The following is a 144,179-nucleotide window of genomic DNA, read 5'->3' as shown; positions in this document are numbered from 1 at the left end:
TCCCCAAAAACCTCACATCCACATGGTCACTGACTGAATAAACTGACTGAAATTCCCCTGAATTTTTGATTTTTCAGGATAAAATCAATAGGGAAATAACGTATCTGATACTCTTTTCTGTACCATTGTACTAGCCAGTACCCAGGTCCCACCATCATAATTTGTTTATGAGGATAAAAGCACTATTATCTAAAAGGAGGCACTGTGTTCTCAGTGGTGCGCAATGGTTGAAATACTCTAGGTCTGTAACTTAGTCCAAATACATTCTTTAAATTGCACTGTCAAATCTTTTCACCTTTTTCTTTTCAAAATAAAAAAAATATAAAATGTTATGATAGTGTGAATTGTTGGAATCAAAATTGGGCAGAAATTGGAAGATCCATAGCTGTGATTCCTGCAACTGACCTACAAGATATATCATAAACCTCCATATATCCAAACTTCAATAAATAATGTTCTATGCTGTTTGAGTGCAAAACAGTTAGATAACAATGAAGTAAAACAACTTAAGGGTTTTTTGTTCCCTTTTTACTCTGTTCACACATACATCTGCTGTGCAAAGCCAGGTGACACTTTCATGAAAACTTGAGGTAAATTCACTGTATATTGTTCTACTTATATACTCACCAAACACACGGATGTTCACATACACTCTCTTATCTACATCAGTGACCAAAGCTGGAAATAAAAAACGAATTTCATGTTGTCCGCTTCTCTATCACAGTTGCAAATCTAGGGCTCGAGAACACCTTAACCAGCTTGCAGCTGTTTTATGAGAATTCATATATATATGAATCATATATATGAGAATTCACATATAAAACACAGAATTTCTACTTTTCTACCTTTTTTTTGTTCCAATAAACACAAGAAAACAGACCACACATGACTCAAAATAATTTGACCTGACACTTTATCTTTCTTCCTATTGGAGGATCACTTATCGTATTTTCCTAGTTCTTTTTCTGCTATCCTCTTAACAGTTACTCATATCTGCCCTCTTCCAAATGCTCCCTCTGCTTTAATTCTGATCATCCATGCAGAGACATAGAAGTGATCAACTCCTTATCAGAGGAGTTTGTAGACATCACCATCACCCACACAACGTCTCCCTTTCCCATATCTCTTCTGAGATCGCTACAGATGGGCCTAGACTCACGCTTCCTTTGAACACTTCTCTCCTTGCACAACTCATCACTGTTTTCAAAAATGCTCTCTTCCCTCTGTTAGACTTAAAGTAATCTATGCATATTTGGTGACCAAAATTCACAAGTATAATCCAAGTATCCAAGTTTCCAACAGCTAATCTCAAGAAAGTTGATTTACATGACAACAGCCTCTTTGCTGAGAAGACATCACACCATTACTTCATTTCCTCTGCTGGCATCCTGCTGAAGAACAGGTAATATTTAAGATTTTAGCCTGCACTTTCAAATCCACATATACAACTAGTCTGAATTATGTTTAGGATTTGTCCTCTGCAGTCATGACTCATTGCATCAGCTACTCCCCAGATGTGAACAAAGTGTTTCTCCCAGTGCAGAAACATGTTAGTGCAGGAGACAGAACTTGGACAGCAGCTGGTGTGCATAATTAGAAAGGAATTCACTTCTGGTATGCACAGGAGGACCACAGTCATCACCTCAAACACAACATATATCCCACCACATATCCCACAACATATATCCCACAGGGTATCCCTAAAAACACTTTCACAACAAAACAGCCTGAAAACAAAGCAAGCCAGATGGACAGACAGAGATGTCTTTGAGGGTGTGACAGACTAAAAACGTTAGCTGCTTTCTTCACAAAAGTCAGAGCTTTAAAAAATATAGCCAAAACTTATCTTTAAATTGCTTAAAATACCAGCTCAATGTGTTTATCCTGCATGTACCTTGTCAGGCAGATAGTGTCCTCACTGCTCACACATGGGCACACATCTGTAGGCCAACCCCAGGTCAAACACATCAGTGTCACGCTGAAGGAATGAATCCCCATCCCACTGTGCTCATTGGAAGGGCTTATTTATACACTGAATACTTTTGTGACTGAGAGCAGATGGGTCCTGGACATAGATTTGTAGAGTTTGCTTAAAATCCCTTATGTAGGTTTTAACTTCTGTCTTAATTCCTGGTTGCATATTCATTTTCCACAAGCTTGAACATAAGAGCAAAAAAATTATGAGTCAGTCAGTAAGAGTATATTTCTTTGTAACTAGGAGCTCAGATTTCAGATACTTGACTTTTGTATGACTTGGACAAATTTACATTAAGTGACAAGTGATGTCACACTGCTGAAGGACATAAATGTCAACATGTGATATATAGTTCATATTGTTTCAGACTCAAAAAAGAATTGTAGTAAGGAAACTGGAATGATTATTTTTCAATACCTAGGAGAACTTTCAGCCCCTGTTTATCCCAACAGGTGCTGCATATGCACTTTTCAGTTGTTCTGAAAACAACTGAAAAGTTGTAAGGATACAGCACAACCTGAGTGGCCTTCTCCTTCAGATATGGAAGGATTTACTCAAAATGTTTGTGAACAATCTATCTTGAATATTTTTCTGTCTCCAAGAAATATACAAAGCAACCTATAAGAATGGTGCTCACTTCTCATCAGCTGTAGGATTTGGCAGCACCCTTCACACCCTTGGAGACTGGAAGATGTTTGTGTTATCAGCTAAGCCCATCAAAACTAAACTGGTGTGGGGCCAGAGCTGAAGAAACCACCAGCAAAATGGAGGGGTTCTACCTTTATGGTATCGTTTCCACTATGAGCTGGTCTCCTTCAGCTCATTCAAGTCTTTTTCATGTCAATCCCCAGCTCCAGTCTCTCAGAGAGTTACTTTTGGGCCCCACAGGAGATGAATACAGTGTGCTGATCGTGAGTCCCTCCATCTCCTCATGAAGGGATGAAACTAAAGAGACTGCTGTCAACATAGTGCATATGGTTTGCTTTTGAGACAACACTTTAAATTATGACTGAGGGGTCCCACTCACACAAGTGCCTCCAGCTTTAGCCTTGCACACTCACCGCTGCCCAGGAAGCCATTGCCCTTTGAGATCATCTCAAGCAAAGTGCACCAACATAAAACTGGTTTCTGCCTTGAATCACATTAAAGTTTTCACATGACAATTATTTTATCAAAGCAAATCTAAAAAAAAAAAAAAAAAAAACCACTTTTATTTTAAAGTACATCCATTACCTTCCTCGATGTTGTACCCAAAGCAAAGACATGTTACAGAGCAAGGTTTGAAGGCCATTTTCTGACTTCTGAGTTAAATTAGCACTTTTAATGCAACCAAAGTAGACATAAAAGTGGAAACATCGTATGTGAGCAGGGAAGGTGAGACTGTTAAGAGAAAGTTAAAAAAATCCCCTAAATATTACCAGTATGCAAAACAATATGAAACTATAGTAAAACTACAGCTACTTAAGGGAATAGGACATAATATGACTGGAAGGAGAAAGAAAACAGATACATGTGTATATTGATAAGATGTTCAAGCTCTTGGAAACCAGTTTAATCAACAGAGTGGCTAAAACAGCATAAAACAAAATGTTACCCTTCCAAATGCACAGGTTCTGATAATGGAGCCTCCTATCCAGTCCACAGTTTCTTGCCATACTCTGTACCTCAGCGTTGCTTGAGCAAAGTGAACTGATACAGTGGGAATAGAAATGCTTCATCTCAAAGGCAGCTGTAATTTTAAATATATTTTTTAGCACTTTGTGATGTATTTGCCTGTGTCAGGAGACTTAAATATTTAAACAGGGTGACAAAGTTCATTTCAACTTCAATGACAGTCAAACCCCCTGACATCCCCCTTTTGTAATGTGAGCAGAATTTTCTTTATAGAAATAGTCCACCTCAAAGGAGTGTGGAAAGGAAAAAGAAAAAAAAAAACAAAAAACTTCTATTACAACTTTTAAAGCCCTGAAAGTCTTTGCAATATCGCTTTCACCTTTACTTACTGAATCACCCCAATAATCTCCGACCGGTAGATATTTATTTCCTAAATAAGCTACAGGCACACATATCGGGGAAACCAGCCGCCCGCTCTCAGGGGGCAGGCGAGGGCAGGGCGGCAGCCGCCAGTGACCTCCCAGGGCCGGGCGCTCGCCGGCCTCACCCCAGCCCGAACCCTCCCCGGGCACCTCAGGCCGCCTCCTTCTTTCCCAAGCACGGAGGGGTGTGCCTGTCCTCCGGCAGACCCGGCGATGAGCAAGCGCCTGTGAAATGTGACAGAACGAGAAACGCGGACTCGGTGCTCCCAGCCGGCGCGGCCCCGGGGCCTCTGAGGGCTCCGGGTCACCCGCGCGGAGCCACCTCGTGGCCCTCGCCGGGAACGGCAGCTGGCCGCCCTGCCGGCCCGCGCTCCTCCTTCCCGGGGAGCCCAGCTGAGCCGGGAGCCGTGCTGAGCCGGGAGCCGTGCTCATCCCGGAGCCGTGCCGTGCCCGTTCCGGCTTCCCCGCCCCGTGCCCTCCGTGCACCGTTCGGGGCCCACCGCCGCCCGCACACCCTGCGGGTGAACACAGAGTCACAGAACAGCCTGAGCTGGAAGGGACCCACACGCAACAGCGAGTCCAACCCGTAACTCTGCACGGCACATCCCCAGGAATCACACACCATGTGCCTGAGAGCTGTTCTGTGGTTCTGGTTCACCGTGCCTCTGGCAAGAGCGGTGCAGGTGCAAGCCCACATTGGCTGTTGTAGATAGAACATGGAGGGGCAGGCAGAGCACGGTGGCAGAAATATCTTCTGCTGCCATGGAAAAAGGTAATGACTGTCCTCAGGTGAAGTACTTGGCTTGTATTAGGGAACAGTCACAGCCTGCTTGAGACAAGAGGAAGGACAGAGCTCTCACAAGTCCCGTCCTTGCTGCATCATCCCTTTCTGCCGCTGTGGAGGGAGGGAGGGAAGAAAAGACCAGCTTGGGAAAAAACATTCCAGAGAAAAAATTGTTCCGTGAAATACATCTTAGGATGAATAGTACAAAGGTATGAAAAAATAGTGTCTCTTGTATGGAGAGTTAGTAGTCACTACACTGACAAATCACAGATACATCAGGGTTGGAAGGGACCTCTAAAGTCATCCAGTGCAACTATCAGTCCAGCGCTAACCCTGTAACCCCTAAACCTCTAAACCAGGCCTAACCCCTAAACCATACCCAGCACCAGATCCAAGTGCCTCTTAAACCCCTCCAGGAATGGTGGCTGCACAACTTCCCCGGGGGAACCTATTACAGTGCCTGACCACCTTAGAGTGAAAAAATTAACATAATACCTAATCTGAGTCTCCTCTGTCTCAGCTGAAGGCCGTTTCCTCTGGTCCTCTCACTGCAGTCACAGTAGAACTAGAAACCAGCCCCCAGCTCACTACACTTCACCTTTCAGGGAATTGTAGAGAGGGATGAGGTTCCTCCTGAGCCTGCTCCAGCGTAAACAGCCCCAGCACCCTCAGCTCTTCCTCAGAAGACATTTTCTAGACTTTTCATGAGTCTTGTTGCCCTTCTCTGGACACACTCCAGCACCTCAATGTCCTTTTTAAAATGAAGGGCCCGAAACTGAGTGAAGTACAAACAACACCTTGAGAATGGCTCAATCAAAACAAGTTTAATCTGCTGAAAAGACTTGACTGGGCTGGGTGTTTTTTTTTGTGAGTGTGTGGCTCATTTTATTTTTTTTTCCCTAACCAGTGGGCATGTGGAAGGGCTGTGAGGAATAAGGCAGGAAGAGCAGCACCTGGAGCTCCCTCCACTCTTGCTATGTGTCTCTCCTCTCAGTGGGGCCCGCACATGAACACCTGAGAAGCCTGCGGGAAGGAAACAGAAACCAGCTCACTCCCAAGTACACCAGGGTGCTTGCAGCCCTGTTTTTTACTTAGTGAATCAAAAAACATAAGGAAATGGGAAATGGGGAAATCATGCCTCATGCTCTTCCAGAGCATTGCAGGCCAGTACCCTGTCAGACCTGTTTTTCAAGCACAGGGGTGTAGAAATGGCTTCCTACACACACACAGAGCCAACACAGGAGTCCCCCAGATCCCTTCAAACAGGAACAAGACTGAAGAAGCTGATTGCCCAAACTATTTTGACATCTTTTCTTCATCCTTAGATCCATCCTTCCATAACCAGCTAAAACAGACATGGTCTTCCACACAAGAGGCAAAATTTTGTCTGAAAAGCCATGCCTGCTGTACAGCCATGCCACGGGCCATGAGACTCGGGGAGGAGCAGAATCTTCCTTCCAGGAACTTCAGCTTCCTATGCAGTCAGGGAGAAGGCAAAGAAATTAAGTTTCTCCTTCCTCCTCCATTTCCAACTTGCTCTGTGCAATAGCCAGTGTGGCTAAACAAGAACAGCAAGGATCTTGTTATTCCAACATATGACTAGAAACAAAGTGGATCTGACATGTTCCTACCTCTGTATCAGCCCCTGCCCCTCTGTCACGGTTGTGCAAGTTTTTATGGAGCTCCTTAGTAAAGCAGTAGCTGACGTAGCCAAGCCTGAAGAAGTGCTTTGAAAATGAAAATAGGGTGATTGTCCTCAAAAGATTTGTGTCCATTGTATTGCTTCATGGAGCTGTTGGAGTAAGCAGAAAGGCAGCATTTTTCAGCCAGCTTTTTTAGATGATTTGTCTGCTGGTTTCCACCATTGCTGAACCATCAGAGTTTCAGGAACAATGTTCCTATCATTTGTGTGTGTGATAGAGACATGGACTTCAGGGCCCTGCTTGGTGACTCTCAGGGGGTCCTGCAAAGCCCCATGGAGCCTTAGCCTGACACCTGCAAAATCAGCTTCCCTGCCTGAGACATCAAGTAGGCAAAAGACTGTGGCATACTCTGATATAGTTAAAATGGAACCCATAAAAGGACTGGAAGTCCCCTGCCACCCTCAGACATGGGGTTCTGGGGCAGATTTCTGGCTCTGAGGGGTGACCACCACCGCTGGCAGCACAGCAAGCTGGCACAGGGTGGCTATGTCAGCATGGCACTGTGCCCAACTTGTCAGCTCTGCCAGGAGAGTTTCCTCACTGCCCTGGGTCATGTCTTTCTCACAAAGATTTTACAGGGGTGTCATAACCATATATCCTCCCATATGCACGGTTAAGAGTTAGAGCTTTCCTAATCCTGCATAATTATTAACATGAGAGCAATGAGACAGAAAGATCAAATAGCTTGTTATTAAAAGACCAATGAAGAACATAAAGAGCTACCAACTGACATAAGAAATCTTGATTCCAGAATACTAAAACCCATAACCTATGGAGTGTTTACTTTATATGATATGATTTATATGCTGTGGGATGTATCATTCAAATTCCACCTGTCCTGTGCTGTGTGGGAACAGTATAATTCATCATGTAGATCCCCAGGTAAAGGAGAAGTGACATCTTGTGTGGCTGGATAGCCTAATCCCACATTTTTATGGTCAGACTTTAGAAAATTATTTCAAGTTCAGCTAAATCATTAGAGATTCTGATTTATAGCTAATTTTTTTTCATCACTGAACTGATAAAGTAAGATATAATGAGAACTTTCTGGATGATAGATGTCATTCTTCTGAGCGGCGCTATTAGCACTTGTCCAGTTTCAGGAATATTTATTAAAGAAAAAAAAAAGACACACATATGGCTTGGTATAATTATGTAGCCCTTCAGAGTAAAAGAACTGTTCAAGAGAACACATATTCCTAAAGCTATGTTTATCTCCTTTTAATTTCTATTACTTTTTCCAAGTCTGTCAGTTTTACATATAATTTTACATTTTGTCAAATGAAGTTGATAACATTTATTTCACAGAAATAAAGGCCAACATTCATAAACTACAATAACAAGCCAACACATGCCAGCATCTGTGAATGGAAAGGGGGGTAGGAAAAAGGCCTTGTTTTGGTAGGCAAAAAAATTTCAGTTTGCATTTCACAAGGGATTATCATTAGTCTTGAGCAAACTCAGTGTCTGTGAACATCTTACATTATTCTTCTGGACCACAGAACCTTCTTCTAGTTTTGAAGAGCTAGTTTGACTTTGCAGACATTTCTTTGATGTAACATAAACCCTTTTTTTTTCCCCCATGTAGGAATTGGATCTCTACTATAACTTAGCAGGTAGGTTATGGTAAAAAAACCTCACACATAATCTGTCAGATATTGGACCATGAATAGAAGGTATTACTAGTATTCCTTTATTGGTATTACTATTACTAGTATTTCCTTTCTTCTGTCTGTTTTATCAAATTCATTCTTCACATGGTGTTGGTATTTCTTTTCCCATGCTGTTTTCTTCTCTTTACTTCCCTTATTTTATCATTAGGTATTATTCTATGTCATCATCTTCTGAAAAGAACAAGAAGCTAATAATATTTCATGATTAGAAGTGGTCTTTGAATGGGCTTGTAATGAGGTAAAATGAGTTCACCCATCTCTAGTTGTTTTGTGTACAATATTCTCCTAATAGTGAGAAATACTTTGACAGAATCCCCTTAATTAAAACATTCAACAAACTGAGAGCCTGTAGTAGCTGGCTTTGTAGATTTACATCGTACTCTACCTTAAGCAGTGGCTGGGCTGAATTCAGCAGTAAATTAATGTGATCTGTGATTTCTTTAGGCCAAAGATATTTTATACTGTCTTAGGTTTTTTTTTTTTTCTTTTAGTGTACTTAAACACCTTCAGAGTTACTTAATTACCCAGAATAATTTTGATTCACAATCACTGATTAATGTATGAGTTACATTCTTGTTCACTTACATGAATCCTTTACCCTTAGACTATTTTACTATAAAAAGCTTTGACAATGTTGGAGTGTGCTTCCCAGGATGTGCTGTTGTTTCACTGATGAACTCCTTGTGAATAGTGCAAATATCAAAGATTTTTTCTCGGTTGTAGGAATCAATTACAATTTCTTTTTCTTGCAAGCAACCGTGGAGTTTGCAGCTTTTTTCATGGCATGGGTTTTTTAAAGAGAAGAAATGCAAAAAAAATGCTGACAGAAAGTTACTTTCCCACTGAAAGTTACTACAGCTTGTCTGTGGGCAGAGAAATTTTCATTTAATTTTAAAAGTCCAGAAAAAAAGTACATGTTATAAATGAACAAATTAAAACTACTATTTCATAGTAATATCCATGGCCCTTAGCCATAGGTGATCTAAAATCAAGCCAGGAACAGAAAACTGCAAAATTGTATACCAGCCACTGTTAGTAAAAGCAAAAACAAGATTAGCACATTGAGAAAGGAATGCTACATTTTTAGTGTCAGTCTTTCTCTAGACTTTTCTATATATACCTGTCACAGAGGTGTGGTGGACAGGGAGGAACGGGAGAGTGCTTGGCGTAAGTGGTGCATTTGTTTGAAGTTGTAGGGCAGCACCTCAGCTGGGTTCAAGTGAGTTCGTTGATGGCACTTCTTGGAATTACTTATTCTTGGTGGTGTACTTTGATTAACTCTTTGAAAAAAAAAATGGTGTTCAGATGTTATGAGGCAGGAACTGACAGTCATTCTGCAATAGAGTGGGAGTTTATAGTTTACTCAGCAAAAGCTTGCGTGCTGGTGTATTTTAGAAATGTTGGTCACCTCAGTACTTGAGAACTCATTCTTTTTGGAGTCTCTTAGTTCTCCAGAACAGAAATTAATTGCATAGTTTCAGAGTTTTAATTTCACTTACTATTTTTTTGTATTCATAGAACCACCATTTGAGCAAGTTGTGTAGTTTAGAACAGTTATGAACTCAGATGAACCATCTGTCCCTGACCCAGCAACTTACCTTGTTTACTGGGCACTGATAAATTCAAAGGATAGGGTCCTTCTCTTGATGAACTGGCACAACTGCTCTAAAGTTTTCTGATGCCAAGGCAAGACTCTCACAGACTTCAGAAGTCTAGGGATCAAGCTGTAGTTTCAGACATCCAAGAATGAAAGAGGGCAATGAAAAACAGCAATGTCATTAGTACTGCAACCTTAATATAGCATATTTTATAGAAGCATGGTGTAAAATCATTACAAACCACATTTTTACACATATATGTTCAGGATCAAATTTCACTTATAGTTGCTGAAAAACTGTATTCACTGGAAAAGACACACGGCATAATTTTAGTCTGCAAGGAATAAAAAAGATGCTTGCAACAGCATGCATCAGAGAAGAGCTTGTCAGTTTTATGAGGAAGAGAAGTGATGCACTGTTGGTGACAGGTCTGTCACAGCCTGGTCTTACCACAACCAGACTGCATCTGTATCCTCATGTGTACCTGTCTCCTATGTCACTTGGGCTGGATGTGTGTTTGATGGTGTTAAACTTCCCAAAAGCCTGCTCTGGGAAACTAAGGTGTCTTTTCTGCTGTCTTTTGGGCACGTAGGAAGTGAATAATATTCTCCATGATATGCCCCATGCCCACATCCCTGTGTTGTTAATGTAGATCATTTGGCACAATGTACTTCATCTGCCAGGAGAATGTGGATCCAGTTGACCCACTTATTTCACACTATGCTGGAAATATCAGACAGTGTATCTATATATATCATATGTGTTTGCCATAACAATAGGAACCAGGACACATCTAGCTGGTTTTGCTGCTATCAGGATAATGCTGCTAGCTTGTGAAAGGCATTGTGGGAAAACTCTTTGAATAATTTTAGAGGTGAATCACAACCACTAGGTTTGGAAAATGATTAGGTAATGTAGACCAGCATTTCTTAGCATTGCAGTGGACAGTAATACCATTGCAACATTTAATTACCAACATTTACATAAGGAAGGAGTCAAACAAAAAGGAAGCAATAGTAAAGAAATATTCAGAACTGTTTGATTATAAATAAAAAGTGTGGTAGTTGTACAACATGAGGAAATCCTTCTTTTTTCAAAAAACTGAATGTTTGTTAGCTTCTGCATTAATTTAAAAAGGCTGAAAAACAGTAGATTCCAAAATACTTGCAGCAAATTAAAAAAAGAAAAAAACAACCTGAACTTTCTGTATTTGTGAGGAATTTGTTAAAAGTAATTGATAGTCTTCTTTTTAGAAGTAATGAACTATGTCCATATTTACATGTTCTTTTCACTGAGAAACACAAAGGCAGCATAATTTTTGAGTGATGCCCTAGTTGCTGCAAGAAGTTTCAAGTGTCATCAGCACTTGATGAAATTAAAGTTTCTCCAAATTTTGCAGCTTCATTTAAAGAACTCCTACGGGTTCTTTAAATGCCAACAAGTTTTTGGTTTCTTCCACAAAATATAAATTTGCTGCTGTTTCTTTCTGAAAAGATATTTTTCTCCTGTGGTTCTCATAAACAGTTGCAGTAAGAGTACTTTACATATACAAAGTCGTGTATACAATTAAAAAAAAACAACTGGAAAAAAAAAGGGAATGTAACAGCCATCTCTTTGTGTCCACTGTGTGCAAAAAGTATGAGCCACTAACAGACATTTTCATCTGTGTCAGAGGTGGCTTCTGTGATGTTCATCAGTATGTCTGTATATGTCATTGGTTAGGCCACTCTTAGGGGTTTTACTGTAAAATTTCTCCTCCAAATGTTGGTGAAGGGAAAATAGTGATTAAATCAGTGCCTTTCAGAGATGGAAACTTTGAGGCCATATCAAAATTAGTCTTGATGACCAATACCTGACGATTCAGATTAAACTCGCTTTTCTGAGAACCACATTGCAAAAACAACACAAAACCAAAGGCTTTTCTTCCCCCCTTGTTCTTATGGGTAAAAGTTATACAGAAAATATAAGTTAAAGTGTGATGAGCTGGCTATCTTGTGATTTGTTCCCAGTAACCACAGGAAAGCTTTATCTGACCTTGTGGATGTGTGGGGAGGCTTAGGAAGAATCACATAATGCTTTTTCTAGAGACTGCATCCTCACTGCAGAAAGGTTAATGCAAGCAGAGTCAAGGCTCAAACCTGCCGTGCCTAGTTAATTCAGCAGGTCATTTTATGAAAAGTAACCCTTGTTTTGGAGTTAAAGGGTTCAGGTGCAGAAAAAATTAGGGAGTGATGCAAGTTGTCATTAAATGATACAGAGGAGTTGGCAGGGAAGAAACTTTCTGTTTCCTCCTTCCCACTCCCCACTTCACAGTTTGCCTCCCCCTGGTCATGCTGACACAACTAGATGTTGGGCTGTGAAATAAACCAGATCCCTGAAATGATCCAAGTAAAAATAATCCTTCAGAGGTCTACAAATGAAGTGTAACTCTAGCAGAGCTCTTGGAGACCAATTTTAATGCTTATTTTATTTAAAATAAATAGGACAGAAATGATTAATTGTGTTATCAGAAAAACACTATTGTTAAGCATTATAAAGCAGTGCATCATGCTTTTATCAATTCATAGATTTATTTTTTTACAGCCAGAAGGGACTAAGCATTAGGAAGATGATTTCAAGTTCATGGAGAACAAATGAATTGAATTTTGAGTGAAAAGTAAAAATTGACACCCTAAAGTTAAAACTGGATTGGCAGGATATCTAAAAATGCAACACTGAGTATTTAAAATGAGAGAGATATAACCTTAATAACAAGAAAACATGCAAGACCAAGTGTAAGCTTTTGAAAGATAAATTTATCCCACTTACATATTACTGCTGCTTGCTAAAGCTGTCTCTGCCTAGTTAAAAAAGATTGATGAAAAAATGCTAAAAAATAGAAATGGAAAAGTGTGCATTTCATACAAGTGAAGCAGCAAACAAGAGCATAAGCAGATTGCCTAATAATCAATGTCTGTCTAAATGGTTGGCAGGGATAACTTTTAAAACCAGTGCTCAAAGGCATGCAAAAGAGAAGACATGGTAGGTAATGGCACAGGCCCTTCAATAATATGGCAGTGGCATTTTGGTTCCCAAATTATTTATATAACTTGCACTGTATTGTAATTCTGTTGCTTTCACAAAATACATGTGAAAATTATGCTGTTTATGATTTAACACTTAAAGAATAGTCTGTGAAAGACAAGGACATCAGAAAAAAAAGTATTAAAAATGCCCTGATTGAAAGAGTGTTTTATTTATTCAAAAGGGTGTTTTGGCCCTTTACCTGAATGCTGCAACTTTCTGTTTTCAGTCTGCTTAGTTTCCTAGACTAGAGAGCACAGTTAGAAAACACACTTATTCAAGGAAATTTCATTTTGATTCCTGCAGCTTAGCCTGCAGCATAATTTGCTCATCTGCTTCTCCATTTCACTCGCTTACTTGAACAACTTTTTCTCCTCTGCTTGATTTGAAGCAACCTTTCATCAGCATCGTTCCAACCATCTTTCTTTCAGCTTCATCAGTACCAGATGTCATGGTGTAGCATTAACCTGTTTACATTTTAGATTCTCTCCTCCCACACAGTAGGTAGCTGGGACTTGTTTGGCTACAAAAAATAGTGGTGGGAAAACCTCTATTATTTTCTAAAGAAATTTTAAGAGAAGAGTGAAAGATTCTCTATGTTTAACAAAATAGAAAATAATAAACCCAGATTTACTGAACCCTTCTATATTGCATGAAGTTTCATAAGCTTGCCACAGCTTTGAGTAAAGGAGTAGCAGAAAAGGGCTTATCTACAATGCAATATAGTAATGAGATACTTCAGGTGTTTCAGATTATGACAGTTCAGCCTTTTCTGGAACAGAAATATAACTTTTGAATATTAGTGCCATTTCAAAATCATTTATTGCTTAGCTCTAATAATAATTTTTTCTTTCGAGTATCATTTTATTCCTTGCATATTCATTAGGGTCTTGTTCTCAGCCATAACTTCTAAGACCTAATCTAACATGAACAAAACAATATTTAAATCAAAAAAATTTTGAACTCAGATTAGAGCACTCATATCTTCTGCAAGCTCTTTGCCTTGGTGCCAGGTAATATATTTCTCCTTATGACATGAATACGCACATGGTTTTTCTAAGCTATATGTGGTAGATACCTTTGCAGTATTTCTTTCCCACATCCATATTTATCAAAAATCTTTTCAAAATGCTAATATAATCCTAAATGTTGGGAAGAAAACATCAGTTAAAGGGGCAATTTAAAAGGGTCCATTTTCTTTTCAGTTTACTAGTCTTTATTTCTTCTAAATGTTGAATTTTAATGCTTGTTATTTTTATCTAGGTTCCAGGCATTTTCTGACCATTGTTTGGAGAAAGAGAAGAGAACAGTGAAAGACTGGATGAAAAAGATTTACAACACCTTTTCCCTCGTTAGTTACATCCATGTAATTATAGCAAAGCACTGAGTGGGTACCCCTTTGCCATGCACCTGAAGCATTTTTTCCTTGACAGTGCACTGATAGTTTAGTAACACAGCCCCTACTGTGACTGACAGTTGGTTTTGGACTAAATCATATAAAATTGAATAGGAGATGGTGGCTATTGGCTAGTTCAGCCAAAGTCTATTTGGCAGGGTAGATTAACCTCCATGCAGCTCTGCATTATTGCACAGCTCCACGTGATGCTGGTGTCTCCAGCACAGGTTTACCCTTAGCTTGGCTACTAAGAGTAGCCAAAGACAGCGCTGTAGAAAAGCAGAGAATCACTGGAAAGGCTTTCTTTAGCAGCAACAAAGATTACATGTGTGCCAAACACATCAATATGGCAGATGACCTGACAGAACCGGTAGTTAAAACAATTTAGTCTTCTTAGGAATGTTGTTCCTGGGGTAAAAGCTCAAACCTCAGCTCGCTGAAAAGAAAATTATTCTAGAGCATCATTTCTGTAGTTAAACCTTAGGATTGAAAAATGAGTAAATGAATACTGTTGCTTCGACAGTTTTATCTACTTCATTTAGTATTTTCCAAGAGCCAGTTCAATGCCATCTGAATCTGTAAATTACAGAAATGAAAAGCATTTAAGTCTGTTGATTGGGGATAAAAGAAAATAGAATATTTGTATTGAAGAAGCCAAATATGAAGGTGATCTGAGAGATTGCATTAATGTAAGCTTTTGCCAGGAATCACAGATGAGTCTAGTCATCAGTCATCAGGGAGAGATGAGAAAATGAACAGGAGATTAAGAAGAGGTTGAATGGAAATATGGTATAAGTCCTGCCATCTCACCTCTGCCAGCAGAGCTCAATGTGATGGGACCACCTATGTGACTTTTCCAAACCAAGTTTGTGCTCTTCTCAAGGTTGCCAGGACTGCACGATTAGGACTCCCACTTGATCTGCACAGACCCCAGTGAGGGAGGAATTGTCATATATAGGCATGCTTTACTTCAGACACCTAGACCAGTTAAAATTCAAGGTAATTAAAAGTATGAGCCCAGGATTAAATTGCTTTCGTCCAAATTAGGCATCAAGTTCATGGAATAAGTTAGGGTAGCCAAGATATCAGCCCAAGTTTGGCAGGTGTAACACAGACACTATATGGGAGAACAATGCCCTTGTGCTGCAGCAGCTGCAGGCCAGGCAGGTGACAGGAGGGTGTCTCCTGCCTTCAGGAAACTGATCTGAGAGCCTAATTTCTCTTTGTAACCCCCAGAAAGATGTTGGCACCTGCATCTGTTAATTCAGGGTGCTGAAGTTAAAGAACATGATTACAGCCCTCAGAAAGTATTTACACAGACAGGTGGCCTTGTCCATTCACCCTTGGAAATACACATTCTCTCCTCAGAGAGGAGAGAGGCTTTCAAGCCCTGACCTTTCACTCCTGCCACCAAGACTAAAATGGTATTGAGTCTACTGTCGTGCAGTGCTGGAGTATCCTTTTCCCTCTGCTGACTCCTGTCCTTGTCCAGGAGAGAACTTATTGAAGTGAGGCAATGGCAAAACTCTGCCTGATGCTGAAGTCTGCAGCTTCAGGCTGTCTCAATCCAGGCTGCTGTATCTCACCTCTTCTGCTTGGCCTCTGTCTGACTGTGAATTGCACTTAATTTAAATTCACACAGGGTGGAGGTGATATTTGTGCAGAGAGGTGGGGAAAATCCCACCCTTGAAAAAATGCTAGGATGGTGAAAAGGGGGCATGTTTGGTACATAGCCTTTGGCAGGTTCAAACGTTCAATTGGAATGAAGTAAAATCAGGGCTTGAAGCATGGGACACTAGCATCTGCCACGTGAGTGTCCTAATATCCTGTACATTACTGGCTTTTCCAGTGTTGCCTTAGAACACTTGTTTCATCCTGATACAAAAAGGGAAATTTCTGAATTTTTGGCAGGATAGTAAAACCACCCAGCTACAGTCTCAAGGCATGCACCCTCTCTTCATGGGAGGTGAGCAATCACACGCCACGTTGTTCCCTCAGGTACTGGCCCAGCTCCACAGGCTGATAAAGAGGGATAATAGGTCTACAGCCCCACCTCCTTCCTTTGCCTTTTTGACATGCTGCTCCCCAAATCTGAGTGACAACAAAGGCTACCGTAGTTCTTGGGCTGCCTAGGACACCCACAAGGCAACCTGTCAGGTCCTGCATGGATGCCAAGGCTCAGCTGGGAGCAAATCCTCCACAACACAGACAGCTCTGGAGACTCAAAAGCACTTCCTTCCTTTTCCAGGCACTGGGTTACCAGGGTCCAAAGTTTCCTTCCTACCCTGCCATTCCGCTCCTGCGTCACATGTCCCCTGCTGGCCAAGCCTCACCTGTTAGCGGGGCAGGAAGCGGGCTGAGCTGAGGCAGTCATTGAGGAGGCTCACATAGAGCAGAGAGATAATGACTGCTGCAGCCAGCGCTGGCAGCCCCGGCACAAACTTCCTGCGCAGTCAGCGCTGCCAGTGCGGCTCGCTGCTGAGCGCGGCACACCTGCTCGCTGAGACGCGCTGCCCGTGCCAGGGCTGCCCTCGGTGCGGCCGCGCTCCCGAGCAGCGCTCCCGCCGCCAAACCACCCCGTCCGCTCCGCTTCTCACTGCAAAGAGCCAAACCAGGCCTGCAGCTCTCGGTCCTGATGTAGTAACACATCCTTTGCATTCTTACCACCTGTGTACGTGCCGTCGCAGGAAGTCGCACTTTTCTGCCCGTAGAATCCTCTGCGTGATTTACAGAACATCACTGAGCACATTTTAAGAGAATTCAGTGCTGGAAAATGATTTTCAGTGAATCTTTTATTAATCTACACGTGCCAAATCATATCTGCAGGGGAAAAACAAATTTCTAAAAGAAGCCCAAACAAAAATAATAGAACAATTATTGCTTGAAAATTCTGATTGCCTATAAATTATAAGTCTATTCAGCTCTGCGACAATTTATGTTTTCATTTATGAAACCATTCTTGTTATTAACTTTCAATCTTGTTTACTGAGGGAAGTAGGAATACACCAAGCAGGCAAATCACTTTAAACCACGTCCTGAAAACCTAGGGTTATGGCACACGGGACAAGTTTATTACCACTGTTTTAGAGCACATGATAAGTTTAAAATGGGGCCCTATTTCAAACAGCAGGGGTTGGTTAGGACAAGGCAACTTACCATGACCGCAGTTTCTAATGTAAAAGTGTCAATGTGCTCGGTATATTCATAATGTGTTTATTCTCATTACAGTTTTCAATTTGTCAGTGTTTTACTGGCATGCAACCACAGAGCACAGACAGCTATTGCTGGTTAACCTTGTTATTGCAGACAAGTTACAAGTCCTGACAAGAGTCTGATAACTGTGCCTACTTATTTTAAGCCATGCATGAGGAAAGGGTAGGAGGTTCAAAGCAAGTTATGCTTTCCTGTGTGAGTCCCCATATGATCACTCAAAGTTACTGTAAATATAAAAGCAGAAGTGCCTGATTGCCATTTTGTCATTATGACATTAGACAAGAAGGTAATCAAAAGACAGAATCAAATATGAGGCTGAAGTTGCAAAAGTGTAAAACCCTGAAGCCTCAATCCTCTAAAGCAAATGTATGGATTTAGTCACCTGTGCAGGTTTTTGCAGGATGGAGGACTCATTCACTTGCAAATAATCTGTCCTGGAATCTATATCCCAGAAGAAACAATGACCGAACAGGTAAAGAGTGGAAATTACTATTTCTTATGGAAAAAGTATGCTTTTTTCCTCCTTTTCCTCTTGACACATTTGCCACTTACTCATCTGTCTCAGCCCCTTGTTGCATTCTGATGTAAACTTGTAAACTTGATAGGTCAGAATAATCTCTTTTCCTATTAATTTAACAAAACCAGAGCAACTTGTAAAAAAGCCCATGATCTAGCTCTGATCCCTAACTGAGGTCACGTATCACTGCTGGAATGTAAATATGATCTTACTAGTTGACCAAATGCTCCACAGCAATTAAATAATAAATATACAATCGTGGAGGAAAAAATAAAAAAAGTTCAGGCAATTCCTGGGTGCAATTTCACAGATCATGGTAAATCAGATAACACTTTTACAGCTTCCCAAAAAGAGACACATAAATAAAATCTTTTTAATATTCAGAGACATAGGCCATGCGCTGTTCTTTAAAAGTGAGGATCATGGATGTGCAGCCCTACAATTGAGGACTCATTTTCTATTTACATTTTGCTGTCTAAATTAGGAAGCCACCAAGGACTGCTAGGGAAAAAATAAAGAATAAAAATATAAAGAAAAAAAATTAGTCATCAATCTCTTACAAGCATCTGCCAGTGGCCATGTGCACATAACTTCTGATTGTTGTCCTGCTGTGCAGAGAAGTGGTGCTGTCCTGTGTATACCTTTGGTTTCAGCAGAACTTCCTCATCGTTAAGGTCTATTAGAGTTCATTAGTGTCCTACAACATGAGCAGCCAACATATGGGAGATGGAGCAGAGAGAGCCAGGACTCTGCTCCCAAACAGCATCTGACACCACTTGGAAATCCTGCTTCTTCCATCTAGGAACATGCTGCCTCTGGAAAGGCAGTATCTTACACATGTAGCATTCTTTCAGTGAAGGCCAATTTTACCAGAAAATTTAAAAAAAAAAAAAAAAAAGCTAAACTCAGACAGCTGTGAAGCTGCTGTAAAATTAAAATTAAGAAAGCCCTTTTCTCATTCATCTTTTAATGTTCCTTTAAATTAGATGGAGAGGAGAGATAGTTACTTGCTTCACCCTCACCCTTCTCCACCCTATCATTTAACCACAAAAAAGACTGATTTATAACAAGAGTAACTTCTGTGCTATCAGACATCTACAAGTTTTTCAGTCTGCAATTTTACCTCACATGGATAGACACTGCAGACTTAACATGCTTCAAAAAGTTAGAACCATTTAATGAACTACTACTAATGTGACTACACTTCTGAGGACATGCAGTTCTCTCAAATGTGTTTCCAAGTGAAATAATGCTTCTGAGATTTATTATAACACATATATTTTTTTTCTGAAAATTCAGGGCTCAACTAGTTGGAAAGCTGAGTGGTGTGTACAGACCTTGTTAGCTCTGGACTGGACCATTTTCAAGATAGATGGCTTTAAGTAGAACTGTGCTTAAATTATTCTTAAGTGTTTGAAAACTGTTTTTTGGTGGGGTTTTTTTTTCTTTGAAATCTGTTTTGATCCAAGATTGGTTTAAAGAAAAACCAAGACAAACTAAATGCAAAACTGTCCATTTCTGCATTTGTTGTTTTGCAGTCTTACCAATGTTTTGCATTACAATACTCCAACTCAGAGCAGAAATTTCTCACATCATTTCACAAAGCTTCAAGATGGAACACCTATTCTTCTGATAAAATGTTTGTTTAGAGAAACCTCCCAGGCTCCTCAGTGACGGTTTTTCCACCTTGGTAAATATTTATAAATGAGTCACAAGCCTCTGAACAAAACTTTGGATTGGAAGTCTGACTGAAGCACTGATATTAGTACCCATTTTCATATTTCACTTGCTGACCTTGTATCTGCCACTTTTATGTGAAAATCAAATGCTTTTCATTATTACATTCAATTTCTGTCATATATTTCAAGCCACATCTGAATTCTACTCCTTGAGATTCATGATGATATGCTTCTTTATGAATCATACAGTTGTCAGCACCGTGGGTCTTGGGTAAAGTTAACCCACCTAATGAAGCTAAACCATAAGGGACTTTTTGTTGGGTCTGTGAGAGTGAAATGGCTCATTGAAATGAATCCTGTTTATATGCGGTACACAAAAGAAACTTATTTTTATACCCTGACATACCTCAGTATCAGGAAGTGAAACATCAAGAGTAATAAGGAATAAAGGGGTCACAGACGTTCCACCAAAACAAATATTCTTTTTTGCACATGAGATGCCATGCCAGGGTTAATCCCATTTTTAGCTCTGTGGTGGACAGTCCGTAGGGACTGTGGTGTCTCCACACAGCTATTCTACGTAGGCAGCCCATGTAACTCTCATTGGACCAGTGGATTCACATGGTAACACACTGTTTTGGAAAAGCATCAGACCTAAATCAGATTAATTGTTTAGGAAGTTTTTTTTCTTTTTAATTAAGTGCCAAGGAGAACTTAAGAATTATATGAACCGTGTGAGGTCCATCACCAAGGTATTCCTGGCCACCATTTCTGTCCAGTTTTTCACAACTTCGAAAAGCTAAGCCAAGCTTTCTTAGCCAGTTTCATCTCAAGATCAGAACAGAATTCAGACCAATGAGGTTCTCTAAAATTAAAGGAAAAAGAAAGGAATATAGTCTCAATTGCAGTCCTCATACTGACCTTCATGAGGCCAAGATGATTTCATCTACACCAACCACAACCCCCCTGATGCAACTGGAGACCCACAGATGTCAGGCTGATCACTTTGCATGTCTCTGTAAAAGAATGTTGGGGACATGAATCCCAACAAAAGTTGCAACTGGAAAATAAGCCTCCTACAGAAATGCAGGGAATGTGCTGGAAGGAAAAGACCTTTCTTTCAGGCATGCAAAGTAAAACCACAGCAGGTATTCTCTTGCAGGTCTCTGTACTACCTGGACCTTTTAGGTGTTGGAATGACATACTTCCTGATCTACAGCAGAACAAAACAAAACATGCTTTAAAACAAAGAAAAGCATTTATTCTTTTTTTTTCCCCAATGCTTTAGATTTGGAAAGATGTGATGAAGAAACCCTAAAGTTGAGAGCAAACAAGACCAGGAATTCATAGCTAAATAATTAGCATTCTTGCTTATTACAGTCACAATGGCTGATGGACTGCTCTTGAAAAGGTGAGGGATATAGGAGGCAATGGAGAAGGTTTTGAGGGGACAGTAATGCAAGTGATACAGAGTAAAAAAGAGAATTAGATTTCCATCAGTGTGCAACCTGCTGACATGGTTTTAAACAGATCTACTCTTACTTGAAATGTGTTAAAACATGGTAATTAGCCTGAATAGTTCATTTTTCTAGTGCTAATGATTAGGATTGCAGGAAGAAATATTATGAAGACCATAAACTAAGTGGGAATATCAGAATATCTCCATGTTTGTGGACAAACTGTCCCATTTTTTGCAAAGGCATTAACTGGGACATTTCTCATGGTGTTTGAAAGGGTAACAAGATTATCCTCAGAATACACCAGTTAAGAAAGTGTGCAGGAACAGGCTGAATATCAGAAACAGCACAAATATTTTATTTTCCTGCCTGAAAATAGTTGAAAGCAATAGGAACAAGTATCTGGTGCCAAAAAAATACAAATATTATCACTCCAGCATGGGATTCATGAGCCAGCTCTCAAATTTGAGTCCAAACATTATTGACAATTCTTTTAAAAAAGTTCAGTAACATGTTTTTAAAAAATTCAAATGTTTCTGCAATTACTGTTTTCATCCAGATCACAAAGAGGAAGTATCAGAACGCGAAGAGAAAGGTCTGGCAGTCCTGCTGAGCAAGATTAAAACACAAGAAGAGCTAGAAGACTCACAAAAACAAACAACCCCTCCCAACAGTTTTTTTGGTGGATCATTTTTTTTTCTTTTTCCCATTTCTCCAAACAAGAAGTTAGGAGAAGTGTTTGTATATTGAGGATAATATCCCTACATTATTTCAAGTATTCTTTTCAATGCTGATTATTTATTAGAATATCATTTATTCATACTTGCCAAGCATGTCCTCTCAAACTGACTGAAATCAAAGGGATATTAAGGCGAATTCCCCTGCTTCACCCCATTTTCTGGGACAGCTGTAGAGGGCTGTGAGAGAGAGGACAAGCCAGTCCCTGAGTGCCTACATCTGCTGAGTGGCTGCACAGACAAGCAAGGACCCCAGGAGGTTGCACAAACTTCTCCTCATGCAGGAGCCACAGAGATCCACATCCCAAATGTGTGTGTTGCTGAGCCCTGGACTAGCTGGGGTGGACAGACAGCAGCTTGTCACCATTGTCCGCAGAGAGGAGGGACAGAGGGAGATGCCTGAGCAGTTCCCGGGGTGAGATCTGAGAGGAGCAGGGACTGGGGCTCTGGAGGCAGACTCAGGCACAGGTGTCCGTGACCAGAGTGCCGGAGGGAGGGTCACCTCGCCAGCGTGGCTCCAGATGGCATTGCACATGGCTCTCCCCTTGCCGGAGCTGTGTCTACTGAGGCAGCACCTAAGGTCACGGCAAGCCTTGGCAGAGACCTTGCAGACCTCCCTCTCCCCCCCCGTTGCTTGGATTTGGAAGGCCAGTGGGTTAGCAAACGACAAGCTGCTCTCCCCCAAGCTGGGGAGAGCTACCTGGTGACCTTCCAGAAGACAGTGCCTACCAGCCTTTGCCCTGGCATCAGTGACTTGCCTGCTTCAGGAAAAATAAAGGAAAAGAAAAGCAAAAAACAGTGTTGCTCCTTCACCTATCCCAAAATTACAGGCAGAGGGTCACTTGTTCCTTACCCAGGAGACCACTGCAGCATTATTTGGCTTGTGACAGGCACCCAGAGCAGCTGAGAATTTTGGATCTGGGCTCAGAGGTAGCAGCTCTTACCAGCCAGATACTGTGGACCAAGCATGGAGTTAACACTGGTGCTTGTCAAGGTGCCTTGGATGGTAGATATGGTGCCTGATCAACTGGTTTTCGTGCTCCAACAGAACTGGCATTTTCTACTCTAGGCTGGAACATTGTGTTCTTCCTCCCTTCCTTTTCCAACCCTGTGAGTGGCCACATACTGCAGCGAGCATGCATATTGGTAGGACCTTCATGTGGGATCAAGGGTTAGGATGGCTTTACCAAGGATCCCACAGTGACTATGGGAATGGGGACAAGTCCAATGGCATGCCACACAGTGTGTGCCCCAGGGATGACATTGAAACAGTCCAGGACACTGCAAAGGTACCTCTCTCATGAGGAAATGACAGGAGTCAGAGGAGATGGTCCTCTCTGGGTCACCAATGGTTAAAAATACTCTGAGATTGACACATAGTGATAGGATAGTCCAACTTCTGTCCAGAACCACAAACTCCAGGAGTCTTGTGTCTTATACATAGTTTTTATGGACTTTACAAGTTCAAGGAGTGTGAAAATATGACATATATACATATATATATATATATGTATACACACACGCACACACACACACACACACTACACTCAAGCTGAAGCAAGAGTACTGTGCTGAATGGTGCTGTGCACTTCAGTAAAGTATTAATATAATAGGAGGTGTCCCAGCTTAGAGTATAAAACATTCCTCATTCTCATCCTTGATTTTAATTTGTTGTTGAGGCACATACCACAGGTTGAGCATTTCAGGTCATTTAAGGAGTTATGACCCAGCACCATACCATGGCTACCGTATTCCAAAAGACTGAGCATCGCTGTTAATCACAGCTTCCCAGCAGATCCAGAGAGGGAATACCATAAAATTGTTTAGTAAACAGTGCATCTGCTTTGAATAAAGATGAAAGCCCAATTTGAAATATTTGAAAGTAATTTTTAAAGAAAAAAGAAAAGGCATAAATTCTTATTACATGTTTCCACAAAATCCTTTTCTGCTGCTATTACAGTGTGCCTTCTTGGGATAAATTTGTGGTTTACAGCATCTACATTACAATGTATAACTTTTAGCAGTCACTCATGCTGTAACACATGCAGAGACACTTTTTTCTCCTCAAACTTCTTTTGGATATGATTTCTTAAGGCTTGTCTACTTGGGGAAAGTTAAGCAGCATAGCAATTCCAGGATAACTACTCTGTGATAGCTCCCTGTAGACACTTCATTGCAATAAAAAAAAAGACTTTATTTGGGAATAATTACCATGCATTGTGACTAGTGAAATAATTATTCTAAAATAAAACCCAACCTAATTGCAAGATAAAGTATATACACCCATGCAGGAGTTTTTGTCTTTTTGCTTGGGGTTTGGGTTTTTTAACCACAGAATATGAATTCTGTACATGAGGAGTTAGAACACTTTCTTTTTCCCCTAGAATAGATATGTCAGTCCATTTTCCCTGATAGATGAGGTTATGATATTGAGTTAAAAAAAGCATATGTCACCTGGATTCTTGTTACTTTGAAATGGAGTTTTTCTCAGTCCAAAATATTTGTGTTGGCAGCCTGTAACAGGCTGATGTGCCTTTCCTTGACAAGGATTTTCCATTCCTTGGTAACAGGAGGACTTGTCCTCCCCAGCATATTCTTTAGATAGGAAATCTGTAGCTGGAAGCCAAAGTGTTACAAATTTTATTTGGAACAATCTGGGACCATGCTGGAAATTATCTTCTTTTTTGTATATCTCTAGCAAAAAGAACAATTGTTTCTGGCCCATAAATCCAGAAGAATCAAATTGTGATGGGCAAGCTCTTATCTAATAGTGTTTTGTCTCTCTTTTCTCTCTAGATGCAACTGGCTATTTATTTTAAGCAATTGGGTAATAGACAAGGATTTGAGAAGGCCTTGATGCTTTGCCTGTTAAGCAAAGCTGAAATAGCTCTCCACCTGGTCGAGACACCAGCCAGCCACAGGCATCTCTCCTGGTCTTGTAGCCCAGATCTTTCTCCAAGTTCACTCAGGCATTTCTTACCTCCTGTATTTATGACCTCCCCTGCCTTTGTATTTTAACTGGTTCTGCTCTCAGGCTGTGGGTGGAGAGAAATGTGTAAAACCACCTGCCCATGATGATGTGTTTCCATTCAGCTTCAGGAAAAAAGGTTTATTCAGTAATTAAAAACTCTATTTTGTCTTTGGATGTGCCTAAGCACTTCTAGCAGAGTATAAGACATGCAAACATTCCATTCCTCATCCATCTTGCTGGCCTGCCTTTCCCTTTTAAAGCCATGTAATTCTGTAATTTTGGTGGAAGGTGATCTTCAGGGTTCTTAGTCCTTTCATAATATGGCCTTCCTTAGTCCTTTCATAATATGGCCCTTCTTACCCTCTAGTATTTTGAAGATCTGGCAGCAAGGGCTGTTTCAGATACAGAATGTGTTTCTGATACTAACAGTGTTTTAATACACAAGCCAATGGAGGTATTTAAAGCATCCCATCAACCATAAGGAGTTAAATTCAACTGTCTTCAATATGAATCAGCTTTATGTGCAGATGAATTGCCAGGCAAAGAGCAAACTGCAAATGTTGCTCCTAATTCTGTGTACACCAGCATTTTTGGTAATTTTTAAACATTCTATATTATCTTTTAAACAACAGATGGTGTTAATAAAATTATAAACCACACCCCATAAAATACCAAGCAGCAATAGCATTTTCCACGGAAATAATACAAGGTATAATATTTCTGCATTTATGAAAAGCTGAGCCTGAAAAACATTCAGGTTGCAAAAGATAAGACCCAAAATACTCCTTTTCATTTCTTGTTAATGCGGCTTCAGCATTTTAATTAGTATCAATTACTGGGAATGCAGTTTTTGATGTGTTTTAACTTGCTCAAAAGTTTCAAAAAAGAAAGTTTTTATTTGTTTGGTATTAGTCTCACTGCAAGTTCAGATGTGCAATGTGTAAAAAAAGAATCTACTTCAAGAAATGGAGTTTGCTTTTAATCATTTAAACTGAAAGAGATGGATGACATGTTAAGTTTTCTGTGAGCTCTGAGTATTAAATTACTTAATAAAAGAAAAGTAAAATTTGGCAATGCTGGATAAGTAATCAGAAAATAATGAAAACACTCTTAAATAGGTGACAAGTCAAAGCTCTGTCTAAAGGGCCAATTCATATTCCAGGAAATCTCACATTAACTTTGACTGAAGCAAGAGCTTTTGGTTCTTCCACAGATGGAAAAAAATACAGATTAGTTAACGTAAAGAAATTTATTCGACTGACATTTTTCAACAGTTTATAAACTAGATGGAAATACACTGGCTTTCTCCTTCAGACTAAACTTGTGGTCTGAATATCACTCCAGAAGAACACTACAGTAGTTTCTCAGCTACAGTATGGATATGAAGACATATGGACAAAACAAGTGTCTTCTATACATGCAGGAGAATGCCACCAAGCCTGTCATCACTTGGGTCATTCAGCACTTCCTCTGTCTATTTTGAGATCAGCCTGCTGCTGTATCACACTATGCTGAAGGGAGAATCTGTTTCTTCTCTCCTCCATCTATATTTCTGATATTCACAAGGCAGTTCTCTTTCCCCCAGAAGCCCAGCAGTAATGGCAGTTCAGCTGCTGATCTGAAAGAAATGGAAGTGGAGAGTGTTTGTTACAGAGCTGGACAAGGAGTCTGGTAGTGAGGATGTGAGTGTAGCTAGACTCCAGCACAATGAAATGTGAACCCAGTCAGACTCTGCACTTAATTATGGAAAGTAGTGATTATGCAGGATGAAAGTCTCGTCTCACCCAACTGCTGCAAGGTCTACCTGTCTTAAGGTGTTCCAGCAAGGTGTGTGGCTGAATCCTCGTAGCTCCACCCTCCTTTTGCAGTCTCCTGTGGCATGTGTGCATCTTCATTTTATAGTCTTCAGGGCTAGTCCTCTGAGTGCAGTTTGTATGAGTCAAGACAATCATGCTGGCATTAGCGAGATCAGAATCTAGCCATTTGTATGTCTGAGCACATATTCTCCTTGAAACAAGTTTGTGGTAGTGTATTCAGGAATGTTTCGCACTCAGGTTCAGATCTGGTTCCAGCTGGAGTTCCCTTGTAATGTTCCAAATCTCATTAAGTTAATGAGAGTTTTTTCCAGCAATTCCAACGGGATTCCCTGTTTCTGTGCCCACATTCTCAGCTCAGCCGCGCACTCGGGACGCCAGGATGAGCCTTGGGAGCAAGAGGTCAAACTCCATCCTGGCTGCTCCCTTTGCAGCAAGGAGGTAAGGCAGACAAGTAGCCACCCCTGCCTGCCTCCCTCATGCCTTGCCTTCTCCTGCTCCTGAGTTTTTTCTGTTTATTGATACAGTCAGAGACTTGAATTTAGGAATGCAGGGGTAGGACATGCAGAAGAAAAATTACACATGAATTCTGTGGGGAGTGCACACTGACCTTGTGGTGATGGGAAACACTGTGACGCCCACCTACAGGTCAAGTCCAAGCATTTAACACATGATTTTTTTCCTTTCCAACTACATTATCAAATTGCCCTGTCACACCTGGCTGCCTTGTTGACCGTTCCAAAATAAAAGAGAACAGCAGATAGAAGAGCTTGCCCTCAGATGAACTGGGATGGCTGGAAACCTTGCACAGCAGGTGACAAAGCTGACATTTTCATGGAAAGAAGACAGTAGCAATCAGGACAGTCTAACCAGTACCTTTAATGAGAACTAGATTCACCCACACAAACAAGTCGAATGGACTCAGAGATACGTATCTTCTCATATCCAAATCATATACTTCCTATTAGCAGTACAATTATTATACAGACTCACTGAGAGAAGACAATCTTCCTAAATATTTATTTAGTGTTGATAGAATTGCTTACAAAACCTCTCTCTCATTCTGAGAACGCCTTACAAGACTCCCTTGTTCCCAAGTTCATTATTGCTACTTATATTATTACTGTAAATCTTTCTAATGCCTCAAATGCTTGGCTCAGAAGAACATTTTTATAATGAGGGTGGGGCAATGCAAAACTTTTCCTCTCCTAATTCATTGCTAAATTGTATTTGCAAGTTCAAATGCCAGAGTGATGAAATCACAATATTATTCATTGGATTTTGTTTGATTATTTGGTAGTGTTGTAGGGAACGTATCTATAAAACAACATGAAAAGCAAAGCAATAGAGCTGTAGGGGTTTTCCGGAATTTCTCTTCCGCACACATCAATTTTACTGGATGACTGTCCTGAAAGATTTATGCTTTGTGTTTTGAGGGCCAGGTTTTAAATGGCTTCACAGAATAAAAATATTAAAATTTAAATGCAACTTTAAAAATGTGTGTTGGACCTTTGGGCCTTCTGAAGAGGTCAAGTTCAAGACACTTATAAAAAGACCATTCCCAGAGAGACTGCATGGGAAAGCCTATTAACATTACTGCTTTCCCTTTATTTCCCCTTTGATCATAAAACAAGGTTATGGGTGGCAAAAGCTGTAATGGTGGGAAGATCCCAAATAGGATAGTATGATTTAATCTACTGAATATAAAAAACCCCAAATTGCCAACAATATGGTGGGTTGCCAAGCAAGAATATAACTACAAAATACCTTACTAAGGAGAAACAAAAATAATAACAACAACAAAAATGTGGGGGAAAAATCCCTGTACAACCCCACAGTAGGAACAAGGTTTGCTTTTTTTTTTAAAGAAAAAAGGAAAATGAGAATTTTCCTTCTACTTCTGCTTTAATTAGGTCTTATTTTATCCATATGACCAAAAAAAAAAAAAACCTACTATTTAAAGTGTTCCTAAATATTGACTAAAAATAAACAAGCTCTGCATCTGGCTTAGAAAATACCAAAGGAAAATTTTCTGTTTAGGCTAGAAACATGACTTGAAGTCTCCATATTCCACACAGAGAATATCTTTTTCCTACTTCTGCAGGTCTAATAGTGATAGTGAGTGATTTAAGGGAAGGCAGGGAAAATCTACAAGTCTACATGAGAAGTTCTGATCTTGTTTTCATCCAAACAAACTGACTTTGGACTGTTACATATATTTTATATTAAAAACTGGGGGCTTTTTCTCAATTTTACTGCATGAGGTAAAATGTAGAAAATATACTCTGACCTTTATAAATTCTTCAATTGCTGCTAAGGCCATTTTTTACTATGTGGGTATCAAAAGGTCCCTAGTGCAAAACAGACTTAAGCTCATTGATTTTAAATAGTCCCATCTAAACAAAACCAAAATTTGGCTCTGAACACCTCTAGCAGAAAACTCTGCTACTGTAATGAATATCTTAAATGTAATCTTTTTATTTTAATTAACATTCAAAAGAGAAGAGGAAGTTGGAAATCCAGATAAATCTGTTATGAGTCAATTAAGAATCCGGGATTAGCATATGCAATCAAGATGGGTGCAGCAAGATTTCATGGAAGAGTTCATGAGGAAGCAACCAGGATGTATCATTTGCATGGGCGGCCTCCTTGGTTTGTGTTCTGCTCAACCTCAGTATTGTTGACTTGACTCACTGCATGAATATTGCCAAGCAGTAGCAAACCACGATTCATTTTCCTGCTTGCACAGATGCAACTTACCTTGACATGCAGTTTTAAAAGGGACAAATATGAACTGTGACCAACTGTAGTGGTGCTTTTCTTCTTTCTGTAGATGTTCTTTCTAATAAAATCTCTTCCTAAACCTCAGTTGTTTGAATATCATCAGCAGATATTGTGTCTACTGTCCTACCCTTTCCTTGATCTGATAAATGCTATTGAATATTCGCCTGGGACTAAAGTGGGATACTTCACACGTAGGCCACCTGAGCAATGGAAGTCTTTAACAGGGTGTGATTGATTAGCAGACAATATAAAAGGAATTTATGAACTCACACAAGTTACTATCAGTCAAGCATTTATAGTCTAAAGCCAATGTCCAATCTACAAGAGAATGCAGCACTTTTTTTCTTTTGTTTGAGTTTTTTTGTTATTGTTTTGTTTTGTTTTGTTTTTTTAGTAAAGCAAAAAAATACATTAAATTTATGGTGCAGAGCTTGCAACCTTTTATATTTAAACCTTTCAACTGATTATTCTAGAATTTGGTCATCATGGAGCATCTATGTATGTATGTATGTATGTGTCTATCTATCTATCTATCCATCTATCTATCTATCTATCTATCTATGATTTATATTTTCTACAAATAAACTGAAAGCATGAGTATCCTGGGACAAAAAGCAAATTTTTCCTAGCTTCACCTCTCACAGAAAAAAGATTTCAAGCCTTTTAAAATGTGACACTCAACAGTAACAAAAATAATTAAGTATATATGTGTGATCTCAATTGTTTTGAAAAAAGCTGTCCATAACACTGCAGAACAATACAAATTTAGCACAGCTGCTGAAAGACAGTCACTACTGAACTCATTTGCAACATATGGTGTGATTTTTGCTTAGATCTACAGATTGAGGGAGTTTGATGAAAACTAAACAATCGTTCATAAATCTCAAGCCTCGGTTACCATGGTTCACAGGAACCTATACACCTAATGCCAGTTAAGAAAACTATTTGTTTTGCAATGACACAAGATCATAGAATGTGAAATAAGAAAAACTGAATTTCAGCCACCTGAAGCAGTGTTAGAAGATCCTGCCTCCTTTTGCTGATTTCACATTCAGTGGTTATGATAGGCTTTGCATAACACTGCTTTCCCTCCTATCGACCAAGACTTATGTTGATACTGGTGTAACACAAAATTTTACCCCTCAGATTGAACAAAGAAAATCACACTACATCACAAATGTGGTTTCCTAATTTGAAGTTTTTGGAAAAAAAAAAATACAGTACTGAGCGGTATGTGTTTTTTTTTAAACATGTTGCACAATGAAAGATGGCAAGGCCCTGACAGTGCAGTGAAGACAGACCACTGTAATAATGGCAAACATAAGCCTTTATTCTAGAACAGAAACTTAAAAGTATTAAAAGAAACACATCTATGGGATCTTCTTTTGTCTTACTGAATCATTGCAGTCAATCTAAAAAGGAAAAGAAAAAGAGTAAGGAACCCTGCAATTCAGAAATGCTCTACATGGACTACATTTTTAGAGGGTGTAAATACATTAGAATATATCAATGTATATGAACAAATTAGGGTAAAAAGGTGTGTTCCAGAGGCTTCTGAATGTGTGCGCACTATTAAAATCTGTCTGAGATCTGTTTGGCGAAAGCAACAATTATATTTCTTATTAAAGAATATGCAATTACAGCCCTCTTAGCACTTCCTGCTTCCTTCAACAATGAAGACCTGTCTGCACTGCAGATTATAAAGTCCTCCACTGTTTCACTGGGTCACCAGACTAAACAGGCCAATCCACTTTCATGGCAATTTATTCCATATTTTCTCTTTTGGGCCAGCCAACTTCTTTTATAATAAAACTGGGCCTAGCTAAAGATTTACAGGACTGTCACCACAGGAGAGTTAGCCCCTGTAAAGTGTCATAGAATGCTATTTCAATTTAAACACCAAAAACTTTTGTCAAGTTCCCAGTGTATCTGATCTCATATCTATTATCTTTGAATTCTTCATCAGACATTGAAAAATATGATCCTCAGACTTCTCACGCTTCCACAAAAGTTACCACGGCCATAGAGCTGGTACAAATGCTTTATATATTAAACTACTATTTTAGTTCATGGTATTTGTCTGTCATCAGAAAAACCAGAAAGTCTACAGTTCAAATTTCTCAGGATCATAAATGGTTTGATTAAACTGCAGATGTTAATTAAGACTCAAATCTGTATCTTCATGCATAGCCAGAATAACCAGCTTGTTAGCTAGGGAAAGCCCAAGATATTTAGAATATTCCATATTGTAGGATGTAGATCACAAGTTGAAGGGTTCCAGGACAGCTTTGTAACCTACTCTTCAGTTGTATCAAGCAGGTTTGGGGAAGAAAACACAGATGGGGCAGACTGTCTGAACTGTGCCCATACATCCTATATGTGGCAAAAGCAGTCAGCTATGCCACGGCAGAGGAAATCCATGCAATGGACTGCTGTCAAGTAGTTGCCTTTTTTTTGGAGGAATATATTGTCCCTTGATTTTGGAAGTTTTCAAATAGGCAAAATAAAAGTATTTTAAAAGAAGAAATAGGCATCTTTAACTATTATCACACTTTTCCTAGAGAAGGCCAAAATTTTAGTGGATGTTTCCATTTAAATTTAGATAAATTCCATAAAAAGATAATTTTAACCTTGTATCCCACAGGACTCAAAACAAATATAAGTGTCTAGCCATGTTAGCCATTAGAGTTTCTAATGGGAAACACTTACAGAGAGAATTTTCATTATAAGTAATATGCAATCCAACAGTTTCCTGTGCCGTCCTTTGTGATGCAAAATAAAAATGGACCAGAAACTGTACCGAGAGAGCAGTTCCCAACAGATACCAAGTATTGCTGTTATTATGAAATAAACTGTTATTAATAATTAGATACTGATTTATATAATTTATGGCCTAATCCTATAAAGCATCCTGGTGCTCCAACACTGAATTTTTGTCCCATGGCTCCCTATCAGGTATCCAAAACCATGTTTTGAAAGCACGACTTTGCTGCGGCGTACCAGGAGAGACACCTGGGTGGGCTGGAAAACAGCCAGCACAGCGTGTCTTGACCTCAACACAAGACAACTGGAGTTAACCAGGGGAAAAATGAGGTTTGTCCCAAGTCTACAATCCTGCCTCCTTCTTTAAAGCAAAGGCTCTACCTGAGGGTTACCTCTAAAGACAGGGCTCTACCCAGGGCTGTCTGAGAGATGCCTCCATCCACTCAGTATCTACACCCTCGTTCTTTTTATGAAAATAAGTCCCTGTGATCTTTCCTTCAAAACTTATGTTTTATTAAAACATAGCTGGAGGAGAAGCTGGCTTCCCATCTCCCTCTATATAACAACTCTGTGATTAGAGCACTAATGCAATCATGGGATTCATCTCTGCTGGCCTGAAAGGCCCCAATTTACAACTCCTCTCACCCCAGGGAGGACTCTGACCACCAGGCTGATGGTTATTTTAAAAGAGGCAGTCTCGACCCTTGTGCTGAAACAGTGCCCTTGAGCACAAACGAATTCAAGATTCCTTAGATCATAATCTTATGTTTAGTTTATTCCCAGGGCTGGGGCACACACTAAGTTTTCTTGGGATTATTTTTGTCTTCACTATGTTAAATTGTTGTGAATAACATACAACATCCCCCTAAAAAAAATTAAAAACTAAAACAAAAATCAGAGTAAAAATAAAAATAGTCCTGGGATTAAGTCCCATTATTACCACATTTTGTCAAGAATGCAGTCATGTGAGGAAGGTTGGGCATACTCCACGAGTAGCCAGGAGGCCAAGCTGACCAAGACATTTGAGCAGAAGAATATTGCAGGTCTGGAGGACTTGGGTGGGCACGAACAGTCCTGAATGGCCACTTAGGAGTCCCAGGTGGAAAAGAAACTAACTCTAAGGCAAACCCAGTGCTTTGAGGTTTAGGCAATTTCTTAGAAGAGGTTTTGTGAATCACAGCTGTTTGTTCATATGTTTGAATTCCACCCGATTCCCACATTTCAACCCATCCAGATCCTTTTATTGACTGAAAAACAAGTATTGACAGAGACATCTTTGTGGTCAACAAAATATCTTTTTATTTAGGAAAAAGCAGCAGCAGTTACTGAAAATTATTAACATTAAAAGCATTGAGGGGCTACCTTTACAGCATAATGCCTGTCATAGCTCATCTGACAGACTGATTATTCAAAGTCTGGTGCACCTATGGTTGGGAATCATATTGCAAGGCTTAGAGCTTGACACTAAAACTGCCCTGTCTGTCCACAGGAAGAATTATGCTAAATCCTGTTTTCCTGAAGTGAAAATATAATTTTGCAGAAGTAAAATGTTTATTTTGACATTGTGACTGATGTCTTCTACTCTGTGACAAGAAACATTAATAAAAGGCCTCACTAACTCCAGACCAAAAGCATGTTTCTCTGAAACTTCCTTATTCTGGGCACATTCTGTTTAGGCCCTTACAAAATCTCTACATTTCTAGAAACTAAGTGTACTTTTGTCTCTAAACAGCATAGTAGTGAGGCATTTATATTATCAGCTATAGCAGGAAAAGCTTTTTCACTAGATTTAACAAGAATACAAGCAAAAAAGCTAAAGATCTCCTGTTTCTTCTGGGGTTGTAAACCTATTTACTAAGATCTAGTGGCACACCTTGTAACTCCTAGTTAGGTATTCAAAATTGCAACATGACTACAAGTTAAATATAATTTGTGAAATATATGCCATATTTGATAAAAAATGCATGTAGTCAGAATCATATGATGATTTAATTTGCATAGATGTAAAACCGGAATTTATTATACACAACCTATATTCATAAAAGTAGACAGTCACCTGGTTTCTCTTCACTGGTTTAATCTGGCAGTCTCTCAATAGAGGCAACAGAATTTTTAAAAGCAGCCAAGACAAACCAGACACCAAGTGGAAGGAGAAAAGAACAGACAATGTGCAGGATAAGTGGTTACACACATGTTAATATTATCTCCTTCAATCCTTTAAAAAATGGTACTTTTAGACTGGTGGAAGAGGGAGACGGCAGCCAGGCAAAACAGAAGTGAGTCTGACATCACTGATGCACCTGCAAAAAGTTGATCTTCTTTTCCAAAAAGCAAAGTTTTACAAGGAAATATACAGGATGCACTTTACTTTTTCAGGCAATCCAAAGATCTCCTGTAACAGAGATGTGGAGGAAAAAGCAGTTGGAGCAGTACCATGTTGGAGAGAGGCCGAATGGACTGAGGTACAGTGTAGCATACGGGCCTGGAAACATGGGCCTTCACTGTATGATTGGAGAGAACTTAAGCCAGTCTGGAGATAGACTGATGAATATGCTATTATTGACATGATGCCCACTTCAGTAAAGAAATTTTCAGAACAAACACTCAAGTAGCAAGGTGATATAGGCCTGAGCTCAAGAGATTGGTGTCTAACCAACACAGAGTAGAATAACCAACAGACTGCAGAAATGCACTAAAGACATATTCAGAAAAAGACATCTGACTATCTTCCACTGAGCCACTTGCAAGATGAAACATGAGAAAAGGTTGTGGTACAGCTGGTAATGGCCACTTGCATTTAAGATATGCACAGAAGGCTACTTCAGCATGGTTCTATCTGTTGATTACCATTTTCATCTACAACAGATAACATTTATAACTGGTTGGAACACAGTTCAAACCAAGTCTTAACATTTCATCAAGCTGCTGAGACATCCATGTATACTCCATGCCAATATGCAGGTTTCTTTGCAAGGTTTCACAAAAAATAGCATATAAATAGTTTTCAAAACGTAGGCTGGAGTTTTTGTATGTTAAGAAGGAAAAAATACCCAAATGTTATTTTCAGTTTCTGATGTGCTCAGCTTAAGCAAACCATGATGAAAGCAAGCAATTATAAAGAATGATAGGTGGCATGTGGTGGTTTTCACTGATATAGCATTATCCACACACTCCATGCTGGAAATAAACCACACTCGATAATGTACATACAACTTGGGAACGACACAAGTATCTGAGCACTACTGAGAGTTCTGTTGCTCATCTGCAATTTCAGGCAGAAGATGGCCTTCTCTGTTAACCATGGGTCAACATAACTCTCAAGTAGGCACATGTTCCTTAAGCATTTCTTCTTGATAATGAACATTTTCATTTCAAGCCCCAGGTAATATCAGATACAGAAAAAAGTCCACATATGTATGTATTTGGTTCCTGGATCCATGTGGATGCTTTTAACCCCACTCTACTCCTCGCTGAACTTCACTTTCCACCCCTCTGTACTCATGTCTAAACATAAAGGTATTTACATGTCTGAAAGGAACTGGAAAGCAACTGTGATATTTCCCAGTGGATTCTAAAGCTCTTCTCACAGAAAAGCAACACATCATTATGTCACAGTAGCACTTCAATAAGGGGCAGCTCAGGAAAGGCCTTTGACATGGTTATGATTAGCAGATTCATCACTTTCACTACCTCACTTGTAAAAGAAAGACTGGAACAGAAATATTTTTGGTTATTATTATCTTTCCCTGGAATCAGTTATGTCTGTAGGCCTTATAGAATGTGCCATCAATAAGATGGTCTTTGGATAAATGTCCTTTTATGCACTGCTGGAAGTACTGAAAACTGATGGGTCTTTGAAATCGTGTGTGTATCTGTTGTTCCTTGGCAGGTTCTAAATCCACAAATTCATGAGTGGCTTATTGTGATTCATATGCCACTTTCATTTTTGGCAGGTAATGCTAATGGTATTGGAGAATGACTATTTGAATGAGATCTGCACCCACTTCCCTCAAATCAGGACTCTAAAAAAGCTCAGAAAGGAGCTGTCAGCATAAATAAAAAAAATAATTAAAAAAGAATGTGAACGCTTATTCTGTATAGGGTTTCAACTCCACAATTCCAGGCATCGGGGATGAGCAGGATGAACAGGACTTTCTATAGTTCCTGTAGAAGGCTGGGCAAGCAAACATCTGGGGGGGGAAATTGAGGAAGAGGAAATATCTACGTGTCAGTAATAGGAAAGTTACATTGTATACCTGGTTTTTAGGCATGCCATCTGTGCTCAGTCATACCAAATAGCTTTGATGACATGCCACAGCTAAAGGACAGGCAATATATGTCCTGCTCCAGTGACATGAATGACACAACTTGGTAAAACTCACTGCTTAATGATATAAATCATAACTCTCAAACACAGTATATGGTTGTCCCATACGTTTTTCAGTGATTAGACTCATACTAGGTATTTGGATACTGAAAGCACTGAAGGAGCATTATGGTGAAAACCAGTGCACACTCGGTAAGCAAGAGAGCCTTATCTATACTAACCCTGGACTTCCCATCATAGTTTGTTGGTTTGCAACAATACCATAACATTCAGCTAATATTGTTTACAGTAGCCTAACAACAAGCAATTCTATTCCCATTACTGCTCACACTCTGGTACTAAATATTTGTTTCCAAAGTAAACTGCCTGATATAGTTGAAAAGTATTACCACAGTTTGTTTTTTTATAACCTGAATAAACCTTATCTTTTAAAAACAAAATGTGACCTTAAAAAAGGGTGTATATTTTGACTAATATACAAAGTTGATGGAAAATAAGGTTTATGTTACATTTCAATTTTAAGGAAGGATTTTCCATAGTACATTTGAGGATCTTTAAGAGGGAGCTTGATTTAAACTCAGTTCCAGTTCTGGATCTGATCTCAAATCCATGTGTAGCCTCAGGCAAATGTGTTAATTTTCCTGTTTCAGTTTCCCTGCCTTTAAAGTGGGGATAACGTGACTAACCCAAATAGCTTAGCTGCAATTTGTAGCAATGAGTAACTTGATTATTAGATTTCTGAGACATGAAACATGATTATTATTAGGGCTTACTGACCAGCCAGTCAGAAATGTGATACAAATAAAGGAGATGGGTCTTTGACAATAGAAGGATGTAGGTTAGTCAGTCAGTCAGTCAGTCAGAGTAGCTCTGCAAGGAGGCAACTCTAGGGAGTGGAGAGTTGGACCTATAAAAGAGAGAATGTTCCCTTTGTACTAATCTCCTATTTATTACCCCATGGTATCAAAAGACCATAAAAAGCTAAGTCCTCTCTGAGAAATGAATAGGTCCAAAGCACTACAACAAATCAGCTGCAGGCAAATAAATTTTTATCTGTGTAAGTGAGCTCAATGTTATTTTCTAGTGGAAATGTCAGAATTGATTAAAGACCTAGCATTTCTATTTAAAATGAGAGAGTAGGGGATGATACGTTGTAAACTGAGAAAAAGTCAGAGGACTGATAACATGGAGATAAAGGAGTGAATTAATTTCTGGTGTTGTTGAAGTAATTTGGTATTCAACATATTGAGTCCAAATTTGCACCACTGTACCTAGTATAAATAGTAGTGCCTTTTAATAACTGTGACAAAAATACTCTCCCCACTGGCAAGGTCAATATTATTAATTGCTATTCCTATTATTAACCTTTGGGCTTGTGTATCCTCCATGGATTAATGATTATTCAATAACTGAGCTACAAGGTTAACTTACTAATAGCAATTAATAGAAGGACATACTGCTGGCTAACTAGGAAAAGCAATGGCAAATCAACTTCTTGGCCTTGGTCTTGTTTCATGCAAAGGTGCCTACGGGAATTGTACCTGTCAGCTCCCAAAGCTGAAAGAGAAAATCTGCCTCAAAGTCGAGACAAATAAAAAACGGAGATCGGGCTGACATCCGGGGTCCCCTCTTTCGTCAGTTTCCTAGGGAATAAGAAGCAACCTCAGCTTTCAGGGAAACCTGCGTTCATTGCCAGGGTCATTCTCCAGGAACTCCACTTCCAAATCCTGCATCAGCGAAGAGTGGAAAGAAGGTCTTAAAAACAGAAAAAAGAGAGAAAAGTACTTCCCCTAGGAGAAGTTTCATGAATAAAGGCAATTCTCAAACAGCGTTACGGAGGAGCACGTGGTGCCAGGTGAAACACCGGGCAGGAGGACCACAGCGATCCGGGCCCGACGGGGCAGCGGAGCTGCCGGCAGCCAGAGGCCTCGGGGGGATGCTGTCCGCGCCCGGGCATGCCTAGCCCGTGGAGACCCAGCGCGGTAGCGGAGCTGCTCTCCCTCGGCCACCCCCAATCGCGGGTGGCCGCGGAGCGCTGCCTGCCCGAAAGGGGCTGCCGCCGGCGCTCCGGGAGCAGCGGCGCGGGGCGGCCAGAGGGCGCGGGGACAGCTGTGGAAATAAAGGAGCGGGGGAAGGATGGAGAGAAGGGGGAAGAGGGGGGCGGGGGCGCGGTGCCGGGGAAGGCAATGCGGGGACGGTGGAGGGTTTCGACCCGAGTTCTGGGGGGAAGGGTGGCACGGCAGGCATGGACACACGCACACCACCAGTGCCCCGGCACTTCCACCAAGTCAGCCCCACCGCCCCGCGGGGCCGGGAGCCGCCGGAGGGAAGGAGCCGCCGCGCACATACACACACAGACACACAGACACACGCCACCGCTGCGCTCCAGCCGCCGCTCGCTTCTCCCCCCCTCCCACCGCCGCCGCGCAGGCAGGAGGCAGCGGGCGCGGAGCGGAGCGGGCGGCGCAGGGCTCGGAGACCCCGGCCCCGGTCGGACCGGCCTCAGCAGCCGCGCTGCCCCGACGGCACCGCCGCCCCCTCCCCGGGGGCAGCGCGCACCTCCCCGCCTGGAGGGGCCGTGCGAGGAGGCAGCGGGCGGGGGAGCGCGGGCACACACACACACACACTCACACACACACACACACACAAATACACACACACACGCAGGCACACCCGCACAGACACACGCAGGCAGAGGCAGGGCTGCCCCGCGCCGGTACCTTGCTGCCCTGGTGTTTTCCGTCCGGGCTCCTCCTTGCTGAGGCAGCTCGGGAGCGGAGCCGAGCGGGCGGGTGCGTGTGCGTGTGTGTGTGTGCGTGCGTGCATGCGTGTGCCTCTGTGTGTGTCTGTGTCTGTGTGTGTGTGTGTGTGTGTGTGTGCGAGAGCGAGCGAGAGAGAGAGACTCTCCCCCCTCCCCCTCCTCCTCCTCGCTCTCCTTCCTTTAAACGCCCACTCCTGATGGGTGAAAAGACAACTTGAACTTCAGTGCAATTAACTTCGCCGGCGCCTCGGAAGCCGGAGGTGTCGCCGGCCTCGCCCGCCGCGCTCCCATGAGTGAGTCGGTCCCGCTCCTTCGGCGTCTCTCCTCGGGGACGTGGGGGACGGGGGGGGACAGAGCCGTGCCGGGGGCACCCGCCGCGGCGATTTACCCGGCCGTTCCGGCCCGGGAGGGCGGGCGGGAGGGAGGCGCGGGGCGGGTGGCTGCGCTCGGCGCTGCCGCTGCCGGAGCCTCCCGGCCGGCACGGGCTCACACCTGCCGCCGCGCCGCTGCCGGTCGCCGGCCCCGCTCCGCTCCGCTCCGCTCCCTCGCCCGCCGCCGCCTCGCCCGCCGCCGGCACGGGGGGAGCGGGGAGAGGTGGGGGTGGGGGCAGAGGGAAAAAACCCCAAAGTTTGGCAAAGTTCTTACCCAGCCCCGCGCGCCTCCCGGCAGCGGCGGGCGCGGGGCGGCGGCGCCCCCGACGGCGCGGGGCGAAGCGGCGGGGCCGGGGGTCGCGGGCAGGGGGATGGGGGGCGCGGGGCTTGCGCGGGCGGCCGAGCGGCGGCGGCTGCCCCAGCCGGGGGCGCGCCCGTGGCGCTGGGTGGCGCGGCCCCCCCGCCCGCCCGCGGCGCGACCCGGCGCTGCCGCTGTCACGGGGAGCAGTGCCAGGGGCTCGTCTCTGTGCTCCAGGATTTACTTTTGCTTTTTCCGCTCCGTCTCCGAACCCGCCACCCGAGGTTTTGCTAAACCCTCGCCCCTTTGTCGCCGTGTCCGCCGGCTGCCGGGGGGAGCGCTCCTGACAGGCACCTGCCCGACCCGGAGTTTCCCTCTGCCAGTCTCCAGCTTTTTCTGACTGCGGGAAAAACTTCGCTACACTCTAAGTTTTCTGAAACACTTTGCACCAGCTCCTAAGCTGAAATAAGTTTAAACTGAGGAAAGCTCTTCGCTGGTTTTAGTCCGTGCAAATGAGCGCAGCGCTTCTGCGAAAATAATTCACAAATTCAGATGCAGAGACTCCAGGGCGTGTGATCTGGAGGTGCCCTTTTATTCTGGTCCGTGCTACTTGGGTGGGAGTTAGCAGCGGCCCCTTATTTCTACTTTATATTATTTTGGTACAGTGCATTCATATATTTGTCTGCTGTAGTCTGCTGGCAAACATTAGCATTCAAGCTTACATTTTTGACAAATGTGCAGACAGGAATAGCATGAATAGGCATCTTAAATATTAACAACCTAAGCATCTGTTGTGAAACAAATTTAATATATTTACTCTGTTTTTCTCACATTGTTAGGAAAGGTTACAATAAGTGTAAAATTTCAGCTGTAGTTAGCACAAGGAATGCTTGGATATTTCACTATCTGTTCAAGCATTTAACACAATCACCAGATAGAAATGTGTCAAATCAGGCGCACTATTCAAAAGCAACTTGAAACTGTAAGCGTAGAGTGTATAGACATGAATATAGCATGTTCTCTGCAATTTCTATCTTCTAATTACTCTTCAGCACGATTTGTAGAATTTGAGAATGCTCTTTCCAGTCCTGTACTCCTATAAGCTCTTAAATATGTTTATACCTACACGCACTCATTTTCTAATTCACTTTCTATTTGAGATTGTTATTGGTATTACCTTGCTTTTCGAGTTGAAGCAATAGTTTTGTGAGGAAATGTGAAATAACATAGAGTAGGTAAAAAAATGAGCAGGCAGAAAATACAATGTGTTCACATATAAGCATGCGTCGGAACAGATAGTGCACAAACAAGGCAATAGAAGAGAAATTAAAATCCTTGGCTAGTATGCTATGTATGCCCACTCTTCAGAACAGCTAGTGGAAAAGAAACAACTGACTCCAAGGAATTCCTCTGTCCCTGTAATAAAACTGTTCAGAGTAGAAAAGAGCACAGAAGAGCAAAGCCTCCAAAAAGGCTGTAGAGTTATTTCAGGAATCAGTGCATTCCTTCCCTTTTTCCCACAAGTTCAAATATGTAATAAATAAGTCCTTTGTATGCAAAATAGTTTACTGGAACAAAAAATATTTAAATGAAATGCTTTTTTGTGCATGAATTTTGAAAAACTGGCCATTTCCTTTTTATATTCTTTGTTCTTGATACTTTAAATAGCAAAGTAACTCTCGCAGTTTCCCCTCTCATGCTATTTTAGCGACTCGTGTGAATCCTAACCTGCTGCTGAGCTCCCGAGAAAGCAGTGTGAAGCAGAGTCGATCTGTAAGTCACTGATGGGACACGGTGCTTTGGCAGTGTCAGAGCAGAGAGAGGCTGCCACGCCAGCCCCAGCTCGCACAGGAGCAGGGCACCCCTTTGGTTTGCAGCGCAGGCCCAGCGGGTCAGCGCACCTGCCCTCTGTGGCCGTGCTTCCCAAGGCAGCGCCAGCCCTGCTGCAGCCCTGCCAGCATCCCACAGGCACCAACCACCACGCTCAGCCCGGCTGGGGACGTGGGCACATCCACCCCAGCAGCACTAAAACCTCTTCAGAGAGGTTTCTCTACAGAAAATGCTTCTCCCACGTTACAGGTTTGGGATAGAGAGGGCTTTACATGTGTGCAACTGCCATTTAGATGGTAATCAGTTGAAGTCTGGTGTTCTTCTTAAAAGAAAAGACCAACAAAAAACCCCACCAAACCTTTTAAATGTATCAACTACTTGATTTTTCAAAGTACTGGTACCTTTTTAATGTCACCTATTTTTTTTTAGTCTAAGTATTGTCAGAGGAATTTGAAGTAATTCCTTAGGTTTCCAGCTGTATTTGAAAAAAAATTAAGAAGATTACTTTATTAATAAAATAGCTCATAATATATAGAAAAATACATTAAAGTAGATTTCTGAATTAAAACTGGAGGAAATATGACTTCTGAAATGTTTTAGTCATATTTCTAGGAACTATGGTATTTTAACATAGGCTCTAGTGAAACATTTTATTGCCTTCTTGTATATAACTGCCATTGCTCTCTCTAGATATATTTAATATATATCCAGTGAAGCCACAAACTTTCCTTCTACAACAGTTTAAACACATCTGGAACATTTTACTTTCTTATAATTTATGTTAATAGATGTAGAGTGTATATACAATCTTCTCAGACATCATTGCTTTTTCCAAAGGGGAATTTTTTTACTTTCAGTCAGGGAATATATTTATAAGAACAAAATAACTCAAAGTATAGGCAATTCTATATATCATTTTATTTTCTGTTATATTAGGTTGATTATGTAAAGCTTTCATTTAGAGCGATGGGATGATGAAATTACAGAGGAGTGATTGGCTTTTGTTTTTTTAAATGGTTCAACTTGAGGGCTGCAAAAATGAATGTTTTTTGTAAAGTTCTTTGAGTGCATAATATTTTTCGTAGAATTCTGACAAATTAATTTAATAGAAAAGCCACAAGTCTCTTAGCCAGGTAAAATGGAAGTTCTGTTTTTGCCGTTATAGGCATCAGGCTTCAGTAACCTGCTGCTCTTGTGGAATGAACACTTTCTACTTAAAGCTATCATGCACCTACTGTTTATTTACGCTGCATTAAACTGACAGCACGGCAATCAGAGGAAAAAATATGACTTACTTTCCTGAAGTAAACACCAGTTTATAGGTTAGTGCCTGTATTTATATTCCTGTCACCACTAAATAATGGCTGTCTCCATTTTAATATCTACCTGTGGTGTTACCCAGGGCAGCTGGCTCTTCCTTGTTTAAAACAAGCAAAAAATGGAAGGTGGGGGTGAGGAAGAGAAGAAAGTTTAGTTATCATTCCACTCTAAGAGGAACTTAATAGAAAAGTGATTCAGTATTCCTTTCTGTGGCAAGGCGAAACCAGTTTTAAAGACATAGTATTCAGTTTTACTTGGTGTAATTGAATTGCATCTCAAACAGGGAAAACAGAATTCCTTAACAGTATTTGTCTATCCAAGACACTGTAATTGTATATTCAGGCAATGGCAGATTAAGGGCAGAAGCATTTTATTAATAACTGAAAGCACATATGTGTGTGTGATGAAAAATGTTCTGCAAATCTGTCACTATGCAATCAAGTGCATTTTTTAAACTTTAGTTGTCACAAAGTTGCTACTGATTCTAAAAAAAAAAAAAAAAGAAAAAAAAAGGAAAAAAAGAAAGAAGTAAAACAGTTTGACGGTTAAAGAGTAACTTACAGTTCTTACTGCCTGCTATACGGAGATTTGTAACTTTGTAAAGTCAGTCTCAGAAAGCCCTGTTGATGTTACTTTTCATCTTGGAGTGATGAGTCCAAGTAGCTGGCATTTGAACTGAAGATAACTGCAGTCAGAATAACTCACAGTTTGTAAAAAGCTTCTCTAAATTCTCTGTTGAAGGACTCCATTAATAACTTTTACCTGAGAGGTTAATTCCTCCCTCAGATTCTCAAAGTATTATGCTTAACACTAAGTTGGCTTGTTGGTCAGTTCCCTTGGCTGTGGTATCATGAACTCTCAACAGCCCTGACCACAACTTGTAACTGTTACTTCCAAGAGGATATACTATGATGTTCCCTTCAAAAATGCTAGTGGTTTTGAATATTTGCCATCCTGTGGCATCTAAGTTTACCACAGTTATCACCAACACTTCATTACATAATGGGTATCCATTCTATTGCTTTGCAAATGTCAGCTTTCTCATGGTTTCTGCACAGCATTGCTCTCAGTACCTTTGTCTTAGTAGAGATTAATTTTAAGGAGACTTGCCAGCACTGATCTTGTACATATGTTCTGATCTGGTTCTTGTGCCCCGTACTGGTTGTAACCTACTCCTAATCTGTTTTATCTGGTGCTGTGTACTAGGAATGGCATAGTAATAGTAGACTACAGTAGTAGAGTGTAGTAACATACCTCAGGCACTGTCTGAATTCTAAATATTTCCTTTTAAACTTGCTGAGCCTGACTTTGCTCCCATGCACACTGGTGTGTCACTGCAGAGCTTGGTTTTCATCGTTCCTGTAGAGGATCAGTGTTAGGTGTTCAGATGGGCTGAGGGACACACTAACACTCGGTATTTGTGGCAAGGTCCACCTTTCAGCTATTTATTTAGAACACCAACGCACAGCAATCTCTTTGGAGTTTGATTCCCCTGTGAAACACTGTGCATTTGCTGGGACTGGGAGTGTAAGACTTGTTTCCACCGGAGTGCAGGCTAGCTGCTGTCTCTGAGCTGCTGTACAGCACTGCTGGTGACACCTCTGCACAGCTGTATGCTGACAGAAGTCAGCTCTCGCTACTTCGTGCTTTGCTGCTGTGAGCTGCGGGTGAGAGAGGCAGAGGAGCCTGCTGGCTTGCACATGGGCCTCGGTCACCCCAGCTGCACCTGGGTGCAGAACATCAGGATGGGCCACGTCTGTCAGCTGCGCTGGCCTTACATAACTTCCAGGGACTATCTGCTCTATCTCTTTCCCGTGGCGCATTATGACATGATATGACCTGAGGAGATGAGGGAGGTGCTTTAAACCTCAAGTGCATCTTGCCTTCCCTGGATCCTGCTCTGACAGGATTTATTTGGCCAGCAGCAATCATTTGTGGGTCGTTGCACTTGCTGCTTGCTAGACGAAGTGGTGATACACTCAGACCACCTGTGCTTGGAGGACTGTCTCATCATCTTTTCTGGTGTCTTGAATCCTGGTTCTGGTTTTAGCTCTGAAAAAAAAAGTGTAATTTTGGGTTAATAACTGTCCATGCCATTTTTGTCATCTTCGATGCTGTAATACTGATTTTGAAAATGCTCAGCACATAACTTCATGTGAAGGAAAAGGAAGCTGCAGCACACTATCCTTTTATAAATGCAGCCTTAATATGCTCCTGATTTATTTACCCAGCTATAAAATTAGTAGTAAATGTGTTTGATAGAACAGTGAAGGATTAAGTAATTCTTTATATTTGTAAATTAGTCCTAGAGTGGAAAACATTTTTAGCAGAAGTGCCAAGAATTGCTGCTCTGAACTCAAACCCACATGCAAAGGTATGAGAAAGGTATTTCCTTTTCAGTAACTGAACTTAGAATATGTGTCTGGTCATAATAGCCAGGTAATTAAAAACATTTTCAATGAAAAGGAGGAAAGTTCTAACATCATACACACCCTATATTCCTACTTCTTTTACATTAAATAAAAGACAGAAAAGAGAGGAGGGGAAAGACAGTGAGAGAGCGTGCGTGCACGCAGGGTCTCAGAAGGACCAAAGGCAAAAAATGAAGCTGGGAGGAATTCCAGATTGAGTTTTAAAATGCTTATAATCAAAGATTAAATTAATATTTTTGTGGAGAGCAGTATTAGAAAGATTTTAAATCATTAGCGCTATTCATCATAGGTGGGCTTTCTTGATAAATGTAAGAAGTCTCAAGAATAATTAAAGGCATCTTAAAACTTAAAAATGACAGTTTTAGCTTCTAAGGATTCATTGTAATGTAATAATACTGTATGCTTTTTAGTGTTACTTCTGCACTAGACATTTAATTACAGTCTTCGTGAGACATGTTATCTGTATAGTAACCAGTGCATAAAAAGAATTATATTTACTTTTACATACAAGCTCTTGCTTGCCAGCTTTCTTTTCAAGATTATAGATTAAGATCTCCAATCCAGAATGTTCATGACTTCAATGAAAACAACTTAATTTGACACAATTTTGGGGAGGAATGGAGCATTTATTGTAATAGTACTGCTTCTCTAGTCACACTTTTGCAATAATACGTGAACTGCTGTTTAGCAGTGGTTTTTTTCGGTGCAAAGGCCCAAACTCAGAGTTCTTTGCTTGTTCAAAGGGTAGATTTTAGAATATCAAATGAAAAAGCATGTCTAATTTTTATATTGTAAAGTAGGATTAAAAAAACTTCTAAGCATAGTATGGTAGGTTTTTCACAGGTACAGTTTATTGCTGAGAGGAAATTTGGAGCTTGCTTTTGCTACATCGTATATTGACTATTGTCTGAAACATACACTGGATAATATGAATTTATGGGGTTCATAGCTTGGTCCACCCATTGCTGTGAAAAAGTGAGTACATTTGCAAAAAGGTGCATAAAATTAGGGGGTTTTTTGATAAGTTTCCAGATTCCCCTAACTGTGGAAAGTGCTCCTTGACATAGTGAACTTCCCACAGTTCCCAGGTTCCGCACTGCTGTCATTGCAGGATGAGGCACGAGGGAAAAGAAACAGCATCCACCTGTTTTAAAGCAGAGCTTTTCAGTCGATAATGTCTATCATACATCTTCTTTTAGGTCTTGTTTCTCATTTCTTACCTAGCAGTCCTGTGCAGGAACAGTATGATATGGGTTTTGAGCCCCTAGTTTTGGTATGCTTTGTAAGAAAATCTCACAGTAAAGTCAATCGGTCAAAATCAATCTCTGTCCCATTGACTGTATTTTATTGACTTTCTTTTTCTTTTTTTCTTCACTTGACTCACTGAATACCATAATAATTTTTGCCATTCCTGATGACTTTCGTTATAATCTTTTCAAGACAATTTTATGGCATGTTTGCATTTGAAACTTGTGATTCCACTACTTTATTTGGGCTGCAAGCCCCACAAGTAACCGACTTCTGCATTGCCGTTTAAAATGACAATTAGGATACTCATAGGTGTAGTTATTGTTTTCTAAGCATTCCAGAAGAATTTTATGGATACCATGCAGGAGAATTGAACCAGTAGAATTTCTTTATATGTTTGACAGGATGACAGATATGCCGTAAGAAGCATTATACTGTCTGATAAATTGCATTACCAAGCACTATTTCTTATAGGTTCTGTCTCTTTAAAAATGCAGTCTCCTCTATTTGCCCTATTAATTGTTGATATGTTGCCATCCACGAGACAAAAATTAGAGCTGTAATTAAATAATCATGTGATGCTCCTTAGTGCCAGTGAGAGCAAACTCATTTTTCCAGGCCCTGATGGTCACTGATTATTGTATTACTACTGGCTTGCTTTATTTTTTTTTAATGGCTCTATATTGCTGGGTTACCTAACCACTGCCCTTCTTTTCAAAATTAAAGGAATTGAAGAACATTAAGTCACTTAATTGGCCAGTAGTCTGTAGGGATACAAAGTAGTCATACCTTCTCTGCTTTTTGGTCACTCAATTGGTTCTACTGGGAGAACTACATCAGTGGTGTGGTTGTGTGCCATTTAATTTACACTGGTGTTTTGGCTGGGATGGATGCATATAGGGAATGCCAGGAGAATTACAAAAGGAGCAGGGTATTAAAATTCAGAAATGATTAAAATTGAAATAAAAGGATGCTGCTGCTTTGCCAGTACTCTGGCAGTCATAATGACACATAGAGATTAGTTTCCACCTTCATCTTTTCCTTCTTTCTCATTTCCTCTTGTTTATTGTTGACACATTTTCCTTATGTCTCTGCTTCTCAGCGCTTTTTTTCACTGTTACATATTCCTACTTTTTCTCTTTCCTTAAGCATGGAGAAGCTTACTTAACCTTATTATAACAATAACAGAATAGGTTATTAATATTTAATATGCACATGATTAAAATTTCTCTCTTAAACATAGGTCAGCTCTATTATTAACTGACATGTTATTTTTCATTAAAAATTTTTATTCTGCCCTTACGGTTTCTCAAACACCCTTTACTTTGGTGGTGATTTAACACATAATGTTTAGAAAACTGTGTTAGGCTAGTGAAAAAAAAGAACTTACCAGTCATGGATAATCAATTATGCATGAATTCAGATATAACAGATGGAAACTGGTGAGTTAAAGTTTCTCTTTAGCTTCGTGATTTTTTTGTTTTGTTTTTGTGACACCTGTCTCTTATGTATAGATAAACATCTAACATAGCATACTGCTTTTCATGCATCTTTGTGTTTTTTGCTTTTTGGGTTTGGTTTTTTTTTTTCTTTTTGGTTTTGTTGGTGTGGCATAAACTTATTTTCCCCTGTTTATAACTTACTATTTTTAATTTGTTTGTCTGTAAGCATTTCTATACTGCCTGCCTTTTCTAGGGCTGTAGTGTCCTGTGATGAAGCAAGCATTTAATCTTCTAATAAACTACACAATGTAATTTGACCTTAAAATTGTGTCAGCACGATATTTTAAATTATAGGAGTTCATTTTTGCCTTCAGTCGCTCATGGACTATAGTGTTATGACATTAAAGCAACAGGGTAGACTGCGGCTGGGCATATGTATTCATATATGCATATATGCACATTCTTGTGATTGTGATACTTATATAGGCGTTCCCTCCAAAGGCATTAATTAAATTTCTTTCAATCATTTGACAATGAAGTAGATTGCTTTACTGCTTTTTATTAAAAAGTTCAGTATGGACTGAGCACAGTACTTCTTTTGGTCATGGAAAAAATTTTACGGAACTAAATCAAGCAAAAATGACAATAACTCTTTTGATATGCCCATAGCAATGACCACTTGGTATTAAGTAAATGAAGATCTGAATATGTTTTCTTTTTCCTTTTATACAAAAGTATTTAAAAGAGTTTTAAGCATGAACTTAGATGTGAGATGTGTTTCTGTGTAGTTCATTCCGAGCAGCATATTGAGCGATTCTTGTATTTGAAGGTGTTTGAAAAATATGGGGGTAAGTTGATTTGGATGTTCTTTTTCTACAACTGTAATAATTTGGAGCATTTCTTCACCTGGCCCCATCCACTTTGGAAGTGGCACATTTGAAGATGTGGTGCAGAGAGGTTTTCCATCTGTATATCCATAAAGGAAAAATGAATTGAGAGAATGTACTGCATCTTTCATGAGCAGAATATTCCAAAACTTCTCATTTTATCAAGATTTGTGAGGGAAAAATCTAATACAGGAAGGAGTTTGTAGTATAACCTGCCAGAAGCAAATTACAGAGAAGACATCTTTCCTCAGATATTTTTGTATTTAACACAAGAACTAACTTTTTATACACCTGTTAACGGCATTTCCTTCATGTGTTTTCATGAGTATAAATTACTATCATAAATATTAACCAAATTTTGCCCTAAAAATACTGTATTCTAGTGAGTTTCCAGCTGCTGCTCTCCATCTCAGTTTGTTTCCATTGTATCCACTTAGCAGGAAATCTTGAAACATAGCTGCTTTAAGAAAATATATACATCAAATACTTAAATATATGTTTGTTAATTTCTCTCTTTGTATGCGTGTGTTTGGTTTTGGTTTTTTTGTGTTTTTGTTTTTTTTTTCTAAATCAGAACAAGTATGTTTAGCATTTTGAAGTTATTTGGTTTTGCTTTATGTTGTTTGCATTAAACTAAGCATACTCTGACACATGTGTAAGTGACCTTTATCTTAGTGACACTACATATGCTAAACTTTTTTTAGTTAGCACCTGGTAATATTAACAGGTATCTTGTTCCTTAAAAGAGCTGTGAATATTAACAGCTAATTGCTCCTGAAAAGAACTAAAAAACTCATTCATTTCATCTTTGTTACTGTGGAATCATCGGAGTTTGAGATTGGAAGGAGCCCTAGAAGAAAATGCTAATTTGGCCAAAACCACCAAGTTTCATTTTGTTTTACACGAAAACCACACATTTTGCATATATTTCATGTACAGTGAATATTGACTCCTGACAAGTTTGGCCGTAATTAGATGCACAGTTTTACTTACAAGGTTTTGAACCGTAGAAAAAGTGCAGCAGAACATGTGCAGAGTTCTGAGTTAATGAAACTGGAAACAGGACATTTCATGTGGTTTTGTGTTTCATAATGAAAGTTTGACATAGTTCAATTCATCAATCAGTTCTAACCATTTCCTTTGACTTAAACTCTTCCATGTTTTCACTTTGTGTCACTAGATTTTTAGTTGTATCACCAGGTCAGTGACAGAGATGATTCTTCTGTTGGTGAGGAATCCCTGTGTAAGAACTCACCATGGCTTGAGCTCTACAGCACGAACATCTAAGTCTACATAATAATATTTGAATCATCCTCTGTAGGGCTAAGTGCAACAGTTCAGATGTTTTCTATCATAATGCACAGCTTTGCTTGGGCTGTGTGAAATTCATCCCTACCCAGAACTGTTGGATCAAATTTCTGTATTTGTAAAAGCATACTAACTGGGATAGAAGCACAGTGGTTGGAAGTGAGGGAAAATGAGTCACAAAATGGAAAAAAAAAGCAGAACCAGTCAAAAAATTGCAAACAACATTGAAAAACACTTAGGAGATAACTTGCTGTAACTTTCCTTTTAACAAGTAAAAATAACAGGAACTGTGGCTTTCTGTGTCCAGGGATCATGATTTACATACTCTTAAATTAATAGAGCTTCTCTTCAGACACATCCCTAAAATAACCACTTATCAACTGACTCTTTTAGGTAACAATTATATGCCCATCTCATGCCTAGGAGTTATCTAGTGCTGTGATGATGAGGGAGCAGGAACCACTCTTTTTTCATCTCTCAGTGTCCCACATTAAGCATCTTCACATGAAAGACCTAAAAATTATACCTCTGGGTACAAAGCTGTGAAATTAGTGACCTGCTGAAGATACATTTATGACATGGGAAACTTGACTGATCCTAAGATGCCAACTTTCCTCCTTTCTTCAAGCTGCCTAATTGCATAAAATATTATTATATAAAGCTTTATTGCATTTTTTAATTTGTTCTTTTTTGTGGAAGTAGTTGGCTGTAGTTGCCACATGGAAATTACAAGCATGACTCATCAAGGTCCTAGTCTTGTGTTAAGGATGGAAGAGAATATGGTCTTCAAAATGCTTTTTTTAAAGTTGAAGCTTTTTATTTGAAGTGGTTCTAAAGTCCACAGTCATAAAACATACTGGCTTATATTAAATGACATAGAGGTAGTGTTTGTGGGAGTTTATGTCCTACTATTGATAGCAAAAAGTGAACTCAGTTTGTCCACACAGCAGGCAAGAGACTGTGAACTTACAGAGTAAGATTTATGTGATTAACCACTAATATTGATTGCTCTGATCTTTTATGGGAAAGTGGGCACCTCTCTATTACAATTTTAAGCAGCTAAGATTTCTTGTGGCAACCAGGGGTGAAAGACTCACTATTCTCATTAGCGCTCTTGTTCACCCTTCTCTACATCATGCCAAACAGATTAGTTGGATTTTACTCCATAATTTTCTTCCAGCATTTTGCCTCTCTGTGACTCAGCAAGGGGTGAACTGAAATAACTGTTGGGGCCACATCTGCAGAAGTATTTACTTCAGTAGCACAAGCATCTTAGTCAAAAAAGACATACAGCTACGAAATGACTTGCACAAAATGGTGCAGTAGTTTGACTAAAAGTAACTTGTTTTATCCATAATCACATTTTGCATATTCTTATTCAACTCCATTTTAAAAAAAGATTCCGTGATTGAAGTACATTGCTGATAATATTTGCAGGAGTAAACGAGCCTCGTCACAGAGGCAATCAATAGGGAGATGTCTGTTTGTATATGATTTTACATATCTGCAAGCTAGCTGAGACATCCGGCTAAAAAATGCTGCACCATGGGACACTGTGTAGATATCTGATACTTCCCAGGAGCCTTGGGGTCTGTAAACTAATGAATGCACTACATGTAGCCATATATGTAGGTTTTTCACCTCTGACAAATATGGTAAGGATAATTTCCTTCACTTAATAACCAATTAAGTGCAGTTCAATACAGCTGACTATCGTAAGTTAAATATTCATTTTACGTAACTGTTTCAGGACATGGTGTGTGAGAGAACACAAACGAGCAGAAATTGCTCATGCAAAATGTGAGAGGGGACGACAGCTTGTGTGCGATGCCTTTCAGTGCTATGAATTTCATTTCATAGCACTTTTGCTTTTTGACAGGCATCCTATCCAGGCTGGGGCAGGTTGCAGTCAAAAAAATCTAGGTTGGTATGTAACTTTTGAGTTCAGCGTGGGGGATGTCGCAGAATGCTGTGATTCACATTGGTGTGCATTGGATTCTTGGGTCGTATGTAAATTGAGATTGCCGCAGCCAAGTTGGTCGAAGCTTTTGAGCGGTGTCAGGCACCTATTGTTGCTCAGGGCAAAGCGAAGGGGAAGTTGGTCTGAGGAGACCGAAAAGCAACTTTAGTCCGAGGTGCAAATCTTGTAGGGCTATGGGACTGCGTTGGCACAGCAGCGGTGATGTGCTGAGGTTTGCACGGGTAGACGTGGGAAAGGCCTGTGGGGTGAATCCTTCCCCCTCAGCCACAGCTCTGTTTAACCCACGGGGCAAGTAGGCATGAGCCCTCTGGGGCGTCACCCACCTTCCGGCCACAGATGTTTACCTTCAGAAAGCCACGGAATGGTACTGACATTGCCTTGCTGTCCGGCAGTACCACTACCCATAGATGTGCGCCCGTCACACCTCGCAGTGGGGGAAATGCATTCAAATTCCCACTGAAGAAAATTGTCCTGCTCTCCCACCGCTGCTGCGTGGCTCTGCATCACCTCCAGCATGGGATGATGCTTACAGGTTGCCCAAAGGGCTGCAGCATTGTCAGAAGTACATATGTGTAAAAGCCAATCAGCCTGATCTCCCCAAAGAAATCTGATAAAAGAGAATACACAGCCATGCTGGTTTTGCTCTGCTGCCAGGTCATTTCTGTTTGCATTGCACAAGAGCCAAGCCTCAAGATTTGGGCCCATATTTCCTAATTTATTTTGAACAAGAAAATATTGGAACAGAGACCTTAGGAGGCACTGAGGCAGCATGCCACACTGGAGAATTTGTTTTGCTTTGCAGCTACTGAGACTGCTGCTCGAGAGTTAATTCACCATGGGGTTGAAAATATGCAGCCCAACTTTTTAAATATTTGTCTTATTTCAAAATATGCTAGGGCAAAATGCATTTATATATAATAAAAACAGTGCAACAACTTTATTAAGGATTAATAACCTTTATTAAGCATATATTTGCCTGCTGTACGTTGACTAGAAGCTATGAAAAATGTGATGTTACTATTGCCGCGTGTTTAAATGATTGCCTGCATATGTATCCATGACAATATCAATTCATCTTCTGTTCTTTATATATGTTTTTATTATAAATATCTTTATTCTGGCTGAACATTTTAATATCAAAGTTGACACAGTGAAGTGCAAATTGGAATAGGTCAAATGAAAATCAGATATCTGTATCTTGAATTATTTCCAAGTAGTTCCGTATTGATAAGAGATATCTGATTGTTGTCTGTCAAGACGTAGCAGCCTTCAGTAATTCGTGCTTTCTAGTCAAAGCAAGGGTTTCACGCTCAGCTTTCCAAGTCTGTAGTAAATACTTTACCAGGCATAAGTGGTGTATGGGAATTAGATTAATCCATGTGGTAGAGAGTTTATAAGGTTTAGTGCATATATGCAATTTCAAGAAGAGAGTTCTTTTCCATAATCATTTATCTCAAGCATAGGAAGCATATGCACAATTATATAATTAACAGAATATTTGTTTGTCAGTGTTTGGTTATGTGCGTAATAATATCATTATTAGGCCTTCTGTGCTCCTGTATTATCAGATTCTTATCTCCCTGCTCCTTTAATTCACCATCTCTGCTTTTTAGATTAATCACTTTGTTTTAATCCAAACATTGTGTTGTTTTGGTTTGTCTTTTTTTTTTTAACCAGGAACAGAATGATTTGTGAACACCAAAGCAAAAGTTATTTTAGAAGATTTTAATCTTCTGGTGTTGTTATTTGGTTTTCTTATTGTCATATCTGGTAATCATTTTTATAAGGTGGTATTTTAGTCTCAAATCTTGTTCCAGATCATATTTGCTCTATTCTAATCAGCTCTGCATCTCTTAAATTATCTTCAGTGTCCTTATCCTCCATCATACTGCCGGCAGCATACTGCCAGCTGAAACTCTCACAATCTTCATGATTTTCTTCTTTAGTGGCCAGTCCTGCTTACTGCTGAAGTTTAAGTTTACCTCATTAGGCTTTTCTGAAAAGGTTGAAAAAATAGTACATTGATATTTTCCATTGTGCCCACAAAGTTTGAATTAAACTAGTTAATACAGTTTTCCTCCAAATATTCAAATGTATTGGGAAATACATATATATATGTATTTTTTAAAGAGGGACTGATTGATACTCTATCTTGTTGAAAAAAAGATTGGTTTCTAAACAAACAACCTGCTAGACAGTTACCCCTTGATCATATGTTATGGAAGATGTCATCTACATTTTCCCTTGTTTTTCTTTGTGAAACATGTTTCTTTGGTTTTAGGTTTTGGTTTTTATTTTTCCTTTTCAGCAGTCTCGGTAATGATCTTAGTAAGCCTTTTCAAGACATACAACATAGGTACAACTTTTCATGTTTCATACATATGCCACCTCCACTTATTCTGCTTTGAATAATAGTATTATGTAACATTGTATTCATTTTCCAGCCTTGCATTTCTTTGCTTCTGAGATTATAATCTGTTTTATGCACTGCAGAATATGATAAATATTTCATGCATTTCGCCCTATTACCATTTTCTTTTTCCTGCATGTCCTATATGCTGTTTGTGCTTATTTTAGTAAACATCAATGTGGTTCTTTACCTTGTCTTGACGCATTCCTCCTTTTTAATAATAAGTAGTATATGCATAGTGCAAAATTTTCTCTTTATAGAATTAATGATTTTCCTTTTCTGTGTTCAGAGGCCATACTATTTTGTGTATTACAGGACAGGTATTAGCCTTCTCACTCACCTACTTTTGCTGCTGCCTCATGTTTGTGTTTTGTTGTTGCTTTGTTGTCGGTTGTTTTAAAGTTACTGCCCTAAACGTTTTGGTTATATACCTGTCTATGCAGTAATTCATGTTTTCTTTGGTCGATGATGCAACTTTCCCTTTAGACATAGTCTATTCAAACACTATGCATTTTATCAATAAAGAAGTTTAATTTTTCCCTTATCTCGCAGCTTGTACAAACTTGTTGCTTTCAAGTTTGTCTAGTTGGGTTACTTTCTTCCAAGTGCATGATGGGAACAAGCCCTGTCTGCCTCGCAGTTACTTATTTTGTCAATACTTTACCACCTTTTAGCTTTCACCTTTCAGGGGTGGCTTTCGGTCCCGCGCTGCGGACTTGACACAGGGGCAGTTCTGTGGCGCGGGGATGTGGCTTGTGGCCGTCCCGAGCCCGGAGCGGTGTATCGCTCTCACGCACGGCGTGCTGCAGCTCGCTCTGGCTGGCCGCGGCGCCCAGCGGAGCCACCAAAGCCGCGGTGGATGATGCCCTCCGCGGAACGAGCCCGGTTTCACTCAGCCTCGGCCGCCTTTCAGAACCGCGGCTGGTGCTGTTCTTTCACCCCCGTCGGTATCGAAGGCGAGGGGAGGGAAGGACAAACTTCTTTCCCCCACACGGGCCGCTGGCCCCCCGAGGCGGCCCCCGCGGCGCGTCCCCACCTGCAGGCCCTGGCGGGCCGCCGCCGCCGCCGCTGTGCACCTGCCCGGTGCGGCCCGCGCAGGCTCCGCGCGGAGGGGCGGAGGCTGCGACAGCGCGGCGCACCCGGCAGCGCCGGCAGGATATTGTTCAGCCTTCACCCCCGCCCCTCTTCCTCCTCCTCCTCCTGCTGCTGCTGTGCCCCCATGCCCGTCCCCCCGGCTCGCCCCCTCCGCCGCAGGCCCCATCTGCCGGGGGGGCGCGCTGTGGCGCGGAGCGGGGCGGCGCGGAGCGGGCATTGTGCGCGGCGCAGGCAGGGCCGCCTCACCCGCACCCAGCGAGCTGCAAATTCGTGCGCGCCCGGAAGCCGCACGCCCTCTTCCCCCGGCCCCCCCGCTCACCTACCGCCGCCGGCGGCCGCCCCCCCGGCCCGGCCCGGCCCGGCCTGGCCCGGCGCCCCCTCCCCGCTCCTCGCTGCGGTTCCCCTCTGCCACCACACTTCTGCCGACCCCCTCCCCCTTCCCCGGCCTCCCCTCCCCCACGCCTCTCTCCTTCACCACCACCTCCTCCTCCTCATCCTCCTCCTCCTCTGCCACTTTCTCTCTCTCTCCCAGGACGAGTCGGATGATCCGGGGCCGCTGGGGAAGGGCTCCGGGCAGCAGCAGGGAGGCTGCGTCCTCCTCCCGTCTCCGGCTGTGGAAAAAAAAAAAAAAAAAAAAAAAAAAAAAAGCCGGTGGCCTCGGTGTTATTTTGTATTAAAATGAGGAGGAGGAAGAAGAAGCAGCGGCAGCAGCGGCAGCGAGCGGTAGCGGAGAGGAGGAGAGGAGGCTGTGAGCAGGGGACGGCGGCGGCAGCAGCAGGAGGAGGAGGAGTAGTGATGAGTCAACTAATAATTTAATGGGGACAGAAACAGAGAGGGAGAGAGAGAGGAGGGGGGGGGGGGGGAGCAGAGCAGAGCGAGGCAGCTCCGTCCGGGGACACACACACATACACACACACATATCCATGTAACATCCAGCAACAACCACCAAACCGGCCTAAATAACAACCATACCCAGCCAGCCAGGGGAAACGAGAATTAAAAAAAAAAAAAGAAAGAAAAAAGACAAAATACAAAGCCTACCATTATTATTCTTTTTCAATTGTTACTGGGGTTTTTTTGCTGGCTTGGTTTTTGTTGTTGTTGGCTTTTTGCAACCTTTCTATTTTATATTTTTTACCCCTTCTTGCGAGTAACTCTTCTCGGAGTTCCCAGATTTTCATTTTTTTTCTTTGCAGAAGCAGAACCAGTTTTTTGTTGTTGGTTTTCTTTTTTCCTTTTTTTTTTTTAATTTTTTTTTCCTAATAGGATCGGGTTTTTTTTTTTTTTAATTATAATTTCTCCCGGTGTTGGACTCGGAGGGAGTGAAACCTCGTCACTTTTTTGTAGTGGTGGTGGTGTGCCTTGTTGTGTGTTTCCTTCCTCCCCTCTGTTCTTTTTCTCTCTCCCCTCCTCTCTCGCTCCCTCTCTCCCCCCGTCACTCGCACAACAGCCCCCGGTAAATGAGAGGAGACAGGTCCTCTCTGCCTTTTTTTTCTTCCTTTTTTTTTTTTTTTTTCCCTCCCCGGACCGCAGAGGCGAGATTAAAAGTGGCATTTTAGTGCCTTTTCCTGCAATTTTCTCTCCACTTTTTTTTTTTCTCTTTTTATCTCCAGTAGCGATCTCTGGGGCTGAGGTTTCCGCAGAAAGTTTGGGGGCTGTTACGGTGTATATTTTTGCGGAGGGGGAGGGGAGCGGGCTCCTTCTGTGTGTGCTGCTCCTCTGGGTGCCTATTGGAGAATAATAGTGTAAGTGACAACCTAGAAGTAGACTTTCTGCTCTTCACACTGGATAGAAAAGCTGCCTCTTTTTTTTTCTTTGCTTTTTTTTTTTTAATAACCCCCTTTCTCACTTGATCCTTTATGCATTGGTTTTATTTTTGAAAGGATAGCTAGACTTAAATCACCCTCCACCTTAATTTAAACCTGCTACTTATTTTTAAATTATTATTATTATTATTAATTCCTCATTTTGAGCGTTACACTTGTCTGATCAATTTGATCTGCAGCTCTGTCTTCCGTTGCTAAACCTCGAAAACTGGCTCTCTCAAAAGATATTTAATCTCTATTTTTTTTTGTCCATTGCCATTTTTGCTCATGGCTACTCTGTTTCTCGCTATCTGTTTTTGCCCCTCCCCGCCTAGAGGAAAATAGCAACAAGAAAAAAAAGAAAAAAAAAAAGAGAATATTAAGGGAAGTAGTCCTCAGGTCTGCTGCCCCCCCCCCCCACCCCCCTTCAGAAAGGGGGGGACCTAAAAACATCAGTCTTGAACTTCTTCCTCTTCAAGAGCTCGGGCTGCAAAGGAAACCTCCTTTGTTTTTGTTATTTATATGCTGTCAAGTTTTGAAGTGGTGAGTTTCGGGTCGGTTTTGCTAATTTCACTCAGAAAACTGCAGTGTTTCTGTTTCTAGATAAGTACTTTGCTTCTTTGTCTCTTTAAAAGGTCACAGGGAAAGCTTGGCCTGGATTGTGAGAGCCATATGGAACGGATAAGTGCGGAGCCTCTCTCAAATGTGATTATGGGTTTTTATGGGGGAGGGAGGGAAGAGGAGGGGAAAGGCATGGGGAGGGGGCTGATTCAGGAGGAGAGAAAGAAATAATATAATACCGGCAGCGTTACATCGCGACAAAAGGAGATACTGCACCGACTCTCATTCAGAAATTGCGCGGTGTGCCTGTACGTGTACGCTGGCTCCGGGAAACTGTGCCTTGAAATTGTGCTCTTCTCTCACTGATCTGTGATGAAAACTTGTAGTTGTGAAAGATGCCTAAATGCGAAACCCGGGGAAACTCCTGGCCTGGAACCGGCGGAGATGATAGGTCTTTCCTGCCACCCTCTCCCTGGGCAGGCCATGCTGGTTGTTGCTCATCACTATTCCAAACTGAGGTTTCAGTGAACTTTAGCCTTGGGCATGGAGTTTAAATGAGTAAATTAGGTGTTTTATGTGCATGTAATTTTGCTTTGTAACATAAAGCTTTTTACAAGATGACTAAGCGGTGAAAGGATGCCGATGGGTGGGTATTCTCAGGCCAAGCGAAAATGACCCATTTGGTGTTTTGGTTGCAGTCAGTGTATTAACTAAGTGGCGATCTATCACTTTTATTCACTGTACATGATGTAGTGCGATTCTGACTCATGATGACTAGATACTTTTTGTAGCAAAGAACCTTCCTGCCTTAGAGTACTTCTGAAGTTGCCAAAAGTGATGAGGAATTTCTTGTTCGAAGCTTTTTTTGTGTGTGTTTTCTTTTACTCTTCCCCCCCCAACACCCCTTTTTTTTCTTTTTTTCTTTTTTTCTTTTTTTTTTTTTTTGTTAATCCTCTTTTTCTTGAGATAGACCAGTCTCAGAATAGCAGCCCTATGGTCTGTTAGTGTTGTTAGAAACATCGGAAGATGTTAACAGTTTGAGTCTGTAATTCTTTGCTTAGGTTACACTTAGCACAGTTTAAAAAATTCTTTTTGAAAAGTGGCTAAAATAGGCATGTTTACTGTTAATGAGACGCATGACCTAAAACAGATGGGATAAAGATGAATAGTGAACCTTAGCTTGTCACCTAACAGCATAAGGAAAAATAATGATTGTCTGAACTTCATCTATTTGGTTGCATTCTTGAGGTTGCTTGTAAAGGTTCGAGTTAATACATTGCTTTTTTCTTCACCGTATCAGGAAAAACAGCGTGATGTTCAAACAAGAAAAAAATAGTCTACAAAATTATCACTGGCATGTATACTAGTGACATAGAAGTGCATATATGTAAAGATTCCAAGATATTTAGGCTCTAATAACTTGGCTCTGAAATATGCAGAAAATGTATTGAATTATTAGTCAACTGAAAGAAAAGTAGCAATTCTCCGATTCACACCAGTCTTTCTAAATGTGACTTCCCCAGTATTACTATTTGTACTTGCTAATGTAAATACTGGTTCAAAGATTAATGTCTGTTGACCTGTGTTTAGTGATTATATTATTTATATATATATATAACATAATTGTCTGTATAGTTATACCTTTCCCTGTCAGGGAAAGGTAGATAAAATACCTAACAATCACAACAGTATTGATTAGTGAAATCATAACCAGAAAGATGCCTTTGCTCTCAGCAAGCTTTTTTAATATAGTTGAAAAACAGGTACTGATGAGTGGCAAAAATCCTTAAAACTTACTCTGTTATGTTGTAGGCTTGGGAGATTTTTAGTGATTTAACTGTAATTGTTATTCATGGACAGAGATTTCAAAAGTTTTAAAAAAGGGAAGTACAAGCATGCTAATATATGCCTTTTCTTAATTTGCTATTGAAATTCTGGTTTTTTGGTTTCAAATAGCTGTGTCAGCATCACTCAGGTTTTGGGGTTTTTTTATATTTAAGGGCATCAAAAGTACTGTAGAAATTGTGGAGGATTTTTCCCCAGCTTTATGTTTGATGAGAAACTACTCAGTTATTTATCTTAATTGAATAAACTACTTTGTTTAATACTTGAAGCTTAATATCTGAAAAATTGCATGTTTTGAACCTTGCAAAAGTTGATAAACTCTGTATAATATTGGTTAGGAAACTCAAAAGCAATCCTCTCCCGCCACTGCTTTCTGAAGTTAAATGTTAAATTCTTTTCTAACCTCCAATTTCAAGGGGGAGAGGAATTGTAAATGGACAATAGTCTACATCTCTAATAAATCTGTTGCTTCTTCAACTTAAGTTTTAACAATCTCTCTATTTTTGCTTGTCCATTTTATAATCAAAGAGATCAAGAATTTTTTCATTAAAATCTTTCTCTCCCCCTCCACAACAAAAACATCCGCGAATAATAACAAACCTTTCTGTGAGATTTGTAACAATACCTGTCTTGGAGCACACACCTTGACAATCATCATCACTTATATGGGTTTTAGACTCTCTCAGTTTTAGTAGAATATCTCCAAAGATTTTTTAAATTTTTTTTTAAGAAGTACTCTGGCTTTTAAAAAACCATTCCACTAGATTATGATACAATCTCTCTGTAAACTGGGGTATGAGGTAATTTTTGAAGACTAAGTTTGTTTCTTTTAAAAAAGGCATTTATTTCTAGTTAAAACAGTTATCTATTCTTCTTTATGAGCTTGTGATACATATATATCTGTCTCTGTACATGTGCAGGCTGTGTACGTATACATATGCGCACACGTGTACAACATATATATTTTTTTTTTAATCATGGCAGGTGATCTTTAGAGGCGGGACTGAGTATGGATCATTTGAACGAGGCAACTCAGGGGAAAGAACATTCAGAAATGTCTAACAATGTAAGCGATCCGAAGGGTCCACCAGCCAAAATTGCGCGCTTGGAACAGAATGGGAGCCCATTAGGAAGAGGAAGACTTGGAAGTACAGGAACTAAAATGCAAGGAGTGCCTTTAAAACACTCTGGACACCTGATGAAAACTAATATTAGAAAAGGTAACGCTTTTGATAATTCTGCATTAGAGAAATATGATTTATAATATTTGGGGGGGAAGCATACTTTTGCAGACTTGACTTCATTTATATTTCAGGATTAAAATCTCCATTCTAAAACACTATATATTCCCAATTCTGATATAAATCACTTTTGGGAAATGTAAGGTTCATTCTTGGGTGGAGCATCTTGCTTTTCAGGGTGGAGTCTGATTTTTGCTAAGGTAAAGGCTAGCTACTGTGATTTAAGGAAATTCTTACATTGAAATATAAGTAATTTGGTGCGTTAATTCTTTGAGTAAGCGCTGGGCTAAGAAACGCAAAAATATGTAAGAGTAAATACTGAACCCCCCAAAAAAATTCTTCGCCTTTCCTCCTAATGATGGTCCTATGATTGGAAGGGCAGCAGTATTTCCATAGCTGTTGCAAGTTGGTTTAAAGGAGAGAGTGTAAATCTTTAGGTATCACATTGGAAAAGTCATTTATGATGTCAATCTTCGCAGTTTATTTTCTTAAGTACAATTCATTATTGAACAATGAACAACTTGGGTGTCATATTTTTCAGTGGCTGGTTTGCTGTAATTAGAAATTTACACAAGGAAAAAGCACATTTAGAATCATTGATGTTTGTATATGGATGGCTTTTGTTTGCATTGAAAATACTTTTAATGGACAATAATATGCAAATTTTACTTATCAAAATTTGTAAGTCTTTTTGACCATGTCCTGCAGGCTTGCTAATTTAAATCGAAATATGCTGCATGTAATTTGGCATATATCTTAAAACAGCCTCTACTTTTCCTACTATAATCAGTTATGTTTATAATCCAGATTTTTCTTGTATTTGCTAAGCAAAGTGCAAAATGCAACCAAGACTATTAAATGCACAAAGTTTAGAAGGCAGAGGAGTTTCATTGTGTCTGATGCATAACATTTATCGTACAATCATTTATTTTTTCCTCGGTTTGGCGAAAACAAAGAATATATTGATCCTGAAATGAACAGACACAGCAGTCCGTATTGTTAGATCTTTATCTATTAAAAATGGAAAAACAGCACTTCAGCAAATTCTTTGGCCTCTGCTCATGATTACCCTATTTATTGATTGTTTGCCAAGAATGTATGCATCTTAAGAAAGCCAGGGTAAGAGCATTAAAAATATAATTTATTACGGCTTTTCAAGCAGAGTGCATTAACATTGTACAGTGAAGCAGTGGAGCTGTATAAAAAGGACTTTCTGACGCCTGCAAACATATAAGTTCCATAAATTCCTAAATAGGAGATTTCAGCTGTCTCTGGTATTATGTGATATTTGCACAGCAAACTTTAATGCCAGGACAGTTTTAGACAAGGATTCTACAGACTTCAGTGCTCCTTATGGCAGACGTGCTGTTTACACAGACTCGTAAACCTTCAGCAAAAGCTCTAACACTGCCTTCAGGTTTAAATCATGCTGTATTTTTAGCAGGGAGCACTGACCAATGCTCTCCCCTTTAATACTAGAAGGTTATGAAGTTGCTGCACTTGGAGGTCTTGCCAAGTACTAGCAGGAGTGATCAGCCAGCTGAGATTGTGCTCTCCTGTATAACATTTTTCACATTAACAGAAGGACACTAGTGACAGTTTTGCTAAAAGATTTAGTGGCTTGATTTGTAGTCAGATGATACCTGTGTCGCACTACCAGGATCCACCTCTGTTAATCTATGCTGTGCCTCAAAATTTGGCCAGGAGGCTCTCCTGTGTTGTTTAAAGTACCTCATTTCCCAAAATGCTGCAACTGAAGAAACCATGTACCCGGCAAAAAAAAGGTGCTGATAAGCAGCAAAGTACCTGTGTGTTGTGTCTGATCATAGCTTAATTTGTAGGAGCTGATAAGGGGAAAAATAAATATGCTTTAGCTGGTTTAGGATGTGTCTGCACTGTTTGTTAGAATGAAGCTTTGCTTACACTTTATCTTCAGGAATTACTGGTGAAACTACTTAAGAATTTTGAGCCCTTACTCTGAGTCAGATGGTAGTAGGTAAAACATCAATTGTGAGAGCCTAAAAGGGAGAAAAAGCCCAAAAAACAAACCACCACCTTTTTGCAGATGAATCGTGTGTGTCCACAGCTTATTTAAAACCAGTGAAATAAACATCACTTTGCATGTACTGATTTTGCTTTGGTCTTCTCTCCCTTCCTGGCCAGTCTCACTCAGATTACCAAAAAAAAAAAAAAAAAAAAATTTAAAAGAAAAAAAAATCTCCTTCCTGCACTACATAAATATTGGCAAGCTTTTGCTCTTGTGTTTCAGTCTTTCATGCTGAGCCTATTGGGCAAACTGGAGTGAGTTTGTGAGCTTTTCCTTGCAAGCCTGAAGGGGTTTGTTTGCCAGAGATTGGCTCTCTGGTGAACAGATGTAGTTTAAATATACGTGCTTAAGAGGTATCTTTTTTATCGTGATTTCTTACTATATGTTAGAGCACAAATCAGCAGATGTGGTCTTACTCTATTGTCAAGAGTAAAGCTTCCTTTTAGACTACAGCATGTCTGGTGCACCTTAGTGGGTTAGGAGGTTTCTGTAAGTCTAGAGGGCAGTGGTTATAGAGGCATTAACATTGTAGGACTAATTGGAGTTCCTGGGTGCCCTGTTAAAATAACCCTTGTCATCATTTATGCTAAAGATGATACCCCTCTGGCAGGCTGCCATAAGACAGCTCTGTACATCTCCTTTTAACCCTTCTCCTTTCTGTCATTAAGAGATCCTAACCTGTGCTGCTGGAGACAGTGGAACAGGATTGGAGCTTAAAAGCACAGGTCATTGTGTCATCAATGTCCATCTGGGAGGCTGGGAGGGATTTTCATAAAGTCCAGGAATCTGATTGCTGGGAGAGACTTTGTCCCTAAACCAGCTTGGGTTGTTTGTTACTTCTCTCTCTGTCATCAAAAGGGAGGAAAATAAAATAAAATAAATAAAAAGAAAAAAGGAAAAGGCAAAAGGAAAGAAAAAAGGTCACTTGTTTAATATTCTGTGCAGTGTATGGAAGGGTTTGCCATATGATGCTACAAAACTGGAAAGTAGTAATTAACTTTCAGGCATGCCAAAATAGCGTTGTGGGATGTAAAGTGCGGGAGACAACAACAAGAACAACAAAAATAAGCCTGAACTGCAGGTACACTTCTTAAAGTGGCATTGAAGTCATGATTTGTTCTTTAAAGATGCAAGAGAAAGTAGTGCTCAATTGCACTCAGTGAATGAAGCACGAATTAGTGTTAACTTTTGCCTTGTTTCCTTGTGTACTCTTTTCAGAGTGAATGTATAACACACAAGGTGATTTGTTGTTGGTGTTGAAACCAATTAAATATTTTTGGCAGGACTAAGAAAGTTTTAATGTTAACAAACAAAATTATGTGGCTGGTACTAAAATGGCTTACAGTGAAGACATCTGCAGTGTGTATTTAGGTTCTCATGCTGCCTGCTACTCACAACAAATCAGGCAGGACAGAGAGAATCAACTTCTCTTCAGTCAACCTTGTTATTTCTATAGAAGGTAATTCTTTAAATCTGCATCTGATCAAGGGAGATAATTTTGCATTTCTGCCTTTCAGGGAGATATATGTTTTGTAGAACTTTCTGGTTTTTGGGGAGGGTGAAGGGAAAGGACTCGGGGAATATGTTGATCAAATATTTGTGATGATTCTTGATGCCTCCTCTGCCTGTTCATACAGGTTTTATTTACATAACTCTGTATAGACCCACCTACTCTACTATAACTCAAGTTTAATATGTTAAATTTAATTTTTTTTAATAGGAAGTATGCTTCCAGTTTTCTGTGTAGTGGAACATTATGAAAATGCCATTGAGTATGATTCTAAGGAGGAGCATGCAGAATTCGTGTTGGTGAGGAAGGATATGCTTTTCAACCAGCTGATTGAAATGGCATTGCTATCTCTTGGATATTCTCACAGCTCTGCTGCCCAAGCAAAAGGTAAATAAGATTATGAAATTGTACAATGAATTGTGTTTGTTTGTGGGGTCTTGGGGGAGGGGCAGGATTTCTTTCAGGAATGCAATGCAGGTTTTACTTCTTAAACTTCTTACAGATTCTGTGTCTGTATTTTTTTTTCCTAGATGTGTTTTTATTTAGTTAGTGCACATTTTGTTCATGGGGAATGTGGAGGTAAATTCCTTTTTTTTTCTTTCTTTTTTTTTTTTTAAGAAGAAAAAAGACTTCAACTGAATCATTAGTATGCTTATTGACCTTAATAATCTGCTCCACTGAGGATCCACAAGGAAGTGTAAAGCATATTTGAGCAGATGGACTGTTGAGAGTCAACTTGCATTTATGACTGAATATCCAGCTCTGTTTCTTTTATTTTGTTCCTGATGGTTTTATAGACTGCAAAGTAATTTTTTTGTGCTCAATTCTTGCATTGCAAAATTCTTACTAATTTGTTGAGAGGAATGCTAACTATTATATCATGTCCTACTGAATTCGTGGGAGCTTAGGAAAATATACTTCTATACATATTTAAAAACCTCTACTGCAATGCATTTGTATTATTTCATAATATAGATAAGGCCTATCCTTGGTGGTGTGTGGGTGGGGGTTTTTAGAGGGGGTTGTTCTTTTGTTTTGCCAGATTTAAGAGGTTAGAAACAAAGGTAGTGATCTTGTTAAAATCAGATATTTCTTTTGCCCCTAGGAATTAGGTAAATCACTTTCTTTCAATTTTTCCTGCCCTTCTTGCCCACTCCCCCTCCCCTCCGAAAATTACAATCCTGCAGGGCTTATCCAGGTTGGGAAGTGGAATCCAGTTCCACTCTCCTATGTGACAGATGCCCCTGATGCTACAGTAGCAGACATGCTGCAAGACGTGTATCATGTGGTCACATTGAAAATCCAGTTACACAGGTAAGTCATATACCAGTTCTGGGATGTGAACTGTTACTTGTCCGCTCTTAACTGTTAATATTGCTTGTATTTAATTCCCACTGTGCTTTGTGCTCAAAGTACAAAGGCTTGCCTAAATTCCTTTTTAGTTACTCTAATTCTTCTTTGACTTACAGTATACTATTGCAGAAAACTTTTATAGCTCTGATACATAGATTTTCTTTGGATATCTCATTAAAACTATATTGCATTTTAGTCAATTAAATGATGCATTACAAGAAGGCATTTTACATAAAGTTTACTTAAGAGAAAAATATTTTTGCATATCATGAACAGTACCATCTGTGTGCATTTTGTAAAAGAATGACTTGCTCTCACTTATTGTTGCTGTCTAGGCTCTTAAATTTCACGGCAACAAAAAAGCAAAAATGGTTAATATATTAATGCTTTTCATGATCAGTCGTGAGAAAGCATTACACCTTAAATTGTTTTACCAAGCGCATCAGAGCAGGAAGGTAGAAGTAACATGAAAAAATAGTCGCCACATGCAGCTGATGTATAATTCATGCATCAATACAGCAGATGTGTTGTATAAAGTAATTAACTAATCGGAACAATCAGGAGACCGAGAGCAATCTCCAGATGCATCTGCTTGATGCGCAAAATGAAATCTGTCTGTCTTAAAGGAATGTTCTGCAGCAGGATGCAATCTTGTAATAATCCCTTTTCTAATCTGTGTTTCAAATAGTTGCCCTAAACTAGAAGACTTGCCTCCTGAACAATGGTCTCACACAACAGTAAGAAATGCTCTGAAGGACTTACTGAAGGATATGAACCAGAGTTCATTGGCCAAGGAATGTCCCCTTTCGCAGGTACTTAGCATAACATGTAATAAATAATAAAGCACTATAGGCAAGGCTGATGTGAGATTTGAGATTTCTACAGACTGTAGCAAGTAGTACCCGTGGAGCAGATCTGCCAAAAATGCAAATGCATTTGACCACTTCATGATCTTTATAAATATGCCTGATTCATTTTGAACATAGTCTTACAACATTTCCCATGGGAAGTCGTGAAAGGTTGTTTACACCACACTAAAATCATCTCTCAGCAAACTGGATTTTAACTGGTTTTTGTCTGCAGTCTTTGAACTGCTTTGATGCAACTACTTTTTTCAAGCACATGTGTTCAAGATGTTAAAAGGCTCTTTACTTACTGCTGTCAAAAGTACTATTGAATCTGAATGCTTGTTAGATAACCTACAGTAGTTTTAAATGCTAATTCATAAACCGAGACAGTCTTTGGCATGCTATATGAGAATGGAATAAAGAATAAAGCTCTTTGGGTGATATGTTGTTGTTGCAGAGAACCAAAGGAAAATCAGTCATTTATTAGTTATAATCAAAATATACCTAAACAAAAATGAGACCTCAATTTATGCGTTGCTAAATATTGAACCGATGCATTCTTCAAGCGTTAGTCGTATTGTTCTATTTTTGCCATTCTTTTTGTTCTTCTCTTGTCAAATTACTGCAAAGGCACAACTCATTTTTCTATGCAGTATGGTGTCCAATGATGCTGTGGTGGGAACATGGTATTTTTTTTACCTTTTAAATTTTAAAATGTATTTCATTGTGGCACAGCGGAGACAAATTCACTATACAAATAAATGATGCTAGTTGTGGCAGGGAGGGAGGAAGAGAAATTAAGTGAAGGTATTTTTATGGGGATTTTATTTCTTTTGCTTAGAATACTGGATTCTTTGTCTCTGAAAGACTTCATTTAATCTACAGGAGACTACTCTCCTCCTCTGTCTGGTTTTCATGAAGAGATTAGCAGACTTGTTTCCCATCACTTTTTTTTCCCCCTACGGTTAGATTGTTTTCAGTGATGTGGCTCCAATATAGGAAGTTTTGAAGTGGAAATAATCAAAATTATCTTCACTGGTTGCAAGCCATTCCAGTAATATGTCTATGAAGTTATCTTGTATGTACCTACTGTAAAAGCATGCGAGCTTTTGCACTGCTGGCTTATGGAGGCTGCAGATAACTTGGGATTTTTCTCCATTTTAATCTAATAGTGCTACTTTTTACTTGATTCTGATAGAAAGCAAATAATTTCTATTGAGGTGGAATATCTCATTTCTATTTGAACATTGAGTTTCACAAAGGAGTTTCTGTATATATGTATATATAAAGCAGGAAAGATTTTAAAAGGAATACTTTACTATAGAAAGTATCCTGGTACAGGAGACAAATCAATAATTACATTCTTCTAAAAAAATTTCTTTCAAACTATACTGAATTTTTATGTAATAACTTTAATGGACAAAAAAAACCATCTTTCTTAATAGCAGCTCTTCAAGTTAATGCTTAAGATGACTAAAACTCCACACTACAGAACTCTGATTTGAGACAGTTTGTTTACTGGTTTGTATTTCTTTATTTATAAAAGAATATACTTAAAGCCATGAGCTTCTTCCAGTTGCTAAAAGTGTGCTTATTACTGTTGACATCTCTATCTTCACCAGTGCTGCCATAGTTGGGTTGCAAGAATTTAAATAGCTTCTGCTTTTCTTTTTTCTTTAAAAATCAAATCATATTAAGTTTAAAGCACATTTATTTATTCTTAACTTTAGGAAAAACAAGCTTTTACAGTAGTTGATCAAGAGCCCATCAGTCAGTCTAAGTCTTCCTGTTTTCCTCTGGGAGCTTGAGGGAAGATGAATTGATCTGACAGTGTCCTTTTCACATGAGTAAATTGATCAGAATACTTCCCGTTTTTGCCTTACCTCTAACTCCTTGTATATCATTCCTATGGAAAGGGCACTGATTTAAGAGTGTCAGTGTTTTACTAAAGGTATTAAAGTTTTTGAATTGCCCTGCCATGGCGTGCTCCTGCAGCAGAGGTGAGAAGTAAGAGCAAGGCAGAGGTCAGGAGACAGCATTTATTTAGGGGATCCATCAAAGTGCCAGCATAGGAAATCCTTCTGAGAGCAGAGAAGGGCTCTCTCCTGTTCTGTTCTTCCATGGGTATAGGTAATGCCATATGAAGTGCTTCATCATAAATGCAAACTAATGCGGTGACACCGTACCATAACTTATTAACACTGTTATGGATATAATTTATTAACCACAGAAAAATGACTCAAAGTGGAAATGAGAGTAGTTATCGTTTTCTGTCACTGTCATTAGTAATACTCTGTTTTGTGTAGGTATGGAAGGACTTGCTTTAAAGTAATTAAGCCACTGTGCTCAATGCATAGCATCTCTGAAGCCCTGTTTTCACTTAGAGTTTACTCTTTTCTGAAGCAATCTTGAATTTTGTCTATTTAAAAAATTGCTCATATTTGTTCAGAATACTATATACTGAAAAGAACTAAAACCAAGCCAACTATTTTGTAGTGCGGACATACTTAATAACTTGAAAATACATGAACAAAACTTTGAGAACCAGTCTGTTTCAATTCTAGAGTCTTGAAAACTTAACAATATTATTTGCTAGAGAGTTTGGTTTGTTTTATTTTTTAGCCATTTATTTTCTTGTCCCACTAAAACCTTGAGATGTAAAGTTATGAACACTTCATGCCTTTCTTGATAAAATACCACTGTGACTCTTGCTCTCATTGGGAGAGTTGAATACATGGTCCTTTTTGAAGCTGCTGTAATTCTCACTCTGTGGCTGTGTAATTCTCACTGTGTGGCCACCCCTGAAGGTCAGATTTATTGCTCAGTGTATGAGCCCACATCACGGGGAATCCCTGTCAACATGACTTGGAGCGCTTAGAACGGCCAGGAGCAAGCACGTCCCTCTGAATTGCTATGGAATTGCAAACAGCCGTTCAGACATTTAGCCTCAAATTTTTGGTGTTGAGCAGTCAAGGTAAAAGGACATTTCAAATTTTGCACGGAAAACCCAAGCCTGTTCTGAATTATGCACTAAAGTGCGTGTTTTCATGCTTTACATCAGGTTTGCAGATTTTATTGCTATAGACTGGCAGCATGTGCAGATGCCGACTGAAAGACCTTTTGCATTTGATACACACAGCTTGCTTCATTTCTGTTTCCTCTCCAGACCTCTTTTGATGGGGAAGGTAACTTGGAATTTAATCTAGGGCTCAATTTTGGGCCGTCTTGTGCATTCCATTAAATTGGTCTATCTCACAAGTGGCCTAGATCTCATTTCCCTCCTGTTTTGGCTCTTCAGTCTCCAAAGGGTTGTAAAGAAATTGTTCTACCATCAATTCTTATTTCCAAACCCTTGCACAGAAGCTCTACTCTACTTTGGCCTTCTGGGAGCTGCTCTAAAGTGATCAGGCAGGCAGGCAGTTCTGTTGCATTTACTTGCTTAATGTTTGTCCTTCAATGTCTTGCCTTAGTCTTAGCATTTTCATACTTCACTTTCACTGTTTTGCTCTGTTTTATTTTTTAGTGCAGAAGTTTCTTCTTACTTCCACAGTTAATAACTGTGAAATATTATTGAATTATATATTTATTCAGATATTAATAAGGGTTTTTTCCTCTTTTGCTCCTATTGAATTACTACATATTTCTCTGTTTCTCTGTGTATTTATATATAAGTATGATATGTATATTTCAATCAACTTTTATGAGGAAGAGGAGAGCAACGTGGGGTATTGGTCTAAGAAAAGGACAGGAAATCCTTTTGATAATTCTAGAACAAACTCACCGTGTGTTTTGAACATTTAGATGTATCCCTTATCTTCAGTTCCTGTAACCTTTTCCATGAAAAGATGATAATGAGTCACCTACCAAATGATGAGATTGTAGAGATTCATTAGTATCTGGGCAGTGCTTTAAAAATATGGCAGTGATCAAATGACATTGACTTTTCTACTGGTATTATCTTGCCTGATTTTCTTTCTACAAAAAGATATTCTAAATGATTGTTGTTAGTATTCACAAACAGGCACTAACAAAGCACTGCAAAAGCGCTTCTGAAGCAAGGTATTATTTTTCTTACCCCGTAGTATCCTGAAATGTGAAGGTATTTCGTTGGGGATTTTTTCCCCCTCACTTTTGGTCATCTTTTGACTGATTTGAGACTGTTTGTATCTAGTCTGACTCTCAGGACAGCCAGGAGTCAGTACATTATAGATGAGAAATTCCCGGCCTGATATAGAGTACAATCTCAAATCTCAATGGCTTTTTGTTCGATATTTTGTAGGGGACATGCGGTATTTAAAAAAAATATATATCCAGAGGCTGTGATACTTGGGGACATAGTAATTTACGGACTATTTAAAAATTTTTGGAAGATATTTGTGTGTTCCCCCCTTCCCCCGCCTGTAATGTCATTTACATAATTTTGCTCTTGCTGATGAGGGAGTAGCGTTATTTCAGTCAGAGGGATGTATGCTTGCATTGCATGAAACGTATGCATACAGAGTACAAGTGCTGGTACAATACCCAAGTCTGCATAGCTTTGCACTTGTGACAAATATAACTATCCTGACTGCATTTTTAACAAGCTTTCATCCTGTAGTGAATGATTCTCTTCACCTGACATGGGCATGGTATAGATCATATGCTTTCCTTTCTGTTCAGATACCCTGCCCTGAATTTGCATGCTGTTTTGTTCAGACTTTATATGATCTGGCAGAGACAACAGACAGAAAGCTTTCTTGGAATGTCAGTGTTTCTCAATTCACCTGATGTGAAGGCACTTGGCCATCATAGCAAATAGGCAGCTCAATAGAAATCCTCTCACATTTCCACCGCTGTTCTGATCTACCCTTCCAAAATCCTAACAAGAAAAGTTGTGTTTGCTAAAATTAAAATTTCTGTACTTATAGATAATCAAGGAATGAGCTATTAAGAGTTGGCAAAATATATACTTTTTATGAGCAGTTTTTGATTCCTGCTTTACTAAACCAAAGGTGTTTTTTGCCCCCTCCCCTTTCAATTTTACCTGCCTAGACCTGAGATCAAGTCCTTGGATTTCTTTGTTGCTTGTAAGTCTCTTCTGTCTTCTTCCCTTCCCCCAATAATTAATAACCTGAGTAAGGAATGCAGCTCTTTTTTCTGCTTTAGAAGTTACTGTACTTTAGATTTTAAAGATGCCATTAATTATTTCGGGGAAGTAAATCCTTGAGGGCCTGGGCTCAGCTTTTGGCAGGCAGGGCTTTTCAATCCACCCCTCCAGTTGCTCAAGAGCATTCACTGTGATGTCTCTTCAAGCTGACATGGTATCTGGATTTTTAAAACTTTTTCAATTAACTATTAAAATTTGTGCCTAGAATTTTTAGTCATCCAGATAGAAAGGGCACTGCAGAGCCTATTGCTGATGGGATGAGCAAGATGTATGTAGTAGATATTTGGGTAGAGCTGTGTGAGGACATTCAGAGGATATTCAACCTTTGAATCGCGATTGATCCTTTGATCATTGATTTATGTTCTTTAGATGCACCTAAACACTCTCAGTGTTAAAGCTACACCAGTCTATCTGCAACTGTTTTATCTGTGTAGCACCCTATTAAAAGGTGAAAATATATAGGTTTTTTTCTGCCTCTTTATTAGCACTAAGTATAACAAGGATGTAAAGTCACTTTCCAAAACAGTTATGAGGCCTGAAACTATTGTGAGAGGAGGGCGAAAATATGTTTTGTTCTTCAAACAAATGCAGTGTCTGACTTCAGTGGTGTCTATAAGATGTCAGCATGTCCCTTGGTATCTGTGCTGTAATGTGATCTTCTACTTCTGAAAAGTGGAGGAATCCAAGAGAGGAATGATGCTAGTGTTGAGGGTTTTTTTGTTGTTGTTTGATTTTTTTAAATTTTGTTTTTACACTCCTAAAGTCAGGAGTTATAAGCGCCTGTCCTCCACCAGGCTCTCTTGTTAAAAGTACAAAATTAATGCTTTTTTGGGACTCTGTGTCCCACTTTGAGTACCAACCATTTTTGATTGTATCTTGGCAATTTTGAGAACTGTGTCATGTGAATGATTATCTGCATCACATGGACTTCAAGTTTTAGAGAAGTTACAGGGTGAAAAAGGAACACAGATCATTTTCTTCTGATACATTTTCCTCCTAAAGCATGCATGCGTTGTAGAACTGAGCCCTACTTGACTTCTGTTTTCACTCTGTTCCTGAGAATGGTATATAGAATAACTTGCATTTTAAATATTTGTAGTGATGTTCTTCTTTTTGTAAATACACACATACACATAACCATGGGGTTTTTTGGGTTTTTTTTCTTCTGGGTACATTTAGTGGGTTAAGAGGCAGTCAAGTAATGCACTTCTTTAGAATTTTGTATTCATTGACATTCGTTCATGTTTCTTGCATACCTCTTAACACAGTCACAGCCAAGTGCTAACCCTGATTCATTTCTTTTTTCCATAATTTTATTAAAGAGTTAACAAAGCACTTCTCCAGTGTTCTTTAAAACAAGATTGCAAATAAATATTTTTTTTTTCTTATTATTGGCAAATTTTTGGCTGTGGAGTACTGCACAAGTATAAACAACATGAGAGATCCTTTAACATAACATGAGAGAGCCTTTAGTCGCTTTGCTCCCTAGCTTTGGAACTCATTGCCAATTGAAGTAAGGAAAGCTTGGCTGTTGGGACTTTTAAATCTAGACTTAAAAGTTATTTGTTCTGTTTAGCATTTTTAAAATGATTCTATTAGGAATTGTATGTGCTTCAGTTTTAATTTTAACTCATAATGATTGTAAAGCACCCTGGGATGCTTGCATGAAGGGCGCTACAGAAACCCAAGATTGTATTGTACTGTGTTGTAATGTATTGTATTATTACATGGTACTGGAGTTGGACCACGGACAATTCATATAGAAAGCATTTGAATACTTAGCTAAAGATAAGGGGTGGGGGGGATACTGTCTTTTCTTGCTTCTTTTCCCCCTTTTCTGTCAGTTATTTTATTAAACTAAATTAACATGGCAGTTATTCCCTAAGAAATGCCAGCATAATTTACTGCTGCAAAGGGGCTCAAAATGTAAACCAGATGATAAACTAAAAATAAAAAAGTCCACATTAAGATTTAATTGCACTTCCCTTTCTATATTACGTTCTTATGTAAAATACATTACAAAACAGTACATTCTTTATCACTTCCTTCACTTTTAACTGAATTTCATTAACAATAAAGAAATATATTGTCTCTATTTTCAGTAATGTCACTTGACAGTTAATCCCTTAACTTGATGTACATGTCTTTAAGATTTTTTTTTTTAATAAAGAACACGATAGCACTGACTGGAGCCAAGTATTGCACAATCATGTGATTTGCAAGTTTCCCAGCTCGCAGCTTTGCCAGTGCAGGTCAATTCACACCTGCCACACTTATGCCATTCTGGTCCTCATGTTGCTTTTCCTCGGTGATTGTCAGAGGTAGAGAGAGTTGTGCATGCGGCTCCTTCCTTCCCCCCTCCCTCCCCACTCCAAATGTGTGGTAAACCTTGTGCATTGGAAGTGTCTGCTCAGGAATTAAATGGAGTTTAATTTCTGTCCATTAGAAAGCTGCGATCCACATCGCCAATTAAGCCTTCTATTTAAAGGGCGAGGAGATACGTATGTCTACATCTTAATCACTGCTGTGACTGGTTTGCAGAGACCTTCTCTGACTGGTTCAGTTATTACTAGCAGTGGTGGGAGGCACAGGGATCAGCGTGGTTATAAAACCTACCCAAAAGCTGAGCAAATTCTGTAGGTGCTGTAGCGTCACTGTCAGCAGATTTGAAGCTGAGGTACATCTGTGTTAGGGGACGCAGGGGTGTAGGCATAAGGATGAGCCAGGGAAAAATTACTTGCATTGGTAATAATTTTTACCTGGCAGGAGCAAAAGCAAACAGGACCCACTTGTTGAGAGGCAGTGCTCAGAGACATGCAACTCTCACCTTGTCAGACCGGACTCATTGCATGCCTTCACTATAATCATAACTTAGAAGAAAAGAGATGAGTTTCTCAGACTGAGCAAAACTCTGAAAGCTTGCTTCCCCACCATCACCACTTTTTTTCTTTTTTAATTAGTGATTAAGTTCTTCCTTTTTATATCCAAGAACCATGGTAGGAGAACCCTAAGGCAAGGGTGAGCTTTGTCTCTCTTTGCTTGGACACTTCCTTAAGAGCAGCACAAATGGTATCAGATTCCACTGGTGCCTTGCAGCAGTGATCAGAGGACAGGTTTTTCAGGACAGTAGCAGTCTCAGATGTGGCTCACTTGAAGCCGTGCACTAAACTGCTCAACAGGGGAAGTTCTGTTCCCCAGAGGCAGAAAAAGATGAAATGTTCTCCTCATATACACTTGTCTCACTTATTTTTATTTTGTTTTTTTAAGTGCTAAGATTTCCTACACTGAGAACTGCTGTTCCTCTATAAACTTGCACCAGAAGAGTGAAAAGTATGCCTGGCTGTGCCTCTGTTCCAAGGGATTTGATAATATACAGTAAACTGTCAGGGAGAAGGATGGCCTTTGTGATGTTGAAAAACTGAGACATGCAGAGGACATTGGTATCAAATCTCTCTGGCCTTTCCAGAGCCAGAGAGAAGATTTCAGTCAGAAGTTAAGTTTACCTAGAGTGTTTGTATTTGAATCCGTATTTTGGGACTTCCTTAGAATTTTAAGGGTTATGTGTGTATTTATCTATATATCACAATAAAATTCCACCAAGATATATGTGCCAGCTCGCACATCCTTGAGCTTCTAAATGTGTATTCCTTAATCTGCATTACTTGTAAGGAGGGTCTTTGTGTGCTAAGTCTAATTCCGCTAATTGTTTTTTTTATTTTTAATTTATATATTTTAATGTTAATGCAATGACTACTCAAGAAAAATTTAGTAAATAGAACCCTAAAGTGCACATACATATTCCTCATGGAAAGCTAGCTGGAACATTTCTCTTTTGAGAAACCTTCATTGAATCTTGGATCTTTTTATGAATTCTTCAGAGCGTTTACACTTTTCACAAACTCTTGCTAGTGAAAGATAGCAATACAGAGGCAAAACTAATACCTCTGCTAACACAGCTGCTTACAATGTCACCTTTACAATTTTATGTAGCAAAAGTTAAGAATCCATAGCAAATTTCATTCTATAAATTACTTTTCTCCTGACAAATTTTTTTGTTTTTCTCAGTACAGAAAGAAGTGTGTTTGCATGCTTTTAGCAGCACATTCCTCATAGAATTTGGGTCTATATGATTAAGAACAATCAGATGTACATGTAGTTCATAAAGAGGCATGTGACATGAAACACTAAAACTGAGACTTAACCATTTAAACAAAGGATAGATAACGGTTGTTACGTTTGGCACTAGAGGGGTATTTAAGCAAGCAATCAGAGGCATGAGAAATGCTCTCAGTAGGAGCAGAAATCAATGAAGTTCAAAAAGCTAGTCATACATTTAAAAAAAAAAGAAAGAAAGAAGATACATGAAAGGTACATTTAGAGGTTACAGAAAGAGATTACAATGGATATGATGAAAGATCCAGCACAAGAAGTCTTCAGATAAATACTTGACGATTTCTCTAGCTTAGCCACTGGTAACTTGGCTGAATTTGGAAATTGCTGGATGAAGTTTTAGAGTCTCATTTTATGTAGATCTCAAAATGGATGCTCAAAATGGCCTCTTAATTTTAAAAATCTGCAGAAACTTATGTAGAAAATGGAAAAGAGATTAAAGGAAAGGCTTATCCTTAACACAAAAAGAAATTCAACAAGACAACTGTTAGTGCTACTGAGTCTGATGACTTCTTGTCTGGACATTGTGCCTTAGGGCTCAACTTCATGCCAGACATCTGATGCTTTGCTTAGCAGAACAGTGGAATCTGAGAAGAGACTTGCTGAAAATCATGTCCTATTTCCCAGAAAGGAAATCTTCCTTAACATGGTGGGTAATATTAGGCAAAAACTAAAATGAAAACTTCCATTGTGGCTGGGTGAAGATAACGCGATTATCAACATCTCTATCAGGAGTATGTATATACTGCAGGTCTGTAGAAAATTTTAGTGTACACAAAGCTGACTTTAATGCATTAATAGGTCTAAAATGTCTTGTATCACACAAAGCATTTGCATTAGGTTAGTATTTGAAAGCATGTTCATTAGGACAGCACCCCAGATAGGAAACAAGGCAGAAGCGCTCTGACCTGGCTGGAACAGAGTGGTTGGAAAGAAAAGCAATCCACCAGAGAGGAATGCTGAAGGTGTGTCGTATTTTCACCACACCAGTCTGTGAGATCTCCAAGACCCACCTACCTCTTTATTCTCATACAAGAAATTCTGGTTTGTGTCTTAGATTATTCAGATTGTCCTCTTGGTTTCTAGTTTCCCCTAGTATCATTCATTGCATCCCAAGAAGAAGTGACTGCAGGTGCTGAGGCTTCATGTGGTACATAGCCTAGTGTAGGAACAGCAGCCTTCTGGAGAGAGGCTGAGGCTGTCACCACACAGAACTGGTAAGGAGGGATGTATCTTACCGTGGTTTTCTGGATATAAAGTCCAGCCCGGGTTGGAGCATGGCTTCTGAGTTTGTCTTCATCCAGCAGAAATTCTGTCTGTACCCCAAGATAGTGTTGTGGTGGGTACCAGTGGGGATAGCTCCTGAAAACATGCATCCCCAGCTCAAGCTGAAAGAGAAGTATAAAGCAATCTCTTCATTTCATAACAGCTCTTTTAAATGATTCCTGGCTGAAATGGATAGCACATTTCTTACTCATGGAACTCTCAAATTTCAGAGCTTTGCTGGCAAAGGCACTTGCATAATCAAAATCTTAGGGGGTAATAACTCACCCCTCATTTTCATTCTGTGAAGTAAATCAAGAATTAACTTATTAAATACTGGTTATTTTGCATTCTGTATTTTATCCAAGTTGTTTTTAGGAAGGGTTTAGCCAGGACTTTTACTACTAAGTATCTGCCATTTATAAATCGTGTGCAGTAAAATTGGGATTCTTAAAAAGATTTGTGTTGGACATCTGACAATGAAGACAAAAATGCGTTATGTCTCCTTATCTTTTATAGGTTGAGGTTGTGACTTCATTTTCTTTCTTTTTTTTTTTTTTTTTAGTCTAAGGCACTGTGCCATGAAGCTTGTAACGCAGTTATGAAGTTCTTCAAATCTGAATTAACATTTCCCACCTACCTATCTTTCTCTCTTTTAAGCTTTTAACCTTTGTAGATATAAGAGTAGTATCTTGGGAAGCAGCTTTTTATTTGAGCTTTATTTATATCCATCAGTGGGAGATGCTCAGAAAACATTGGGAGAATGCTGCTCTGTCATGCAGCAACTGGGAATTTACATTACAGAATGGTAAAAATAGTGCAAGGATCAGTTCCTTCAGATGCTGAATCCTCATTTCTGATTTTCAAAATCTTCCCATGTGTGGGTATATTTCTATCCATATATAAATATATGTGTATATATGTATATATAATTTGGGTTCTTTTAGTTTTATATCTTCCCTCATTACACCAATGTAGCTCTATGTTTACATTAATACATGCATTTAAAATACTTAAAGGCAACATAAGACAGAAAAGGAGGAGGAGATAATTTCAGTTTTTCAAGGATAGGAGAAAGGAGGAAAGGCATACTAATGTATGGGAAGAAAAGCTGATGCCATCACTATAAATCTGCCTTTTATTCAATTTTAACTTATATGGCCAACATTTGCCATGCAGATCCTTATTCTCCTGACCCTGGCAACAGTATGGAGGTCAGATAGCCATCCAAGTGCAATGCCAAAGGCACAAACAAAAGATTTTTTCTTCTCTGTCCATCTGTGGGTTTTTCTCTGATCCTACATGTTTATAGGGCATATGACAACAAATTCCATTGCATTATTTGCTATAGTTCAATATAATGGACCGAGGAATTTAACATAATTCTTTGTACGCAGTTAAACTATCCATGTCAGGACTTCTTGCCCAAAAAACAGCTAGTGGCTGGATATATTTGGTCTGCTTTTATTCAGAATAGCAGATGATATTTCTCTGCCATACCAGAACACTAGGAACGACATTTTGCCCTGATTGGGTCTTTGCAGTACGTGGGCTTAGGCAGGCTAAAGTCTTTTGATTTGGGGATAATCTCGTGCTATCTGGTTGGGGCTTGAATGTTCCCTTCTCATTTGAAAAAAAGGTTAACGTGGAGCCTCCTGAGAAATAAGCACTCGTAAGAGTTCAGCTTCTGTTAGAACTGATGCTTGCTATTTCCACGCAAACAAAAGCCACTGATAGTGGCTAGAATAGAGGAAACAAAGTTCCTCTGTCCTTTATGAAAAGATCCCCCCCTCCATCTGCCCCCAAATCTTTAAGTTCTGTTCTGCAACTTTATCACTATTCAAGCTAAGTCTAGGGACAAAAGCTCATAGCTTTTCTCTTTTACTTTTTTTTAAAAAAAGCATGTTAAGTTTACAGCATTAGAACATGCCTCCCTGCTGGTGTCTAGGGATATAAAGCAGAGGATTTATGGGAGACAAAATAGAATAAAGTCTTAAAAGTTTGGCTTTAAAAAATGGAGCCAATGGTTTGACAGATTGTTCAGTAAATGTTCATTTTATTGAGAATTATAAAAAAGGTGCTTAATGCCTCTGTACCATTAATATAATACATTAAAAGGGTACTGTCAAGATTAGTGTTTCAGCTCTGAAAATTGACTCTAGGGTTTATGGGCAGCACTGTTCATACTCTGCTTGTAAGATGAGGTATCTTCTACTTATCACTTTACAAAACCATTATGTTGTTACAAGGCTTTATACTGAAAAACTTGATAAATAGTAAAACGTAAATATAATCTCATTTGAAAAGTGAGAGGATAGTTGCTGCCTGTCTTATAGCCAGATTTAGCAGATGCGGGTTTGAATGTAAAACAGTTGTGAAAATAGCCAGTGTCAAACTAGTGCAAAATTAAACTTGTGGGGTGTTCTGTTTTCAGTGTCTGTCATTGTTGAAATACTCCATTTCAAAAGCATGCATTCCTTTCTACAGAAAAAAAAAAATCAGATTCCTTAGTTGAAATTAATTAGCATTCAGAAACCAGATAGCATGTTTTTGGGTATTCATGAGATCTCTGTTTGAAAAAATGTTTTTAACTTGTAGAAATGTGTTGCAACACACAGATGGGAAGAAAAAGAAAAAAAAATCTCTTTAGCAAGCACTGTGTGTAAAAGGAATATTACATTTTGCACGCTCCTGATTACCCTGTGTAAACAGTTTTTGACATCTGTCTTTATAGTTTTCGAGGAGAGGAAGACTTTGTTAAAAGAACCATTTTTATACAGCAGTCACCATTTCAGTCTTGCTTTACCTGTATTATGAAAGCAGATGGTCTGCATGTCTTTTGAATATTTATAACTATCAAAAACAATCTCTTGCTATTCACCCTTAGGCTTATGAGATGTCAGGACTGTTCTGGTTGAAAAAAAATCATCTTGGGTGTTTACAGAAAGGGGATTACATTAAGCTGAAATGACTATACATTTTCCAGTTTAATATTTGTCCATCAGCTGTTTAATCGTATTTAGATAATTGTGTAAATAAGTTGTTGCAGCCCTTGCCCCTTCCACTGAGCAGGCTTGAAGCTTTAAACACCAATGAATGAGTTGCTAAAAAGCTCAGATTTTTTTTTTCCTAGTTAAACAACCTGGAAGGCCTAAATAAGTTTTGGTTACAGTGCTTCTTTTGAGAAAAATGTTTAAATTGCAAAGGGATCCCTGATACCTGATTCAGCCGTGTTGTTCTAGGAAGCTGCTGTGTCTGTTACTCTCTCCTAAGTCTGTTAGCATGTATTTGCTCTGTGTAAATACTGCAGCCCAAGTACCCCTTCATGAGGCATGAAAACAACCTTATTCTGCCCATATAAAAATAATTTTAAGGTTATTTAGTGGAAGTTTTGGGACTGTGGGGGTTAAAAGCTTTTTTGACTGGAAGCTGAGCAATCACTGATAACAGATTTTGCTGTGGTTGGTTGATTTGGCAGAAAAGCATGAACAGTTTTGGTTTAGATGATTGAATTAACCTGATTAACATTGTTTTTGTTGTTTTGCAAAAAGGACAACAGTATACTTTTAGTGACGATCGAGCAACACTTCACCTGGTTGAAGAGCAGTGTTAGAGGCAATGACTCAGAAATGCCTCCCTTGAAGCACCTGCAGCAGTGGCTGCAGCAAGGAGCCGGCATGAAAGGCTCGGGTCCTTCCTGTATCTTGCAGGATGCACCTTGCGTTAGATTCTGGCACAAAACAAAAGGTGTCTGATGCTACCATTTTATTGGGTTTCGTTTGATGGGCATATGAAACGATTCCTGCTTGAGATTTATGATATTTCCCCAGGGAGTTCCCCAACTTCTTTGAGAAAAAGATGGTGTCTGGTATTTAATCTCTGGTATTTAATCTTCCAGAGAAAATGGGATTTGGTTCAATCTACGCTGGGTGAACCTCAGCTGAACCTCAGAACAAATTCTACCCCTACCTTCACACAGTTGTTGGATGCCTAATTATAATTAACTTATTTGGCTAAAAAAAGAGCACTTGGGCTGCAGCAGATGGTATCATTCCAGAATAGTGGGATTTCTGTGAAGGTGGCACCATTTCAGATGAGATCTCCCGATTCTCAGAACATGACTGCAAGTGATGTGGTTGGGGGGAGGGAGATATGGGAGAGGGAAAAGAGGGAAATTTGAGATCTTGAAGGCTCACAACTTACTTTTGTGGATAAACTACAAGGAGATAAGATTGTGTGTGCGTGACCGGTTTTTGCATTCTCTCAATTTTCTTTCCAACATATGAAAAAGAAATCTGATTATGAATGATGCATGTGATGCATTTGAATATTCGTATGATATATTTATACTCGTCATCCTTGTATGGGGAGGGCATCTGCCTCTGTGCCTCACAGATAAGGAGGATATGTGCAGTAGTACCAGGATATGATGTGCTTCAAATACAATAATTTTGATTTTGATTATTGATAATTCGAGACATGGGGAACTCCTCATTGGTAATGACCCAGGTAATATGAAAAGCATCAATATGCCTTCAGTCTAGATAGTGAATCTCTGAAGACCACTAGCTCATGGGGTTAATCTTAAGTTTTAGGCCATAAGCATACCAGAGAGTTATATATTTAGATTGGTATTAAAATGTACAAGAATTCTATAGCAACAGGAAATTTCTATAGCCAAGTGCATCTCTCTGCACTGATGTGACTGCACGTTTAATGACAATAAATAAAGAATAGAAACAATGAAATTCAGTGTTGTCAAGATATTTTCTGAGTTAACAAGGTAATAATATTTTATCTGGCTTGTAAAATTTTGCCTTCAGTGAATTAGTAAATAAATCATTGATTCCTCCTGATGAGGATTCTTAGCGTAGGTAATATCACTTGAATGTTTGCATGAAGTGTTCTCAAAGAAAATGCAGGATAATTTTCATTTTTAAATGTGTTTATAATGTCTGTCTTTTTTTTTTTTTTAATCCACTTTGAAGAGCAGGAGTGCCATCACAGTGTTAGCCATCAAAACTTGAAATTCACATTGTGTCAGAGAAACTAAAACTCCCAGCAGTGTTCCTTAAACAGACCAGTCCCCTATTTGGTTGTAAAGTAACTGCATTAAATTTATTCCTGAAGAAGCAGGGGATGTGTTGCAAACTGCCATATCATTTGTGTATTGTTTTTGTAAAATTACATGGGAGGGAGCACTAGGAAATCTTAGACAAACATCTTCTATAATAGGTAATTTACTAAAATTAATATACATATTTTCATACTTTAAGTTATTTGGGCAGGAGAACAAATCTGAAAGGGGCAAAGTAAAATAAGAGAAACCCACCTTGAAGTGTAAATGACATCTGCAAAATACACATGAGCTGGTGTGGGATGATGGCCTCTGACAGGTGCAGTTCCCCATTTTGCACATAGAGATCTGCAGTTTCTGCAGTAGTCTGCGCAGTCATATAATTTGCCAGCTCAGATCCACAGGACTTTTAGAATCACACCTTATTTATCATGTGCCCATGTTTAAGATGGTTCAATCTATAAAAGAGCTTAGAAGATAATTTTTTACATATTAAACCTTAAGTATACTGCTCTTATACTGGAAACTGCAATTGGGATCAGCTGAGCTTGGTTCTGGTCCTTCAGGCTAGACTATTAAAATTTCACTCTTCTTTTATACCATTGACAAGAGACTTCTAGCTAGTTTCAGAAATAACAGATTAGTATGAAGAAATGGCAAGAATTTTGGTGATTCGGAGAAACATTAAAATATGTGCCTGGTGAGTAGGGGATATCCACATTTGGCATAAATAATGCTGCCTTACTCTAGCAGTTCTGAGCCTCCACAAACAGCTTGCTACTGAGCAGTGCCTTAGAAAATGGTTATAATGAACTTCACTGAGATCAGTAAGGAAGGTACTTTTAGTCAGAAATTGAATTAGGCTTTTAAAAGAAGAACTTAAAGTTAACATTTTATGCATTTCTACTCCAGGCTCTTCCTTCCAGTGGCTATTGTAGTTGGTGTAACAAAGGGTTGATGCTCTAAATGATTCTTCAGACAGCACAAATATGTCTAAATGTTACATGCTAAGTAGTGAAAAAATGTAATAATCAAGGCTTTGTCTTCTTGACTGTCATTGCTGTTTTGATACGCTGGACAATTCTTGTAGTTAAGCCAAAAGTAACTACTTTCCACGCAGAAATTTAAAGGGTGGCAAAGTTCAGTCTGTTGAAAGTATATTTGCTAATTTTGTTGTTCATACATCATATACTGAGTATAATTTTCAAGTTGGAACATTATCTCATTTTGCAAGGCTTAGTCTTAACTGATTTGTAAAAGAATGTACTGGAACTGAAAGTTTTATGCATTATAAATTCCACTATTTTAAAATTGGTCAAAACTGAGCAGAAGGTAAATTTCTCACTGTAGCTATCTGATATCTCGAGAACCTTTGAGAAAAAATCATCTTGATCTTCCTTTGGTCTATTTTACAGCTAATACTCAGTTACAGAATTAGACATGACAATAAGATTTTCATAAGCCTGTTTTTGCAAATCCCTTAAAATACCCTGTTTTAGGAAAAACAAGGGTTCATCTTGGGTTGTTAGATACATATTTTATTCTACTATAAATCCCATATTTTATTGTATTCATAGGTCATTCAGATAAAGTTTTATCCTGTGATGTTTTTGGTGTCGACTCTGTGATAAGTGGCACAGAGGAACTGGACATGGGTAACTTGGGTCACTGCTTGCATTTGTAAAGGCAATGTAGGAATTGTATGTCTGTGTGGGTGTGTGAAGGGTCAATCAAATTTAAAAGCAGAAATAGGATGAACAAAATTCACTTTCAAGATTAGCATCTTGTGTCTAGAGCCCATCCAATTGCATGATGTTTCTTGGTCGATAACTTTGTTCTTTCCTTAGTACATCTGCTATTTTTGCTCCCATTTACAATATACCTTGGTTAGTTTTCATGCTCAATTAATGAGTTTTTTAAGAGGCTTTGGATGATAGGATTTTAAATGCAACATGGTTCTCAAACTTTAAAAATATATTGGCTCAACAATTGAAATAATTTGTGCTTTGACTTGTACTGCTCTGTATTACAGATTTTTTTTTTCTTCTCCCCTTTTCACACAGAGTATGATTTCTTCCATTGTGAACAGCACTTACTATGCAAATGTCTCAGCAGCAAAATGTCAGGAATTTGGAAGGTGGTATAAACATTTCAAGAAGGCAAAAGATATGATGGGTAAGCAAAAAAAAAAATTGCCTTGATGGTGGTTACATACCATTATGTGTCACATTGAGGTCTGTCACAGTCATATAAGAAGCCAGTTCCCTTCACGATAAGTTTAGGATGCTTTTGATGAGTAGATGTAGAAAGTACATATATAGTGAAAGAATTCATTTAAATAAATATTTGCTATTGAAACAGCCAAGCTGACTTGGGTTGCCAGAGATGTAAAGCTGTCATTCTGTGTATCTAGAGATCTTCTACCACCCAGAATAATTGTTTAGAAAACCTGTTCCTGGAACTGTGACGAACTGATTTTTTAATGTATGTATTTTTTTTCTCGTGCTGGCTAATGTATATTTAAAGAAACAGGCTTCTACAGTTATCACTACCTTCCAGCAAGAATGCTGTAATTTTATAAATTCATATCTTTCTCTAACCTTGGGACCCTAATTTCAATTAATTTTAACAAATAGTGGTTGTGACAATTGTTTGCTTGTTGCAAGCACAAGTAAATTATTGGAAAAAAAAATCTGTCAATTCTGTGATACCTTTTATTTTTCTTAAACCTGTTCACATAATTCTGAACAATATGTCAGAAAATTTCTACATAGATTTCAACAGAATGGAGAAATAGGACCTCAATTTGGATTGAATTTTGAGCTTGACTTAGCTTTCAGTATTTGAGGCAAAATCATTCATCTACCCAAACGGGTTCCTTGCCTTTTATAGCTTAAGGCTGTAATGAAGACAATGCATCACTTTTGTGATAATTGCTTGAATTACTGTTCCGAGTGAATGGCCCACTTGGGTTGATCTCTACTTTCCCTAAGTGAAAAAAGGCAGCTTCTTTCCTTAATCTGCTTTGTACCTCCTGTGCAACATGGAACCCTTCTTCTGAGACCACCAAATTTAGTGGGAAGACTTCACTTGGTTTCAGGTGGTCCATGTGTGTGGCAGCAGAGGGGCCATATGGGCAGAATGACCTTTCCACAGCAGCCTCTCCCACATCCTTTGCAGCAGTGCTCATGTGTGGGGCAACCCCTGCAAAATTTTATTTATACGCTCTGCCAAGACAGATTCATCTTCCATTCACTTGGAGTCAGTGAAGCCAGCGAATAGAAAACGTGTGTTTGTGTATTCTTGTGTAAAATGATACTGGCAGAAGAGGCAGCAGCATTGCCCCCAAAGCCAGCTGTGTGAGGGGTAGCAGATCCCCTGCTTGGGTATTGATCCCGGCTATGGACACCAGAAATCTCTGCAGAACAACTGGCTTGCTTTTTATTTATCAAATTTCTGCCTGCAACAAGACAGGGGAGGAAGAGGGGGATGCAGGTGGGAATCCAAGTGCCGATTTCTTCATCCAGATCTGATACTTGTGGAGGAAGGGGTGGCCTTGCACTGATGACTGTTAGTGAAGATCATAACTACTGTGACAAGCTCAGACACTGCCTTGAAAAAAAAAAAAAGTCTTACTAGAATAAGAAAAAAAATTGCTACAACACTTTTGTGAAAATACTGGACTTTTGGTTTTTAGAAAAATCTTATTTGCTTAAGGCTATTTCCAGACCAGAGCTGCTAAAGCCCTAGAATAAAAAAAGTTACAAATGCTGATAAAAAGGAGACTCCTTCATATCAACCTTGAGTTACTTTATATTGTTTAATCGTGCACAAGAGGGGAACTGGAAGAACTCTTGTAGTTTAAAAAACTGTGCTGTTATTTAAAAAGGAGGGTGTGTCAAAGACAGATGAGTTAATATAAGAAAAAATTCAACCATGTTGCAAGTCACTGAAAAAAACCATGCATACATGGTTGCAAGATAAAGCAGCCCATCTGTGTAATTTACATAAATTATACTAGTTCCTAGCAGTCCCATACAATTGATGCTGCATCTAGAAATTAGCAGAGCATAGGGAGGTCTGTACCTCACCCTACTTATTACAGATTTCCAGTGGCTGGGAACTGCAGATGTCATGGCAGGGACCTCATGGGAGGAGCAAAACCAGTCACCAGGAGCTTCTGTCTCTCTGGCTGGGACATGTTTTCCCACAAAAGCCCTCCTTACCCTTTGCACAGATGCACTTGCTGTTTCACCTGCATCATCTGCAGCACGGAGTGGGTTTTTGTCTCGTCTTTGCCCCATCTCTAGTTGTTTACTGCTTTGTCTGAAGTCCCCTGTGTCTGTCACAGTGGAATGCAGCAGCCCTGCTCATGGTTGGGTTGCATTGCACCATTTTACATTTGTTTATTTTTATTAGCATGCCTTGTGAGGACAGTCAAGGTTGTGATTTTCAGTCTGATGTTGGCCTTTTCAATGTTTCTTTTCTGCTGTAGTTGAGATGGATAGTCTTTCTGAACTATCCCAGCAAGGTGCCAACCATGTCAACTTCGGTCAGCAGCCAGTCCCAGGGAACACAGCCGAACAGCCTCCATCTCCTGTTCAGCTTTCTCATGGTAGTCAACCATCAGTTCGGACCCCGCTTCCAAACCTGCACCCTGGACTTGTATCTACTCCCATTAGCCCTCAGCTGGTAAATCAGCAGCTGGTAATGGCCCAGTTGCTGAACCAGCAGTATGCAGTGAACAGACTTCTAGCCCAGCAGTCCTTAAACCAACAGTACTTGAACCACCCTCCTCCTGTCAGTAGATCCATGAACAAGCCGTTGGAGCAGCAGGTCTCAACCAACACAGAGGTGTCTTCCGAAATCTACCAGTGGGTCCGTGATGAATTGAAACGAGCAGGAATCTCACAGGCAGTATTTGCACGTGTGGCTTTTAACCGAACTCAGGTCAGTCGTCTTTTTTCTCATTTTTTTTTAAAGTCTAAGAGTCTCTTCTTTCTCTCTCTAATTAGTAATTGCCATCTTCTAAGTCTGCCTGGTCATTTCTGCCTGGTCTTGTCTCTTAGCTCCTCTGAAGGAACCATGCTTTCTTGCAGGATTACTGTCCATGTTAACCAAGTACTGAAATCCTCAGGGACTGGTTTGTGGAAATATCCACTGTTCTTACAGGAAGCATGGTTCCTCTCCAGTTGTGATGGTTTATGAATAGCTGAATTTCCCAGTAAAGGAAATGAACAGCTCTGTGCAGAGGTATTCACAAAGTCACCAACAGATTGCCTTTTGTGTTGTAGAGTTGTACCCGCTCTGACCACCTGCACGCACTGAACAACCTGGCTTCTTTCACAGGTGTACTGGAGATGGTCTTTTATCTATACTTGCATTTATTTCTATTATTTCCCCGTGAAAGTCCTAATAACATCTTTTCAGGCTTCTGAAGAGATTAAAAATTAAAAGCTTTATCTCTAGATCATCTACTCTCTTCATGTATTTTTGTAGTTTGTTGCAAAAGCAGTAGTTGCTGAGCTTGCCGGTGTCCACGTCAGAACATATACTTCAGCTCTTCAATGCAGAAAAAGCCAGCCCTAGCAAAGCTGATAAGTAACACTAAAATGTGTTATTTTTTACACCTGTTTTAGAAGCTAACCCTGTTATAATTTATTCTGCTCTATGAATTTAACTTAATGCCATGTTGCATGGAATTTAATCAAGCAGAAATTATAGAAGAAATGTCAGTATATTGAATGCAAATAATAAGATCTCAAAATTTTAAAAATATGCTATAACACAAAATAAAATATTTTTAATAGGACATTGTAAAATGGGAAATATGTAAAAAAGACATAGTTAAATTTGCTTTGGGTTCCCTATTTTTAAATAAAAAACACATACTTAGGGAACAATTTGCCCATGTAGATTATAGTATAACAAAAAATATTATCATTTGAGCTTCTCTTGAAACGTTTTTGTTTCTCCCTGCATAGCTTAGAGAATAAAAATTCTGTTTCATATGCTCTTGTGCAGGTTTGAATCAGCATGTCATTTATAATTGTTCCGAATTACTATTGCCTTACAATATTTTACAGCCTCCTTTAGCTAAAAGAAAGTAGAGTCATTGTGTGAATTCTCTGTAGGGCTCTGTATGTGTGTGTCTTTCCTCTTTAGAGGAGGTTTTCAAGATCTGGGCCTTTCATACCAAATTTCATTGCTTACGTGAACTCCTGCAAAGATTATTTACATTAAGCTAGGTCCAGGCAGTGTTAGTTGTTATATTTACAAATAAGGGAGTCTTGTTTCATAGAGTGTTTAAAAATTTAATTATTAATACTCTGAGGTATTAAAGCAATAGTAGTAGCTTCGTGTTACAGTGGTTTGCAGCTGCCATCTTACCTGGACAAAAAAGCCAAGCAAGTAATTAATAAAATAAAGTTTATTTTATATTTACTTCTTTCTAATGTTTGCCTAAAAGCACATTGTTTTATTTAAGCTTTCCCCCCTCTGAAGTGGTCAGTTTTTGTCAGCTAGTTTTGCATACAGCTTTTGGCGTTTCCTTTGTGCATAAGCAGTACTTGTTACCTGAAATACAAGGATGATTGGTTCTGACTGGACATTGAATTTATATGACAGAGTAGGAGAAAATGCTCTTTTGATGTGATGAATGCAGCTGTAGAAAAAGATTTCTAGTGCAAATACTGATTCTTTACTTTAATATTAGTATTATTACACTAAATATATATTAAAATATGTATTGCTATGTATTTTTCTTGCTACAAATGTTATTAAATATTCGTTTAAAGTTCAGTTCTTCTCCAGACTTTGTGGTGTACTTGGTAAAATGTGTTGAGAGTGACGCAGAACTGAGGAAACCCCAAAATGAACATTGAAAGTAATTCTCCAAAAGTGATACTAAAAACACCTATATATTTTGGCAATTTTCAATCAAATCTATTTGAAAGAACACAGAGTAGTATTCCTACGTCCTACAAATTGTTTTTGCTAATCAAGTTAGTATTCACAGTTACCTAGGAAAGATTTTGCAATATTTGTTATGTTTTGTGGCAAACATATGGAGCAAAAAGGAAAAATACTAGGAACCTAGAGAGGGTCAACATCAATTTTGCCAAGAAATATCTCAGCATACTTTTCATATGAAGCAAAGCCCCATTGAAATGCAGAAGAGTTTGTTGCGGGTGCATTTCACCTTTACAAACCTGAAAATTGTTAATTTTACCCATAGTGACAGCTAATATCCAATGGTAAACACTGGTACCAGCAATTTTTACATGAAAAATTTAAAAATTTGCTCTGTTTGCTGTATTTCTGATTTCCTCACAGCTTATTGAAGGATACATCACATTGAGCTAAAATTAGGATAGTACTTTAATAACTGATGCAGTTGAGGAGTTATTTTCTAATAGTGATGTAATATCCTAAGTTTTGGGGGGTTTTTGCTAGAAAAGTGAAAATGCTTGTTTAAATTCCTGCTCTGTTTTCTGAGATAGAAAGCTAACTCAGGCTTACCAGTGACATTTTTGAAACTGTCATAAGCATATTTGAGCCGTGTCCAGGGACCATATCATGCCATCAGTTTTTAAAGGCGTAAGAACTTGCTGAAATTGGTTCGGAGTTCTGTGCAAGAAAACCCTGGTGTCAAGATACAGTCTCAGATGAGGGGAGAGATTTGCTTTCAGTGTAAAAGTTAAGGAAGGAAGCAATCTATAAATTAAGAGTTATTTAGCTTAATGTTTAGGCAATAAAATGGAGTTCGAAATTGGCTGAAGATGCTTTTATTTTTCAGACTTATGCTCTACAATATGAATACAGAATTTTGTGGTGGTTTTTGGGTTGGAAGTTTCTCCCAGTGTAGTGTGGTAATTCAACACTTGATCCTAATTTTCAAGATTTTGTAATTTGGCTACAAAAATGTCAACTAGAAATATTTCCTATCTTTCCACAATCCAAGAGTTTGGTAAAGATATTTCTGAGAACTAGAGAGTATTTTTTTTTACTATTACTAATTATCTATAAAGCTGAGAAAAAAATCCCTTAGGTACACCTTAGAAGCAAGTCCTTAAGAAAGAATGTGACTTTAATATGTTCTTGAATAATTTCCCCCCACCTTAAGTTCCAAATGGTAGTTTCAAAACTGAATTGTCAGGAATGTGCTTTGTAAACTTTAATCAAGGTCCAGATGCCTATAACTTGAATGAAACTTTCACATCTATACAGGCACAATAGGACAACTGTTGCAGGGAGCAGACGTAGTTTCGGCAGATGGAATTTCTCTATAGTCTGCCTAGGAAGTCTTCAGAGTACATGCAGTAGGATCTGAGGTTTTGCTTGTCCTTCAGCAGTTGTGATTCCAACTCACTGGATGCAAAGAAACAGGTTGAATCCTGTTAGCACCTCCTTTCAGCGCACTGTGGAAAACTCTGTTGAGTTAGTACTTGTGCTGGCAGATCTGAGTTTCACCTCAAGCAAGGTGTCCAAAGGTCTCCAGTCTGCCAGGATAATTTTGGTAAATTGAGATGCTTATGTTTCAGTTGCCAGTTCATCAAAATAATAAATATAATATTTCGTTTTAGCTGATGTCAGTGCACTGTGCAGATACCTCTACTGTCCTGAAAGAGCAAGTTCCCTATTTTCTTGTGCTTTGCAGGCTAGAAAATGATCAGTTGTTGATCAGTTTGCTGCCTTGGGTAGCCCCGAGCAGCCAGGGTGACAGTGAAAGAGGCATTGGGGTAGCCCCCTAAAGTGTGGCGCCACAGGCCCCTGTCAGCAGAGAAGCTCTGCCTGCTGTTTCAAATATTAAGTTAAAGTGGGAGTTTAAACTCTTCTCTGTTTTGTTCTTAAAGCTGGAGTGCAACATCAACATTTGTTGGGCTGAACTGCCCTCAGAGCCCTAAACAAATAAATAAACTCCTCTCCCATTTGTGTTGTGTGTTTCTAAATGTTAGCATGAGTCAGGAAGCGAAAGGCTTGAGTTCCCACAGTCGGACATTTGACTGGAAGGTGCAGCTTAGCCTGGTGCATGGCAGGGTGACGAGCCCGCACTGTGCGACCAAGGAGTTATGTTAGTCATGGCTGTGGCTGGAACTGGAACTGGGGGCTGCCTCCCTCTGTTTGTGTACACTTTCAGCTGTAAGGTTTGCTGCAGGGACTTGAGTGCTGTTACACAGAGGTGACCTCATGGCTCTGTCTTTATGAAAGAAGGAAGAGTGCTTTTTGCTGCTTTTCTCTGTCTGAACTTTGATACTTTTTGCCACAAGTGATGGTGTTTGATTGGAAGGTTTTTGAATATTTCTCAGTGTTTCTCACTTTTCTCTCTCCCTTCTTTCTACTTGAGCCCCATGCTTGTTTAAAATATTAGCTGCCAGGACGTACTGCCTTTCATTCATGTATAATGCCTTTTCTCATATGTGAAAACTTCTGTGTATTTAGGACTGTGCTCATGCTAATTCTGGGCAAATGCTATTTTGAAGGAGAATGCTTGGATGCACTAAGTGGCTCTGTGTAATTGTAAAACAAAATCTAAGTTTACACAAGCCACCTTCTCAGGCACTATTTTTTTTTTTCCTTCCACTTTATCTTTGGCACACTTTATTTTCCAGTAAAATGAAAAATGAAGATGGATTATTCAAAATTGATAACAGTAATGGACCATCATGTAATGTTTTATTGAATTTGAGTTCTGTAAATTATGTGGTAGAGAGAAATTTGCCTGCTTAAGTATAACAGAAATTGCCACTGTATTCATATAATTCTTCATAGTGTAATTTAAGAAAAAGTACACTATCCATATCACCATTGAATAAAAGGTAAAAAGGTGCTATTACACTATCATGACAGCTCTCCTCTTGCTACTAAGCGACATAGATAAATGTGTCTGCTTATAACTTACTTGGCTAGGGTCCAGGCTTGGAAGTGGAGTTTGGGAATAATCTTCCACCTGGACATGGGATAGGAGGGCCCTGCAACCAAGAGGGATAGTGTTCAGGGATGTTCTGCGTGTTTTGGGAAGGTTTGGGCAAATTGCATGTTTCTTCTGGAAGCTTTGAAGTTCTATCACACTGATAAAAATCTATTTGAATCAGTGATTATGTTCAAGGAGGAGACAAACTGGGGGCCAGACAGGCAGTGTTTTTGTTCATATTGGCAGACACTTTAATTTATCTCCATTTTTAAAGAATTTGTAATGAGCTTTTGAAAGCCTTGATAATATTTATTGAACATTTTTGTGCCATTAGTAATGAATTATACTTGTGATGACATGTAAACTTGTCCTTTTTTTTTTCCAATGGAACCTGGGAATATTTAAAAAAACACATTTCCATTGCAAAGGGAATAGAAGGGAGGAACATTGATGAGGGCTCTGAGCCTAACAGTGTTTATAATCTCTTTGCAAAACAAGCTTAGTTTTTATGCAATTTGAGGTACAGTATCAGGAGATCACACCAAGACTAGTATCTTGGAAAACCAGTTTAAGCCTGGTAAAATGGACAGTTAATCTCTCCACATCAGCACAGACCAGAATGTGAGAGCCAATGTTTTCTTTCTAGGATTTTTCCCATTGTACACCCTGTCTAACAACTTTTAGCTAAAGTTTTGTGCTCAAAAATTGAAGTAGTAGCAATGAAATAATATGTGAAGCAGGCAACCTGTGTTCTAAGTCTGCCTGCACCTGGTGCTACATCTTCATTTTCATGAGTTTTCCTCACATATTCTGACCTTTAGGTTTAGAGCCTAGAAGCAAACTCCTCCTGCCTTCTTTCTCTGTGCTCTGTCATCTCCCCTCCTCTCCCTGCATTGCTACTCTCTGCTCTGCTCTGCTCCCAGGTCAGAGTCATGACAGTGATTGGGGAAGAGAGAAGAATGAATACTTAGTGGCATTTCTGATCACCAAGAGGTGTCCCACAGCAGTGGAAATGCTAAAATGTTAAAAAAAAAAAAAAAAGAAAATATTAATACCATTTTCTTTGTTTACTTATTTCACTGAAGAGGGAAAAGTTATACAAGAACACGAGCCTTTTCTAACTTTTTTAGCTGCCCACTATGTGGCTAAGGCTTATACAAGCAAATATTTTCTATTATGGGCTAAATTATTTTTTAAGGACATTTTCTGTAGCTGACAGTGGGGTGGCTTTTTGTAAGGAATCTTCTCTCCTGACAATGATCAGTCCACTTGAGTTTCATTTTTCTTGCTCATTTATTCATGGAGAGGTGTCTCCAGCACAGAAACAATCAGAAATCACTGTTTACAACTACCTATATGGAGATGAATGATGTGAGCTTTGGTCTCTTCTGCCAAGTAACAACAGGGTGAGAGAGAATGTTCTCAGGTTATGTCAGGGGCTGTTTAGATTGGATATCAGGAAGAATTTCTTCTCCAAAAATGTTGTCCAGCACTGGAACAGGCAGATAGGGAAGTGGTGGAATAACCATCCCTGGAGGTATCTGAAAGACATATAAATGTGGTACTTGGGGACATGGTTTAGTGGTGGGCTTGGCAGTGCACAGTTAATGGATGGACACAATGATCTTAAAGGTCCCTTCCAACATAAGTTTTTCTATTATGTTCTCTATGTCCTGTGCTCTGCAGACAGCTTTTCCTTGTCTCCAGTAGAACAAAATCATTTTGTACCTGCTCTGGAGGTGGATTGTGTAACCCTACCACTAACAAACACTGTTAACTGTGGATTTGAATATTTAAAAGTAGAAAAAACAATAGACACGAATTTATTTGCCATATTTGCTAATAAGTAAATTTATTATTAGACTAACCATTAAGAAAAAAAATTAAAACATGACCCAAATGCCACTTTTTCAGTAACTTATTTATTTACCTTCTGCGAAATTTCTGCCTGGATACCAGAAAACAGGAGGGATCATGAAAAGTGGTAAGAAAGGATCCCCCGAGAGTATTTTTTTCTATCCTCCTCCTCTGAAATATTTTTCATGCTGAATGCTGGAAAGATTGTTGGGTTTTTTCCATCCCGTTTCCCCGTTACACATGCAGGCACAGGCAGGGCCATGAGGACCACCCTGGCTGAGGTGTGGTGGTTGGTACCTCCGTCCTCATCGCCCAGCAGGGAAGTGCAGAGCTCACACCCACACTAGGTGGGGCCTGGTCCTGCCTAAGCACAGCTGCTTGAGAGTAGTGGCTTTGCAGCAGCACCTCCCTAAGGGTCTTTTGCCTGATAGGATAAGACCTTTGAGAGACGTGACAACTTCCACAGGTGCTGCAGGCATCAGACTTCCCAAAAAGATTCCCTTGGCCATATCATTCTCTTGTACCCCCTTAGGAATATATATATTCAGTAAGTATTACCTATCTTAGTTTTGACTTTTTATTGTTTGCTTCCCTCTCTCTATTTACCCCTTCATTATCCTGAATAACTTACAAAAGTTTGTTAGGAAAATAAACGTTGGGTTATCTTATTCCTTGAAATTCACGTGTGTGTTCCCTTGTTGCACTATAAGTAAGAGAGCCTCCCGTGCCAACCCTCTCTCTTTCCCAGCATGGCAACAATATTTATTCTGAATAGTAGTTCACATCTGCTTTTCCAAAAGTTACCTTTCTTATCACCATCTTGTTACTCCAAGACAGCAGAGCCTTTTGAATGACATATTTAAAAGGAGAATCTGGCAGGGAGAGATGTCAAATACCTGTTGACACTAAATATAAATATCCCAGGCAATGGACTGTTTGAGGATTAGGGTTGTCCTGATGAAGAGAGAGGAAGGTGCAAGAAGAAGGTGGAACATGAGGGCATCCAATGAGTTTCCTCACTCGTTAAACTCCAATATGCAACTCTTAGAAAGAAATACTGACTTATAAAAAACATGGCTCTGAGTCAGTGAAGTAGTATTTGAGAAACGTTGCAAGTTTATAGTCTCAGATTAGTTGTGAAATATCACATCCTTTCAAAGATCTATTTAAGTTGCTAGAAATGTGAAATCCTTTTTTTAAGGTTGGGTGTGCATTTTGCCTGTGAAGCCTGAGAACCCCCCAGTGTATCTCGCTTATCCTTAATGTCTCGTGATTATCTGTGGACTGTAAAAAATATCATGGCAAGTTAAGCCAGTAAAAGGAGGAAGACCTATTAGGAAGATTCAGTTTATGTTGTATTTAAAACAGGTGCTTAATAAAATTAAGGGTACAATTGAGGCTCTCTTCTCTGCTACCTGAAATGCCATTAATATAATCCTATGTGGAGCGAACTGTGCATTTGCTGTTCTCATTGCCAGCCCAGTGGTAAGAAGAACAGGGACTGATAAGCAATGGCTTTGCAGAGCACGGTTTTACAGACACTCGCCTAGGCTAACTCTGGAGCCTATGTTTTCTTCCTTCCCTACAGGGCTTGCTCTCAGAAATCCTCCGAAAAGAAGAGGATCCCAAGACTGCCTCTCAGTCCTTGCTGGTAAACCTTCGGGCTATGCAGAACTTCTTGCAGCTGCCGGAAGCAGAACGAGATCGAATTTACCAGGACGAAAGGGAAAGGAGCTTGAACGCAGCGTCCGCCATGGGCCCGGCGCCTCTCATCAGCACACCGCCCAGCCGGCCTCCACAAGTAAACTGCTCTCTCTGCCTCTGGGGTTTGCTTCTTGTGCTCTCTCTCTGTCCTGCTGGGTGAGACCTTTCTGAAAAAGAAGAAACCTTTTGCTGTCGCACTTTTTAAACATTGGTAGAATCATTACTTGCAGTGCATATTGCAAATTAAATTTAGGAAATATAATGGATGATAGTAGCACTTTATTACTACCTATTTTCTAATTTTAAGATAAATTCTATCCTTTATGGTTCCTACAGAATTTTTTGCTCATTTTATTGCGGTACAAGCTTTACTGGGCATGGATGATGACAGCTTATAGCTGTCATCTTACAATTCTTAGGTTCTTAATGTTATAGCTTCAGATAGGAATTTTGAGGGATTTGGACCATTAAACTGAGAGGGAATAAAAGCAGAAGTGTGAGTACCTTCTAGTGCCTTAAAAACTATTTTTCCAGAAAGCAAACAGGTAAAACTAAAGTGATAGGGGAAAGAAGATCCTGTCCCATAATGCTGGGCATGCTTTTACCATCTTGAGCTACTGACAACTGCTTAAAATAACAGCTTGCTATATCCATTGCTCTGAATTATTTGGATATGCTCATTAAAGCTTCATGTAGTATCTGCTAAAATGAAACTCCTATTGATTTTTCTAAAATTTATTTGATTTAATTCTTCAAAAATTACAAAGTTTGATAGAGTGGGATCAAGAGATTCAATGGTGCAGTCCTTGTGTCGATCAAGGAAATTCTGATGCTTGTTTTAAGGTACATGAGAAATGCATGTGAGCAGTAGGAATGCACAGAATTTCCACAAAGAAACATGGTTCACTCCAAAACCTGTATATTTTCAGAAATACTCTGCGTTGCTCTGGCTCAAGGTTGTACTTATGCAAGGAAAATCCAAACTGATCTGCAGATATGTGGTAATCATGCTGTATACACAGTCCACTTTTGCTAAACAAAGCAAAGCTTTGCGATTGTGGGAATTTTGTGATGGGTGATTTTTTTGAGAAAAAACAGCAGGTTTTTGTTATCCAGTCATAGGCTTGTGACTGTGACTATGTTCTATACCCGTTCAGAATGCTATAAATTCCTCTTGAGATTATTTTTCTAAGTTACCTTCAGCTAATGGATACTAAGAACCACACTAAAGTAACGAATAACAAAATTGTAGGAGGGAGGACAGAAGATCACCTTGACCTGCTGCAGCACTTTTCACAAGAGAAGAATTTTTTACCAGAAAAAACAGGCTGTACTAATGGTGTAGTTTTGTTATCATAACTGAGTTTAGTCTATAAAATCCACTATAGATATTCTTCAAGATAAAGGACAAGAATCTATTTACATAGGGATGCTTTTGTGGGAAATAGTTAAATAGAGATAACTGTGTTTAAAATAACATTTGAGTTTGTTTTAATATCTGTACCTGCTCCCACAGCCCAGGTAATTCAGAGCCAAGGCTAACCCTTCTTCTTAACTTATCTCTTTCTGCCAAGGTAATGTCTCACTCTGTCTCAAGTGGTCTTGGGCAATTTCACAGCTAAAGAACAGAGTTAATTACAGGACCTTCCTGAAGGATGTCATGTCAGAGGTAGTCCTTGTACTGGTTTTAATTCACACTTTAAACTGTATAAATCCCTTGCAGCCAGAAAGAAAGTGAGACTAAGGGGTTTTCTTAACTGACAAAACATACTGTAAGTCCAAATTTGATGGGAAAGGGGGGCTAAATCTATCTGTCTCTACTGTGCTCTTGTTCATAATTACATTTCGTTTTTTTAGTGTGAGTCAGGAGTATAGTTAACCTAATTGCGACAGTTCAAAGTGGAAACAGCATACGTTTTTGTTTTAATCCTTTTCAAAAGGAAAGCAAGTTTAAAAGGAAACATTATAGACTAATACTTGAGGTCTACAGAACAAAGCACTTATTTTTCCAGTTGTTGTGCTGTTCTCAGTCATTCAGCAAAACACACACATTTTCCCTAGTGAATAGATTGAGAATGTAGAAACCTCTGAGTTGTGATTCTTTGTGACCTTGTTTCCAGAATTCCCTACTAAAAACATCTGAAGCACTTTTCACCTGCTGCTAAGTGTTCAGTCTTAAGTTTGAAAATTGAAATATCTGTGTTGGTAAGATAACTACAATACTTGGTGCTTGAAATAATAGTGAAATTGTCCTAGTTGTAACACTGGCAAGTATAACTTTACAAATCACAGCAAAAATAAATTACAGTCAGGATACTGCAAAATTTTCAATGCAAACTGCTACTGTGATACCTCCTGCAAAATATCCACAGTTTATTGAATATTTGATACTAAGGAAATAAAACTACTATCATCCTTACTACTAAATTTATTATAAGCAATTATTTAAAGATCACTTTGCAGGAATACAGCATAATATTTTTCCAGCTTGACTGTGAGCTTCTTGGATAACCATTGAAAGAGAAAACAGACCGTTTATCCTGACAACAGAATTAACACAAGAGCCAACATATTTAATATTAAATCTTTAGACCAGTGTAACGTTTGAAACAATTAAACTATGAAACCATGAAAAATGGGAGCTAATATGCCACACATGAAGGTTTATTTTGCAATTGCAAGTTATCAGTTTCGGAAGGATGTGAAAATAAACATCCTGAAAAGGATCTATTTTGCATTTTTGTGTTGCCAACTGGTGGCCAGACAGTAGAGCAGACTTAACCATTTAGCAGCTGAGCTTGTTCTGTGTAAATTTTCCATTCTGTTGCATGCAAAAACAGAAAGTGTGACCTTGGAGGTCTGATTGGATAGTAGGAACTCACCAAGCATAAACCCTGGTGCCTGAGTTAGAAGGAACAGTGTTGAATTTATCTCATTTTTACAGCATTCTTACTAGTTGCTACTTGAGCTAATGTATCTGGATTGGTTCCAATTCTTTTTTGAAATCCTTTAAGAAGCTCTTTGTCCCCGTTACTTCTCCCTTTCTCTCTGACTTAAACAAAATGCAAAATCTTACTTTTTTTTTTTTTAATTGAAATCATTAGCCTCTAATGCATGAGCTTTTGGGATGCGTGTATAGCCCTCTAAGCTGGTCAAGTTGTAAAAGTCTGCTACTATCTTCCACACTGGTGGACTGAGCACAAGGAGACGGCGTGCACAAGGATTTTTCCTTTGGACGTTGTTCGAGTTGCTACCCCTGGGGCAGAAGCCTGTCTGTCAGGCTGTTTCCTGGGGCACTGGAATTTATAAGTATTAGCATCTCCATCAGGTAGGTACTGCATGGAGACATTTAACCTCTGCAATCTAGAAGGAAAGGAAAAGGTCCTTTCACGTTCTATTTCTTTTAATCATTTCCCCGCACTCTTCAACACCTTCGTCTTGCAGATCACCCCACAAAGGCCCTTCTGGGATATTCCTAGGTCAAGTTGAGAGAATGAGTCTATTGCATGTTACATGGAAATGAGAGAATCTGGCGATAATTTGGAGGATGATGAGGTGCTAGGGATGGCCTTTATGTCTCATCAGGACAGTTTGGGATGTGAAGGGAAGATGACTCCCCCTCCTCTGTATGGTTTGTGGGAAGGATAGAGACAGGTGGCCAAGTTACAGATTTTCTTTTCCAATATATTCTGCTTAAAGGTTTTTAGCCATCCTGCAGTTACAAACACTTCTTTCCCAAGATAAGTAATCTCCATTTCAGCCGAGCCAAGGAAGAAACCTTTATGCCACTCATATTCCCCAAAGAAAATTTGTTTTAACCCTTGGGGCCCATCATCATCCTGTGTAAAATAGAGTACGTGTAATGTCAAGAGCAGAATATTATTTTAACAAGGCAATGTTTTAAGAAGTAGCCAAAATCTTGCATGAGTCATGGTTCTAGGTACTCATTGACCAAAACCTTCAATTCTTAAATACAATCCTGGCCTCTCTGACTGCAGATAAATTACAAGTTTAAAGCAATATCATGGGTTGGGTCTCAGAGATAGGATGTTACTCTTGAAAGAATGATATCTAAGAGAGCGCTGCTTTGATGATGTTTGAGGAACAGTGAATCTCCATTGCAAGGAGTTTGGGATAACACCAGCTTCCTTGAAACTTTATGGTGGAATCCTAGTCCCACATGCATGTGCCATGTATCGCCACCAGCAAAATTTTTATTTTCAAGTTGGCAAAATTTTAGATTTAGGTTGAAAATCTTTGTGCCAAGTTGCATTTTAATGAAAGTAAAATGAACAAAATAATAAATGCAATCCTCTCCTCCCACCCCCACAAAAACCACCATGGAAGAGAGTTAATGGAAACCCTGACACTTAACTATAACTGCACTTCCAGGCGCCACTGTAATAATGGAGTAGTAAACCTTGTCCCGATAAAAGCTGTTCTGAAAGCAACAGCATTTATTGTACCTCCTCTGCTATTTGCAGAGCAGAACTGAAAAGTAGTTTGTTTTGCCTGGAATGAACTACTTTATGAATTTTAATGTACAATGTAATATTAAAAGCTAAACCAGGATTAAAGAAGATTTTTGTTCCCAAGCTAAAACAGTAGTTATGAGAATGTGTTATATAAGATTTTTTTGTTTCAGTTTCGATGGGGAAGGAATGAGCTTCCATGTTTGTGAAAACCTCTTCATGCTGGTTATTCCTTCTATGACAACTTACCCTTTTTTTGGAAAACTGAATTAATCCAGAACTTCTTGCTGCTGTAATCAGTCTTATTTGATGAGAAGATATATCTGGGTAGGCCAGGAGGAGATGGATATGTTATTTTTTTTCAAGTATTCTTAGAAGACTAGATTGATTGGTGATAGGAAGATGGCCAAATGAATTCCTGATTCTCAGTGTGTTACATTTGTAAAATAATGCTCCCCTCTTCAGTTAGTATTTCCAATATTTGGTTACTGTCAAAAAAAAAAAAAAAACTAGCTGATCTATGGTTTCTTTCCTAAACAGAAAACGTGGCTGTAGGTGTGGGTGGGGTGGGAGGTTGTGCTTAAGTGTGGATGAGATGAGAGATTATATTTTGTTTTGTTTTTCTCTCCAAAATGAATACTTTTTCCACCTCCTCTCTCAAGTCCTGGAGTTGCACCATTGATAGCTTTTTTGTTTTCTGTTGGGTTTTTTTGAGGAGGAGGGTGTTTTTTCAACCCAGCTTCAAACAGCCTCTGTCTTGAACTCAATTCTAAATTCAACACAACAGCCTAGATGCTGCTTATGTATAAATTATGAAACAGTTATATGTATGGATATTCTCCAAGAGGTTAATTGACATTATTGCATGGAATTCATCAGACCAGAGCAGACCAATAGTAAGTCTAGACCAGCCAGAGTCTTCACCTGATCTTTGAAGAGAAATTATTAAGACACAGGAAAAGAATTTTTATACTTGGCCAATGAAGTGAATTGGAAAGGGAGAGGGTATGATGAAAACCACAACTCTTGGTAATCCCCAAACCATCATTTTATAACTTTATGACTTTATTCCCCTGAAGATCTTTGGGCTAATACTGGTTTTTGATGCAGATATTAGTGTTTTCTGAATTCAATTAGTGTTCCCTGATTAAATATCAACAGAAGGCAATAGGAGTTTGTTTGTTTTAACTTTGATGACATATTAGATGCTGTTGAATTTATTGTACCTGTATAAAGATAGATGTGATTTGCAAACCAGAATGAGGATTTTCAGTAATTCCCTGGGTTAAATGCATATCCGTATTAAATTGGACACTGAGAAGTGTGGACCAAGTAGCATAGTTTAAATTATGTCTACAGCATGGGTGTGTGATGGCTTTTGATGGTCTGTGTGTTCACAGCTCAGTTAAGTGATCTGTGAAGTACTGCTACAACATGAAGCTGTCCTTTGAAGCTCAGGAGCAATCAAAAAGGCAGTGTGCTTACCGAAGAGACACATTTTGATCAAGATCACAAGAGGAAAGTGTTTTCTTCCCAAAAACTTGTGTATGCTGGCTGAATACCTTCATCTTTTTGTCTTCCCCTTGGGTCTTTCAAAGATTAGTTACAAGTTTAAATTATTTTGGGGGGAAGGACTGAAATTTGTTTCCCAAAATTTAAACCCAAGGTTCAAGAAGGTGCCTTGATAAAGCCATCACTTTTTCATTCTCTAATTTAGCTTAGGCTGATTTTTACATGCACAGAGATAAGTCTGTCTACGGTTGTATGTTTAACATCCCCACCACTTGTCAGTTATTTTCTGGCACATCCTTCTTATTTAAAAGTTATAAAATTGCCACTGATTTTGTATTTTTAAATTATTTCACTGTATGGTCTTCAGGAGATGCACCTGCTCTTGCAGCCCTGTACTGATTTGTCAGGTGTGAGGCATACTTTTTCCTGCTCTGCAGTGGGAAGGAGAGAGTTTCATGGTGCTGATTCTCCCTCCCTGCTGCCAGGTGCCTCAAATGTTTCTGAGCAACCTTTGGTCCAGGCTTGGCCATCCTCTTGTGCAATGTGGCTGGTAAAATGTCACACTACAGAAAAGGGTATGGCTGTAAAGTACTAATTGTTTTCAGATGGAAAAAAAAAATCATATTGTTAACTGTATGCCACATTCTGGGATTTTTCTCCATTTCCATTTTTACTTAGAACCCTTGTGCTAATGTCTGCCAGAATGGGGGCAAGGAAATGCTTGTGGACAACTTGTCCTTCTGAAGTTTTGCCCCTTGTAGTTAATGGCCATGTGTTAGCACAGTTCCTGAAAAGCCTGATGGACAAATCATGTTCAGCAAAAGTGGCATGCACTCCCAGTTTCTGGACTAGATTATTTTATATTAAAAGCACTATGGATGATAGCTAACACAAACTGAGGATGGCATTTCTAGGAAAAAATGGGCTGCTGATTTGCCTAAGTACATCTCTCATCCAAACCCTTTGACTCCCATATTGTGAGACCTGTGACATATGCAAGCTCATAGAGAGTGAGATTAGAAGATGAATTATCATGTTGTCATGATTTCCTTTTGAACCTCAAGGGACTTCAGAGCACAGGAAGAAGCTGACTTGCACTGGATCAAACTGATAGTGAAAGTGTGAGTTTAGGCATGTACTTAAGAGTAGGCTGAATCACCTTCTGGAAGTGCCAGGCTCTGTCCATTAGACCTAGAATTAGGCTGAATGACTGTCTTCAACTAGCTGTATAACTTTAGAATAACCAAATTAATTCAGCTCTCAGTAACCTCTGTATGAGTCAGTATGTTTGAATTGAAATCTTAAGGTTTGATTTTGTTTGCATCATCACCTTGTGGGTTCTCGGCAGAAATCCAGTTTTCCTTTCCTCTGACCCACTTTAGGATTAGTGGCCCATTAGGTCCACTAATCTTGAGCAAGCCTTGCAAGAGTAACTGCTAAAGACAGACGTTATCCTAAACTACTGAGAATATTGTAGGATAAGCTGAGTACCTGCTGATTTTTTGTACCTCTCAACTGATATTGCAGAAACTGCAGTCTAACCTTGGTGGGATGATGCTTGGTGTTGAAACATCACTTCCATCATTTCCAGAGGATGAAGGAAAGGATAGTCTCCTGCACATCATGTCGCTACTGATGTATTTTTTTGTTGTTTTTCTTAATGCTGCAGATGCAGCATAAAGGTGGTACTGTAATCACTCTGTCTTGTTTACATGTTTGGTGTTTACTTAATCTGGATTGCAAGAAGAGTAAATATTTGGTGTATGTAAGTGAAATACAATTAGAATCAGTAGCTTTAAGAAAGTCCTATCTTTGTTTCATGGAGTGGTTAAAGTATGCATTATTCTAAACTGTCTCTTAAAAACAGCTTAAGAATCAAACTGATAAGATAAATTTTTAAAAATTCAATCTAAAGCCACAACTTTTCAACATTATCATGCATTTAAGTGTACTGGGCATAAGACAGGAATCAAGATATATCTGTCATATTTCTATTTCATTAGAGATTCTTTTATCTTGCACTTAAAATTTTTACTTAATTTGTGTGGGGCAAAGAAATCATGTAAGGGTTCACAAGTCTCTACAAGACTGTTTGACAGGTTTCCACCTAATTTATGACATTGAAATTTGCAGTGGTCTGTTAATGGTAACTTGAATTTCAGATGCACCTGTTACAATGCACTGAATTTTCCTGTTTCCCAGTTGCTGGAACTGTAGATAACTTATAATATTTATTCTGCAAAATGCTGAAAGAATATCAGAGAAAGATTGGATAGAAGGAATAAAATGCAAAGGGGAACTACTTAGGGAGGGAAAGAGAGGAAATAACTTTTTCATAATGAAAAATGTCTCATATTTTCTAGGTCAAAACTGCTACTATTGCTACAGAGAGGAATGGAAAACCAGAAAACAATTCCATGAACATTAATGCTTCCATTTATGATGAGATTCAGCAGGAAATGAAGAGAGCTAAGGTGTCCCAAGCACTGTTTGCGAAGGTTGCGGCAACCAAAAGCCAGGTAAAATTCCCAGGGCTCAAAGAGCTCCATTTCCTGTGCAATTATTCCCCCAGATCAGTTTCTATGTGAGTTTAAATAGGTAGCTGGGTCAGTGTATCAGCTCAGTACAACAACTCAGAGCTCCTTGCTGAGTCTGAGCTAACCTCTGGTTCCCCAGAGAGGGTAGAGAAGCAGTTTCCTGAGATGTCTCACTCCCTTTTCCCCACCAGCCAGACACCTTCCCTGTGTGCCCGTGGATCTTGGTGTGGCTCAGAAGGGATCAGGTTCATCAGTTCTCAACTGGTGTGGATGTGGCAAAAGCTGTGGTCAAGATCTGGGTATTGCTGCCAAATTCATCTTGAGGCTTTGGTGTTTTGCAATTGCATGTGCTGCAATGAGGAACGCTGGGGTGCTGGTTTTTTGCAAAAAAAAATTTAGTCAGACCCACTGGTGAGACTGGCATGAGAGGTGGACTGTCCAAAAAAAAGAAAACCAACAAAAAAAGGACCCCAAAAAATTTCAGTTATACAAGTTATAGCTGAGAAAAAAAGTATCATTTTGTCGAACACAATGTCTGCTTGGTTACCTGCTTGCATGCATACATATATATTGCATATTCAGTTTTAAGCCTTTGTTTTGTGGTTTCCTATTCTGCTTTCTTTAACTGAAGATTTTCTGTCAAGTTTAGTGGCTAGAGGGAAATCAGCGGGCATTTGTTGGCTGTGTTTATCATAAATGACATGTCTTCTGAGAAAGATCACTGGAGTATGCAAATGCATTGATTTAAGTGAGAATGTATTCAAGAAGTAAAGGAAAAACATATAGAAAAATGAGAAAGGTATAGTTATACAAATGCTTGAAAGATATCAAGTGTTGAATTTTCATATTAGATTAAGTGTTAAATACACTATCACTACTTCTTTATTTTTCTAAAATTACTTCATAGAAAAATTCAGCATCTTCCAGGGAAAGCTAGTGAAGGTCAGTTAGACTGATGTTTCTTGGGCAATCAGCATTTTAGTGCTGGTTTTCTTTTTAACAAGGCTTTAACTTTTGACTTCTGTGCTGTTCACATTTTGGAGTTCACTTCATAGTACAGAAAGGATGTTGTCTCTTAAGTTATATGGTGTAAGGAGCATTTAAAGGGATATTTTGGAAATGTTGTATCAAAATGATTAAACTCAAGCTGTGGACTGTAAAAATTATAGCTTTATAGGCCACATGCCTGCCTACCCTTCAATCACTGTCAAAGTGATAATTTCAACAATAATATGTTTCTTTTATTGTGGGATTCTAAACACCAAGTGCTGTTTAAACATTAAACTGAATTGTTTATGTTAGTGCTGTACTCAGTGTGTCATACATCAGGCCACTATAATCTCCCATGGAATGTAAAAATTCTGTCATGAATCATGGCTTGTATATCGGAAATTACTGTAATTTTGATTGGAAATTACAGAGCTCTTGAAATGTTTCTAATTATGATAGAATGTTACAGCAGCTTCCAACCTGTGTGCTCCTCAGATGTCTTTATTTACATGTCAAAACTTGGGGTTAGAGAACTGTCCGTTTTCTGCACCTTCCCCTTTCCACTGCATTCTTCTGTAAAGCTAAGGTATGAAGCCAGTCTATCAGCCCACATAATTTTGTTCTAATCTGATTTGTGCAATAGTGCATTTGTTTAAGTGCAAAGCCTTAAAATTTTTAGGTGGATCAGCTCTTTCAGTGCTGACTTTCAGAGGGACAGGCAATCAAAATGAAGCCTGAAAGCCTCCAGAGGATTGCAGGGTTAGTTGAGCATTGATATAAAATCTAGATTCTTGTACAAACCTTGCCACTAAGTACAGAAAACAACATCAAATACATAGTTCTTTTCCATTTTACTCTGGTGATTATACCTGTGTTCTCAGGGGTTATTTTTCCCACCAATTTCAGCAATGTTAATTTATGTGTCTAGCATGCTTTCAGGTCTGTAGTTAAATAAAGTGTCATTTGTACTAGAAAGCTGCTTTGCAGAAGCAGCCTCCTAGGTAGATTAGGATGTGCTGGGTCTTCTCAAACTAGCTGACTGTTAGTAACCCAATTAATAATCTTTCAATATGTAGCACTGCCACCTATACTAAAGGAGGTGCATGTAATGTAAAAGATCCTTTATTGGAGCTCTTCAGTGGTACAAGTAAACATTTCTTGGGGCAAAAAAAGTCTCCCTTGCACAAAAAAGAGGCTTGTTCAAACATATTCTCTAAGAGAACCTCTCTTGAGAGAGATCTCTTTCTGATATTTTTTTCAGTTTGGAGATATTGGTTCCATACTCAGAACTGGAAATCCTGAGATAACCCAAGTTGTAGTGAAAAGTCTGAAGGACTCATATTAGAAAATGATGTGTTGATTAACATTTTTGTTTTTAAAAACTGCTAAAATTGAACATTATTGATTTTATCTTATTTTGGATATAAGGACTTAATTAATTTTGGAGTGCAGTCTGGAGTTGTGATGTAAAACTATATGTGACCTAAACCAGCTCTGTGAGGGGACAAAGGCCTAGAAGGCCTTGCCTTTTTTTTTCCCTAATAAACTGATTTGGGGCAGCATTAGATTGGATGTCTAAGGAACCAGCATCTGCAAGGTGGCTGGGCTTGCCTGAGCCAGGAGACTGCAGATAATGTTCTGCTGACTAGAGCACTTTGTACAGAATTGCTACTAAATGATGCACTACAGGAGTTTCTATTTGGGTAGCACCAAGGTAAAAAAGCGCATCTTCCCTTGCACTGTGTTAGTGCCTTTGGCAAGAGTAGAACTGGAAATCCTGGGATAATCACTTCATTACAATGAAAAGTCTGGAGGAAGCACCTTAGAAAATAATGTGTTGATTAACAGTTTTATTTTTAAATCCTCCTGAGTTGTGGAGGACCAACCTCATGTGGACCTGATGCTCAACAAAGCAGCTGTTGCTGCTGGGGCCTGCTGTGGCAGAGGTCCTGGGATCAGGCAGAGGTTGCTGTGCTGTTAAGACAGTTCATTTTCTGACTCAGGTGGGAGATGATTTGTCTGCTTGAAGTTTCATGGTGCACTTTGCTGGCAGCTTGTTAGTGTTCCCAAAGGAAAGGGCCTATCTGATACATGGGTTTGGGGGACGCAGCTAGGACATTCCTTCCATTGTTGAATACTTTTCCCATATAGGAATGCATACATTCAGTATATTTTTGAAGTTTCTATGTTTTTAAGGATTGATATATTATCTACAGAATAATTTAAAAATCTGTTAAATTCAAAATACATACTTCAAAATTTAATATGATTATACTGAGGAGCTAAGGAAGATATTACAATTCAAATTCCTGGAATACATCATATCTTTGGAGGGTTTTAGAACTTTAATTGGCAGAGCACATAATGTCCATGTTTAAAATCTTGTGGTTTTATTGTAGGTTGTCTTTCTAATAGGCCTGCATGGGTTTTTTGTTAGATTATGTTGAAAAGAAAGCTTTGCAAAAATGCACACAAAAGGAAGACAGAAAGGTTTACCAAGTGTTTTGTCTCTTCTTGCAGGTTGTTGTTTCTTAATGGCAGAGTGGCCATTAAGAATGCCAACAGTATTATTTGCTAAAATTTAATCAGCACACCTGAATAACTCTAAATTAAAAGAATCCACACATAAAATTTTGTGGTGTACGTTAGTTTTACAATTTCATCATATTGGGTTTTTATTAAATTTGTAACCTGAAAGTCTGATTCAACTACTTAAGGAAGCACATTCTTAATTTTGTTATTAAAAAAAAAAAGAAAAAAAACCAGTTGATTTGTAAAATGATCATTAAGGTATCATGGTTCAGTAACTCTGCAGTGGTTACGATGTTCTCATGTGGGAGCCAGGGATGAGTTTTTCTTGATGGTGACAGATGCTGAAATCTAATTTTATTCCATAAAAATAGATAAACAAGCAAACAAAACCCCCATACCTAAGAGCCCTGAGAGATAAGGCAGGTAGAGACTTGTAGCGTTTCTGTATGTTTGCTATGTTTTGAGAAGTTAGATTTATGTTATGGCTTGTCCTGCAAAGCTGTGGCTTGCATATGCTAGTATGAAGCAGGGAAGAAAGCAATACTTTGCTGAAAATCAGGTTAAATTGCTAAAGTTTTCTTAAATTTAGGAAATTACAGTTTGCAAAAACTGCAGTAATATCAAGCTCCATACCTCTGAGAGTCCCGTGCACTACACTTTCAGGCCACTAGCCTGCTTTATTTACCTAAAGAAGTTTAATTTTTAGTGAAATAAATGAGTGAAATCAATACTCTTTTGCAGTCAATCCTGCAATCCTGACTCGTTATGGCCCCAGAGGTGCTGAATGCCCTCCCTTCTCACCAAATGAAAATACGTGTATGTGGAGGGTGAGACTCTTGGTTCTCACAGAATCCTGCTGAGATTTTTAAATAATTCTAATGGAGTACCACCATACCTTTAAAAACCTCATTTAATGATGTAGTTCTGACCTGTTACTTCTGAGCTGTTGTGTTGTGTTGCCCAGTTTCCTGTTCTTCCATCCCTGTCTTTCGCTTTGGTTAGTAGCAGTTTCACATACAAAGTGTGGAGGTAAAATCATGGTTTTCAGAACATGCTAGAGACTCCATCCTGAGCCATCAGGCAAGTATTTTATACAATGGCTATTTAATTAGAAGAGGTTGACTTTTTGCCTTTGTATGCACCGGGAGTGTTCTCTTCCAGGAGGCTGCATAGGAGATCCTATGGGTAGGCACTAGGCAGAGCATCTAGCACTCATGAGTAGATGGGAAGGAGTTAAATGGGAAGGGAATGCTAAACATTGGCACTAAAAATGCTTTTGGCATGCAAATACCATGCTTTTCCTGACATAAATATTTTCAGAATAGGCCATTAGAGTTCAGGTATATAAAACCCTGCTTTTACTGGAAATTTTAATGTTGTAGTAAACCTAGAGATTTATAGTGAAAAATTGATGTCTGTTATCTCACTTTTATCTTTTTAACCAGCAGTTTTATAAATGCTATATCTTTGATCTGGCTTTTTCCATCTAGAGACTAAGCTATATACTCTAATAGGAAAGTCATTTTTAAACAGCTTCCCACACTGAACAAGCACGGTATTGTGGATCTGGCACAGAGATGTAAAATGCCATTACCGCAGATATAGAACAATCTATTCAACTATTTTCCAGCTGGAGGAAAAGAAACCTTTTTATCACCAAGAGTAACCCTCTGGTAACAATGTGGCTTTAGGAGGGGATCTTGAAATTTATTTCCAAAGCTGTTTCCTCAGCGCACTGCACCTCAGGCTGCCCAGAGGGGTGCAACCTGCAGGGCAGGAGGGGGCTCAGTCCTTTGCCCATCACCCTGCTCTCAGTCAAGTTCTCTCCTGCCTTTGTCTCCCTCAGAGCAGCTGAGTCACTTCCTGGGTTTAAATCTTGGCTTAAAAACCTCCTTCCCCCCCAGCCCCCCTCCCCCCCAACCTCAGTGTACAATGGATTCTCTGTGGAGCAGGGGGGGATGCTGCACAGGGAGACGCGAGGTGGAAACACAATGTACTCTGAGGTCTGCTGTTTCACAGGTCCACCTGGAAATAAACCCCTCACCCCAGTGCAAAGGCGGGATACAGTAGTTAGAAAACATTAGCTGCAAAAACGCACAACAACATCTATTTTTTATAATTTTTTAATGTTGTTTTCCTCCCCCCTCGTTGCCTGGGGGTGATTGCTCTGGCAGTTGAAGAGGTGCCATGAGCAGCAGGAGTCGGGTGGGATCGGGTGTCGGCAGGGATGCAAGAGGAAGAGTGTGAACTGAGAAAGCAAGATGGGCTTTTGCATGCGATCGAGAATTGCCCCATAAAGCGGCATGTCATTCAGTGAAACTGTGAAACTTGGCAGATAGAGCTGATTTGTTTCTTTCACAAAATATCGAGTTACAGAGTCATAGTGTGTTCTGTCTTGCCCAGGTCAGAGGAAAAAGGATTTTCAGGTTTCTGGTAGGGGAAAAAAATGAATGTTCCATGTCCTTCCTCTGCCCCATGTCCTAGTCCCTCTTACAATATCTCCTCTCAGAAATAAAGGTTAAAATCTCAGGAAATTTCCATAGCTTTTTTTAAAAAAATACTTCTCAGGAAGGGAGTAGAAAAATTGAGTTTAGCTGACTCTCATATCTCTTGACCGTGGGAGACCCAAGAAAAGGCTGGCATTGATCCTGACTATATCCCACTTTTTTGGTATGGCTTTGGTGGAGTGGCTAGACTTCAGTGAGCCTTGGGTTCCCCCTAATAAAGAATAGATGGCAGCTTCATGAATCAACAAAGATGCACTGAAGAGAAACCACCTTAAAATCTTCAAGGTGGTTCATATCAGCATGTAATTGCCCACGTCACCTTGGAGCCAGGTATCCCTTTCAGCACGTTAGGCAAAGGCTAGATTTGTTGATACACTGATGAAAAAGAGTGCTTCCTGAGCCTGCTTTACACGAGGGGTCAAATCGGCTAAGGCTGGAGGTTCCCAGCCAGACGGGTGGCAGCAGGAGCTGTTCAAATGCTGCCGTTTAAAGGACTGGTAGCGGCTTCAGGAGATGGAGTATATTTGAGCCCTGAGGAGAGCTTCCCTGGAGGGATACAGTGCACACCTGCCCTGCTCTGCTCTGCTTGGGAGTTAATGCTTAACGCTCTCGCGGCCGCAGCCTGTGGCGCGTCCCTGGGAGGCGCTGGGACCGCTGAGTGCCTGGCAGGATGCGGCCCGCAGGTGTCCAGGAACAGCAGAGTGGGGGGTTTCGGTTGGATGGATTTTGTCTGGTGGAAGAGCATAAATGAGTGAGAGAAGCTAGGAGAAGTACAAGTTAAAGTCATTAAATGTACAAATGGAAAAAGAGAGCCAAGAAGAGAAAGCTCTTTACAAAATATAAAATTATGTTAAAGCATCAAGACGGCACAACATAAGGAATGTTTGGTACATGTTATTGAAACTGAAAAATCAGAGTATGGAATGAATTATAATTTAGCATAATCCATAATTTTACAGTTTTCATTTTGAATTATTTATCTTATATGATTTGATTAAAGATAAAACTGGCTGACAAGATCTCTAACATCTCTGCATGTCTTAATGTCAAATGAAAAAACTCTGTATTATAACTTCACCATTTTAAATTTTTTATTTGTATTGTTTCTATATAGCTCCCTTTTATTTTTAAAGCATATTTCAGCTACTCATTGTGTACACGCGATTCCATAACCCATCAGGCTTCAGTGTTGCCTCAGTACCTCTGATTCAGTAAATCAGATCATAGGCAGCATGCTGTCATATAATAAGGTGTCTGATCCTTATTACCAGTTTGTTGATGCACAGACTCCTTCAAATTGACCATTGCAACACATGGTTTCCCCTGAAACTAGCTGTGATAATTAGCGTGGCTCTAATGAGACAGAATGTCACTGATCTTGTGCTGAACTGTCGAGTATCGACGCTACGGATGGGAACTGTCAAAGCTTGCCATCTGTGACAGAGCTTGGCATATTCCATTTGCAAGGTAGAGCATGCTCAATAGACTGTTTTTAAACAAATGGTCCATTTCTTGATTAGGGCTCTGTGTTCTGTTACTGTGGAAGACTTTATATCATAGTTAAACTTCTTGCTTTTTTTTCCCCCTTTTTCTTCTGCTGGGGTAAGCTTGTTAGGAAATCAAAACATTAATGATCCTCAAACCAGTCCTTCAATCTTCTGTTAGACTTCTGGGGAGAGGTGGGGAGGATCTGATCACATATTTATTCTTCTTCCTTCCCCCAGTTATCTTTATGTATTTCTTCTAGGGCTTGTGATCCCACAAGCCTTTTATCTGATTTTTTTAAGCACTGAGCGATAGTTTTGAAGTATAGCAGAACAAAAATTTAAAAGTCTCAGGTGACGTGCAGCAGGAGCATGTGCACCTGGGATGAAAGATTGAACTGGTCAAGAGAGTCAGGCACCCAGGCTCCCGGGACTGGCCCTGCAAAATGCTGTGAAAAAAGTCCAGTGCTGCTTATCATTCCAAAATATGCTTTGTTGCTTTTTATTTCCTCCTTCTCTGGCAGACCACACAGGGCTTGTTCTGAAGAACATTTTCACTAATCTGATCAGGCAGCCAAATACGCCGGGAAAACTGCTTTAATGATCCCACTAATTACCTCAAGTCAATATGAACTGTATTATTAGACTGAGGGAAAATATTCCATTAGGTCTCCCCCTTGGGAGTTTCTCCGCTTTGTGATGTCACCGAAGCCTTCGCCCTCTCGCTTGTAATTAATTTTATTTACACACGCAGGCACGCACAAGGTCACACCTGCACAACCGGAGCTGGCCAGGGAGCTAGTGGCACTCAGGCTTAATCAGATCTGTCATAATTACCATTCTGCATGTTTCTGACACACGCTGTGAAATATTTCAATTTAACTGCCGCTACCAGCACAACCAGATGTAGTGTGAGTGTGGCTGCATTGGAAATATTATTCCTCAGGATAAACTCTCTCCTCCTCCTTTTTCCTCCCACCCCCTCTCCCTTTTACAGCTAATGTGGCACAGAAGCTGATGTATCCTGTAAATCTTGAATGCAGTGCTAGATTGATAACAGCAGATTAGACAGTTTAACCACAAACAGCTTGTTCATTTTTCACAAATGAAAACCACATGTGGTGTAACTAAAATTTCAGGCTTTTTTTTTTTCCCCCTTCTCTTTGGTTGTTGTTTCCTTTTGTGTATGTGTGTGTGTGTTAAGGTCTGCCTTTAGCTGTAAAGGGGTGAAATAAAAGAGTAAACATACAGGGGAAAGAGACACTGCTGTCTTTGGAGATTATTTCTCTTTGACCTTTATTAAAAACCTTCCCTGTTTTGGCAAAGAAATCAGATACCGCACAGGGGTTTGTCACTCACTCTGAGACTTTCTAATCTCTGGGGTTTATGCCCATTTATTAAAGAAGTCATCCTACTGTGCTGGTTTTCAAAATAACATGTCAGCAAACACCCCACTTTAAGAAGAGCTTCTAACCAAAAAATGTAGTCTTCACTGCTACCTAAATTTAGCAGAAATAAAATTTTCTGCCAGAGTTTTTCACCATGGATTTTGTCTCCTTGCTAACCCTTCCCTGTACCTCTTCCTTTGGGGAAAAGATTATTTTTAAAAAAGAATCTCCAAAGTCTTTAGAAATTTTTGGAAATGGAAAATTGATCAATATTTTTATTAAAATATTCCCATATTTCTTTTGAAAACAGATAATGAAAAATTAGATATTATCTTATGAAAACACTTTTTAGGAGACTAGAAATTTCTGTAAATTGTTTTGCTTTTTTTCACAAATTCATTTTTTCAGGTAAATTGTTCAGCCTTCCCTAATTAAACAACCATCAGTACTTGGTAAGGTAGTTTTTTTTAAACTATCTACTCTTTAGTAGATCACAGTTGGCTAGTTTTCCTACACAGAGAAAAAAATCTATGCTATTTTGATAGAAAGTTTTAATTATAAGACTCTAAAACAATTTTTGCAGCAAGGAAAAAAAAATGTAAGTGTGCAGAATGGAACTAAGCAGATTCTCCGAAAGCTGTTCCAGGTATTGTCAGGCGGGAGGAGTGGAGCAGTACATGGGATAGAAATTCATCAAATCTAATCTGTAATAAGGTTTCCAGGGGAGGTTAAAAAAAAAAAGTAGCTTTACTAAGAGGTTGTTTTATCCATTGGCAGTGATTTCTGATGCAGTGGCAATATCGAAAGTGCAAAAGTCAGGGAGCTACGACTCAGTGTTTGAAGTCAGTCACAAGAAAGTGAACAGGACAGGTTTTGAAAGCCACCGAAGATGCAGTTTGTAGCAGAAAATTTGGCTATGTAGATGGCCCCCCTGGCTGCTGCAGGGCTCATGCTCGTACCAGTTGGGCAGCAGCTACTGACTGCATTTCTGACTGCATTACTAGTTTCCCAGAGCTGAGTTGGTCGGTGCAGGTGTGCCATCAGTGTCCCTCACTGCATGGCAGTGCCATCTCCATTAGTGACTCCCCCAGGATCCATGCAGGCCCCAAAAAGAGTGAAAATCTTATTCTGGAGGAACAGCCAAATCCCTGGAAGTGCTGTGGGTGCAGATATCAGAAAAATAAGTCTGAAGTAAGATGAAGAGGAGGACAGGAAGGGCTCATATTGGACGAGGCAATGCTGAAATGAACTGTCAAGATTCTTGCAAAGATCTGGAAATACAGCACTCATTTCTCTAGAAAGCTGTTCAAAAAATATCATGCAGTTGGAAAGCACTGGATTGCCAAAAGAAGAAAGTATGGCACCCTCTGCCACTTCCTCTGAGTCTTTTATTTTTAGTTTTTCTCTCTTAGGTAGAGGTGTTCTGGTTCCTACACTCCAGATGTGTGAATCAGCTCTTCCCCAGGCAGCACCTGCTGTCTGCCTGACAAGAGGTGCTGTTTCTGGCAGGATGGATTTTCTTAATCTCTCTTTCTGCATTCTATACCCTCACCTTCTGTTTTGTTTTTATCTCATCATCTTCTCTTATTCCTCTCAGTATGGCTCTTCTCTTAGTTCTCCTTGGACTTTTCCCACCCCTTCCTGTCCCTTAAACACCCTCACCACCCACTCTTGCTCCATCTGCCTCTTTATCCTGTCCTGCCCCTGTCCCCTGCCTGCTGGAATCCCACCCCAGGCACATCCCTCCACACACCATGATTTTGTACACATATTCCTTTGTGTGTGGGGCACAGTGTGGGCACTCCATGCCTTTGGCCTTTGCTGGACTGGTCACCAGCACTGCTGGCTTTTAGGGTGAAGCATTGTTCCCATTCTCTGCATGGTGACACAGATTTAGCCAGGAAAAGAACTGTACTCTTGATTTCTCTTGTGCCTTCTGTGAGCAGATCACTGATTCAGGAGGTTTTTGAAGATTGAGTATATCAGTGTTTTAACTGTTAATAAAAAGGGGGAAAGTTTGAGTGAGCTGTATGAGAGTTAACTAGGGGCATAAAAGCAAACAAAGCTGTGGTGGCAGAGGCGAGGAGGAGGCTGAGGAGTCAGCGAGCAGCCTGTGGTTCCCGGCTGTGGGGGAAGCAGGGTACCAAGTAAACAGCACGGAAAACAAAAGCGAGCTCAACCCGTAACTAAACAGGAAATGACAGGGTAGAATTCCTGCTGAAAAACTGAGCTGCTAAATATGTAACTGCAACGAATAAAGGCATCTTGTGCAAGCACAAATATACAGTAACAGTCTGAGAAGTAATTTGTTAAAGGAGTGACCAATTACAAATCAGGTGAAGGGCTGCTGGGCAAAGGCAGGAGTAAGAAATAACAGATGTGTGTTTTCTCCCCTAAACTGTGTAATTCAAAACACATTACACCTGAAAGAATGTGCAGGATTTCTAGGTGCAAGGTGAGAAAGGAGATGATATTTTGTTCCAGATAAATTTTTATTTTGCTGTTCCTAATAATTTCCTATAGCATGCATATTTTTTATTTTCTTCAGATTTAACCTCTAAGTCAAACTTCAGATTTTTGGTTATGTGTTAGCCCAAACTGTTGGCATCTATTGAATAGGCTAGAGCAGGCATGCAGCTAACTAAGTGGGGAAATTTCCAATTTGCAAATATTTATCTAATTTCAAATCTGCCAGATTCTGTCTGAAAGAACATTGTTATTCGGGGGGCATCTCATTTTTATTCCTGTGCAGTGTTATGTTCCCTTACTTCAGGATGGAATTTTAGAAGCATGTAAATATAGTTTTCAGAATCTGTGTAAAGCAAAGATGTTTGGACTGAGAAGTCCTTAGCAGAATTCCCTGAAGTTTTGGACCCCAACTTATCAAGAATAGCACACATATCAGTTAACATCTTTGGGTTTATTCACATGACTGGTTATTTTGCTGAGTCTGCTGCTTAGCATCTTTAGTACCTATAGCATGCAACAGAAAGCTCTACTGATACAGGAAGTTTCCACTCTTTATAAGACCAGTTATTAAAAAAAAAAAAAAAACAAAAAAAACCAAAGAACTATTAAAGGCTTGAATTAGTTTCTTTATATTTTTTTGTTTTGAGGGAGCCAGTTTGCTTCACTTCCAGTAGATCATTTGCTACTCTTATTTTATATAAAGAGAGAGCCTAAAAGGATTGATCTTTTTCACCTGAGGAAGAAGATGGGAGGGCTCAGAGCAGGAAGATGTGCTGCTCCCTGCAGTCCCTGACTTAAGGGCAGAAGGTACTGCTGAAACTGCTGTCTGGAAACACAGCTGGGACTGGGACTGGGACTCAGCTGGGCTGGCACTCTTCTTGGCCAGTTAGGAAAATTGTAACACTAAAAGCTGCTCTCTCTAGGAACTTTTCCCTCGTGGCTGTTCTTGACCTCATCCTGACAGCAAACTACCTGGAAGCACTCTTGTGTTGGTTCCCACCCAGGAGAGAGAAACCTGATCTCTCCAGCTTCCCTTTTGATCCAGCTTTCCTATTATTTTAAGTTTCTGCCGCAAGCAATTGTGCTCCAAGTAAGGGTATTTTAGCTTTCTGAGGATTTCACTGCCTTTCTTTTTCCATGGGCAAGATACGTGCTTTTGGCTGCTCCTGTCTCATTTGCTGGGAGGCATCGAACTCTCACAGGTGTGGATTTTAAAGATTTTTTTTTTAACTGCTTTGAGATAATGAACATTTTTAATTTTCTTACTGTTACTGTGGTTAACAAAATCTGGAGGAAAGTCAGAGAAAAGTTTCTTTTCAATTTTCTTAAGACTCCCCTCACCCTTGGCTTTATCGAGGCATTAAGTGTTCTTCACTGTGAAACTGAGAGCCACAGAATCCAGCTTAACTGCAAGAGATGAGACATTTTCTCAGGATATTTAAATGTCTAATTCAAGTCTATACGAACGCTTTTAGTTAGGCTGTGAAAATTTGAAGGGATGTCTGAGAATGGATTTGAGCTGTGTATGTTTTGGAATGATGTCACTTGTTGGAATATCTTGTCAGCTGAACTGCATTTACAATGAAGTCCAAATATCTGTGAGCTTGTGATTCCTCAATGTGTGGTAGATCTTCCCCTGATCCAAAATGAATTCTGGAAAGAAAAAGACATGTGACAAGAAGCCATGAAATTAAATTGCTCCATCTGGGAAATTATAATATTTAAAAAAAATATATATAACAACATGATGGGTTAACATATAAGTAATTACAAAAGTGACACTTGTCCCAGTGGCTCTTTTACTGGAGGTCTTTTCCCCCAAAGCAAATGTTAAATCTCTTTAAGCAATATAATAATAAACATTTGCTGTTCACTGTAAATTGATAGTAGTAAAAAAGATTTTTAAAATTGCCAGGCTCTTTCTATTAAAGACTCTTCTCTAACTAAACTGTAGATGTAGCTGCCATACAAAATTGATTGCATGTTTAAGAAAAAATAAATGTGGGCTGTTAAGGGTGGTGGTTGAATTTAGGGTTGTATTTATTTTCAAGGGACACATTGATATTGCAGTGAGATCAGTACTTCTTTCTGCTTAAATAAAAGATAAAGGGCTGATATATATTATCAGTCACCCTCTGTGAAACCCATTGACCCATTTTATATGACTGTACTATAAAAAGCAATGTACCAGGCTAAGACTGGCTTATTTAATAATTAGCAGGTGGTTTTTCTTTCCATGTTATTTTTATTATTGTTAAGTCCATTTTTGTCAGATGTTCTCTCACAGTTACAATGCCAATTGATTCAGGTGCATGTGTGAAAGAGGAAGGATCTGCAGGACAGGAAGACAGAGTAAAGCTGCACCCATTATTTTTTGCATCTATTACTTTTTTCTCTTTTTGCATATGAATGTAGTTGCATTTTATATAAGATTTTCAAAGTTATATACATTGTGGTTTTGATGAGGGCTTGTACATATCTATCATTGCTAGGTAATTGAAGGCAATGCTGTTAAAAAGATACTTTTGAACAGGGGAAAGAAAAGGTGAAGGAAGGTGAGAGCAAAGAAACCAAGCTTGGGAGAAGCTCTTCATTTAGATTATTGAATTTCCTCTGTACTCAACTAAAAAGTAATGATACTTATGTTTTCAGTCAGGTTTAGAGTTACAGCTCAGGTTTTTCCTGTCCATGAGCTGGTGGTGTCTGCAGTGCTCATGCACAGGGGACACGTGGACCAGTTTTGATACAGCCTCAGACCTTAATGTAGGTAGCTTTTTGCAAGCACTGGCCTTTGGCCACTCACCATGGCTCTGTGTAGAAACAGAGGTGTGGTAAGACAGACAAGGCTGTGGGAACAGCGCAACAGCTCTCCGCGTCATTTTGCTTCTGTACTTGTTGGATGCTTGTCATTGATTTTTAGAGGTTGCTTTAGCAAGTTTTCCTTTCCTATTTATTTGTTTGGATGTTTACAAGAATAGAAATACATATTTAACTTTGAAATGCTGCAGCTAGGGAGAGGAAAAGGCAGAGGGATGAAGAGACACTAGGAAACCTTTTCCCCTAAAACTTCACTGAAAATTTTTGTACCACTGCTAGGTATTTGGTCATTTGTTTTTAACCACACAGACAAAAGGTGGAGGTACCATGCAGACAGATGGTGTAGCTGAATAATAGGCTGGATAAGAAAGTTAAGGAATGGCATAATCTGTCTCAGTATTTTTCAAAGGAAGTTTTTTTCTGCCAGTGAAGTTTACCTTTCTTCTGAAAAGCTGTATGAGGTTGTGGGGTTTTCAGTTTCAAATCTCATCTATGATGATGGCAGATAGAGATTTACTTAAAATCCACATCTGGCTTCCCTTTTCAACATTTTAGTAATGAAAGCCAGTAAAATAGATGAACCAGGAATATCTGGAGATAAAGGACAGATTCAGGTTTCAAACTTTCTCTGATTTAGGACAATGCTCAAAGGCAAAGCCTGGAATTTAAGGCTGATTAGCGTAAATAAAATACTGATGCAACCATTGTTCTGGGTACGTTTATTATCACTTTAGGCCACATACCAAGAAGAGAATTCATATTCTGGTATCTCTACTCATCTTCTGTAACCAGCTGAAAATGAACTTTTGCTTCCTAAGTTCAAGATGCACAATTTTGTTAGAAAAATAGGAAAATCCCAAAGTATTGAATATTCACTGCCGTTTTTAAAATTAGTCAAAACTATATGCCTCACAGAAGGAAATCAACGCTTAAAATTTCCTGAAAAGTTAGTTAAAATGAACTCTAACAAATGTTTTGGTCAGTATCAAAAATTGCTAACTCTGGTAGGTTATTAGTTTTCCCAGTTCTTTATAAAAATACCCAGTGGCTTTTCTTTTAATAGACTTCAGTTCTTCTGTGAAGCACTTAAGTCTATTCAGCTTTGCATAGGAGCTAGCTGGGGCACTTTTTGTATTTTAGGAAAGATAAACCTGCAGTCAGAACAAATTTTCCTGCAGCAGGAAATTCCGGAATAACATCTAAGGGTAAAAAGGACTGCTCTTGTCATGTAGGCTTGTTCCCATGTCTGAACCCACAGGTATTTCACACAGAAAGAAGTCAGATTTAAGGGATCTTAGCATGAAAATGAATTTTGAATTATATGCTCTGTTCTTACCCTGCAGTGGGTGTTCCCTGTTTTCCCTGTTCTGTTTTTTCAGATAATGTAAATGTAGCACAAACAGCATTTCACAGAGAAAATAAGCAGTGTCCATTGTTATTTATTGGTCATATTTGTTTGTGCTGAATTGACATTTGCTTATTTTTGCTTCTCAATGCCATATGCATGAGTTTACTGATTCAGAACTCCCTGAATTTTTGATTCTGTTCAACACTGTGAGAAATCTCAGTTGAAGGGTTTAATGCATTTTCCAATCAATGTGTAGGGGAAATTTGGCCTTATCAATTTAAATGCTGGAGATCCTTTCATTGCATTATGGAAGAATCTTCTCTAAGCAGAGATTATTCTTAAGAACTTCATAACATTTAAAGGTTAATATGTTAGGTAAAGAACAATATCTTAAGACAAACATTTTTATTACAGGACATGAAGGGATAGTTCTGATTAAATTACACTATTATTTGAATGGGAAAGAAGACAAAGTGCATCATTTCTTGCCCTCAACTTTAATGCCTTTAATCAAATAATGACCTTCTGGAAATAGTTAATTTTAAGCATTTGGAAAGATCAATACCACTTTGCCACCAAAAAATGGCCCAGATGATGAAATTTGATGTATTTAAAGTACCATTTCACCCTTTTAACCTAGTAAATAATTTAAAATGCTTTCAGTACTCCTTTGCTACCATTATGTATCTCACTCAAAGTATTATGACTTTTCCAAAAGCAACCTTTCTGGGCAATGTGCAGCTTACAAGTTTAATACTAAAGACTAATACTATATGCATATATGGTAGTGGTTGTGTTGACCCTTTTTTTTCCCTTGTACATGTGGAGTCTGTTGAGTAAAGAAATAGAAGTATCTAAGATGAGTGCAGCCGTTTGGAACAATAATGAGATTGTAAAGCAAGTTGGATGGCTTTTGAAGGGGAAAAAGTCAATATTTAAAGTTTAGTCCCTGAGTTCTTTTCCTTTGTTTTGTCTATAAGCTTTCCTGTTAAAGGTGAAGGATTTGGATTGCTCAGACAATTAAGAGCCCATTTTACCAAGTGTAATTTCATATCTGCGTTCTATAAACTGGAGTGCCTTCAGCATTGTAAATAATAAAAATTGCCCTCTATTAGCATGTTTGTGGGCAGATTAAAAACAGTCTTCATTAGCATAAGTAACACTTACAGATTCTTTTAAAAGTAGAAAATTATTTGTTGAATGATAAATTGCTAGCTTTCTAGTTAGTTGCTGAAAATGTGCTCATTCAAAATGCCTACTTTAGTTTAGTCTACAATACTCAATTTTTTTTTAGTTAGAAGTACTGTTTAATGGATTATGTACTTAGTCTTTGTTCATGGTAGATGCTGAAATGCAATTCACACTTTCTGCTAAAATGTTGGTATCAAATACCTCCCTATTTAGATTGATTTCTTTTAACACCATATATTTTATTATACTATATGCCCCAGAGAATGATACAAAATAATCTTAAATATACTATAACGAAAAAAACCTGAGCCTGTCTTAGCATTGATTCTCTAAAATGTTTTCCCTTTCTAGATTTAAGCTAAACCCTTTCTAAGAAATGCTTAAGTCATTGTTATTCTGTAAGAAATATTCATCATTTGGCAAATTATTATCAATGTAACAAATTAACCAAACAATTTCAATTGCTTCACCTTGTAGTTTTCCCTTTTCAGATTAGGCATGTTTGTTGCTGATCTGGAAAGCTTTGGCCAGAGAACATTCTTCATTATTGCAATGCTATCCTTAATTGATGTAATTAGGCTAGATATTTACACCTTAGGTATGGAAGTCTTTTTCCCTTTCAATAATAAAGAATGGAAGAATATTTTATTAGAAACTCTGTGTGAAAGAGCAGATTTTATTTAAGCACAGCAGAGGTCTAACTGAAAAGAATAGAATTTGGATATATGGATAAAATGCATAGATGCTTTCTTTAAAATAAGCGTGCTCATGGGTATTGCAGAGCCTGAGTTTTGGCAGTTATCCTCTTTGCGCTTTTCCTGCAATAGTTTGGCAGTTCGGCTTTCACAGGTTTTTTTTCCTCTAATGTCTTGTATTTCTTTACTAAATCCCTATCAGAAAACCAGACAGAAGACTCTTATTTATTTTAAATATCTTAGGTTTAGCATCTTTTTTTTTCACCATTTTCTTGCTTACTGTAGCAAGACCTTTGCAGATGGTACTTGGTTACTTGAAAGTGCATAACAGTATTTTCTTTGTAGCAGATGGATTTAAGACTTTTAGTTCCCAATAAATGTAGGTTTACAATACATAACTTTACAGGATTTGTGTTGTATATAACAGGTTTGAACATATTATCTCAGAATTCATCTGCATGGCATTTTCAGCTTATCCAGGGCCCATGCCAGTATTTTAAGTAATAGGGAGAGCATAGTGATTGATAGCAGCTAAAGGCGTGATTTTGAATAGAAACAAAGGTTTTAGAACAGAAGGTGTCAAATTAAACTTTGTCAGTTTGAAAAGTAGTAACATCCTGAAAGTTCTCCAAACATATTTACATGTGGCTAATGTTTATATTTTGCTTTGTACTCTCTTTATATTCAGTGTAATGTTGCCTGGCAAATTTACTCTGTTTTAAAATCAAGGTTGTTCCCAATGTCATTGCAGAGTTTTTGGGGGGTTTGCCTTTCTGCATAAATGCATCCACTTCATTATTTTAATGCTGTTTTCTTAACAATGTACTCTATATGCTGTATAAACTGGTTGTGATCTAATCTGATTTATAAATATTTCCTTATTATTTTGTGGTCATTTCCACTTCCTGTAAAACTATAAAGACAAGAAAAAAAGGAAAGTAGGCAGAAATTGCTCTAGACTTAAAAAAGTATTAAAGGAGAAAAACCAGCCCTGTTACATTCACTTTTAAGTTCAGCTGCATTATCTGCAGCACTTCATACCTTTTTTAGATCAAATGGAAACAAAACTTATAAATTTTACAGAACTTAAATTAACCATTAGAAAAGTCTGGATTATTTTTTTTCCAAAATTTTGTAAAAAACATTTCGTACTTTCTCATGTAGGTGACTTTTATGAATGAGCTTTATTTCATGTACAGAATTCTGAACCAGAAACTAAATTAAATACTTCTATCTTTAATTATTTGTCTTGAACCAAAAGGAAGCATATTGGGATAAAGTTCATACCCTCTTAACAAACTCAGCCCCTATAGCCTCTCTTGCTGTCCATCCACTGTCTCATCTGAGAACATTGGTGAGATCAGCTTTCATAAATATGTGCAGAAATAAACCATGAAGACCAAAAATTTTTTTTCTATCCTTGTAATTGTAAAAGAATTCAGTTGTTTGTTTCCATGTTTTCCATCAAATGTTTTATCAGAGTGTGTCTACTTCTTTAAAAATGTGCCAAGTGAAATAGAGACATTTTGGTAGAACAGTAATCTTTTCTGTGTACCCTGTCAGAAGTATCTGTCTTCATTATCTCAAAATCCCTGAAAGGCTAGCAGAGACATGTTTCAGGTTACAATTCATCAAGTAATTTTAGATAAGGCATTAGAAGTATTATTTCAGTGCAAAAATTGAGAGAAAACTGTTGGAAATACAATGTTAGCTATCAGTAGTTAATAAAAATAAGGTCTGACCTAGTAAATACAGAAACAGAAAAGACAGTAAGGACAGAAGGTTTTCATTAGTTATCAAAAACTGTTGTGAAATATGTTTCATCAACAGAAAATGTTATTGCCTAGGAATTATTTTTTCTACTGGATATTTTGTAATTATAAAAGTTTTCTACTGCATTTTTAAGAAAAACAAACCCTGTGATTCCCGTGGTCAGCAGACAAAACATCTGCAGCTTCTAAATGCATGGTGCACTTCTTTTCCAGCTTGTGTGTATGCCTTGGAGAGGTGTCATAGGTGGAGATGGATTGTCTTTTTTTTTTTACTTCCACCAAACTGTCATGATAGACAGCTCTGCTCTTTGTTTCACCACTTTAGAAAGAAAGCCAACAGTTTCAGTGTAAAGCAGCGCAGATTCCAGACAACCAAAGGACAGTGTTTACTCTTTGGCATGGGATGGTTTGTGGCTTTGGGGTTCCTTAATTTAGAATTTTGTAACTGCTCTTCAATTAAAAGATCGAGATTGGTTTATCTTCATCATGATCTCTCCTCTGTCCCCAAGAAGCTGCCTCTGCTTTCTGAGTGCACCACTTTTAACTTACTGCAATAAAGGAATACTGCTGCTGATCATAACCCAGCACTCAGTATCCCCGTGGATGCAAGGTGAGCAGAGAGCCATGAGCAACATGCTGTTTTTGTTAGGGGCAGGGAGAGCTCACCCTGCTAATACATTCCAGTGAGATTCCAGAGACCCTTGCTACTGTTTTGAAAACATTCCATACAATTCCAGCCAGGACAGGCTGAGTGTCTGTGCTCTGTGTGAAGGCATTTGGCCACATTTCCCAGTCGTCTTGCTAAACCCTGGGGCAATACCCAGCATCCCCACTTAGTCAAGGAATGGGGTGTGCTCCATCCCTAGGGTGTAGGGGAGCCCTTTGCTGCCTCTGCTCTCCCCTGTCTCTGCTCCTTCCCTCGCACACCTCATGAGCACCTGGCAGATTTTGGCCCCATTTAAATTTTTGCTTTTTCAGCTCTGCTGAAAAACCACCATCTCTATAACATTTGTCATTTTGATAGTTTCTTGGGGGCATTTTCTTCTGTGTCATTTGTTCAGTTTTTCACTTATATCCAAGCAAATATACTTCCAATTTTTATACACACCTCACTAAATATTTTCATATACAATATGAATGCATTACCATTATTTGTTTACTTTGAGTCTTCCTGTTGTGGGAATATTTTTATGCTGCATTTATTAACTATTAGCTAAAGATATGAGTATCTTAAAGAAAATACATATCTATATCACATCTATGAGTCTATTGTATGTGTTAGTAAACCATTCTGGATAAACCATTAATCCACTACTGGTATGTATAAAAAGGACCTAAAAGCATCTGTACATTTATATTATTTGTTGTATCAATAAAATGTCACATTATCTTTCCTACAGCATTGAGAAATAAAGCTGCATGGACCTATTTTTGAAAACAGATCCTTGAAGCTAAAATAAAGGAAATATGCATGTTTTATACATGTAATATTTTGTTCCTAAATTTTAATATACTAGAAAATTTCTGCTGATGTACACTGTCCTAGCTAGAGGGTTTGCATTCCTCTTTTAGAACTACCACTGCACAGTTGAGAAAAAAATCCTCAATTAAATTTTAAGAAGATGTAAAGAAACATTAAATTTTTGTGATAAACTCCTGTGACTCTTTCAGAAGCAAACTAGCAACTGCTTCAGTTCTTGCAGGGGATTCTGTAGCTGACTTCATATTATGTACCCCAAAGACTCATAGGCACCTTTCTGTCCTTGATGTGGAAATGTATAAAGGGAGTATCAGAAGCTAGAGCTCATCTTCCTTCCGCCCAACCCCTAATAATCCTGTGCATAAAACTGAGAGACTGATTTTTTTCTGGGTCTATGAGGACAATCTGGAAGCAGTTCTGTATCACTTGAAATAAGTTCACCTGCACAGAAACCTCTTCTTGTAGCAAAAATTAAGAAATTATTGCTTGACTGCATCTAGTCATAGAATTCCTGTCTTTTGAAGAGATGATAGGGAGTTCCTCTACTGCTGTGGTTTACGTTAGGCAGCCCTACGGTCAAGCAAACAAATAGCAGCACTGTGGTGTGAGACCAAGGGGAAGATGCTTTCCAAAATGCCTATGGTGGGTAAGGGTCTATGAAATGGCTGGGCAGCCTCTCAGTGCATTGGTGTTTGCTTTAAGCCCAGCCTGTGCAGTGAAAGCCCTTTTGATCAGGTGAGAGGATGAGAGAATGCATCACCTCTAAAGTACACATTTCATCCTCATTTTGCCCCTTGCAGTGTGATGAAAAACTACCTAATGTTTTGCTGGTTTTGTCTTCAAGGGGTGGCTCTGTGAGCTGTTACGTTGGAAAGAAGATCCATCACCAGAAAACAGGACCCTCTGGGAGAATCTCTCCATGATCCGAAGGTTCCTCAGTCTTCCTCAGCCTGAACGCGATGCCATTTATGAACAAGAAAGCAATGCAGTTCATCACCATGGTGACAGGCCTTCCCACATTATCCATGTGCCAGCAGAACAGATTCAGGTTAGTTTACCTTGGCCAATCCCGCAGAGCGCTAAGTAAATAAAGCTTTAAACGGAGCAAAGGAAATTAGTGTTTCTTCCCTCCTGGTCAGGCTGAACGCAGGTCTCCCGGTGCAAGATAAGAGCGCGCTGCCATCCACCAGCGCAGTTCAAAGGAGACTGTGCGACCACCCACAGCTCTTGTTGCGGTTCGCTGGTGTTTGCTAACGTGTGTGGTGGCAGTGCACAGGCAGCTGTGTGTGGGCAGGGCGAGCTCGGCCCCGTGCTGGCTGTGCCTGCCTGGACAGGCACAGGGCCGAAAGGCAGCACTGGTCAAGGGTCTTCCTTCCAGCAGACCAGGAGGACCTTGTTGTGCTGCTGATCGAAAACCAAGCAAGAATCCTCAGCAGTGGCAGCTCCTCCTGGTTAGGAGTGAAGGGAAGGGGATTTCTCATCCCACTTTAACCCCAGTTGAGACTGGGGTGAGTCAATATTTGTTTGTTTTTCCTTCAGAGCCCCTCTCCCACCACCCTTGGGAAAGGAGAGCATAGAGGCGCTTTCCTACCAGGCCTGTTGACCGCTGGACCTTGGCTGGGTGCTGCTCCGCAGGTGAGCTGGCACAAGGGCACCATGTCAGGGAGAGAGAGGAGGGGATGCAAGACTCACACCATGAGGCTTGGAAGAGCTGCTGCCCTCTGCTTCAGGGCAGCCCCAGCTGGAGCTGCACACACCCTTTTTTGCTGGCACAGGTGCTGCCAGCCGGGAGCGGAGCTGGCTGTTGTGCTCGGCTGTGTAGCCCAGGTTGTCAGTGGGGACTGCTGTCTCTCTGAGCTGGGGACTCTTTAATCGCTTCTCACAAAAGACCTGAGGTCAACCTTGTAACTGCACCTTCTTAAAGGGCAGATATTACCCCATGCTTTTCCAGCCTCAGTTGAGACCCTATGTATCACTTGTATTACCTATACAGAAAAATATTTACAAAGCTAGGAAGGATAGAGTTATCTCGCAGCCAGAAACAACACGAGTGTATATTAAAGATAAAGCAAACTGAATAAGACAATCCCTTAGGATATCAAGTACTAAAATAATTGTGAAAGCCTGGAAACTTGCTGTTTGATTTAGCAAAAAGAGAGAGAAAGATCTATATTAAGTAATAAAACAGCACTTGTTTGAAAATGTACATTGTTTTTAATAAAATCGCTTCTTAAGGGGATAAAAGGAGAAGCTTATGCACAGTATAAACATTCAACCACTATGCCACTTACTTAGATTTTCTTGCCTTGTTGATAAAAGTTGTGTGTTTGATCTCATAAATATTATTCACATAAGCAGTTGCATTGTAATCTCTTAATATGACTTGTAAGAGTAAGGATTGGGAGATTGGGCCTGAGTTTTGTCTCTGCTGTTCTACATGGTAATTGTTGTAGATGCATAAATATGTAGCTCAGACACAAGTTTTCAAACTGTATATACAAAGCCTCCAGTCTTATAAGAATTTAATATACTGGGAGTAGTCTTGAATCTCTTCAGGACAGGAGCCTTGAATGGGACTACTCACAGACCATAAAACATGCAAAGACCTGAGCAGGGATGAGGAAGGAGCCCCAATTCCAGGGCATTCATGTCAGATCTTAAAATATGAAGATCACTTAAAGCAGTGGCTTCTAAACCAGTTGTGGATGTGCAAAGTCTCCACAACCACAAGAGCCCCTATGAAGTGGACAGAATTATAATCCCTCCAGTATTTATACCATTTGTACAGCATTTTCTGCTTCTTAGGGTCTCAAAGAACTGCTACTAGAAGCCTGGAAGCCACTACCAAAAGACAAAAATTGTTGAAGGGAGACTCTCAAAGGGAAATAAAATGCAGTGATAGCAACTGCTTGTTTTGCTGTGGTTGTTTTTTAATAATAACTGGTGGTTTGTACCATATGACAAGAAATTCGCTGATCCAAAATATCTTACTAACCAGTGCTTCCTGTGCTGTGCAGCAAAAGAATTGTCAACACAAACAGTAGCTGATAAATTTACTTTTGATTTTAAACATGATCTTATAGTGTACTGTACTCTGGTGGTAGATGAGAAAAACATTTCTATCCCTAGGGCTCAGTGCCTCACCTTTTAAGAATGTTTCTGAATCCATGCTTGCAAAACTTCATTTTAAGCTCTTGTTAATTATTTACATCATGATTTGCTTTATCTTATTCTTCTGATGTGCATATTGGCTCATTTTTATTGCCTGAGTTTTTGGAATGCAGCATGTTCCCGTCTAATAATAATAGTGCAACTTATTTAGAGCTTTGCATCTTAGGGCTTTATAAATATTAACTAAATAATCCCCAGTACAAACACAGAGGCAGGTAAATAGGTCTATTCCCTGTTTATTTGTTGGGATACAGGCAGTGCAGGCTTGCTCAGAGACTGCAGGCAGGAGAGGTCAGATCCAGAAGGGGAAACAGATTTCCTACCTCCAGATCCCTTTGTCCTTGCCGAGGCTGGGTTTGTCAGCGCCACGTTAGGCACTTCCAGCCAGCATATTCTGTTTTAATGTTTGCAAGTTTGACGAGACTTCAGTGCATGCTGAGGTCAGATCAGCAGTGAGATATTTCTGTACTCAAAGAGATAAAATGCTCTCCTTCCCCCTGACCCCCCAGCCCGTTTGTCTAGCTATTGCTAGAGAGTTGCAGCCCTTGTTTTTGGGCAGCAGCTGCCGTTGCTGGCAGAGCTCCGGCACGTTTGCCCTCATCTGGCACTTTTCTCACTTTGCCCTTGCTACAGTTCTGGCTAAGCTGGTCAAGTTAATCCTATACTATGTCATTTAGCATTTTGTCTTGTCTGCACTTGACTCATGGAGCATGTTCATTAAAATTTGTCAGCTAAACCGCACCAATGTTGTATCATCAGTGCTTTCGGTCTGGCAAAGCTACGGTGTTCTTTTTGTTCTTTCTTTTTTTCCCTTCCTTTTTTTTAAACTTACTAAGCCTTTGTTTGTAGCTCTGCAATTTCTTCCCCCCGCTCCCTCCTCTGGATTTTCTCAGGAACAAAATAGGAGCAAGAATACATGTACAAAAAAATGCTGTTCTTTGTCTTGCAGCAGCAGCAGCAGCAACAGCAACAACAGCAGCAGCAACAGCAACAACAGCCAGGTCCCAGACTACCCCCAAGGCAACCGACAGTAGCATCACCAGCTGAATCTGAGGATGAAAATCGTCAGAAACCCCGACCGCGAACAAAGATTTCTGTGGAGGCCCTAGGGATCCTACAGAGTTTCATACAAGATGTAGGCCTGTATCCAGATGAAGAAGCAATCCAGACTCTCTCCGCTCAGCTTGACCTGCCCAAGTACACCATTATCAAGTTCTTTCAGAACCAGCGATATTATCTCAAGCACCATGGGAAGCTGAAAGACAATTCCGGTTTGGAGGTGGATGTTGCAGAATACAAGGAAGAAGAGCTGCTCAAGGATTTAGAAGACAGCATCCAAGACAAAAATGCAAACACGCTTTTTTCAGTTAAACTAGAAGAAGAGTTATCAGTAGAAGGGAACACAGAGATTAATGCTGAATTGAAAGACTGATCTAAAAGTATTATTTTCTTTCAACAGTGCCGCTGGTATTTACTAATGAAATGAAAATTCCATCTTGCGTTGTGTCAAAAACCCTTATTATTCATTGTTTGGCCAATGAATCTTCCAAAACTTGCACAAAAGTTGAAAAAAAGGATAATGCAGACTGCACTAGATGTTTTACTCTATTTTACAAACTGCTTCGCAGCAACAGATGAAGCGTTGAGGATTGTTTGATATTAATTTGTGTTCACTGGATACACTGTGAGTGTACCCAATAAGCATGATACCAGTGATTTTGATTCTGGAGCCTTCAGACAAGCATTACAACTTTTGTGATTTACTGTTTTTTCGTTTCTGTTTTGTTCTTGTTTTTTAATTATTACTGTAGCACTCCACACTTGATCTTTGAAAAATCACATTTATTTAAAAAAATAAAATAAAAAGAGTTTGTTACTCTTGTTCTATTGTATGTTACAAAAGAACTATAGACTGTGGAATGCAGTTTAAAGATAACATATGCCAACAAATGCCTTGTATTATATGGCACTGCCGTAATTCAGATTTGTTTTCTTTTGGAAATAAAGGTCACTGTATTTTTTTTTCCATTCTCATTGTTACATGGTTTTAGAGAAAATGAAAAAGAAAATGTGAAACACGATTTAGTCTTCATTATTTATTTGTAGATCCTGCAGCATCATGTTGTAATTAATTTTTTTGGAAGTTTCCGTTAAATGTAATATTGCTTCTCTTGTTACCATACTGATTTTTTTTTTCTATTTATAAATGTATTTTGATGGGCAGTAAAACAAAGTGTCTTAAAAGTTTTAAATAGAGAAAATGTGCTTTACACAGTTGCCTATAAAAAGTGCTCTATGTTATCCAAGCAATTCATACTATAAGCTTCACTCTTATTGTTGTATGCAATTTTTACTATCATGCAAATAAGCTTAGGTAAATAAAACTAATAGATCACCTTAGAAACTTATGCAATTAATGTGAAAATAATTGATGTTTGCAATGTGTCTTCCTTTGGTTTACAATCAATTTTAAAGCTACAGCTGTATAAATTTTCTGTATAAAGGTGTATTTCTTTTTTATGAGTTTATTGCTATGAAAACACCAGTTATTTTGTTACAGCTGGCTGTTTTTATAAGTGTATCACAATTTTCTTTATGCAGAAATGTTCTGACTAGGAGTGGTTATTGACTGTAACTACACAATTAAAATTGTTTGTATGGTATGATATGGCAGGGTTTGTCTGTGTATGTGTATATCTGGGAGGAATAACTTGTTCTTAGTGCACATCGTACCTTCTTGCCACCACTTTGTTCTCCTTTAAAATCACAGGCAGATTTTTTTAATGACCTTCTTAAAATTTGAATTTAGATAACATACTTCAAAAAGAAACACAGTTTGGTTATGAAAATCATAACCTGTCTTTTCTTGGTTTAAAAACTTGCCTGCCCAACAGAGATAGCAGGATATTATTGAGTCAGAAGGCTATCAGGCATAAACATATTTACAGTTCCTGGCAGTAATGCACTTATAATGGATACAGCTGGTTTTATTTTACACTAGAATTATGCTAACACTGTTCCTTGCACTAATGTATAAACATTAAAAAAAAACATTAATAGTCATAAAATAAATAGGAAAGATGGGCTTTGCCCATAGCAGTCTCCTTCTAAGCAAGATTATTTTTAATGATCACTAATAAGGTTCTTGATAAAGCCATAACAATTGGTGACCTCTGAATTTATGCAAGGATCATGTCTAGGCTAGAGATCAGTCTGCAGCTACAAGTTGTGGAGCACGCACTGCTGTTCTCCTAGGAGAGAAATAACTCACACGCAGTGGGACTCGGGATGGGGATTCAGCTCAGTCTTCCTGACATAACTAAAAGTTTACAAAACTCAACATGAATTTCAGAGGGACTATTGGCTCTTAGCAAAAGTCTTGGTTTAGTTCTATTAAGTTCATTGGGAAATTTAAAACTGCTGCAGGCTGTCCTTGGTCTCAGTGTCCTTTGTGGGTCCGTTGAGCAGCTCTCAGCTGTGGCACCTCTTGGCTTCTTCCAGGACTGTCTGGGGCTACACCATGCTTTGGGTTTGGGATCCATTCCAGTTGAAAGAAAAAGCCTTAGTACCACTCTGGAAGGGAAATAAGCCTTAGGAGGGACACATCTATGTAATTTGGCATTGCATTCCAATAAAAAGGCAGTAAAACTATGCTCTCGCTTAAGGGACTTGTAGTAGCTATAAAACTATCGATAGCCCAAAGCTATGCTGGTCACTAAAAGGCAGAAATAAGCCTAGTCTGGGGAAGTGACTGTGATCATGATTGGATTTCTTCCCTTATTTCAATGGCATTGTTGCTGTGTACAGTCATGCAGATGGAGCTAGGACTGACCCCTGTACACAGCTGAGGGGCAGGGTACATGGCTCAGGCAATGCAAGCTGATTTGGTGGGCAGGACGATACTGCTGGCACCCTTGGGTACACTCTGTCCCTAACGATGTGTGCAGATACAAGGCAGAAGGGGGAGTGAAGGAAAGACTTGAATGTACCTCTCTCCACACTAAATGCTAGTACACACAGCACTCCAAATACCTGAAAGAGGGCAAGCTTACAAAAGTGTAAGAAGAAATGTTTAGTCTTTGCTGTTTTGCAAGCAATTTCCTTTTCTTTTATCATTTTAAGTTTTAGGGGTGCTGAAGTAGAGGCCATGTGTGCTTGCAGATGGTTATTATAGCTGTTTCTTTTCCATTATCTTCATTGTTCTTTCTCCTACTGTAGCTGAGGTTATCTTCCAAATGGTTCAGCCTCTGTAGTCACACATTACCTGCACAGGAGTTCAAATCATTGCCTTTTTGTGTCCCAGTGGGTAGGCTGCAAGTACAGTCTTTTAACTTGGCCTATGTGACCAAAAGCATTTTTGTTAAATCTTTGGCAGTGTTTTCAAAGGTGATATGGGCATTAAGGATTCCAGCTTTCTGTGAATGCAAGAGATTTGAACTGTTAGGAATTCAGCTACAGCAAGCATATGCCACCTTGACTCGTGGACCAGTTAGTCTACCTAGAAAATTACCTTATGTCCTTTTCTGTTCCTTAAGTTCCTTTTTCTTACGATCTGGTGGAAACATACTAAAAAAAAAAAAAAAAAAACAAACAAAAACCAAACAAAAAAAGACTCCAAATGAACAAACACACTTTTCCACTTCAGCAAAGATTAAGAAATCAGACTGGAATTCTGTAATGAAGCACAAAAATTGAGACATAAAACCACTATTAGTTGGGAAGTTATTAGTAAAACTCACTGAGTAGGACTTCTCTAAATGTATGAAATGACTATTATATACTCATATATACATATATATATATATATATAAAATATGTAGTATTATCTACTACATGTATACTTAGGGAAGAACGGGGAAGGAATATTACTGGGAATAGATTTTAAGCTGCAAAGAAAGCCAAATGCCTAAAAAAGAGGGAACTGAGTACTGGGAGGGGATGGCAGGACTTAGTTTTTGCTATAAAACTGAAGTTAAGTATTTATCATGTTTTATGTTATGGTGTTTACCATAAGAAGTGGAGTATTTTTACTCTCTGATGATTCCCATTATTCTATATTTAACTGACAAGATTTAGGTATATATGCTAGAATTCCCAGTGTGTGTTTTTCCACCCTGAAAGAGACCCAAATAGGCCCCAGATTCCAAGAGGTCCGTGGCCTGGGGACAGTCTCAAGCCCCAGTCACATCCACAAGTTGCTTATAATTATAAAGACTTACTACCTGCAATGCAGGGGTTTAGATTTGTTTTGTATAACTACCTAAATTGGTAAGATGACCCAGCAAAAACTGTCCGTGTATCAATTATTACACTCACTTTTTTCTTTTAGTTGGGAAGGTGCAACAAATGGAGAAAGCAAAAAGTTCCTCCAAACTGGTGATTTTGTTGCAATGATTTACAAAGTCAGTGCTTTGACTGTGTGCTGGGAAAGCACCAAATATTACTAAGTTCATTTGCCAAAGCAAATGCTCCACATGTTAAGAGCAGTATAAATGAGATATTATAGAGGCTCTACTAGAACATCAAGTATTACCAATTCTGCTTAACTTATTGAACTTGTTCTTTGAAGTCAGGTACATTGCGGAGACCAAAGGTATTTTGATTTTTACATAATGATTTATATTGTGCTTTGAATAATAGTCCCACAGCAAAGCAGGGATATAAATATACTCCCAGGCCTTTTTTTGCACACAGAGGTAATTTAGGTTGGTCTCCTCACAGTGCCTTGCGTCCACACACTCTTTTACTACAACAAATGAGCTAATAATTCAAACTGCAATAAGTGATCCTCCTTGGAGCAGGAGTAGTGCTACTTGGCAGTGAGTTTGTTTGCTTTCAGGTTCATACGGGAGCCTTCCTGCAGCTCTGCTGCTGGCAGCCCTCCCACTATCTCAAGCTGCATTGTTTCATTTTGGCCTGACCCAGGCACTCTTCCTGCTCCAGGTCATCTTGGCCAAATGTCATCTCTCCTGGTTATAGGCCATTACTCAGGTATATGTGCCACAGTTTAATATGAGGCAGCAAGGACTGTATGTGTCTGATGTCACCTACCCTTTGTCATCACGATTCATGCCATGAGCCCTGCAGAGCTGCTTGAAAAAGCCACTGGCATTGGGAAGACAGTGACACTTGGAGCAAACCCACCAGGAGACAGGTTACTTCTGGAGCAGAGGGGGCAAGGAGGTGTGCATTCCACAGGGGAGAAAGAAGGAAGGTGCCAGAGAAAGATGAAAGAATCAGGTCACAATAGCTACCCCTGCATGGGCGATCGAGCTTTTTTGCAAGGCATGCTGTGGCAAAACTCAAAATACTACAGAGTGCTATCAAGACTCCGTGGAAAATGCACAATTTTCTCCAATTGAGGGACTTACTCTGTCAGGCAATAGCTAGTTTAATACAAAATCTTCTCAGCTGTTCATGGCTAAAGAGGTCCCCTAGTTTGTCCTCTGGTACCATCCCTGTGCGCAAGATATGCAGGATTCTTTTTGCCAGCTGCTGACATGTTACCATGGCAGTTGCAGCTGGGACTCTCTTTCTAGGTTACTTGCTTACCTAGAAATGTGCTAAAGTAACATCTAGGCTGTAAACCCTCTCATTTTCTTCCAGGATCACATCCAAACACAAGCAGTGTGCTTGCAGCCTCAAACCTACTTTTTGGAGCTGTCTCCTACAGTGTTCCTTCTCCTCAGACCAGATGTGCCACAGCAAATGTGTTGTATAGCTCAGATGTTCATCATAGTGCAAGAAAACAGAAAAAACATTACTTTTGTGGGTACAGAGATGTATAAAGCACACACAGGTCAGAAATTTAGAGCAAGTAAAATGCCCCAAGAGATTTCAGAGAGAAATTTCTTACTGCTGTAGTTGTCTCAAAACATCAGTTCATGTAAAATCCTACTATATTTGCAGAAGATCTGCTAGAACAGAATTTGAAACAAAGGGCACCCTGTTTTGTTATTTGCATTACAAAATAAACATTCTTTGCAGTGCAAACCTTGTTACCATTCCACATCTACATTAAAGCAGGACCCTGTCCTGAAAATGAGCAGCACTGCCTCAGTTATTTGTCCCTCATGTGTGCCCCATCTCTGGGGGTTCCCCTGAATGTGGCATGCCCAAAAACAGCTTCACTCATCTTCACTCTCCCATCATCAACCATGGCGTTTTACCTGCAGTCAACATTTTCACCTGGGAAAAGCAATTTTAAAAAACTTACCCTACAGCAAACCAGGGCAGGGAAAGGTAAACTGGGCTGTCTTTTCACAAGGGAAAGAGAAGTGATTCTTTGTCATTAACAGCATAGCAGCTTGCACTGTGAAATAAGTAGAGGTGTTGTTGTTGGCTTGCCTCAGTAGAAAAAATGCTATATCCCCAGCCTAATAAGGATTTAATATCAGCTGGAAGAGTAAAGGAGAGAGAAAATTATGAAAAGGGAGTGAGAAGAAATATCTAGATAAAATCTTATTGGGGGCAGTCATGTCTAGAGATGGCTGGAGAACTATAGGACTAGTTTAAATTAAAGGAAATCCAAGTTAGCCAAAAGAAAAAATAAGTGAGGACCACTTTGTGGTTCACATACTGGATGTCCTGTGAACATGGGGAAAGACTGAGCACAGAGTTGTTTCAGAGGAAAGATTGAATAGAAGAGGCTTGTAAAAAGGCAGCCCAGCTTGCTGCACAACCATAAGTGATGCATGGAAGGTGAATACAGAAAGAAAATTCAAAATTTCTTGTAACACAGCTAGAGGCAATGTTTGAAATTATCAACTAGCAGGATTAAAAATCAGTAAAAGGGAGCATTTTTCTGCACGTCCAACTGCTGAACTCACTGCTATACACACCCCTTCATACCAAAAAGTACAAATGGCCTTTAAAAAATGCAAAAAAATTGTGAAAACAAAGGGTTGATCTGATCTTCTTTTGGAGAGGCCAAGGACTGTTTTCCACTCTTTTACTGGACAGCTGGCAACCCAGTGATGGCATCCATATGGACAGTGTTGAGCATGCAGCCAGTTGCTTTGAGTCCTCCATAACCACAAGTGTGACAAATTGGAGTGGGCTGAAATTTTCTATCTTCTTGGTCAGGTATGCTAGCTGCAGTTTGTGTACTTTATTCCCTATATTCTTCATAACCAGGTTTTTTAAAAACTGATTTGAATAATTTCATTGAGGAGTAGGTTGCCTCATGTTTACAAAACATTCCCTCCCACGCATGCCAGCAATGAAAATTTATACCCAAATAATTTTGGTCACTGTCATGGTACCAGTAGAGTTACGGTTCACAACTGTGCTCCAGCTAGGGCAGGAGTAAAGTTGGAGTCCTTTGACCCCATTTGCCTACAAAACTGGACCATTTTTTATCACTTTTTACTGCCATTCTTTCAGTCTTCCCTCTGCACAACCCACTTCTATTCAGGTTTAGCTGACCTGTTCCTTTCTCTTCTTCAAAAGCCCTGAGGAAAGGTTCATACAGGATTAAAAAAGAAAAACAAAAATGTATGTATTTACATAGGCCTGATAGGCCATCACTCCCAAGTTTTTTAAGGATGTAGAATTTTCGGGGTGCCCTGTCATGGGGAGGAAATGATGAATCTGACTCCATGTTCTTAGAAAGATTAATATTATGTTATGTTATGTTATGTTATATGTTATGTTATGTTATGTTATGTTATGTTATTATGCTATACTAAAACTATACTAAAGAATAGAGAAAGGATACTCACAGAAGGCTCATCAAGATACTAATGAAAATCTCGTGACTCTCTAGAGTCTCAGCACAGCTGGACCATGATTGGTCATTAGGTCAAAACAATTCACATGAAACCAATCAAATTACCAGCTGGTAAACAATGTCCAAACCACATTCCAAAGCAGCAAAATACAGGAGAAGTGGATCAGACAATTATTGTTTTCATTTTTCTCCGAGGCTTCTCGGCTTCCCAGTAGAAGAAATCCTGGCTAAGGGATTTTTCAGAAAATATGATGGTGGCATGAGGATGCGCTACAGGATGGCCAGGAGAAGAATCACAGGAATGTACTGGTTTGATTCCAGATCTCCTCCTCCAGTTCTGACTGGGTTTTCTGGAACACAGTCTGGGTGATGGGATGGCCACTGCTGGGGGCGCTTCCCCAGGGCACCACGCAGCCCATGAGCCTGACACCGTTTGCAAACGCTGTTGGACAGAAAGAGCGCAGTGTGAAGGCAGATCAAAGCAATGTGATTGCATTTCACGTTTGATGCAGCTCATTCCTGAAGCCAGAGTGAATTGCCTAATCCAACGTATCATTTCTGTGCAGGCAGACCCTTGGGCTGGCATCGTGTCCCACGGAGCACTGCTCCAGCGTGCAGCATCTGCCACCGCCTGCCCTAGGGCTTGGCTTCACATTGCCCTCCTCCTTTCCACCTCCTTTTGGGAGATGCTTTGCACAAACCTTGAAGGCCAAAACTCAGGCTGTTTCGGGCCCTTCAGGGCATTTATTACCCTCCCACTTCCTTGATTACTTGATCTTTGAGCCACACTCCTGACCTTTAAAGATTCAAAGGGTCATATTTCCAGTGATTTAGCTTCAATTTCACTTGCTATTATTTTTGGAAATAAAAGTTTATCTGCTTACCCGTTGTCTCTCCTCTTTAATCAATATGTCAGCTGTTGATCACAACCTCTGCCAGCCAGCCAGTAGATGGGACAATTATTTTCACAAGGACTTTCAAGTCCAGACTTTTAACCCACAGGGTCTAACACGGAGCAGCTGCAAGAGCTCTGAGTAGCAGCTGCCCCTTTTCTACTGCAGCTGCTGAGCTGCTCTCCTGATGGTCTCTGGCTATTTTGCTGGGGCAAGGGGAAAACTATCTTGTTTTCTAGGCATCATAGTATAAAAGCTTTGTTCACAGTTGCTGTAACAAAGGAGGTGAAATGCCATGGTCAGCTGGCACCCAGCATGGTCATGATGAAGATCAGGGTACCCGGGGTATTTCTTTCTACCTCGTACCCAGCCAGATAATGAGTGAGAGGCACGAGACACAACAGGAAAGCTTTTCCTGTCCTTATAGTCTCAGAGCACTGAGACTGGGGATAAAAATGGTTAATTTAAGACCATACTACCCCACACCTCCTTGGTTTTGCTGTAAGCGCTGGTCATCAGTATCAAACCATCTGTACTGCCAGAGCTGAGGGATATAAAGCTATAGCTGCAAAGTGTTACTGCTGATAGTAAGAAGTTATGTAAGTCAAGCAGATATAACTGCAGCTTTCTGCCTGGACATGTGGTCTTTTATCCACTCCTTCAGCACTGGCGTCTGGCAGGGTAGGCAGGAGGGCATTCCTGACATCAAGGAAATTCCCTCCTTCTGCTGATTTCTTCTTCCTGGGTTCTTCCAGAGCCTGGTTCATGTGATTTATTAAGGGAAAGCAAGAGACAAAATGAATTCATATCCGCATACCCAGTCCTTTCACAGTACCTCAAAGTGAGTTACAGGGCTGGCTGTAGGGTCAGGAAATTGTTTCTGAAGATTTGTGCTGACGTTTTTGTAATGTTCTATCCAGCTGTGTAATCAGCTGTTACATCAAGGCACCTTGATGCCCCACAAGAGTGTCCCTTCCAGCAGGCAGATGAGAAGGAGCTTCAGCACAGAGCAATGAGTCTGCTGGGTCTGTGGAGCAGCGTGCCCATGGCCCACCAGTGAAAGTGCCCCAAGAGAACAGCATGTGAGGAACAGCACAGGGCAGAAAACATGTGAGAGGGAAGGATTTCCTTGATAGTGAAAAAGTAGGAGAAACAATAAAAAAAAAAGGAGAGAAAAAAAAAGAAATAAAAGACAGACAACAGAAATACACACTAATATCAGTAAAATATCTTACCCCTCATCTATACTAATGTTATTCCAGTATTTCCTCTCATGTCTTCCACAGACTTGCTAGTTTTATACTCAGACAGAAAAAAAGAAACAAACAGAAGCTATTTCTTCCCCAGTGAAGGAAGTGTTTTAAACTTTGATGGACTTTGATTCTTCTTTTTTATTATTGTTCTTTCTTTTGGGTCCATACACATGATGTTTATCTCATCCACGTATGGGAAGAGGGGGAGGAATGGGTAGGCTTGACTTGTGCTAGCTGTTGACAACAGTTGTTTAATTTTTTGCAACATGCACCCAAGTATCATGAGACAGAGTAAAATATAAATAAATATGGTCTTTGGAAACCCCATACATCTTTATGGCCTACAATACCTTCAAATCATGGAAAAACACATGTTTATTTGTTTGTTTGTTTTAAAAAAAGATTTTGGTGGCAATGCTACCTCCCATCGCTGTAAACAAGGTCAGGAGGCCAAAATAAGTCTGTCCTATTTTGCACAAAATAGTCAACAACTTAAGATGTTTTTGCAATAATCAGAAAATTATTGACCGGTGTCAACACCCCCTTTCTGATAAACTGTTGAAATGTTAATATTCTTGGCAAAATTGTTTTTGCTCTAATTACTGTATCCATCTGGTCTATAAGATTGATTATACTGTGAGAATGTTTGTTCTCTTGTCTCCTGCAATGATGGGCCTCTCCTTGGCGCAGAAATAGTCCTGCCTCATCTTTACACAGAGACAAACATGCAGCAGAAATCAGACAAACACTCAGCTCCTATGGAGTTGAATAAAAATTCCTTGAAGGAGTTAATTCAGTACACATCACCTGCCTCTTGGATGGACCAGCTCTTGGAAAACCATTGACCTGGCCCAGATGAAAACAGCTGGCTCTCACCCAGCATGGGTATCGGTGACCAGGAAGGCCACCAAAAACCTGGGAGCCCACAAATGCTGGCATTTCTGCAGCGTTTCTGATTCAGCCGAGGAGAAGTTTGGCTCCTTGGCAGTGCCAGGCCCCCTCTGCAGCAGCTCCTTGGCAATGAGCAGCCGAGCTGTCTGAGGAGCAAAGCGTTTCCTGTCCGGTCTTCCATCCGCACCTGCAAAGGCTAATGTTACCTGGATTGGATTGGGTATTTCTGGAGCCAACGCCTAATATATCTGCTGACTGTGGCACGTGCCAATAAAGACCCAGTAAAAGTCATGTCAAGTATTAATCATTATTAAGTCTGATTAAAATGAAACAAACCACGACAAAACCCCCATATGTTTTCTTCTGAAAAGAAAACAAAAAAAAACCAAATACAAAGCCAGTGGAAAAATGATTGCTTTATTAGAAAAATCTCTTTTCTCATGGCAAGTGTGAGAGAAATTAAAAATCGCATTTGATTTTGTACTAGTATTTCAAAATACATGCACAAAAAGTCATACTAACTCAAAAAAATTATTTTCTCAGAGCATTCTTGCACAGCACCTGAAGATTTTCATTGAAGATGATGTTTTTCTCACACAGAGAAAATAAAATTCAGCAAAAGCATTCTTTTAGAAATACAACTCTCAGTTTAAAAAAATAGAAAGCAGCAATTATTTTCCAGATAGTGAACTGTGTAGTCATGTCTAAAGCATTCAAAAGCCACTGATACGTGGGCTGAGATTTTTTTCCAGGTTTTTAATTTTAAAAAAGATTTAGGGTCTTTGTAAAAATATTCCAAGTTCTTGACTCCATAGGGTGTACTCAATGCATATGATTATCCTTGCAGAAAGAAGCTTAAGGGCTAGAAACTCCCCAAAAGAAAGGAGGACTTTCTAGATATTGGAGGGATGGCTTTTTCACAGTTTTAAATTCATGATGTTTGAGTACACATAACTTTTCTGAAACTGGAACTCCAACACAGCCTAAAGAGCATCTGCATTCATTTGCACCTTTGTGTTAACCCTTGATTTGTGCCAGCAGGGAGTACTAAGTTGTACTCAACTAATACAGGCTGCTTCCAGTGTCCCAGATACTCTACCATGCAAGAACACTTTCAGAAGGGTTTAAGGGAAAAGGACGAGAAAACTAACAGAAAAAAAATTGCTATTAGATGTATTGGAGATAGCATGGGAGAATGAGGTTTTTAAGTGAAATTGCTCTTCAGAAAAAGATGTTGCATGCCCACTTCCTTAATGTGCTGTTAAACTGCTTAGCAATTTATTTATTTTTTTTTTACACCTGCAAAATATTTCAGTGGGAAGAGGGTGACTGTATTCCAGCCTTTACATAATATCTCTCCTGTCTTCTTCTAGGCTTACCTTCTCTTACCATTCCTCACAGCAGTTTCCAGCCTTAAGAGCTGGAATGTCTTATTCCTTCCATTGCATTAGCAGGAAAAATGCAGGGAAAAATAGGACAAATGTAGTAGAATTTTCTGCAGACTTTTTGCTTCAAATAGGGTTTCTCAGGCTTGATATCAAGCACCCAAGACTTCTACTCTGCCAGTACTCCCTCATGTCTTTGTGTCTGGTGACCACCATTCAAAGGACTTCCCACCCAGAAAAGACAGGTTTTGGCTATTGCAAAAGCTGGGGAAGAAGAAGATTCCTTTCAAAATTAGCAAAGTCGTAGTTAGGTACCTGGCAGATGTAAGTCTTCTTATACTGAAATCAAAAGGGATTCCTAATCAAAATTTGAGCTGACAGCTTTTTAAAATAATTTTTTAAAAAAACTTTTTCAAGATGTATGATTCTAGCAAACACCATGGCAAACTTATCCCAGAAAGTTTTGACATGAAAATCTGTAAATCTCAGAAAGGAGAAGGATTGAAACTTACAATCCTTTCCTAGAACAAATACAAATAACTCCAAAAACAACACCAGCAATAGTGAAGACCCCACATTCCATGAAGAGCAACTGGGAAATCCAGAAGTTCAGAGAAAATTTAGAGATTTTCTAAACATTAACCACTATGGTTACTCTTTGTGCACAGACCTGAGCACTTTGCTATCATTCCCTGCACAAAATACATGGAGAATTGCAGCGACTGAATTAGGCTTAATAATTTCCTGTCTGCCTGCAGACTCAGACTGACATCCTGACGCTGTCCTACACTGGAGGACTATTTTAAAAGCTGCCTTTACAGGCATGCTGGATGTAATGCACTCTTATTTTTAAATGAAATCTTTGATTATGGAGAACAAACCCATGGCTAGGAAAGCAAGTTACAGAACCACAGTCTGTGGGGGACCATGCTTATCGCAGCAAAATCGCCTTCTCAGTGTTCAGCATTGCTGCCGTGTCATGTTACAGTAATAACTGCAGATGAAGAGCTTTTAATTCATTGATAAAAGCAGAAGGCTGGAGTGGCTGGCTAGCTGTAATGAAGCTTATTATTCTGCAGCTAATTTGCCGATTATGGTAGAGTTTTATTTCTGAGCACTTGTACCAGAAGACAGCATTATCTACATAACATCTAAGCATAGAAAGTCCTGGGAAGAATGTTAATGAGCTGTCACCTATCGCAGCAAAGGTCGGCATTATTAATAGTGAGTATCCTAAGTATAGATCAGAAACTCTCCCTGAAGAGTGTGCAACCTGTGTGAAATATGATTGCTCATTTGGAACATAACCAGAAAGTAATGGCAAAGTCATGTCTCATTTAAAAGATTGTGGTTTCTTTAATGATGGTAAGTGGATAAGGGCTCAGAGGAAGCACCCTGGTGTGGCAGCAGGATTCCCACACACCTCAGCAGCCCCAGCTGGAGACTCATCCTGGGAAAAAAGCTGCTCATAAAGGAGAACTCTGCTGCTCCCTATTTCTAGTTTCTTTAACACTTCTGTTTCCTTTTTCTTACTCTCTAGAGGCCAGGAGCCCATGAAGACTACTGAAACACAGTAACTCATCCTTTCTCTTACTTCTACCACTGAGATTCTCCAAAAGCCTGACAGAGGATAATAACACATCTATTTTTGTGTCAGGGAACAAAAGCAATGTCATAATAGATGCTCAGGTAAAGGATATGACATCTGGGAACCCACCCATCACCAAGATCCAAGCAGACTTTTAGTCAATCACATGCAATCAAGGCATCTTCCCAGAAATACAGACAGGTTTTTGTTATCCTGAAATTCCTTCAAAATCTTGCCAGGAAAAGGAATTCTTTCATATACTCTTGCTTTGCTATGGCTGGTCTCCCATCATGCCCAGACACAGAAGTCCAGCTCCTTCTGTGTGCTCAACAGAACATAACATCATATTAAAACAGCACCTCCTTGGACCACCCTTTCAGGAAAAAACATCACCACTGAGCTTCCCTGTGCCTTAGGAGTGAGGAAGAGCAAGAAGTGCTTTAGTTGTTTGGAAATTTTGTAAATATGTCTACTTGTTGCTAAGCTGATGAGAAAGTCATATATTGAGTTAGACTTTAGCAGGTTCAAGCTAGACCAAAGCACAGCAGAAATTTCTGTAGGATATACTTTGGGTCTGTATGTAACAACACTGTAGTTCAGAGAGGTTATTTATCCTAATCCACAGAAGCCCATAATTGCTTTGCAAGCTCACTGCCTGTTCAAGGGAATTACAGGCCTGAGAGTTTCTCTCCTGTGTTGTGTCCAGCCACAAAAATTGATCTTCTACCTCTAAGGAAAGAAAAAATAAAAAAGAGAAAATGCAAAATACCTCTCATTTTCTTTAAAACCCAATACTCAGCAGCAGGTACAGTCTCTTTCTCTTTCCTATTCATTTAAATATTGATGTCAAAAAACTTGCT

The 144,179-nt window shown here is 39.4% G+C and overlaps 1 protein-coding gene across 5 annotated transcripts; it reads left to right on the top strand.

The window, feature by feature from the left end:
* Window positions 1-39,033: 39,033 nt before the first annotated feature.
* SATB1 (SATB homeobox 1) lies at window positions 39,034-131,246 on the top strand. Of its 5 annotated transcripts, none has more exons than XM_054274032.1 (12): window positions 39,034-39,544; window positions 61,069-61,304; window positions 65,093-65,269; window positions 66,070-66,196; window positions 66,924-67,047; window positions 84,803-84,914; window positions 87,235-87,689; window positions 96,098-96,310; window positions 104,561-104,716; window positions 126,252-126,455; window positions 126,947-127,042; window positions 129,528-131,246. In XM_054274032.1, the coding sequence occupies exons 2-12, from the start codon at window positions 61,094-61,096 to the stop codon at window positions 130,008-130,010; spliced, it is 2,358 nt and encodes a 785-aa protein (XP_054130007.1). In that variant the 5' UTR covers window positions 39,034-39,544; window positions 61,069-61,093; the 3' UTR covers window positions 130,011-131,246. The 5 variants fall into 5 exon arrangements, with proteins under 5 accessions (XP_054130007.1, XP_054130011.1, XP_054130008.1 ...); XM_054274033.1 differs by lacking the exon at window positions 39,034-39,544 and adding an exon at window positions 58,133-58,221; XM_054274034.1 differs by lacking the exon at window positions 39,034-39,544 and adding an exon at window positions 58,367-58,383.
* The last annotated feature ends 12,933 nt before the right edge of the window (window positions 131,247-144,179 follow it).

Source organism: Melozone crissalis, unplaced genomic scaffold (assembly GCF_028551555.1).
Source record: "Melozone crissalis strain CALT ecotype California unplaced genomic scaffold, PUWL_Pcris_2 ptg000016l_1, whole genome shotgun sequence".
Classification (NCBI taxonomy): domain Eukaryota; kingdom Metazoa; phylum Chordata; class Aves; order Passeriformes; family Passerellidae; genus Melozone; species Melozone crissalis.
The sequence above is the reverse complement of the archived record's forward strand: the minus strand, read 5'-3'. Positions and strand labels throughout refer to the sequence as shown.

What these genes read in the sequence shown, in the direction of transcription:
- SATB1 (XM_054274032.1), top strand. Translation starts at nt 61,094, where the DNA reads ATGGATCATTTGAACGAGGCAACTCAGGGGAAAGAACATTCAGAAATG. An exon ending in GAAGGCAAAAGATATGATGG is followed by an intron (nt 84,915 to 87,234) that starts GTAAGCAAAAAA and finishes TTTCTGCTGTAG; the next exon opens with TTGAGATGGATAGTCTTTCT. An exon ending in TTGCGGCAACCAAAAGCCAG is followed by an intron (nt 104,717 to 126,251) that starts GTAAAATTCCCA and finishes TTTGTCTTCAAG; the next exon opens with GGGTGGCTCTGTGAGCTGTT.